Below are 144,179 nucleotides of genomic sequence, written 5' to 3'. Positions count from 1 at the left end.
CTCTCCCTATAGCAGCTCCAGCATCAGCAGCACTTTCCCTGAGCTATGTCAGAATGCATCTGTGGCGAGCCGCGGGAGGGGCCGATTTATATACTCGGGTGACACCTGATCTCCACAGCCACTCACTGCAGGGGGGTGGTATAGGGCTTGAACGTCACAGGGGGAAGTTGTAATGCCTTCCCTGTCTTTCTATTGGCCAGAAAAGCGCACTAACGTCTCAGAGATGAAAGTGAAAGTAACTCGAACATCGCATGGTGCTCGCCTCTAGTAACGAGCATCTCGAACATGCTAATACTCGAACGAGCATCAAGCTCAGACGAGTACGTTCGCTTATCTCTAATGGTGACATGTATTTCCTCTGCCCATGTGCAGAACCTTATTTATCAGTGTTAAACCTCATATGCCACTTTTCTGCCCAAGCCCCAAACTTATCGAGATCCTCTTGCAACCACATTCTATCCTCTCTTGTGTTAATTACTTTACATGATTTTTGATATTTTACAGTGCAATCTCTCTACCAGGTCATTAATAAATATTTTATTGAACAGAGCCCAAAACCGACCTCTATGGAACCTCACTACGGTAGTTACAGTGACCCAATCAGAGTATGTACTATTTGTAACCACCCTTTGCTTTCTATCACTGACCAGTTACTTCCCACTTAAACACATTCTCAGCCAGACCAAGCATTCTCATTTTATATACCAACCTTTTATGCGGCAGTTTCAAGCATTCTGTAAAAGTCCAGATACACAAGATCCAATGACTCTCCCTGATCCAGTCTACAACTTCCCTTCTCAAAGAAGCTGATTTAGATAGGTTTGACAGGAGCGACCCCCCCCCCCTCCCCCTCTCATAACCCCATGCTGATACGGAGTTATGCAGCTCTTTTCCTCGAGATACTCCAGAATAGCATCTCTTAGAAACCCCTTTTTGAAAATCTGCACCACATTGGCTATGTGCCAATCCAGTGCAACAGAGCCTTTCACTATAGAGTCCTTAACTATAAGAAACAGGGGTCTGTCTATCACGTTACTCAATTCCCTTAGAACCCGGGTGTGTATGCCATCAGGACCCAGTGATTTGTCTATTTTAACCCTTTTAAGATGGCTCTGCACTTCTTCCTGAGTAAAGGCCCATTTACATGCAAAGATAATCTTTACCATACCGTCCATCTTGACAGCACACATGGAGGTTGTCTCTCTTGTGCTCGTTGGGACAGGAAGAGGAGAGTTCTTAAGGCCACCTCCCACCACCATTCTCCAGCATTTCTTCGTGTCCAAACGGACACAGAGTTCTCCATGCCAGAGGATGGATGGAAAGCTTACTTACTGATAGAGCCTCGTGTGGCGCAGAGTGCAAGCTATGACCTGAAGGTTGCAAGTTCAATCCCTACGTGATTCAGGTAGCCGGCTCAAGGTTGACTCAGCCTTCCATCCTTCCGATGTCGGTAAAATAAGAACCCAGCTTGGTGGGGGGTAATAAGTAATAATTACCTGAAAGCTCTGCGAAATAAGTTGGCGCTACACAAATACCAAGATTTATTTATTTTTTTACTTACTGAGGAGTTCAGGATCTGGTGCCTGCTCAGGAGAGTGGGGCCGGTGGGAAGACCACCGGCAGTCAGGAGATCGCAAATCCTCGGCAAATGCTTAAGCATCCCTGCTCTTGGGTCCGGTGTCTGGCGGTGTCCAGCTCTGGATGATGACGTCAGACGCACGTTCCAGCAGCGTCAGCACACCAAAATCGAAATAAAAGTGCCAGATTTGAATCCCTGATGGCTTTCCTGCTGGATTTAAGCTCTGGGGGAAATGAAAAAATAAAAATGTGCTGCTCACCTGTGGGTCACAAAAAAGGTGCACGGACAGTCCTTGGAGCTGCGGCCGAAATCTGCTGAAATCGAACAGGTCTTACTCATAGCATCAGTCTATGGGTAAGACCTGTTCAGTTGAAATGCGTTTGTGGTTGCTAGCAGACGTTTGCATGTCTCTACATATTTTAATGATTATTCCACAATAAAGTATTAAGGATTTTACATCGTCGCTGGATTATTTTGCCCTTGGATTTCCCCCTTGATTTACCACTTTCTACCTCCATGGGCAGCGTTGATGGTGACAAAGGAAGTTTACCAACTGAGGAAGCATTACAAACTAAAACTGACAAAAATAGAATTAAAAGATGCACATTGTGTGCTAAGAAATTAAATGACAATGCAAAAAAGCTGATATGTATGGACTGTACAGCACAAATCGTTAAGGTAAGGTGAGGGAGGAATTTCATGCTATATGGTCGGAATTGGTTTCCGAGCCTCAGTCCAGACCTGTACACAGGGCTATATGTCATCCTCATCCGAACCATCAGAGATGGAGGTGAAGTCAACTGAATTATCAGCGCCTGTCATAATGGAGGAGGATGAGAAAAAATATTACTTCCCTAACCACGACCTCAAGGAGTTAATAACGGTAGTACATAACACTATGGAAGTGGTTGAGGTCCAGCAACCGAGATCGGTGCAGGATGAGATGCTCAGGGGTCTCAGGTCTCTGCGCAGGAGATGTTTTCCTGTAAATGAGAATTTAAAGCAACTCATTACTGAAGAATGGGGCAGAGCTGAGATAAGGCTATCCATTTCTAGGGAGTTCAAGGATAGGTTCCTGTTCACACCAGCGGACACAACCTTGTGGGATAAGGTGCCGAAGGTGGACATACAGGAAGCGAACCAAATGAAGAAAACTTCCCTAACCTTTGAGGAAGCATCGCAATTAAAGGGCCCGATGCACAGAAAAGACCCTGGGAGTCCATGTCTACTTTAGTAGAGTCCAATAAAGCAGCTACATCTGTGGCGAGGTGCATGTTCCTATGGCTAGCTCAACTTGAGTCTCATTTAAAACAGAAAACATCGAGAGAAGAAATATTGAAGTGTATTCCTTTGTTTAAAAAGGCTACAGCTTTCCTGGCAGATGCTTCAACAGTCAGTGAGTTTCACTGCCAGAAATGCAGTATTAGGGAATTCCGCCAGGCGGGCGTTATGGCTTAGAGTCTGGACAAGGGACACAATATCAAAGATCAAGCTGTTTTCGATCCCCTTTTAAGGCAAATATCTGTTTGGTACAGTATTAGATAAGATCCTGGAGAAGGCGGGAGATAGGAAAAGAGGATTTCCAACAGATTGTTTACCAAAAAAGAGCTTGTCATTTCGAAAACAGACATATCAACCCAGAGAAAAAAGTAAGGGCAAGTAAGGTGGTTGTATCCAAAAGGAGACAGGGGTAAAAGTTCCATCTTTACCTCTAGGCCCGAATCCAAATGAGACTACAGGTCCACTAGGGGGTAGGCTCTCTCAGTACTCAGGGAGAGGGAAATGGAACCAGATATCCAGGAATCCCTGAGTTTTGAAGGTCAAAGTAAGCTTGATCTATTTTAATTTATGAAGTATGTGTTTTCCGCACTGGACACCCGTACTCTTGGTGCATTCCATCTGGGGGACGATGCCTCTAGTCATTAAACCCGCCTATTGAGGATGAGAGCTCTGGTAAGCCTAGCTTGCTATATGAAGGAGCGTGATGACCTCATTTATGCCACGCCCCTCACGTGAGGGTGATTACGTATGACGCAGCTCGGTACCCGACATGGAACGCATGAACGTTTGAAGATCTGTCAGATGATGTGAGCGGGGCTGTTGGAAACTCCGCCTCCTGTTACACACACGCGAGGTTAGCGTCCAGCGTGGTGCAGGAAGGGAACCAGATGTATCGTATCGGGATGTATGATTAAGGTATGCTTTATATGTATTTATATGCGATTGGGTAGAAGTGGTATATGCTTGATAAAGGCGTCAGTTGACGCAGAAACGCGTTGCTTATTCATTTAAACCCATTTATATCTTTATCTTGATGTACGTTTTTTGGGGGGAATAAAACTTAGCTTACTGTGAACATGTGTTTCTAGTAGCTCATTCCCTATATACCTTTAAGGGTCTGTATTGAAGCGCAGCTGTAAAAAGTTTTTTTCGGTTTTTTTCTCTGCGTTCTGAAGGTAGTATCGTTAGGATACAAACTGAAGTTCTCATCCCTCCCCCCTAAAAAATTTCTGATCACTCCAGTTCAGACCCCTTTTCTTCAAGAGCGATTGGAGGAAGGGGTTCGAAATTTATTGCTAATGGGAGCTATCATACCAGTCCATGTGAGGGTTACTTTGGAACCATACCTAATTTAAAAGCAGTTAATTGATATATCAGAGTTTTACTTTTCAAAAGGGAAACGATTAGGTCGACAATTCCTTAATTGTACGGTGGACTTGAAGGATGCCTGCTATCACATACCCATTCATTCTGCATATCAGATATATTTTTGATTTGCAGTGAGAATGAATGCGGAGATATTTCATTTTCAATTTATTTGTATGCCTTTTGGTATTTCCTCAGCTCCAATAGGTTTTTCTAAAATAATGATTGAGCCAATTGGCTTCCTTAGAGGAAAAGGCATCAACATAATTCCCTATCTTGATGACCTTCTAATCATATCAGAGGATATAAGTTCTATGGAGCTTCACCGGGCGCAAACGTTTAAACTCCTTTCGCATTTAGGTTGGCTTATTAATTATGAAAAATCCAGCCTAAATCCGAATTCTCGGAAAATCTTCCTCGGGGCTCTTTTAGACTCCTCAAAAGGCAAATAATTTTTACCAAAACCTAAAATGAAAGATATTATCTTCTCGATTGATAAATTTAAAAAGAAGAACTGGGCCTCCCTAAAAGAGGCTATGACAAATGACTGCTTGTTTGCCAATGGTCCCATGGGCACAGTTCCGTTGTAGACCTCTGCAGAAAAAGATCCTATCTAGTTGGAATAAAAAGCTATCCCCCATAGATAAAATATGTAAACTATCATCCTCGGTGAAAAAAATCCCTAAATTGCCGGTTGTCATCTGCTAATCTAAAAAGGAGTTCAGTGGTCCCTGCTCGCATTCATATCGGTGAACACTGATGCCAGTGAATCAGGCTGGGGAGCTCAGATAGCAGATAGGGTTCTACAGGGCTCCTGCTCAACCTATGCCAGCTCTCAGTCTTCGAATTATAGAGTGCTTAGAGCAGTCTGGGAGACTTTAACACAGGCCGAGAATATAATGCGCGGGAAACATCGGACAATATGACAACCGTATCTTTCATTCATCATCAGGGTGGCACCAGAAACCCTCATCTGCAACAATTGTCAAGAAGGATATTCTCTTAGGCAGGGAGCAACATAGCATTCTTGTCGACTGTACACCTAAAAGGGTAACAGAACTATGTGGCAGACTTTCTGAGCCGGGAAACACTAGATTCTAAGGCAGTGATGGGCAACCTTTTCAGCTTGGTGTGTCAGCTCTCGCTCTGCAGACCGGAAGTGAGGTCAGCGGCCTAACTGGAAGTCCCAGAACTGAATGCTCTGCGGTGGAGTTCCGTGGTTTTGGCCTACAGACCTCTGGCACAGAGTGTCGACAGCAATGTTTTATCCTCGGCTACTGCCCCTGGCCATGCAGGAGCTGAGTAAGAAACATCCTTCTTGGTTCTCAGCATGCAGCCCCATACTTCTCTGTATGCGGCCGCCTGTCAGCGAAAATGGTTACGCGTGTCATAGGTTCGCCATCACGGTCCTAGGGAATGGGCCATGAATATAGAAGTATTTCATCTTCTCACATCCCGATGGGGTCACCCCCAGGTAGATCTTTTTGCAAAAGGACATATTCAAAATGCCAAAGATTTTTCTCTCTAAACCCCACAGACACTCCTGTGGCTCTGGACGCACTATTCTAGGAGTGGGATATGGAACTGCCATATGCCTCGCCTCCTCTTTCCTTGATTTCTTAATCTCTTCGGAAAATACAGAACTGTCGAGCTACAGTTATTTTCATTGCCCCAGCATGGCCAAAGCGGCCTTGGTTTCCGCTATTAACCTCAATGGCGATACAGACCCCAATGACACTATCCCTCAGGAGGACCTTCTGTCACAAGGTCCGGTGTTTTGCCAGGAGATTTGTTGGATGAAACTAATGACCTGGCTACTGAGCGGCAAAGATTAAGGAACCAGGGGCTATCGCATAAGGTAATAAACACACTCTTGAAAAGTTGTAAGAACATTGCCTCCAATATTTATTCCAGGTTTGGAAAAAAAATTTACCACTGGTATGGGTCAGATAGTTCAGATCTAAAAATTCCCAACCATACGAAGATCCCAGATTTTTTTTACAAGAGGATCTAGATAAGGGTCTTAGCCCTAGAACCCTGCGAGTACAGGTAGAGGCTCTCAGTTCACTTTTTGTTGTCTGTCTGACAGAAAACAGATGGTTGGGCAGGTTTCTGCAGGAAGCAGATAGACTTAAGCCTTTCGTGAGAAAATCAGTCCCCTTTTGGGACCTAAAGGTGGTACTAGAAAGACACTGTGAACCTCCTTTTGAGTCAATACAGGCAGAATCCCTTAAAAATCTATCTATTAAAGTTGCTTTTCTAGTAGTTATCATAACTGCTAGACGTATCGGTGAGTTGCGGGCACTATCTTGTAGGGAACCCTACTTAAAGGTATTAGAAGATCGAATAGTGTTGAGGCTAGATCTATCCTTTTTTCCTAAGCTGGTGTCCATATTTCACATGGAACAAGAGATAGTTTGCCCTCCTTTTGTCAAAACTTTAAGAACGACAAAAAACGGCATTTATACAATCTAGTTGTCCGTGGTGCAGTCCTGACATGTTTACGAGTCTCACAAACCTTTAGGAAATCAGATAATTTATTTCTTCAATTCCAGGGACATAACAAAGGGAAAGCAGCATCAAAAGACACCATCGCTAGATGGATCAAGACAGCAATTTAGGAAGCATATAAATCCAGAAATTTTTCGGCCCCGGAGGGGATAAGAGCCCACTCTACGAGGGCTCTCGATTCCTCATGGGCCGAACGCAGTAGAGCCTCGACAGAGCAGATTTGTAGGGCTGCAATGTGTCCATACGTTTTCTAAGCACTATTGCTTGGATCTCCATTCCAGTAGGGAACTAGCCTTTGGGCGGAAGGTCCTCCAGGCAGTGGTCCCCCCTAAGGTTACGGTGATAATCTGGTATTTCCTCCGTGTGTGCTGTCAGGATGGACGATATGGTAAAACTGGAATTATTCTTACTGCTAATTCCTTTTCCATGGGTCCATCATGACAGCACATACTTACCTACCCTTGTAAAATATTGTATATTGCGCTTGTAAACATAACAATATGTTGTTTTTTTTAGCAACAATAAAAGACTGAGCCACCTATCCGTTGTGAAAATTTGAAGCCACTGGACAATGGTGGTGGGAGGTGGCCTTAAGAACTCTCCTCTTCCTGTCCCAGCAAGCATAAGAGGGGCAACCTCCATGTGTGCTGTCATGATGGACTCTTGGAAAAAGAATTAACATTAAGAATAATTCCAGTTTTCAAACGATTGAAAGTCTCAGCGATTATTTTGCATAACGTGCTAATGGATACTAATGTCCATTTAACACTTTATCATCGTAATTTCCTTGTAAAAGGGCCTCTGGGAGCTGCTTGCAGAGCCTAGCATGTGGACTGGGCTCTGTACACAGATGCATTGTTCTCGTTGGGGCTGCCAGCAGAGAACACAGCATGCAGTCTGTTGAGAGATACATTATCTCTCTGAGGCTGAACGATGGATTTTAAGCTCACCTTAAAACTCTCGTTCAGACAAAAAGTGCACGATGGCCGCGTCTACAGGCAATGATTATCGCTCATTTGAGGTCGTTTGAACGAATTCTGAGTGATAATCGTTGCGTGTAAATAGGCTTTTAGACTAGTGACATTAGTGGGGAGTTTACTTTATTATTCTGCATCTCATCTGACATTTCATTTTTCCTCTGTGAATACACTGCAGAAAAAGCTGTTTAATAGATTTGCTTTCTCCTCATCACCCTCTACATTTTTTTCCTACATTATTTTAAGTCTCTCTGTCTCCATCATTGCTGCTTTTATCTTATTTTTACATAATTAATTTTTTTCATTATAGGTTTTTAGAGCTTCTTCGCTGCCTTCTTCCTTTAGTAGTTTTAACGCTTTCTGTTTTCTGTTTATTGCCCCCTTAACATCTTCATTGAGCTACATTTGTTTTCTACTATTCCTAACTCTTATTTTATACAGTAATTATTTAGGATGTTTTTAAACATTTCCCATCTATTGTCCAGATTCTTATTTTTGAGGACATTATCCCAGTCAATATGGTTTAGGGAATCTCTGAGCTGGTCAAACTAGAGTTGAGCGAATGTACTCTGCCGAGCTTGATGCTCGTTCGAGTATTAGCGTACTCGATGGTGCTCGTTACTTGAACAACATCAACCCGTGTTCGACCCCGCCCCAGTTTTTGGCTTCTCCCTGCTGTGACGTGCCTGTTTTGGCCCCTCCCCGCCGTGACGCAGCATGCTCAAAGGCAAATTTTTGGCTGGCAGGCAGGGGGAGAGAGAGACAGAGAGAGAGAGATAAAGATAAAAATGAAAAAAAGATCGGCACCCGGCGTCCCACATTAAAAAATGCTCGAGTCTCCCATTGTAGTCAATGGGGTTCGTTACTCGAGTAGAGCTCTCGAATTATCTGAAAAGCTTGACTCGAATAACGCGGACCTGAGCATTTGGGTGCTCACTCATCTCTAGTAGCTTACTTTTAAAACAATCTCTCTTGCAAGACAAGTTGAAATGTATTATATTATGGTCACCATTTCCCAGGTGCCCCCCAATCTTCTCCCCTGTTATTCTGTCAGGTCTGTTGGTTAATATTAAGTTCAAAATGGCCGTCCCTTTACTTGGATCCTGTACAATTTGGTCAGATAATTATCTCTTCATTATTGACAAAAACTTGTTACCTCTATGAGATAACAAGTTTTTTGGCTCCCCAGTTTATATCCGGATAGTTAAAGTCCCCCATAATAATTACCTCATTATGTTTAGCTGCTTCATCTTTTTGCTTCAGTAATGCATTTTCAGCAGCTTTCATTATATTTGGTGATGTATAGAAAACCCCTATGAGGATTTTATTGTTGTTAAACTGTATAAAGTAAGCTCCCTCTGGCAGTAACTACAGGTAGCCCCAAGTTCTCTATTAAGTCTACATCGTATGCAGGCAGTTTGGAGCTCTTTATCAGAAGGACGAAACGTCAACTACTATAAAGATATCAGCACAGCTTTTTGGATCTAAAAATGAGATGATAAAAGATAAAACTTTACTTTGAGGTTTAGCTACTTTTTGGCATTTTATTCATATGTTCTGACCGTGTTGCAGTTTTGTTGCTGCTACAGCTTTATTGTACCGAACTATATTGTGGCCTTTAAAAATTCATGTTCACATAGTGCATTATAAACGGAGCTGTTTTCCTACCAGTGACGTCAATAAGGGAAAACTGCAGCATTAAAAACCACAGGTAAAAAAAATCAATCTTGGCGTTAGTGTATGTGGGGTGCCACAACTCTGTTTGTTTTCTATAGAAGTTCATGTAACCTATTAATTACTTGATGCAACACTAAAAATGCGTTAAATAGCACCAAGACCTGCCACTTTTAAAATGGAAGTCTATATGTGGAAAGGCCATGAAAAACAATACTGCACACCCACAACAAGTTGTTTCTTGGGAAATCCACCCACAGGGGCATAAAACCCATAAACAAAAACATAGTCACAACTACAGCTCAACATTTCTTAAGGGAGCCTGTTACGTCCCACCAGCACCATAATCTAACTTATGCAAGGCCATGCAACATGAAGCCAATGGTGTCGCCCTCTGAAATTGACGCACGCCATGAAAAGCTAATTCTTTTCAGAGTCTAGTGTGCATGCTCTGGTATAGGAGAGCTCGGGCACAGGACTCTGAAAAGAGTCAGTCAGGTTTTTATGTGCCGCCAGGACTTCAGAGGGGGACACTGCTTTATCCAGGGAGCGGGTGAGTATAAAAAATATCTTACCCAGCTCCCTGTCATAGAATCGTAGAGTTAGAAGGGACCTCCAGGGTCAGTGGGTCCAACCCCTTGTTCAATGCAAGATTCACTGTTTGAAGACTTCCATTGAAAGAGAACTGGCCACCAACCATGGCAACCTGTTCCACTCATTGATCACCCTCACTGTCAGAAATTTTTTTCTAATATCTAATTTGTGTCTCCTCCCTTACAGTTTCATCCCATTGCTTCTAGTCTTTCATTGTGCAAATGAAAACGCAATTCTAACTTGGCCCTATAGGTTCTTTCCTTTTAATTCCATGGTATACTTCAGCACAACGTTATGCTCCATGTCATTACCTCACTAGGCTATAGAGCATACAAACTCTTTATTCACTGAGTCTTCTATTTGGAACTCATTGTGGAATGCATAGTAACGTTCCTGGCATCCCTGCATCATCACGCTCCCGCTCTGTGACCCTTCTAGAATTTTATTATTTACCTGTTTCTTTTTATTACACCGTAGTATATGTAGCGGGGTGCCCATTACGCCCCCCTGGGATTCCAAACCTACGGTTTGAAACAGTAATAAATGCTTTGCCCGTGCACCTCCTGACAGCAACGTCATCACTATGCACTGCTCACTCCTGCGTCCCATCAGCATATCATCACTTGCCTTATATAGGTAAGCTCTATATGTATTGCATTCATCCTTGATAAAGAGGCCTTATGCATTCTCGAAATGCGTTGCCACGTTCTCTGTATCCTGTACCTATTTTATCTGAACAAATAAATTCATCATTCAAGACTGTGGATTGAAAGAACTAGGGGGGCCTTAAGAAGAGTCTTCCCATAATAGTAAGTCCTCTACCTCAACATTCTTTTAATGTTGCACTGTACTAAGATTCCGTGAGCATAAGTCCTCTTTTTTCCTTTCTATCTCTTGTACAAATGAGAATAGGGCAGATCCCTCTGCACTGTGACAGCCCTTCAGATATTTGTAGATAGCTATTAAGTCTCCTCGCAGCCTTCTTTTTTTGCAAGCTACACTTTCCCAGATTGTTTAACCGTTCCTCATCAAACATGATTTGAAGACCGCTCACCATCTTGGTAACTCTTCTCTGCTCCAGCTTGTTTATATCTTTTTAAAATTAGGAGGCCAAGAACTGGACACAGTATTTCAGATGAGGTCAGACTAAGGAAGAGTAGAAGGGAATAATTACCTCATGCGATCTAGACTCTATGCTTCTCTTAATACATCCCAAATTGTGTTTGCCTTTTTGCTGCTGCATCACACCATTTACTCATGTTCAGTCTATGATATATTAGTATACCAGTTTTTTTCATATATGCTGCAGCTTAGCTCAATTCCTCCTATTCTGTATGTGCTGTTTTCATTTTTCTTGCCTAGATGTAATACTTTGCATTTTTCTTTGTTAAATACCATTCTGTTAGTCGCCGCCTACTGTTCAAGCTTGTCCAAATCTTTTTTAATCCTCTCTCTCTTCTCTAGTGTTAGCCAGCTGTCCTAGATTTGTGTCGTCAGCAAACTTGATCTGTTTTTCCTCAATTTCCTCCTCTAGATCATTTATAAAAATGTTGAACAACACTGGGCCTAGAACAGAGCCTTTTGGTACCCAACCTGAGACAGTCTTCCACTTGGATGTTTAGCTTTTTATGACCACTTTTTGAGTACGATCACTCTGTCAGTTGTGAATCCCCCTAACAGTTGCCTTGTCAATCATATATGTGGTCATTTTTGCAATAAGTAAGGTATGAGATACTTTGTCAGATGCTTTACTTAAATACTATATCTACTGTATTTCCCTGATCAACCAAGTCGGTGATTCTGTCATAGAAGGAAATTGGATTATTCTGGCATGACTTGTTTGTTATAAACCCATCCTGACTTTGGTTAATTACTCCATTCTCATCCAGGTAATTGCATACATGATGTTTAATAATTTGTTCAAAGATCTTTCCCGGCATGGAAATCAGGCTCACAGGCCTGTAGTTTCCTGAGTCTTCCCTTTTTTGAAGATAGGGACAAAATTTGCCCTTTTCCAATCTTCTGGGACTACTCCTGTTGTCCAGGAATTTTTAAAGATTGCAGCGAGTGGTTCAGCAATTACCTCTGCTGCTTCCTTTAGTACCCTAGGATATAATTTATCTGGACCTGGAGACTTAAATTCATTTTAAGTTAGCTAGCCTAGTTTATGATGCTGTAAGGATGTGACAGGTTCCCTTTAAACTGTTTTAGAAAAATAAAAGCTAAGTTGCATGATGGTTTGCTATTGGCAACAGTTGTACTGCTCCTATTAAACTTTATTCATTAAAATTGCCAATCTGTGTAAAGAACCTCATATTCTGTTAATCACTACCGGCAATCATATGAGCACTGACAACGCCAAGAAAACCTAACATAAGAGCTGTATGTGAATCCAACTTCAAAAACGTGCAAAAAAGAAAGATTCAAAGCCTTGAAAAGATCGGGAGTAGAGATGAGCGAACGTGTTCTTCCGAGCTTGATATTCGTGCGAATATTAGGGTGTTCGGGATGTTCGTTATTCGTAACGAACACCATGCGGTGTTCTGGTTATTTTCACTTCCTTCCCTGAGACGTTAGCGCGCTTTTCTGGCCAATTGAAAGACAGGGAAGGCATTACAACTTCCCCCTGTGACGTTCAAGCCCTATACCACCCCACTGCTGTGAGTGGCTGGGAAGATCAGGTGTCACCCGAACATAAAAGTCGGCCCCTCCCGCGGTTCGCCTCAGATGCAGTGTGAGTTAGATGAGGGACAGTGCTGTTTGTACCGGAGCTGCTGTAGGGAAAGAATTGGTAGTTAGTGTAGGCTTCAAGACCCCCCAAAGGTCCTTATTAGGGCCACTGATAGCTGTGTGTTGGCTGCTGTTAGCAGTGGCAAATTTTTTTTTCTCAAAATCGCCTCTGCAGACCATTGCACCCTCCATTGATACTGCAGGGAAAGAATTGTATAGGCAGGGCGACAACACAGTTGTTATTCATTGAATATACGCAGTGCTGCCTTTTGGTGCCAAAAAACTGAAAACAAATCTATTTGTCCAGCCTCTGTCCGTCCTAAGGGCTGTGGACACGTGTGAGCTGCGTGAACAACATTGCTAAATCAGACGCACCCAGCTACGCTTTACTGCTGGCTTCGCCATTTGCTTTCCTTAATTGGGAAAAAAATACCTGCTCTCCAAGAGTTATAATAACTCTGCTACCCTCACGTTCTGTGACACATAAGCAGGGACACAGCACAGTTATTAAACTTCTCATGTTCATTGAATATACGCAGTGCTGCCTTTTGGTGGAAAAAAACTGAAAACAAATCTATTTGTCCAGCCTCTGTCCGTCCTAAGGGCGGTGGACACGTGTGAGCTGCGTGAACAACATTGCTAAATCAGACGCACCCAGCTACGCTTTACTGCTGGCTTCGCCATTTGCTTTCCTTAATTGGGAAAAAAATACCTGCTCTCCAAGAGTTATAATAACTCTGCTACCTTCACGTTCTGTGACACATTAGCAGGGACACAGCACAGTTATTAAACTTAGATAATTCATTCACTAGAGGCAGTGGGGCCTTTCGTTTTCCAAAAAGGGCAAAAATTATATTTGGCCTGCAGTCTTGCGCCAATTTATTTCCTGCCTGTGAAATCAAATCACTGGTAATACAGCATGCTGAGGGGTAGGGGTAGGCCTAGAGGACGTGGACGCGGCCGAGGACGCGGAGGGCCAAGTCAGGGTGTGGGCACAGGCCAAGCTCCTGATCCAGGTGTGTCGCAGCCGACTGCTGCGCGATTAGGAGAGAGGCACGTTTCTGGCGTCCCCACATTCATCGCCCAATTAATGGGTCCACGCAGGAGACGGTTATTAGAAAATGAGCAGTGTGAGCAGGTCCTGTCCTGGATGGCAGAAAGTGCTTCGAGCAACCTATCGTCTACCCGCAGTTCTGCGCCGTCCACTGCTGCCAATCCGAATCCTCTGTCTGCTGCTCCTCCTTCCTCCCAGCCTCCTCACTCCACTACAATAACACCTGCTCAGGAGCGGGAACACTCCCAGGAACTGTTCTCGGGCCCCTGCTTAGATTGGGCAGCAGCGGTTCCTCTCCCACCAGAGGAGTTTATCGTCACTGATGCCCAACCATTCGAAAGTTCCCGGGGTCCGGGGGAAGAGACTGGGGACTTCCGCCAACTGTCTCAACAACTTTCTGTGGGTGAGGAGGACGATGACGATCAGACACAGTTGTCTTGCAGTGAGGTAGTAGTAAGGGCAGTAAGTCCGAGGGAGCAGCGCACAGAAGATTCGGAGGAAGAGCAGCAGGACGATGAGGTGACTGACCCCACCTGGTGTGCAACGCTTACTCAGGAGGACAGGTCTTCAGAGGGGGAGTCAAGGGCATCAGCAGGGCAGGTTGCAAGAGGCAGTGCGGTGGCCAGGGGTAGAGGCAGGGCCAGACCGAATAATCCACCAAGTGTTTCCCAAAGCGCCCCCTCGCGCCATGCCACCCTGCAGAGGCCGAGGTGCTCTAAGGTCTGGCAGTTTTTCACAGAGACGCCTGACGACCGACGAACAGTGGTGTGCAACCTTTGTTGCGCAAAGCTCAGCTGGGGAGCCAACACCAACAGCCTCACCACCACCACCATGCGCAGACATATGATGGCCAAGCACCCCGCAAGGTGGGACGAAGGCCGTTCAGCGCCTCCGGTTTGCACCCCTGCCTCTCCCCCTGTGCCCCAACCTGCCACTGAGATGCAACCCCCCTCTCAGGACACAGGCACTACCGTCTCCTGGCCTGCACCCACACCCTCACCTCCGCTGTCCTCGGCCCCATCCAGCAGTGTAGTTCAGCGCACCGTCCAGCCGTCGCTTGCGCAACTGTTGGAGCGCAAGCGCAAGTACGCCGCCACGCACCCGCACGCTCAAACGTTAACCGTCCGCATAGCAAAATTCATCAGCCTTGAGATGCTGCCGTATAGGGTTGTGGAAACGGAGTCCTTCAAAAGTATCATGGAGGCGGCGGCCCCGCGCTACTCAGTTCCCAGTCGCCACTACTTTTCCCGATGTGCCGTCCCAGCCCTGCACGACCACGTCTCCCGCAACATTGTACGCGCCCTCACCAACGCGGTTACTGCCACGGTCCACTTAACTACGGACACGTGGACAAGCACAGGCGGGCAGGGCCACTACATCTCCCTGACGGCACATTGGGTGAATTTAGTGGAGGCTGGGACAGAGTCAGAGCCTGGGACCGCTCATGTCCTACCCACCCCCAGAATTGCGGGCCCCAGCTCGGTGGTGGTATCTGCGGAGGTGTATGCTTCCTCCACTAAAGCACCCTCCTCCTCCTCCTCCTCCTATGTCTCGCAATCAAGATGTGTTAGCAGCAGCACGTCGCCAGCAGTCGGTGTCGCGCGGTGTGGCAGCACAGCGGTGGGCAAGCGTCAGCAGGCCGTGCTGAAACTACTCAGCTTAGGCGATAAGAGACACACGGCCCACGAACTGCTGCAGGGTCTGACACAGCAGACCGACCGCTGGCTTGCGCCGCTGAGCCTCCAACCGGGCATGGTCGTGTGTGACAACGGCCGTAACCTGGTGGCGACTCTGCAGCTCGGCAGCCTCACGCACGTGCCATGCCTGGCCCACGTCTTTAATTTGGTGGTTCAGCGGTTTCTGAAAAGCTACCCATGCTTGTCAGACCTGCTCGTAAAGGCGCGCCGGCTCTGCGCACATTTTCGCAAGTCCCACACGGACGCTGCCACCCTGCGCACCCTGCAACATCACTTTAAGCTGCCAGTGCACCGACTGCTGTGCGACGTGCCCACACGGTGGAACTCTACGCTCCACATGTTGGCCAGGCTCTATGAACAACGTAGAGCTATAGTCGAATACCAACTCCAACATGGGCGGCGCAGTGGGAGTCAGCCTCCTCAATTCCTTTCAGAAGAGTGGGCCTGGTTGGCAGACATCTGCCATGTCCTTGGTAATTTTGAGGAGTCTACCCAGGTGGTGAGCGGCGATGCTACAATCATTAGCGTCACCATTCCTCTGCTATGCATCTTGAGAAATTCCCTGCAAACCATAAAGGCAGCTGCTTTGCGCTCGGAAACGGGGGCGGGGGAAGACAGTATGCCGCTGGATAGTCAGGGCACCCTCCTGTCTATTTCTCAGCGCGTACAGGAGGAGGAGGAGGAGCATGAGGAGGATGAGGAGGAGGGGGAAGAGACAGCTTGGGCCGCTGCTGACGGTACACCGGCTGATTGCCTGTCATCCTTTCAGCGTGTATGGCCTGAGGAGGAGGAGGAGGAGGAGGAGGAGGATCCTGAAAGTGATCTTCCTAGTGACGACAGCCATGTGTTGCGTACACGTACCCTGGCACACATGGCTGACTTCATGTTAGGATGCCTTTCTCGTGACCCTCGCGTTGCACGCATTCTGGCCACGACGGATTACTGGGTGTACACACTGCTCGATCCACGGTATAAGGAGAACCTGCCCACTCTGATTCCCGAAGAGGAAAGGGGTTCGAGAGTGTTGCTATACCACAGGACCCTTGCGGACAAGCTGATGGTAAAATTCCCAGCCGACAGCGCTAGTGGCAGAAGGCGCAGTACCGAGGGCAAGGTAGCAGGGGATGTGCGTAGATCGAGCAGCATGTACATCCCAGGCAGTGCAACAGTCTTTAAGGGCCTGGCCAGCTTTATGGCTCCCCACCAAGACTGTGTCACCGCTCCCCAGTCACGGCTGAGTCGGCGGGAGCACTGTAAAAGGATGGTGAGGGAGTACGTAGCGGATCGCACGACCATCCTTGGTGACGCCTCTGCCCCCTACAACTACTGGGTGTCGAAGCTGGACACGTGGCCTGAACTAGCGCTGTATGCCCTGGAGGTGCTTGCTTGTCCTGCGGCTAGCGTCTTGTCGGAGAGGGTGTTTAGTGCGGCTGGGGGAATCATCACCGATAAGCGTACCCGCCTGTCAACCGACAGTGCCGACAGGCTAACACTCATCAAGATGAACAAAGGCTGGATTTCGCCAGACTTCTGTTCTCCACCAGCGGACAGCAGCGATACGTAAGCAATACGTAGGCTGCACCCGCGGATGGAAGCTACGTTCTCTCTCACCATCCAAAACGGGGACATTTCTGCTTCATCAATCTGTGTCTAATATTCCTCCTCCTCCTCCTGCTCCTCCTCCTGAAACCTCACGTAATCACGCTGAACGGGCAATTTTTCTTAGGGCCACAAGGCTCACTCAAATAATTTTTCTGAACAATTTTTATAAGTTTCAATGCGCTTAAAAGCGTTGGAACTTTAACTTGAACCAATTTTTCGTTACACTGGGCTGCCTCCAGGCCTAGTTACCACTTAAGCCACATTAACCAAAGCGATTCACCTGCCATCTTGGTTGGGCATGGCCAATTTTTACTGAGGTACATTAGTACTGTTGGTACACCAATTTTTTGGGGCCCTCACCTACAGTGTAATCATAGTAATTTCTATGTTCTTCGCCTGCACTCATGGTACAGAAAGGTGTGTGGGGTTGGCCTACAGTTTAGCTACATAAATGTAACTTGTGCCTTGGCTATACTAAGGCTACTGAAATGGAACGAAGACTGCGCTCCCGCTATACTGCTGCTTCAGAATTGTTAATGGGGCCTGTCCTGAGTGCTACTATTGCTTACATGGAACGAAGACTGCGCTCCCGCTATACTGCTGCTTCAGAATTGTTAATGGGGCCTGTCCTGAGTGCTACTATTGCTTACATGGAACGAAGACTGCGCTCCCGCTATACTGCTGCTTCAGAATTGTTAATGGGGCCTGTCTTTAGTGCTACTATTGCTGACATGGAACGGACACGTGGAGAGGACACGTAGTGCCTCAAAAACATCCCCCTCCTCCTCCAACAGGGAAAACATTGTTGGCAAATGCCTTTGCATTGGTTCGTCTGGTGGCAGTCCAAGAATTTCACCTTTACCGACACAACAAGAGAGCCCCCACACCATCCCCCCGCCACGGCCCACTTAATCCTGGCCACATTCCGAAAACCAACAAAATACAACCGTGCTACTAGGTCCGCAGTCACCACCACATTACCACCAACGCGGTTACTGTTAAGGTGCATATAACCACGGACACGTGGAGAGGACACGTAGTGCCTCAAAAACATCCCCCTCCTCCTCCAACAGGGAAAACATTGTTGGCAAATGCCTTTGCATTGGTTCGTCTGGTGGCAGTCCAAGAATTTCACCTTTACCGACACAACAAGAGAGCCCCCACACCATCCCCCCGCCACGGCCCACTTAATCCTGGCCACATTCCGAAAACCAACAAAATACAACCGTGCTACTAGGTCCGCAGTCACCACCACATTACCACCAACGCGGTTACTGTTAAGGTGCATATAACCACGGACACGTGGAGAGGACACGTAGTGCCTCAAAAACATCCCCCTCCTCCTCCAACAGGGAAAACATTGTTGGCAAATGCCTTTGCATTGGTTCGTCTGGTGGCAGTCCAAGAATTTCACCTTTACCGACACAACAAGAGAGCCCCCACACCATCCCCCCGCCACGGCCCACTTAATCCTGGCCACATTCCGAAAACCAACAAAATACAACCGTGCTACTAGGTCCGCAGTCACCACCACATTACCACCAACGCGGTTACTGTTAAGGTGCATATTACCAGTCTGACTGGGGCATGCAGACACCTTGACAGAATGAATAGTGTGTGGCACATAGCTTCCCCATTGCTATGCCCACGTGTGCAGCTCCTGATGGCGGTGGCACAGGATTCTATTTCTCATTGCTTCTGTACAGCATTGTGGGCTATCGCCCCGCCCCTATTAAAGAGGGTCGCTGCCTAGCCGTGCCAACCCTCTGCAGTGTGTGCCTGCGGTTCCTCCTCATGGCAGACGCATCTCTAAATAGACATGAGTGTGGCGTGGCATGAGGGCAGCTGAAGGCTGCGCAGGGACACTTTGGTGTGCGCTGTGGGGGGGAGGGGGGGCGGTTGGGCAGCATGTAACCCAGGAGAAGTGGCAGCGGAGTGTCATCCAGGCAGTGATTGTGCTTTGTTGTAGCTAGTATGGTGCTTAGCAAAGGTATGCCATGCTAATGAGGGCTTTTCAGAAGTAAAAGTTGTTGGGAGGGGGGGGGGGCCACTCTTGCCGGTATTGTGGCTTAATAGTGGGACCTGTGAACTTGAGATGCAGCCCAACATGTAGCCCCTCGCCTGCCCTATCCGTTTCTGTGTCATTCCCATCACTTTGTTGAATTGCCCAGATTTTCACACATGAAAACCTTAGCGAGCATCGGCGAAATACAAAAATGCTCTGGTCGCCCATTGACTTCAATGGGGTTCGTTGTTCGAAACGAACCCTCGAGCATCCCGGGAAGTTCGTTCCGAATAACGAACACCCGAACATTTTGGTGTTCGCTCATCTCTAATCAGGAGCACAGTACCATCTTGGAAAAATGGTCTTAGGACTTTTACTCATGCGACTTTCTTTAAGACCAAATTTACATCTGTGCTTAGTTTTTGTTAGTGGACTCTGTTTTCCTGCTCTGTTATGAGAACAGGAAAACGGGATCCCTGCCCAAATAAACCCATCCTGTGACAGAATCACAGCTGAGCAAACCACATTGACTATAATGGGTCAATATAATTTCTGCTTTGGATTTTCCCAGATAAAATACATGGCATGCTACACTATTTTTGTCCAGGATTTTATGCAGGATCTGCAAACAGTGCAGATGTGAATGTGGCCTGAGATGATCGGATTTTGTGATGTGGAGATGGCCCTTTGTGCCAGGTAACGGATGTTATTTGTTCTCGGGAATGCCAGAACTGATGAAGTGGGCATATGGTGCTTCCTAGTAAAAGGTAAATAGTTACATTGTATTTGTGTGTTATACGAGGCTTTGTTTATGTGCTGGCTCAGACGCAATTCACTTTTCAGGTTTGACCACGTTATGTGGAATTGGGACATGAGGAAGGGCACGTTCATACTCAGATTTGTTGTAGAACTGACAATTGGTTCCATTCATCTGAATGGGATTTTTTTTAGCAAGCACATGGATTTCTGCCACCCCATTCAGATAAATGGAACAGTTACAAAACTTGCTGCAAGAAATCTTCCCTGTGTGAATATACCCTAAAACTTAACCATGTTTGCAGCATTTTTAAGTGTTTGTTAACATCACCTACTGTTGATGACTCAAACCAACTTAAATCAAATGTATCACCTATATTTTCTATGCTAATTAAAACCAGATAGTTACACATTTTCTAATTTGCTTATATCTTCTGATTGTACATGACTATGGGGATGGCCATCTTGCCCGAGCTGCAGACATATACTTTATAGGGCCATTCACACAATGTACAGGAGCTGATCTCTTGACTTCTATCGAAGAGTGTTCCAGGCATGCTATCTGACCTCTGCAGGATTCCTTGTGCAGGGAGGGGGAGGAAGTGAGCTGTGAATATTACCTATTGTGCATTGTGGATCCTGTTATCTGTGTATAGTTGTTACCTTTTGTTATATTCTTGCCTTTGATGATAATAAGATGACTGCTGAAAAGTTTTCTCTACAGAACAGGAAAGTATCAGACTATTATTAGGCTTACTGGTCAATGTGAAAACTGTAGGATTTAGGGTTTATTTTATATTATAGAGTGTGACATTGAAAATTAAAAGTTTAATTCTTTAAAACTATGTTTAATCAAATCTGATTTATACAATGTCATTTTCTAATGACACATTGCCTTTATATCTCCAGGGCCTCGATACAAAATTTGTAACTGGCCTCCCACCTGTCATATGCCATTTACATCATTGTGACACCATCGTGATTGTGACATTATGACTGCGACATAATGATTATGACATCATAGTGACCATGACGTCAGTGTGACATCATTGTGATTGTTACATTATCATAATTATGGCATGATTGTGACATCACCTTTGTGACAGTACAATTGTAACATTGTGATATCTTCATCAGTGTGATATTATTGTGATTGTGACCTCTCTATGTTTATGACATTACCACGATTGTGATATCATTCCAATTATGGCATTGTGATAGCATTATGTTTGCAATAGCATGTTTGTGACCTCAGAATTATGACAATATGATTATGACATCCTCTTGACTGTGACATCATTGTGATTGTGACATCACAAACATGTTGTCATTCTGACTATGACATCATTATCAGTGTGACATTGTAATTATGACATCTTGATGACATCACGATTATGACTATTATTACTTACAGTACTGGTGCTCTTGCTTTGGACCCCCTCAGGCACAGGACCTGGGTACAACTGCTACCTCTAGACCCTATATCCTTATACCTATGCCTCTGCTGTGTGGCTGCCAATAATGGCAGCCATTATAATGACCACAAAGCTTGTTCCGCAGTTCTCCACACCCCCAAAAATGTAATATAAATCTCCTTTTTTACAGTTTTTTACTGCTTTCCCTATCCTCCCTGCCTACTACATTCCATCTGTGTCACAGTAGTTCTGGCATTCTTTTCATGACCAAAAAAAAAAACAGATGAGTGGTGTTACCAAATATCTTCCTCTTACCTAGAAAAGTTCTGAAATTGTTATGTAGTAGAAAAAAAACGTAATTAAATATATTTTTTTCACATCTGTGGAAATTCAGAGAGAGATTCCCTTCATATTTTTATGATATTTACTGGATTCTAAGTTGAAGATACGGATTCTAGTGGAAGAGATCCTTACATGGTCAGAGGATTACAACAGAACTGAAGAAACACGTCTTTGAATTTACACAGTTCCTCGAATGTGAAGGTGATGGAGTAGCAAAACTGATTTCTGGGCAAGTCTTCCCATCTAACTGATATTTACAATGTGATTTTCCTGAGTAGCTTTCCAGACTTTTCTCTATTCACTTGATGACATGGAATCATTTAGCCAAGATACATAATCCTGTTCAGGAGATTGTTGATTGCAGTTGTAAAAAGTCCTATAGTCTGCCCAAGATTGCAACACTAACAAGCAGCTAATCAACAACATACTGGATCTTCCGAGGTTCTCAATGTATTCATTACAGCAGTGGTGTAAGAATAGGGGTGCAGAGGTTATATATATATATATATATATATATATATATATATATATATACACATACATACATACAACAGGAATCAATTAGTTACAGATACATTTTGAAACTTCAGTCTCCTTCAGAGTTCTCTCCATTTGAAGCACTACATTTGTCCAAACCTTTTTTCCATTGCTCAAAGCATTTTTTAAACCCATCATTAGGCCTCTCTTACACAAACGTATGTTACTGCGTATTATGTGCGCAGGTTTTTCTCATGTAATACGCAGTACCAATCTTTACATTGACTTGCAATTGTGCCTCTCACACAAAAGAGATTGCGGCATGCAATATCCGACATGCAGCAAATAAACAATACAGTGCGATGCGCTGTAAAAAAAAAAATTGCTCATGTGAGAGAGCCCTTATTGTAGTACTTTTACTGTTTTTGGTTTCTCCTCTTCAATGACAGCAAAACGGTTTCCTTTGAGGTCACTTTTAACCCGAGGAGATAAAAAAAATTGCACGGAGCGAAATCAGGTGAATATGAAGGGTGAGGCAAGGGTGTCATGTCGTTTTTCATCAAAAAGTTGCTTAACACCCAGCGCTGCCCGGATAGGTGGATTGTCAGGATTAAAAAAACATTACCTGTTTGTCACAGGATGTCCGGAATGAGGTAGATCATGGATTGACATTTCACCTTGTTTGAAACAGGAAAACCATTCGTAGACTTGTGTTTTACTCATGGCAGCTTTCTTATAGGCTCTTTGTAGCATAACAACCGTATCATAACTCTTGCTAAAGGGAAACAAAATTTCACAGCTGCATCTTGTTTGAATCAGTCATCACAAAATTGGGGAAAAACTGAACAACTTTTTTTTTTTTTTTTTTTAAATCATGAGCCGAACTCAACGTTCCCCAACAACGCCGGCTGGCATACCGCCTCAGAAGGGTTCCACAGACATTTACCTAGCAACAGAAGCCTGTTTGAGGAACTTTATAATCAGGAGTGCATTGCCCTCTGACACACAAAAAGGAACATATCCCCGTAATGTAAGGAGCTGTAAGACGTGCACACATGTACTGACCACGGACAGGATACAAATCTCCAACACACAACAGGACTATAAGAGCCCTGGGACAGTCACATGTTCCACGTCCAATGTCGTATATCTGATACTGTTGGGGGTCTTTATATTGGAGAAATAGAATAAAAACTGAGATCGCATCACCACACAATTAAAGAGAGAAGGACAGAATTACCTGTGGCGGAACTTTTTTCTAGTCATGGACACAACATAGCAAATATAAAAGTTATTATATTAAAAGGCTATTTTAAATCCCAGCGTTACAGAAGAATTTGGGAGTACAAATTTATAACAGCCTTTGACACTATCAAGGCTGAAATGAACCTTGGAGGGGGCTTCTTGCATCAGTGGAGAATATGATAAATCTGGAGCAGAGATAACACTGGTGGCCTGGTGACCCCCTAGCACTAGTTTAGAGACCATAAAACTATCGTATTCCTATCAGTCGACCAATTAAGTATTTATTCCTCTGCTCATTCGGTTCTGGTATTGTTTTAAGTGCAAATTAATCACACGATGTCTGTGCCTTGCCATAATATGTATGTGTGTGTGTGTGTATATATATATATATATATATATATATATATATATATATATGCCTCTTCTGATCTATTCCATTTAAGCCTGAGGAAGAGGAAGAACCCTGAGTAGGTTTAAAAGCTTGCTATAACATTATGTATTTTTGTTAGCCATTAAAAGGTATCATATCTACAAGATTACTTGGTTTCTCTTACTGATAACAATCACATTTTGCTCTACTGGCTAACACAGTACCAAACTTTTTTCGTTAAGCCTGTACTAGTAACACCCCGTCCAGAAAAAGAGGACTACGGCTTCTTTTGGGTACCCCCCTCATGTGTATATATGTATAGATAGATAGATAGATAGATAGATATACAGTGGGGAAAAAAGTATTTAGTCAGATACCAATTGTACAAGTTCTCCCACTTAAAAAGATGAGAGAGGCATGTAATTGACATCATAGGTAGACCTCAACTATGAGAGACAACATGAGAAAACACATCCAGAAAATCACATTGTCTGATTTTTAACAAATTTATTTGCAAATTATGGTGGAAAATAAGTATTTGGTCACCTACAAACAAGCAAGATTTCTGGGTCTCACAGACCTGTAACTTCTTCTTTAAGAGGCTCCTCTGTCCTCCACTCATTACCTGTAGTAATGGCACCTGTTTGAACTTTGTATCAGTATAATAGACACCTGTCCACAACCTCAAGCAGTCACACTCCAAACTCCACTATGGTGAAGACCAAAGAGCTGTCGAAGGACACCAGAAACAAAATTGTAGCCCTGCACCAGACTGGGAAGACTGAATCTGCAATAGGCAAGCAGTTTGGTGTAAGAAATCAACTGTGGGAGTAATAATTAGAAAATGGAAGAGATACAAGGCCACTGAAAATCTCCCTCGATCTGGGGCTCCACACAAGATCTCACCCCGTGGGGTCAAAATGATCACAAGAACGGTGAGCAAAAATCCCAGAAACACACGGGGGAACCTAGTGAATGACCTACAGAGAGCTGGGACCAATGTAACAAAGGCTACCATCAGTAACACACTACGCCGCCAGGGACTCAGATCCTGCTGTGCCAGTCGTGTTCCCCTGCTTAAGCCAGTATATGGCCGGGGCCGACTAAAGTTTGCTAGAGAGCATTTGGATGATCCAGAAGAGTATTGGGAGAATGTAATATGGTCAGATGAAACCAAAGTAGAAGTGTTTGGCAGAAGCACAACTCGTCGTGTTTGGAGGAGAAAGAATGCTGAGTTGCATTCAAAGAACATCATACCTACTGTGAAGCATGGGGGTGGCAGTATCATGCATTTGGGCTGTTTCTCTGCAAAGGGACCAGAATGACTGATCCGTATACATGAAAGAATGAATGGGGCCATATATGTGAGATTTTGAGCGCAAACCTCCTTCCATCAGCAAGGGCACTGAAGATGAAATGTGGCTGGGTCTTTCAGCATGACAATGATCCCAAGCACACCGCGAGGGCAACGAAGAAGTGGCTTTGTAAGAAGCATTTCAAGGTCCTGGAGTGGCCTAACCAGTCTCCAGATCTCAACCCTATAGAAAACCTTTGGAGGGAGTTGAAAGTCCATGTTGCCCAGCGACAGCCCCAAAACATCACTGCTCTTGAGGAGATCTGCATGGAGGAATGGGCCAACATACCGGCAACAGTGCGTGCCAAACTTGTGAGTACTTACAGAAAACGTTTGACCTCTGTCATTGCCAATAAAGGATATATAACAAAGTATTGAGATGAACTTTTGTTGTTGACCAAATACTCATTTTCCACCATAATTTGCAAATAAATTCGTTAAAAATCAGACAATATGATTTCTGGATTTGTTTTCTCATGTTGTCTCTCACAGTTAAAGTCTACCTATGATGTCAATTACAGGCCTCTTATCTTTTTAAGTGGGAGAACTTGTACAAATGGTATCTGACTAAATACTTTTTTCCCCCACTGTATATATATATATATATATATACATATATATATATATATATATATATATATATATATATATATATGCATCCTGCTTCATAATGAGGAGATTAATTTCATCTCTGCTGCGGGGTCCCGACTCTTCTGCCCCGTGCAACTACATAGCCACTTGAATAAAGAAGGTTACATGAGTATGTGTCATGAGAACGATCCATTCAGGATAGAACTATAAAAGCACTTACAGGATTTTTTTTCAGAAAAATAGTGGACAAATCATGTGAGTACAGGTACAGGTAGTAATTTGATCCTTTTTATCTCAAGTAGCTAAGAACCCTCAGGCTGTGAAGGGGCTTATCAGTTTCCTATGCATATTTTTTCACACTATTGTACTCAGACCCTGATAAATAGCTCTCTATCTAGCAAGAGTAGGATATTATCTCCCTCTCTTCTCAGTGCACTCTGCCCCTTCCCAAATAACACTTAAACGTTTATCTAGTAAGTCTTGTGTAAGCGTTTAACAGTCTCTTCTCAAAAATGGTTAAGGGTTGTTCTACATGGGTAGATTTCTCACCCGATTTCAAGTACAAGTTGACAATTTCGATCAATGCTCATTTGGTACATTTTGGGCCCTTTTACACAGGGCAACTGTTGGGCTCACGATTACCTGACAGGTTGTCCCAGTGATGATTGTTCTTATGCTTTTACACAGGAGTAATCATCACTCAGTGAATGGAGGTGGAGCGGACCGGAGATCGTTTTGGCCCGCCTGCCTCCAATCACAGTAAACAGGCAGTTGTTCGTAGATGAATGACTGCCTGTTTAGAGGGGCAGATCATCATTTTATTTTTATGCCTACATGATCCAAACGAAGAATGAATCACTCATCATTCAGATTGTGTCGGTATTTACACTCAACTAATATCGTCCAGATTCCCATGATTCAGCGAGAATTTGATTGATAATCATTCAGTTTAAAAAGAGCCCTTAAATGGCGCAATTGTCTTGGGGACGAGTGATTGTTAATGCAATGACTGCATAGGGTCGGCAGCAGGGGCATAACTAAAGGCTCAGGGGCCCTGAATTTAAAGGTGAGCTGGGCCCCCCCCCCCCCCCCTCTATCTGTACCCGTACCCATACCTAAGCCATGCTGCACACAGGCATAACTTCTGGGCCCCAATGCAAAACCTGTAACAGGGCCCCCAACTATAATGCTTTATTCATAGTACTGGGATCCTTATATGGAGAAGAGAGGCCTTATGGGCCCCCTAAGGCCCCTGGGCCCGGGTGCAACTGCATCCCCTGCACCCTCTACAGTTACGCCCCTGGTCGGCAGGACATTGCCCGGTTACACTTCTATTGGCTAATCGCTGTTTGTTTGGTCAATCAATACACCATGCAAAAGACCCTCAAGTGTCCTCATATAAAAATTTTACATAGAATTAGGTTTTGTTAAAGTGATACTCCTATTTCTTGTAGTTTAGCAATCTTTAAAACCCAAAACAGCAAATTTTTATTGCACAATTGATACCTACTAGTGACAAACTAGTCAGATTTCTATATACAGGATATATTGAGCAAGTACAGAAAGTATATCACTTAAACTGGCTACACAAATAGCATGGAAGTCATAGCAACCTTGGGATCTAATATGTATGGGGCCTCATGACAGATGTTGGCAGATGTTGGGGGGAAAGAAGAATCGAGCATGTTGGATTTCAAAACATGTCAGAATATAATCCTCCGTCTGAGGCCTGTATAATAGTAGAGGCTTGTTTTTCTATCCCTTTTGGCCCCAGCCAAGTATGCCTGTTTATGAAATCAGTAGTAATAGATGTTAGTCGAACAATACCAGTTTTAGGCTGTATCTTAATTTGTAATTTGGAAGCAGTTTACACAGATGGAAGTTGAATAGTGTCCCCAGTGCTGAGACCTAATGCAAGTGTCCAGTCTGCTATCGGACAAGTTGAAGGCAAGGCCACAAGAGCTATTCTGCTCCTTCTTTATTGCAGAAATGTGATAAGCTTCCAGTAAACTGATTGCATGAATCTTCCTGTTAATGGAGGTGAGGACAGAGTTTAGACTTGTAGATTAAAAGCACAAATGTTACAACAAAAGAAGTTAAGCCTACATAGTAAATATCAGATTAAAGGAAGAAACCCAGTCAAAATGACATTCCAGTGTTCATTGGTGAATCTGTGCTCTTTGACCATTTCTGGTTTCCAGAATACAAGGACTCTATAGAACCACTTTGGTACTACACTGAGATTTCCATCACATAAATCTTATGTAGCGTTCTAAGTAGAGATGAGCGAACGTGTTCGGCTCCGCCCCTTTTCGCCCGAACACCGAACTTTGCGAGCAATTCCGTGCTCGGGCGAAAAAAGTTCGGGGGTCGCCGTGGCAGCGCGGGGGGGTGCGGCGGGGAGTGGGGGGGAGAGGGAGAGAGAGAGGGCTCCCCCCTGTTCCCCGCTGCTGCCGCCCGCGCCGCCGCGCCTCTCCCCGCCCCCCGGCGCCCCCCGAATCTTTACGCGCGGACACTGAAGTCCTCGGTAAAGCCGGTGTCCGGGTGCGTAAGTGTTCGTTAAGAACACGTTCGCTCATCTCTAGTTCTAAGTAATGGTCCATTCAAGTCAACAGCAAACGTTGTGTCAGATTTTCAGTAACAGAAATAATGGCCCTTTTATACAGAACGAGAACCTCATGATTCTTGCTTACCCAAGTAAACGAGCTGGTGATGTCATCAGCAACTCGTTCGCGCTCATGCAGCGTGTTTAGACTGGCAAAATCATCATTGGGAATCTTAAATTTCTCGTTCAGTGTTTAACAGTCCTATGTGAAACACTGAATGATGTTTAAACGCAATGAGAAGCCAACGATCCGACAATGTTTTTTAATTCAAATAAGATATTCGTTTTTTTCTGCCACGTAAGGTTTTCCAGTTACGGGGTATAATGTAATCCAATTGCCGTTGTATTGTATTTTTTGGAAACATGCCTATACAATTAATCCAGTCGGCTCACCATTAACCTTGCTGAATAAAAAGAATAACAAAAGTGATTGCGCAACTATTTCACAATCACTGTTACCCACCGCATGCTGACTGAACACTATAAGGGTAGGTTTATGTAACATATAGGGTATGTTTCCACGTGGCGTAAACACTGCGGATCATCCACCAGGAAGTTGTAATTAATGAACTGTGTTTTTACTGATCGTTGGTTAGACTAAACAAAAGAATCAAAATTCTAAAACCAAAGTATATACTTGGTATCGCTGCATCCATAAAAGTCTGATCTATAAAAATAATGCATTGTTTACCCTGCACGGTGAATGTTGTTCAAAAAAAAAAATTAAGAATGCCAGAAATGCGCTTTTTTGGTCATTCTGTCTCGAAGAAAAAATGCTATAAAAAGCGAACAAAAAGTTGTATATCCAAAATGGTACTACTAACTCAAACTACAGTACGTCCCGCAAGAAGTGAGACCATGCATAACTATGTAGATGGAAAAATTAAAAAGTTATTACACGCAGAAGATGGCGGTAGAATATCATTAAAAAAATCAGATGTCTTTGAAAAAAATAAAAGTAATAGAGCAAAAAAAAAAAACCTACATAAGTTTGGTATCGTAGTAATTGTACCGACACATAGAATAAAGTTGTCATGTCATTTTTGCTGCAGTTTGTGGGCCGTAGAAACAAGATGCACCGAAAGATGTTTGTTCTTATTATTAAACCATTAGCAGAGGCCATAAGATCGAACATGGAGATAAGGGGAGTCTCGATGGGGTCGTGTCAACACAAGATAGGGCTATTATGTATTTCTGACCTTAACTAACTCCCTTGAATCACTGAGGAAAGCCATGACAGTCTTAGACCAATTTAATACAATATCATTTTATAAACTTCATGTGGGGAAATCCCAAATTTTGGGTTTAAATATCTCCAAAGACTTTCAGCATACTATAAACACAGAGTTCCCTTTCTGTTGGCAGGAAAAAGGAATACCATATTTGGGGGTAACCATAACGTATCCAATAACTAATATAGAAAAAGAAAACTTCCCACCACTCCTGACCTCCCTGCAAATGGAATTAGACCACCTCTCTAAGATATGCATGTCCTGGCTAGGAAAACACTATATTTTTTCAGAGCCCTCCCTGTGCCGATATCCCAACCCACTCTGATTAAATTGCAGAAACAATTATCTAGTTTCATTTTGGGGAGGTAAAAAGCCCAGAATATCTTTATCAATTCTTGCCCTGCACAGAAAAAATGGAGGCGCGGATGTCCCCAGTATAGAAGCATACTACAAATCAATCATACTTAATCAGATAAAATTTTGGCTTAGCAAGGAAGGCAATTTAGGAGAGTACTCTGCTAGGAGCCACACTTTATTCCCTATTATATGCAACGGCCCTAATAATAAAAAATAATTTCTCTGGGGTGAAGATGGAGACCCAGGGAATATCTCCTTCTATGAGGGCCATGGTCGAGGCCTGGAAGTCTCTGACCCAGTAGTTAAGTCCATATAGTAAGTCACGGAAACCATCGATACCTATTGAAACTTTGAGCCATCTAATCCCCAGTTTAGCAATATCAAAGTGGAAACGATTAGGAATAAAAAAAAGTAGAGGATCTTATGGTGTCAGAAGGGATAAAAACCTTTGATATGCTACAGTCATGCTTTCGGGCACCTGACAATGATAGGCTTAAGTGTATTAGAATTTAATCTTCCCTAAAAAACTATCCGATTACCAATTAAATATTACCTTCAGAGATCATAACTAGGCTCGACACGCAACCAAAATTGACCAAATCAGAAACAAGAAGCTTCTATGACATGCTAACTGATAAACATATACCAGGAAAGAAAACCCATATGCTCAACTGGGAAAAATAATTGGGAGAGGAATTTTCCATGGAAGAGTGGTTGGGGGCTACAAGGGGGCACTACAATCCACAAAGGGGGCAGCCATCCTAGAATCCCATCTTAAGGTACACATGAGGTGGTATTTTACTCCTCACTTGATGGCAGATCGCTTAAAAAGGGAGTGGCATGTGCTGGAGGGAATATGGCCAAAAAGGCACGTTATCACATCTATTCTGGTCTTGCCCTAAAGTGATGGGATTCTGGGATGGAATATTTGCACTTTTGAAAGAAGTGCAGAAAGTGAATGTCCCAAAGTCTCCGAAAATGGCTCTACTGCTACTAAACCTAGATAGTTTTCCTAAGCCTACTAGATATCTGATAGGACATGCTCTCATAATGGCAAAGATACTCATAGCAAGGAGATGGACCCCCCCTTGCCTCCGACAATAGAGGAGTTAAAAATCATATGGCGGAACATTGCCTTTATGAGAAATGGTTAGCCATACGTACCAATTCATACCAGAAGTATTTAGATGTGTAGGGAAAAAAGTGAAAGTCATAGAAAAAGAAATAAGATGCCCCGTTGTTGTTGTTTGTGTTATATGCTGAAACTGATGTTATGTATACGTATGAGAACAAATTTCTTTGGAGACTATGCAGCGATCTATGATAGAATTGAGAGCTATTAACATACCAGCATCAAGAATGTCTATTTATGAATGATGCTTTGTAATTTCTATGAAGATCATATACTTGAGCATTGAGATGTATAAGTTTGACAATTCTCCAATAAAAATGCTAATGGTTAAAGAGGGCGGAATTTCATTTTTTTTTCATTTTACTCCACTTAAAACCTTTTAAAAGTTTTTTAGTACATTATATGGTACAGTAAAACGTACCATTGAAAAATACAGCTCGTCCAACAAACAATAAACCCTCATACAGCTACATTGATGGATAAATAAAGGACTTGAAGGTTTTTTAAAAGAGGGGGGGGGAACTAAAATGGGGGGGGGGGAAGCTTGGTCACTAACGGATTAAAAGGTCAGGAATTGACTATAGACAATTTTTTTAAAACGAAAAAAGCTTGGTCACTAAGGGGTTAAATAACTTGAAAATCAGATGTGCTGCTATTATTCAGTTTTACCAGTGTAAGCAGCATGTGTTACTTTTACAGAAACATATCAAATACTTTCATTTATGAAAATTTTAAAAAAATTTGTTACACAGCGTTATCATGCAGTTTAATTCGTTTGAACGATTTTTGGAAAGATCATCTTTCTGCCTAAATGCAGCTTAAGCCTCTCAACCGTGCCTAAAGTGGCATCTAGGACGATCACATTAAGCACATGCCATTGCATTAATAGATTGTTCCAGTGAGATATCACTGGGGCTGGAAATAACCTTACTGTATCATCAAGCAGTAGAGTCTAGCCTGCAGCCCCAACATGCAGTGAGCTACAATACAGTACATATGAATGCATCACTTACCTCACTTTGTTCCATCAGGAGCTGTGCTTCTAGTTGCCAACCAAATCCAGTTGCAAAAAGAAATGGACACTTTGCTCTATACTTCTACAACATTCTCTTCCCTCTACTTCAGTCCTGCTTGATCTGGCTCTCTACAATCTATGGTGCACAACCAATGCTTCTGGATGACATGGCCATATTTAAAGCGGACTCTAAACTATCCAGCTCGCCTGCAGTTAAGGTACCATCCTTTGTCTGGCTTTGTTTCATATGTGCTTCAGCTCTGTTCTTGACTCCTGATTCTGACCCTGACCTCGGACTTCTTCCTACATGACGGCTCTGCCTTGTCCTTTGTATTGTTCACCTGATACTAGGTGGTTGTTCCACTCTCGATTCTGAACCCTGGTTCTGATCTTGACTCCCCTCCCATATCATCCTCTGTCATGGTGCATTCCGACAACTCTCCTGGTGATGACTCTTGACTTAGTTTCTATGAGTTGTGTGTTATCTCCTCTCTCCCCATGCTAGACCACTGCATACCCTCTAGCGAGCAGTGCAGATTAATGGGGCATAGAAGCTGTATGCAAGGAGAAACTTTATTAATAAATAATAGTTAAAACTACATAATCACCTCTTCAATCACATATTTAAAGTTGTTATATAAGTAGTGGAGAACCCTGGGCATTTAGCCCTCTTTACCCTCCTTATAATTCAGCCCTGCCTTAGGGCTCATTCAGATTAGCGTGTTTATATGCGTACATAGGTGCGCACAAAACAGCATGTCTATTAGAACCATTGTTCTCCTATAATGTGTTCACATGTTCATGTTTTACAGGCGTGCAAATGCGCGCACCTGTAAAAGATAGGACATGTATGTACCGCATAGGTCTGTGGTTTGTGTAAATATTCCCCTCGGGGAGTCCCCTTATCACTGAACACTGTAACAGCACTGTCACAGTGTTCAGTAATGATGGCACTCCCAGCGGGGAATAAAGAATTCCCTACCACAGGTGTGACAGCTGTGGCAGAGGATTGCAATGTTCTCCCATTGCTTTTAATGGGGCCGCCACTGCTGCCGGTGGCCCCTTTGACAGCAATGGGATCCAGGCAACCACTGCAGTGAATTCAATGAATGGTTGAGCGCTGCCTGTGATTGGCTGAGCGCTGTGACCAATCACAGGCAGCGCTTGGCTGTCATTCAATGAATAGCTGAGCACTGCCTGTGATTGGCTGAGTGCTCAGCCCATTAGATACAGCTCTTTCAGCAGGTGGGATTTTACACCCCCGGCTGCTGAAAGAGCTTCAGAGCAGTGCAGGAAGACCAAGTAGCTAGACGTTTCAAGCCCCGACAGCAGCGCAGAGGTGAGTGTATATATATTTTTTATTTTTTACACATGCTAGGGATGATTTTCAGGGAAGGGCTTATATTTAAAGCCATTCCCCAAAAATCACTGCAGCGGCGGCCACATTGAAGGCAATGGGCACGGACCTTAATTCACGCATGTTTTGGCACATACGTGGAGGTGCGTTTTTGTGTACACCTATGTACGCACATAAACACACTCATCTGAATGAGCCCTTAAGCTAAAGGACTACAATCCAAACATAGGTAAATCCACAAATAGTCACACATCTATTAGACTATGCAGTTCTATCCCTTCTTGAAGTTGAATGCTATGTAACCTTTGCACTCTTTTTTTAATTGTGTTTTTGGAAACGAAAACTTATTGTAATTAGTTTTCATAAAAGATTTCTGATTGCTTAATTTATATACTTGTATTGTTTTCCAAGGCACTGCAGACTGGAGGACCGAAAGTTTGGCATACTCTCTAAGCCTGCTCCCCAATTGTGATTGTGCACTTGTTGCTTTTTCACAGAGCTATTACAGATGGGCTGTATGACAGTGCCAGGGGATTGTGAAATAGATCAGGAAGACAGAGAGCAGGGAAAGCTTCTATTACAGAGGGCTGTAATTCAGTCTAGGTAAATTTTCTGTTCTTATAAGCAGTGAGGGGGAACAGTACCAGCAGCTACTCAGAGAAAAAATGAGATATTGCTGTGTAGTATTGTGTGGGTGTGGTTATGCTACACAGCCTCTGAAAACTGAGCTTGTGTGCATTTATGAGAGACAACAGCTGATCAGTGCTGGGAATGACCCTCAGTCAAAAACGTGAATATAGGACCTGACGGCGTCTTCTGCGCATGCATGCCAGATGGAAAATGTCAGTTGTTTACTTTTATGGGGATCACGTAAAAGTAAAAAAAAAAGCTAAACTTTCACTTCCCGTCAGGGATCCGATCCATGAGGGGAGGTAAAATTACTTACCTAGGACCTCCGGTGATGTCCCCCAATGGGATCTTTATCCATGGACCTTTCCCCAGCTTTGGCGCATGCACCCATTGGCAAAATAGCGGACGCAAGAGCAGAAGCTGGGTGAAAGCCCAGGAAATTTAAAATCTCCTTGCTCCTGACTACTAAAGGTAGCCAAGAGCCTGGAGCAGTGACCAAGGCCGCAGTAGTGAGCAGTCCCCAGTCACATGATAGCCGTTATCCAATGGATAATGGTGATTACGTAAAAGTTAAAAAACAGTTTAAGTTTAATGCTCCTTTCAGTTTGGGCCCTGTTGTGCATACGGACCTAAGATTAGGGCCACAATGGATATGTTTCTGAACACAGTTCAAACAGGGGTATTCATTTTGGGGTGCAAATCCTAGATACATTCGTTAAGGGGTCTAGTTTTCAAAATGGGGTCATTTGTGGGGGTTCTTTTTGGCTTTGGCCGCTCAAGAGCTGTACAAGTGTGTTGTGGGGCCTAAAGAGCCTTCAAGCTAAATTTCTACTACTACTATTCCTTTCATTTTGGGCCCTGTTGTGCATCCAGACATAAGATTAGGGCCACAGTGGGTATGTTTTTGAACACAAGAGAAACAGGGGTATTCATTTTAGGGTGAAAGTCTTCATTCATATGTTTGCTGTACAAAAAAAAACTTTTTAAAATGACACAATTGCCAAAAAAACAAAAATCATTATTCTTTCCTTCTGCTTTGCTTATATTTAATCAAAAACTGTGGGGTCTAAATATGCAGTACACCCCTAGATGAATTGGTTAAGGGGTCTAGTTTTCTAAATGGGGTCATTTGTGGGCGTTCTCTATTGTTTTGGCCGCTCAAATGCTCTACAAGTGGGCAATGGGGCCTAAAACACCTCCAAGCAAAATGTATGTTCTGAAAGCCTCCGGCTGCTCCTTTCGGTTTGGGCCCCGTTGTGCATACGGACATAATATTAGGGCCACAATGGGCATGTTTCTGAACACGGGACAAACAGGAGTATTCATTTTGGGGTGTAAATTCTAATTTTCATGTGCATTATAGAAAAAAATCCTGTCTTCAAAAAGACATATTTGCAAAAGTATGACATTTTATTTTTTCTCTTCTAAATTGCATTAACCCCTGAAAAAAGGTTCATGATACCCCTCAGCGAATACATTAAGATATGCATTGTTTTAAATGGGGTCATTGTGACGGTATCTATCATTTTTACACTTATGAACCTTTGCAATCGTGGTTTGGTGTAGGAAAACAAAATGCTCCTCAAAATGTTAATAATCAATGTTCAATTTGCACATCTACTAATTAGTTTAAAAAAACTACAGTTTTTCCAATGTGCTTCCAGAATAAAATAAACAGATGGAAACATATATCTTATCAAAACTTTGTATGTTTGCACATATTTGAGATATTGCAGTTGAAAATGTGAAAAAATGACAATTGTTTCAAAATGTTCCCGATTTTGGCGCTTTTAATAAATATACACAAATTCTATAGGTCTATTTTTACCACCTAAATGAAGTACAACATGTGGCGAAAAAACAATGTCAGAATCACTTGGATATGCAAAACTTTTACGGAGTTATTCTATGTTAAAGTGAAATATGTCAGATTTCCAAAATTTGACTTCGTGATTAAGGCGCAAACAGGCTTCGTCACTAAGAGGTTAAGAATCTATCTATCACAAAGATGCTGTGAATTTTATCATGATTATTAAGAGTTACAGCTACAACAAACTTATGTAACGCCATGAAATCGAAAACATCCTATTAATGCAAAAAACAAAATGCATCTTATTATTCTTGGATTTCAGCTAGTAATTACAGTAGAAACAAAAGCTTGGAGTGACTTTTTATGTCTAAGGGCTAGCAAATCTATCACATGGGAGCTTTCACTGTCACCTGGAACTACAATGACCAGGTCATTATTAATATTTTCCGTGATATGAGAGCTCACAATAAGACCCATGTGTCATACTCATTAACTATAAAATCTGGTACTTGAAAGGAAGTAACTCGGAGTTAGCACTGGAATACATTTCCATAGGATAAAATGAGTGGGCAGCAGAAGATCTATTCAGGAAATCCACATATAGAAATGACTTCACAATTTCCATTTAGTGCCCTGCAACATATGCATCTCGGGACCCAGTATGTGGCTCTCCAACTCCAGATACCAAATATGCCATGCTCACAATATCACAGGAACATGGCAACAGGCTAAGAACTACTTGAATCCTTTGTCAGGATCGGGAAGAAATCAAGATTCACCTCAGGCTTTCGAGTCAAACAATAAATAATACCCCCATACATTGCCCACAAATAACAGTGTAAAAACAATAACACTGCCAATGGCACAACATAAGGTCGAGACAACTAGCCGGAGAGGAAGTTTACAATGGGAAGCACGTGGTAAGGACAGAGTGGGTATACCGGAGCAATTGCCCCTTTTGCTCATGCTATAACCCCGCCTTGGTCAAGGTCTTATAAGAGGCAATTGTCACTATTGTAGAATCAATGATTACAACTGAGTAATAACAGAAGGCTTGACAAGATGAATGGGAGTTGGGTCTCTGAAGGGTTAAACCGTATTGGAGCATAGGTAATTTATCACTCAAAACTAGTCATTGAAGAGAGAAGTAGTTGCAGATGGACGCATTTAATCCAACGTCTTCAAATCCGCTCGACCTTGCAATGGTTTAAAAGTTAGTCAAGTTATTCTAGATTTCACTTAAGCAACAGATACAATAGGCCAGGAACATGTGAATGCTTACCACAGTGCCAGCAATCTGAATGAGTTGGCTGATATTTAAAGAGGGAGACTAAAAGTACCTTTACATAGGTCAATAGTTGTCCAAATAATCGCTCAAATGAGCAATTCTGGGCAACTGTCAGTCCATGTACACATGGCCCCCAACAGGGCATTGAGCAAGAAATGTGATGGAACGACTACTGAGTGACTTCTCACTTTGTGCAAACAGAAATCTCCAGCCCTCTGCACCTCCATTCTCTGACCAAATATTGCTCCTGTGTAAAAGCACAGGAACAGTAATCACAGGAAGAGCAGTGCCCAGCAGTCCTACCATGTAAAGGCGCCTTAATAGTGTGATATCTGGGTCAGGAAGGGTATCGTTTCTCCTTGGAGAGAACACCTAAAAGGTGTGTGAGGAGACTTATGAGGCCATCCATGTTCTTATGGGAAATATGCAAATAGGTAAAATGGAACAATACCTCTGCAGTGCCACCTATTGGAAGGCAGCATTCTTACAAGTCAATATCAGACTTTTTAGACAAGCCTTATAACAATGACTGGGAATTGTAAGCCAAGCCAGAATACCATACACAGACAGCTGCTTCAAGGTTTTTGCCCCTCATCAGTGTGCAGTAGGTTTCTGGCTTGACTAGTGAGAGTTCTATAGATGTGAGTCGCGAATGGTATCGTTTCTCCATAAGGAGAGCACTTAAAAGGTTTGTGAGGAGACTTATAAGGCCACCCATGATTCCTCTGGGTAATATGCAAATAGAGAAGATAGAACAATACCTCTGCAGTGCCACCTATTGGAAGGCAGCATTCCTGCAAGTCAATGTTAGACTCTTTATACAAGCCTTATAACAATGACTGGGAATGGGCTTGAAATTACCTTATAGCATCTAAGCTCAATACTAGTTAGTATACATGGTTTAGTATTCTTAAGTCTGTAATATCAGGTACACTTCTGCTTTAAATTCTGTTTTGAAATTGGTCCTTTATAACAATTGTCATTGTTCTCTTGTGCTTAAGCAACCATGAGGGAAATTCCCTCATTATTTATAAGTTGTTAGTACTTCCTAGTTACATGTTACACAGTTACAGAGTTGCAGGCACAAGCACAGTATGATCAGATTTTGGCTTGGCTGTCATCTGCCTCTTTTGTTGGAGGTATACAGTACTGTGAACAACTTATAATCAGGTGTGGAAAATGTGCTGAAAAGTAAGAATGCTGCCTTCAAAACAGCATCAACTCTTCTAGGCACACTTGCACACAGTTTTTTTGAAGGAACTTGGCAGGGAGGGTGTTCCAAACATCGTGGAGAACTAACTACTAGAGATGAGCGAACGTACTCGGATAAGCACTACTCGTCCAAGTAATGTGCTTTATTCGAGTATCTCTCCGCTCGTCCTGAAAGATTCGGGGCGCTCCGCTGCTGACAGGTGAGTCGCATTGGGGAGCGGGGCAGAGCGGGCGGGAGAGAAGGAGAGAAAGATCTCCCCTCCGTTCCTCCCCGCTCTCCCCTGCAGTTCCCCGCTCCGCAGCGCGTCCCGAATCTTTCAGGACGAGCGGAGAAGTACTCGGATAAAGCACATTACTCGGACGAGTAGTGCTTATCCGAGTACGTTCGCTCATCTCTACTAACTACACATCTTCAAACCCCAGTTTACTTTGAAATCTTTGCTGGGAAAGGACAGTGAGAATTTCCTTTTTAGGGACCTTTCACACAAAAATCAATTTTTAACAAGCTAGTTCTGTAAAAACACATTTTTTTCCTTCCTTCCCCCTCACCTCATGCCTCCCACACCCTGGACGTCTCCTATGTATACTGCAGTTACTTCCATGCAGTGCAGCCCCATGTTTGATTCTTATCAGGCACCATCTTGATGCTGAGATTTCTCTCTTCTGTTTTACTATCCTGTGCTATCAATCCCATGAAGCACCAGCACAGCATCATATGACCAGCTAGAGCCTGGAGCATCTCTGCCTGCTGAGAGGACAACGCTGTTACCATCTGCATTTGATAGTCACCTAAATAAGCTCCAGACCATAGGTATACAGTCAGGAGGCTGAATTATCATCTCCTTCATTATAACTGTGTGACAGGAGCCTCTAATCATCACCAGTAAGGTTATGGGCCCCCCTCTAAAGAGCTTGTGTGGTAGGGTCCAGCACACAGGAATTATGCTGACTTTTTGAGAAGAATATAACACCAAGCAAATCTCAGGTGGTCAGAATGAGATCACATGACCCACCTGAGCAGAACTCCAGGATGTATCTGGTAGGAAGGAATAACTAAACAGGGTAATACTAGCTGACCTATATATACTAGGGGGATAAGTACATAAAAAAATGAAAAAATAATTCACCGGAATGACCCTTTAAATGCTGGATAACCACTCTAGCAGGTTTTATTAACCCTGACTTTGTAAGTGGTTATTAATTTCATTGATGTAAGCAGTTTTTTTTCGAGTTCTTCAACCCCTTAAGGACATTAAACGTTCTTGGTTTTCCCTCTTTGCACTTTAGCAATCAGAACTTTTTTTTATTTCTAAATTTGCCATTGCAGTATGAGGATTTGTTTGTTGCTGGACTAGTTTCACTATACATAGATGTCGTATTTAGGTACATACATATACATTAGTGTTTAATATATGTCATTTATACATTTTGTCAAAATTGCAGATAAAAGCAGTTCCGCTGCAGCTTTCTTTTTTAATTTAATGGCATACACCGATGATCATATATAATGTTCCAAATTTATTGTACAGGTTATTACGCATGTAATGATTAATATAAGTGTATATTATTTTGTGTCTTGGGACTAATATTTAATAAAATGTATTTATTGTAAAAAATATGCTTTTTAAATAATTTTATAACATTATTTTTTTTTACATTTTTTTCTTCTAGAGATCCCTGTGACTCATTCCATTAGAAAAACATCTAAAAATTAATGAAAATAAACGGGAGATGGGAAATAGCTATGGATAGCATCACAAAGAATACATTTAAGCTGCCCATATACATTCAACAACCAGCGGACAAACTATTCTTCATCCCACAGATGCTTCTCCAGGCTGCCTCATTCACATGAACATTCGGCTCAGTCGAATAGTCATGTGTTTAGGGAGGTAAGTCGCCTCCATACACATCAGAGAGTCACCCGGACCTTCCATTTCCTGCAGATTCCGATGACTAAAGTTTAATGTGTATGGAACCCTTGCACCAGTTTTTTCTTTCTTTTCCACTGCAGAAGAGTTGACTATTAAATTGTGCTAAATCTTTAACTTTGACTACCTTTGCCAGTATAGCTGTTAAATAAGCTCCCCGAAGAGATGCATATTTACGAAAAAAATATATATATTTGTGGTCCCTGTAAAATTTCTTCCAGTTCTTTTCTTCCATGACTTTCGTACAGGTATATGCTTCCCCCTGGTGGACAAGCCTTGACTTGCATGTATAAGCCTTTACAGAAAACAGAAAACCTTACGAGAAATAAGATCTGCAAGTGGGGCTTCAGAAGAATGGAGAGATCCCACTGACCTTGCACCAGTGAGTGATATCTGGTTCATACTGCCCCGACCTTGCCGTCATAGGATTTTTCAACCCCTCAAGCCTTGAAAGTAAGTATTCTTTTTACCAGGACAATGTGTCTGTCATTGTTGTGGGGTATCCATGTCCCACTGTTTAGATTTTTCTGTGGTTGCTTCTGTTATTGGGGGTCCTAAGGCCATTAATGAAACATTAGCACGGTTAATGTGGGCTTTCTGGTGGTATTGTGTATACGAACACTCAGATAGTACTACACTGGTGGAAACTGAAAATGTTACACCCAGACAGAGCTGCAGAAAATGTATGAAACTTGGATCAACGTCTCTCCATGTGAAGGGTATTGAATAATTAAAAAGTGGAAGAAATATGTGTGCTAGTATGCAAATTATGGGCCCCTTTGCTATGCAAAAATATACATTGTTTTAATTTAAATGTCACAAAATATGTGATTTAAGAAGGTCCTTTTTTGTCCACAGATTGTCGGTGACCAAGTATACGAAATCATAGAGTAAACCCAAATATCTGCCTTTGAGAGAAGTTGTAAAATTGGGATGTTCGAAATAGGGGCATCATTTTGTGAAAAATCTCCAGTAGTGCAGTGTCAGTAGAGAATGGATGCACGAAGGCTCCAGCACTCGCAGACCTGGCACAGGTACACGCAGGACAACGCCACATGAAGACGGCCAAATGTGTGGATGGCAGTTGCTGATAGACTTGCGATGGGAACACGGATCCGAGCAGTGGTTGTGTTTAAAGTCACTCCACAAACAATTGCCAATTGATTACTTGAAACTGGGTTGTATTCTCAGACGCCCATGCAATGTATTCCTTTAAGCTGATTTTACTGCCAGCAATGACTAATCTGGTGTACTGCAAGACGCAACTAAACACATAAATAGAGTTGCGTTTAGTGACCAGTCTTGATTCTATCTGGGGCAAAGTGATAATTGTCATCATATCTGTCAGCGTTTTGCAGATAGGGCCCACCGGGCTATGATTTTAGAGCACCACACAGGTTCAACCCCTGGAGACAGGATGTGCGGGGCAATCAGTTATGGCAGCAGAATTGATAGTTGTAGAAGGCGCAACGACTGCTTGCCAGTATGTGGACAGAGCGGTATCACCCTGTTGTTATACCCTTCATGACCACCACCCAAAATGGCATCTTCCCACAGGATAATGCCCGTGCCAATACTGCAGCCATCACAAGACACACCTTGCAAAGCGTCACAGCCATGGAGTGGCTCACGCAGTTCCCTAGATTTATCCCCAATAGAGCATGTCTGGGACGCCATAGGTGGACGCATTACGTCACATGGCCGCCCACCACAAACTGTACAACAGCTGACTGCACAAGTCATGCAGGCATGGAGCGACCCCAACAAGATATCTGAACACTTATTCATTCAATGCCTGCAAGGATCCAAGACTGTATGGTGCTCATGGTGGGCACACTTCTTACTGAAACCGGTACCGAACAGTAATAACCGTGGTCTGATTCATTTCAATTTGCTATCATTTATTCTGGGTATGACTGTACATATCTACCAGGTTTCATGAAATTCCACCAATACCTTCTGAGTATAACACTTACCAATTTCCACCAGTGTATGAACGTGGAACACTTCTATAGCACCAATGGTGTGCTCAGGTGACACTATCAGTTTGACATTCATAGAACGCTGTATCTGTAAGGTTGCTTAAGCCTGCTCTAGGCAAGTGATGCAGCCTTTTCATTGGCCTATGAGGTCATGTCCACTGGTTACATGGCCCATTTGCAGAAGTCATTCAAGTAAATGGGATTAAACTGCAATATTAGGCTGAAAAATGTACTTCTGTGGCTCACATTTTCCTCCCTACTATAATTCTCACTACAACCAAATTACTTATTCCAAAGACCTCCCCACCCCACCTGCATGACCAAGTGGATATAAAGATCAAGTAGTAGTCAGACTGGAGGAGCTCGCCAGCTATGAAATGGGTTGTTGTTTATTCGTTCAGTTGCTTCCAACTCTTCGTAACCTGGTGGACCAGCCCACGCCAGAGCTTCCAGTCGGCTTTCGCCACCCCAAACTCCACCAAGGTCCAGTCCGTCACCTGTAGGATTTCACCCATCCATTTTGCCTTTGGTCAGCCCCTCTCCTTTTTGTCTTCCACTTGCCCCAACATTAGGAGGAAATGGGTACCCATCATAAATTGCTTTCTGTATGGAAGCCCTGCCAAGAATGTATTGGGAAATGGGTACCCATGATTAATTTCAGTACAGAAGCCCTGGAAAGAATTTATTGGGCCCCGGGACTTCCTTGGGTTATTTCTTCTGATTTTTATATTGCCGAGTCCTATTCATGACTTTACAAGTGAATACTCTTCACCATGGTATTTACACCCCCTCCATGTCACCTTCGGTTCTTCACCCTCATCCCCATTACATGTTTATAGTTACAGGTTATAGGTAAAGTATGATGCTTAGTATACACTGAAGAGGCAGCAGCGCTCATCCAAATGATATGGCCTCTTTAATCAGCAGAGGTACTGGTCCTCCACAATCTCGTACTGATGACTTATTCCGAGCATAGATCATCAATGTTTTTGTCCTGGAAACCCCATTAAGAATGCTGAAGATGTGCAACTATACATATCCCATTGATATACGTTGTCATAAATGGCTGTCCCCACTGTGAAGCCCACAGTCCTTAGAAACAAGAAAAGCTCTGTTCCAAAGTAAATGGAGGCAAAGGCTCACTTACCCGCCTCCTCACTGCCACTTCCATATTAAATGTCAGGAGGCAGAATTGTGACAAGTTATACGTGTTTTCCTGTTCTAGCCCTTTGGAACAATTTCTTTACCGCATTTCAGGATATCAACAATTGTTTTGCTGCATCAAAAAGCTCAAAAAATAATAGCCACGAAACAAGTAAAATACAAACATGTGAAAAAACTTCAATCACATTTTAATATACAAGAATGAAAAGTACAGCAGTTTACAATGTAGGAAAATTTAATACATACTATATAAACAATCTATTTACACAGGAAACACAAAGAAAATGGCCTTTTCACAAATATAAATTATTAATAACATACCTTACTAGTCGAATCTGTAGAAAGAGGGTGGGTCATTTTGCAATGGGTAAACTGATGGGTTTTTGAGAGGGTTGCTTATAAAAATGATACAGGAAGAGATTAGAGGGAAGGAAACCTTATACAGTAGCAGGAGATATACTGTCTTCTGTATGGGCCATCGCTCAAGTTAGGCTGCTTTCACACTGGCTTAAGGGCTCAGTTCAGGTTTCTGTCTCTCTGATCCATTTTTGGAGGAGAGAAATTGTAATAAAACGGAAGAAAATTGATGTTTTTTCCCCCCATTGATTTCAGTTGGGGTTTCAAACATATAGAAAGGCTTCAGCCTGCTTCCATTTCCATTTCTGTGAAACCCCATTGAAATTAATAGGGAAAAAAAACCCCATCTGTTTTATTTCATTTTCGCTCCTCCAAAAGCGGAGCAGCGATGGAAACCCTGAGCGGAGTTGTAACGCAGGTGTGAAAGCAGCCTATAACTTCATTATCTAACAAAATGATCTAATCCCTCCAGGACCTTAGTGTTTTTAACATGGCTGTAATATGGCCGTATTTTAGAGCCTGTATTATGACAGCAACACCTCGCGGTTCTACTAAACTGGACTTTTATTACTATTGGGGACTGTAGCAATCCAAGTTTGGTTCAGTAGAAGAGCAGGTCGCAAAGTCCAGCCAGGTTTCTTCATCCCCTAAAAGCAGGAATGAACAATGGGATCTGTTCTATCCAATACCGTTTCTAGAAAACATCTGCTTGCTAAGGTGGCGGTGAGGACATTTGTTGAACGGTAATGGGGTTGTCCCATGAAAAGATGTTATTCCCTATCCATAGAATAGAGGATAATTAGCTTATCATTGGTCGCTGGACCACTGAGACCCCAACAGTCCTGAAGGTCTCCGAAAGAATAGACTCGCAAATGAGCATGTGCACTACTACTCCATTTGTTTCAATGGGATAGCCGAGCTAATGCACTTTCATTCAGGGACCTTTGGAACCCCTGTGCAATCATCTCTGGGGGTCCAACCTTCACTGACCCGATAAGCAGACTCTCTTGAAAGTGGTGATTTACGAGACGCTCGTCAGATATAGAGTTTAGTGAAATTCTATGTGCATTTGTACTAAGCGTTATACTGGCTAATGGACTAATTGGACTTTGTATCTTATGTCCGAGCTTGTGAATGGTGTCATGACAGACTTCAAACCGTCTTGTCGTAAAGGACAGACTGATGGTGGCCTTGTAGACTCTCCTGCATACATTTCTATAACATGGTAGAGTGGCTGTGGAGAACCCTTTTGTCTTCTCTTTTTACATCTCAGTCCCACAAGCCTTCATTTTTGCAACAATCACCAAGTTTTGAAATTTATTAAAAAAAATAAACCATAAAGCAAAAACATTTGGAAGTCCATATTTAACAAAAACTGCAGACATGAAGTCCCAGCGATATCCACAGCATCCGGTCAGATGACTGCATTCCGCTAGAATGTGGGCGCTACGAACAATGGTGGCGCTTCTTGTTTGCAGAGTTTCCACACTAGCAATTTTTCTAAGACCACTAAGTCCGTATTGGAAGTACTGCCGGAAACTGGTACAATGGGACCGTTCTCAGAATATACCGGATCAAAACTGGGCCGCTGCGTCCCTTTCTGTACAACAAAGCAAACATGCAGTGATCACGGGACAATACGAAGTACCCTCAAGATGTAGATTACCTAAAATACCTGATGTGAGGAAGCGAGAAAAGAGTCTTTATCGTTATACAGATTACAGCACAAGAACACAAAACCGTAGAAGAAAATGAGGGCTGGACATTACAACTTGCCATATCAATTACAATTAATCATGGCTTAGCTATTGCAGAACGTTAGGACAAACACCATTGTACTAAGGCACTTGTACAGTTACTGTAACCATTTCTTTATCAATGCCAGACCGGGTAGGAATACCTTACTAATACAATCTTTTTGTTTTTCGAATTGAGCAGTTGCAAATACTATTGGGTGAGGAGTAATCATTTATTTCTGATTTTAATTCAATAACACTAGTGCAAAGTATTCGAGGTTGACACACTTTCCAATTTTGGAACGTACCGGCCTACTAATATGTTGAGGGTCTAATTAATGAAACCGGTTCAAGGTGCGACAGACTTTGAGGTTATAGGAGGTTAGAAGAAAAAATGTCTTTTGTGTTCCAAGAAACAGAGCCATTCTTGTTCGAGGGAATACGGCTGAGTTGCCATCACACTCGGAGGGCCTACAGACAAGTGTCCTAAAAACCCCTTTATTAAAAGGCTTCGAATATGGCCCAAATAACTGTCTACTTTTTGAGACTTGCCCACTCCATTTTTTTTTTGTATCTCCCATAAATTTCGATATATGTGCAGAAGTCTGACTAATGCATCTATAAAGCATCAATAATCTAGAATTTCAAGGTTGCCAACTTTTCCCCTGGATGAGACTGTAAAAGTGTGCTGTACAGTTCCTCGGACAGACGATCACATCAATCTGACGCTGTGCTACATGAGATATCCTACTGTAATCCATACGTGGGAAAATCCATTTTGCTAGGACTATATGGGGGCAATTTGTGAAAACATATTTTGGTTTAAATACAAATTTTCACAGTCAGTGGATACAAGTAGTGCAAAGGTGAATACGAGGAAAATTAAAGTCTGGAGTTAGCCCTCCAAATCATTTTTAAAGAGAAGATGTGCTTCTATTAACGCCTACAGGCCCATTCAGGCACACTAGCTCAGTATATATATAACTAATGATAGCGTTTTCCTTTACTGATTGCATGGATCAGGATTACATAACTAGGAAACTGTTATTTCTCATATACATTTATAGAACTCTCATTTTGGTGAGTCAAAGCTCCAAATCCCATGCATGTAGATTTAAAAGATAACCTGCTGGGTACCTGCAGCCACCACTAGAGAGCGCTGATTGCATACACTTTCTGCATTGAACCCATTAATAACACAGTATACACAGTATATAGTGGCAAACATAGGTAACCAGGCATTTACTATTTAAATCTTTGTATGGTATTGAAGCTGTATGTGAGAAAACTAGAGCTCTGACCGCTATGGAGATTTGAGAAATTAAATTTTGAACGCATAGAATTTTGAACCGCTTAGAGTTAAAAAAAAAAAAAATACAAAATGGTATTTTACCTCTTATATTTCATACTGTACCAATTCTTGCCCAAAACCTGAACAGAAAAATTATTTCCACCTCCCCTTGTTGAAATCTGTTCTAGCATTTGAAAAAAAAAATTGGATTGTATTAAGGAGATAAAATTCAATTACGTGCCATGACATCGGCCAGCTATACATCAGCCCGTTCACATGGGGAGATGTACAGTCAACCAGTGAACATTTTTACTTACTCTTTCATTGGCTTATTTTTGCCCCATTTACATGGCCTGGTGGTGAGGTGAATAAATGTTGGGGCTCAGTAATTGGGTCCTTAGACATAAATGATGTACCGGTGACGGCAGAATGGCCCTACCCCAGAAATATTTGTAGGAAGCCTTGGGAAAGCACACATGTATAGAGTAGCATACATATGCATATATATATGTAGATTAACACCATTGGCCTAATACTGTAAGTTCATTAAGAATATATTTTACCTTTTTGGCAAAAACTGAACTTTGGGGAGTTTGAGTACATCAATTATATCTTTTGAAAGTTTTCCCATCGGTTCAAGCAGAAGGGTTGGCTACATCTTTTTCGGTTGTAATCACCCATAAAAAGGAGCCATACTGATAAGATACATATCTGTAATTCTGTAGGAATTTCAGTAAACCTATATGGCCATATTTTATTATACACAGTAACGGCAGCATTATTTCTACGTGCATTTATAGCAAGTGCTATACACAGGGTAATACAATGAAATCTACTGTGAGTATAAAGGAGTATGGCAACCCTAGTGTGCAGTATAGAAAATACTGAAGTGGTAAGAATATAGGAGAATGTTATGTACGTGGGTGGAGGTGGAGGGCTGAGTTGTCCAAGAAGCCCTACCGGCTTCACAATAAACAATGGATCATTTAACTGTAATATCAGTTTCTTTATAATCGGCCCCTCCCGATGCAATTGATTGATAAGGGATCTAATATATTCATCTTTGCACTTTGCAAGAAAGTCTTAAGAAATGTTCCAAGATCTTCAAAATCTTGGGGGAAAAGTAAAATGTGTTAGTTGACTGATGAATCTCTGCTGCCAGGTCCCCAACATTTACTTTTTTTCCTTTTTGAACCAATACTACAAAAAGAAATCTTTTGTGTATAAATATCCACAGCCACTCTTGGCTTTTCTTCATCTGAGACTGTTAGAAAATACAATAGGAGCACTTTGTGCACAAGTATATTTGACAGATAAGTTAAACACTTGTTATAGTCATATATGCATCAGACTTCATTCATGGACAAGTCTTCATGGCCCTGAACTACCCATCAACAGGAATCACATTCTGTTGACTTGGCTTGCCCGATCTTCCAAGACATATTTTATACTGTCGGAGTCCCAAAACACTCGAAAGGGAAACATAATTGAAATGACGTAGAACTTAATAAGCTCATGAGTGAAAAGAAATGTATCTGTTCATTTCATACGCTTGGCACAGGTTGAACTCTCCAGAAACGTGAGCCATATATGCCTCATATTAGTATATGCAGGGCTCCTATCTCCCAACTAAAACACAGTCTATAGCAGCAAGGTCCACTTTAAGTAAGTGGCCATTGTGGGCTTTTTTTTTATTAGGAAATCAAAACACGTCTCCCCTATGTTTTCCGGGAATTCCAATTGTAGTCTGTACTCTTCTGTTCTAATGATCTGTCCAATGGAGATTTGGGATCATGAGGGGATCTTTGAGCTGGAGGAGAACGAGGGTCTGAAAGAGATGATGACTGCTGGGAAGAACCTTTATAATCCCCAGATTTTTCGGGGTGAAATGACCGGTAGTGGTCAGAAGGTCCTTGACCATGGTATCCCATAGGTGGCCTGTGGTCAGACCCCATTCGCCTAAAGTCCTGCTGATGGTAACCCTGGGGCCGAAATTCATCTGCTCGTCTCCGCTTATTGTCATGGTGGTGTCTGTGGAAACATAAAGCCAATTAGTATAAACCTCCTCAACAAATAATCATTCTTGTACTTATAGACTGTGCTTTTAGTGTTAAAAAATGGTGAAAAACAAACCATGGCTAATAAAATACTGTACTATGTGAGTGGCCAATACCTGTCATAATATTCCCGATGTCCGCCTCTGTGATCCCGTTCATTGTTATACTGGTCGTAGGGCCTCTTACGAGATGCAGGGTTTGGCCGATAGTTTGCAGAATTCCTCCTAGGATCACCATGAGGACGTCGGTCTGAATAGTGATGATCTTTGTATCTGTGCTGGTCGTACTGGTGGTGACGGTCTCCACTCCATTGCTGGTTGTTGTTGCCCCCATAGTTAAATTTCCGATCTCTCCACTCACCTCGATCTGAACAAATAATGATTGAAAATTACTTTGAATCACGGAAAAATAATTACTATGTGTAATTTAGAAACAGAATCCAAAAAGAGGTCAAAGAAGAATTAGAAGTCTGGGCAATGGTGAGCAGAGCTTGTGCAGGCGTCTTATAGTTATCACTCACCTGCATTATTGAATGGCCTTTTGTTAGGACTGATATAGTTTTCTCTTTGGTGCCCATGCATCTGCTGGGGTGGTGGTAGAATAGCGTGAGGCTTTTGTTGCATATGAAACCCATGTTGCTGTGACGTAACTGAGTCGCGGCTGGACCCGGATGGTTCTGGTCGAAAAAGTTTCTTGCTTGGTAGTGCGTCTTTTTTCTTTTGTTCCTTGGAAAGAAGGTTGTGTGAAAATACAACTAAATACAGGCGAAATTACGTTAAATAGAGAATAGTATACTTGTCTTAAAACAGTGAGATAATTTTTATGTATGTGCAGCACCTATTATAGGATAGTAATATGGTTCTGTTCGCTGATTGGTGGAGGTCTCACCACTGAGACCCCTGCCAATCTTGAGACTGGGACTCCGATGTCCCGCTCTGCCTGACCCTGCAAGGGTCACTTCTTACCCCCAGTGACGTCACTGTGAATGGAGCGCGGGGTGAGAAAGTGTGGTCAGCATTCCATTCATTTAAATGGGACTGACAGAAACACGGAGCACTTATCGCTTGGGTATCTCGGCAGTCCTATTGAAAATGAATCGAGTGCTATTGTGCTTGTGGGACCAGCACTTCATGCAATTGTCTCCTCACTACCGAGGTTGCAGTAACCCCGCAGTGAGGGTGACGGGGGAACACGGGACACCCTTGTCTGGGACACCCATTTTTTTATTTTGGCGGAGGTCTCAGTGGTGAGACCGCATTGATCAGCAAATTATCCACTAACTTGTAACTAACACTAGACTTTGGTCCAAGACCAGCCATCTGCTGGTAAAAGAGAGATGACAGGTTTTATATGTCAGTTTTAGGGCTCATGTCCACGGGCGGTTTTTCACCGCGTATTATGCAGGTGATGCACAGTCGCGTTGGTACATGGTGAATGCAGAAAATGAACTTTCAAACTTTCATTGATCTGTGTAGACAATGCACTTGGATACGCACAAGAAATAGATTGCAGCACTCTCTATTTCTCTGCATACCACGCAGCGTGAGCCCTATACTTTTATATAGGCAGCGTATGCAAACACTGTTCATATGCAATACGTTGAGTATGGGCGCCGATTCTTACGCCAACCTGCTATAAAAAAAGAGCGGGGATTTTTATTTTTTTTTTTAAAAAGACAGTCCCATTGCGCATGACCATGTGAGATATGTGGGCAAGCGCAGTACACTCGCTGCCATATGTGGTCTCTGCCAGCAGACCCGGTATTTACAAACACCAGTAAAACGCTGGTTTTGGGGGTTGTCCCGCGCCGAAACGTTTTTTTTTTTTTTCAACCCCCCCTCCCCCCCCCGCGTTCGGCGCGAGACAACCCCGATGCAGGGGTTAAAAAAGATCACAGCGCTTACCTGAATCCCCGCGCTCCGGTGACTTCTTACTTACCCGGTGAAGATGGCCGCCGGCATCTTCTCCCTCCGTGGACCGCAGGGCTTCTGTGTGGTCCATTGCCGATTCCAGCCTCCTGATTGGCTGGAATCGGCACGTGACGGGGCGGAGCTACACGGAGCCCCATTGAGAAGATAAGAAGACCCGGACTGCGCAAGCGCGTCTAATTTGGCAATTAGACGGCGAAAATTAGACGGCAACCATGGAGACGATGACGCCAGCAACGGAGCAGGTAAGTGAAAAACTTTTTATAACTTCTGTATGGCTCATAATTAATGCACAATGTACATTACAAAGTGCATTAATATGGCCATACAGAAGTGTATAGACCCACTTGCTGCCGCGGGACAACCCCTTTAATTTGAAGCGTGTTGGGGTATGGTATGCCAAATTTATTAAGAGGTGCATCTTTGACTGCCCATGTGCCAGAAAATGAAAAGACAACGATGAGCCTTATCAGGGATTTACAGCGGGATGCAGCTGATACTATTGTTTCAGCTGTATCCCGCTCCCTGAACACAGGCGGGATATGAAGAACAGAGCGGTCCAGCTGTGTTTTCTATACCCTGCTTGGAGAGTTCAGCTGTATAACAGCCAGGCGCTCCGAGCAGAGAACAGCTGGATGCAGAAGACAAGCGGGGACACCTGGCTTGTCTTCTGCATCCTCCGCCTGGAGCGCAAGCTCAACATTTAAGCGATCACTTTGCGCTAAAGAACACAACAATTATCACACAAAAGTCGCTCAGAAGATTTGTTGAGCGATAATCGTTGTCTCTAAACCAGCCTTTAGATATAATATGCATATCCAGCCAACGTTTATAGAGATCTTCCCTATGTAAACACATCGTAACATTTCAGGCCTAACATTTTAATCTCCTGCTTTATACTAGATTTCATATACCAAATTAAACATGAATAATTTGTGGAAAGACAAGAAAAGATAACAAAATCATCTATGTATGGAGCCATCGCACAGGAAGCCCGATGTCTATACAGGTCCTGTCGGCAGGAACCATTTCATTTATGTGGCAGACTGAAGTCACATTAAACTGTGTATTAATGCAACAAAGCTAAGTCTACCACAAGGAGGTCTCAGGCCTAACGTGGGGATTGAACTCTGGACCTTGTGCACTCTGTGCCAAACACTTTCCACTACGCCACCAAACAGGCTATAAGCTAAATATGTTGGTCATCACCTATCCTACAGTGCTAAATATGGAAGTGCTAGGGGCAATTTACATTTGTATGTCCAGCTTTATGCATATAAACAGCTCTAATACAATGTACACTGAATGGCCCTAATCAGCAGAAGTGGCAGTACAAGTTAAGTAAACAAGTTGCTTCTGACTATTGTTACACAGATGAATGGCTGCCTTCCCCATAGAGTACACAAAAGAGCAGTAACAGTGGAAAACTGCTCTAATCAGAAATTACACCCCCATCTGTATATGTATATATGATCTTCAAGAAAAGTTTTTATTATGAGTCCGTACATAGGCATTGCAATAATCAGTAGAGTGACGCTGTGGTCCTGAAACAACATTTTGTTCTGGGACCTGAGGGGACAATAATATTACCTGCTGGTGGCCTTCTGTGCCGATGTCTGGTCTATACCAATATACTTGTGAACCAAAGGGTCCGAAGTCCAAGCCCCACAGTGCATTGGTTTGTCCTACACTACTAGTGCACTGTATCTGCTCTATGACTGTCCATTTGATCAATGCTGGCCAATCAGAAAGCAGTGCCCAGTGTGCATTTGGCAATTATAAAAATATGTCAGCCATCTTGGACAGATGAAAATGGGGCCCAGGATAATGGGCAAATAATATACCCCTCCAGTCATGGGCCAGGCTTTGTCCCAGGACCAGAGGGTGGCTTCAATGATTGTCTCCTCTAGCCTAATGACTGACAAGTAAAGCTATGTGTATGGGCACCTTACTGTCAGGAATGCATTTATCAGAAAAACAAAAAAGTCTATTAGCTAGAAAAACAGTACAGAAGACACACTAAAGAGATTTTAATCATAAAGCTGCACAAAATAGTCCTCGCTGCTGCAATGATCAGTGTGTAGATGACTTTCAAAAATCACAATTTAATATATATGATCCATTTTAAAGTTACCTCCTCTTCCTGAGACCTCTTTTTGTGAGCCATCTTGTATAACTTGTGCAACTTCCTGGCGCCAAATTCAGTGAATTTTGAGACAAAAATCCAAAGATTTCTATAATCAGAAATAAGAAAGAATTATGAATCAATAAACATATGCTTATAGGTTACTTAAGGAAATCTGAAATGGAAATACATTCTTAAGTTAGGTTACTCAATATTAGGTCACTTAAAAACCCAGAACCTCTTGTAAATCATTGTGATCTCTTGCTTTGGTCTCAATTTGTCAGTAAGATCGCAGCAGACATATCAAGCAAAATAAGGTCTCCTAGCTCTATGTACAAAACGTATGGCCACTAGTGTACATCTTAGAAGAGGTTACTATATCGAAAGAGACTTTGTGTCCAAAATCCTCTATTCCTGTGCCATGGCAGGTGTTAAAAGAAAGCAGACAGCTAAGGCTTGGATTACATTTCCAGCAATCTCCAAATCCCAAGAATTTTATTGAACACTTGAGGGCCGAATTCTGTAATTAATGGATCTCTACTTTATCCTCTTGCATGATATTGTTCCAGCAGGAACAACTGACAATACAAAGAGTTCACCCAATCAAGTAAAGGCTGATTTAGACACAACGAGAATCGCTCAAAATTCGCTCAAAAGAATCTTTTGAGCGATTCTCGTTCTGTCTAAATGCAGGGACATCTTGCAGTTTTTGTGCACGAGTTGTTGATCGCTGAATTCTAACATGCTAGAACTGAGCGCTCAGCTGTTATCAGCCGACTGCACTGATAAGATTCTCTGTGCTTGTGTTCTGCTGTTCATGCAGAACAGCTGTAGTGTTCAGCGAGAGATAACGGCGGTGTCCCGCTGTGCCTGTATAGCTGTATAGTAATTAGCTACTATAAAGTATGCAAACATGATTGCTCGAAACGGTCACTCAAACTGTCGTTTGAGCAACTTTTGAGTGATCATCTGTCAGTGTAAATGGGGTCTAAGTCCAAGTAAAGCCCCATTTGCACACACAGACGATCACTCAAAATTTGTCAGAAACTGACAGCTTCAGGGACAGTGGATTTTAAGCTGAGCTCAGTGATGGATTAAAAGTACACGATGAACACACATTCACACAAAACGATTATTGCTCAAAAGATGGTTTCTGAGCAAATTTTGAGCGATCATTGTTGTGTGTAAAAGGGCCTTTAGTCCTCCAGGCATTACTGAACTTTTAAAGGCTCTATATAATAGCAGGCATGGTCTGGCGATGCAGGTAAAACCAAGCATAGCAGGCATATAATAGATCTACAGTATTTTTACTATTTTCTAACGATATAATATATGATAAATCTATGCTGGGATCCCCCACTATACCTCTTGGTTTCAGTTCATAACAGAAGTAAAAAGAAAAACGGATACATTTTTTCAAAAGATAAGCGATAGAAGGGATACTTACCTCCTCCATAACTTAATTTGCTCCTGATCAGAGTATGATTTAAGGCACTCAGAGATGCGATCTCCGATTTTCAATAAGCAAGTTCTTGTGTGTTCTAGCTGTTCTTGGACAGTCAGGCCCTTGTCGGGTTTATCCAGTTGTTTCAGAGCTTTCTTCACAGGCCTCATTCTCTCTTTGCACTAAAAATAAGGAATAATTTAATCCAACTTAAATCTAAACATCTTGATGCAATATAACAAAGAAACTAGCCAACTGTACTGTTACAGTTCTCAGAAAAACTCCAAGGAAGCAAACATCACGTCACCTGGAAGACCGCCCCGCTTCTCCATACACATTTCATTAAGAATGGAAACAAACATAAACTTATCAAGAAAACTGAAGAACGTCAGCAGCGCTCCCCCTCTGTGCTGAGAGTGCAGACACGGTGTATGAACATGTGCTGACGTCACACACAAGTGACACAACCATGCCTCCAAAAATGTATGGAGAAAGCACATTTAGCCTCCTGCACTGTGAAGCGAGCGCTGCTTACTGCACTTTGTGTCCAGACAAGTATTCACAACAGACATACTCTATATAAGTCCTGCAATAAAAACTACTTACGATGCTGAAGGTTTCCTGGTCAAGATCATCTTCCTCCTCCTCCCCGATGGGGACAGGGTCATTTCCAGCTGTAATGTGGACAGGCCCTTGGTTCTTTCTACTCCTAGAACCAGCCTTGGTTTCACCCCGCTTCAGCTGCATTGTAAACACAAATGATTATTAGTAAACAACCATCAGAAGTAAATTTTATAAGATAAAACCAAATATAACTGACTTTAGCCCCCTGCACACGGGCGGGATTTCCCGCAGGATTTCCGCTCGTGCCCGCCTGCATAGGATTGCATTACAAAACGCAATCCTATGCAGATGGCCGCGATTTGTCCGCGTGAAAACACACGCGGAAAACAAATCGTGGCATGTTCTATTTCTGTGCGGGTCTCGCAGAGGCCCACACAGAAATGTCACTCCCGCCGTGTCGGCTCCGCTCTGTGCATGCACCGGCTGGGCAGCAGCCGGAGGATCACATAGCGGGAGCCGCGGGAGAAGGTGAGACCCGTACTGGTCACTGCAGGGGCGCAGGTCGGATTCGGCTGCGAGAATTCTCACAGCGGATCCGACCCGGCCGTCTGCAGTGGACCTTTTTAAAGATAGGCAGCATAGTAAACATGATCCTATTACACTCGCTCCACCTTTGATTACAGGTCGCAAAAATTAGTCTTTTAAACACATACAAGTTCAAAGGGGTTTTCCAGTTTAATTTAAATCAAAGTTACTATTTAAGACACCTGTTATTGTTGTCTACTATTTTCCAGATTTCTGCTTTGAGTTTGCTGCTTGCTCATCTTTTTCGTCTCTTTCCGTAACTTCCATAATATAGTTTAATAGGGAGAGATGCCGTCATAGCCTGATCTGTGAGATGCCTTGTTGGGGATGGAAATGGTGCCTGTATAATTTGCCATAATATATACCTTTTCCTTTGGCTTCCTCTTCTCTTTGGCGCCATCCTTTTTTTGGTTCTGTTTGTCCTTATTTTCTTTGTTGTCTTTTTTCTTCTGCTTCTTCTTGTTTGGACTCTTCAGAGATCCATCCTCCTGAAAAATGAATGTCTGTTTCATTACTCTGATAACGCTGAAATAGCTTACCGACCACATGTTGTGGACATATAAAAGAGCTATATACTTTATTGTAGCAGGAAGCTCTACAGATGCTCTAGAAACACAAGATAGCTATTCTCTAACTAGTAGGTTTGGCCATTCCATCCTCACTGGAAGGTGAACCTGTACAGAATTGGTTACCCCTACAGGGGGACCTGGATAAACCGGACAGCAATATGGCAGATGAAGCCGTACAGTGAGAAATGTAAGGTTCTACATCTTGGGGCAAAAAATAGCCATGCTATTCATACCCTGAATGTATCACTATTGGGTCAGTCTATTGTGGAAAATAATTAATTCCTACTATTCACGGGTGAGTTTTCCTTCCATCGAATCAACTGGGATTTTTTGTATCGCATTATGTAACTATTAGGTGCATATAATCAAGCAAACACTGCCATACCGTTATGGGTCATACTGATATACTTAGTGACGTTAAAGGTGGCACTATCATATAATGGCACCTGTCTAGTAATTCTGATCTGCCTTAACGTTATCTAATTAAAACAGCTCAGCAGACAAGCTTAAAAAAAAGCCTGAAGACGTTGATGCATGAAGATAGCACTGTCCTTGACTGTAAGTAAGAAGGAGTCCTGTTCCTGCCAACAATAGAGGTCGTTGGAGGAGCAGTAATGGTCTGGCATCGATGCTCTTGGTTTGGACTGGTTCTGATAAAAGAAAGTCCTATAGCTGCAGCATAAATGACAGTGATTCTGGATATGTGCGTGCTTCCAACATTATGGGAATAGTTTAGGGAAATAGTTTTATAAGTTTTTGGGTGGCAGAACTCCAACGTGCTGCAAAAAGCAAGGAATTCAACCCCACTGGACACTTATGATATTAGCTGGGATATCTAAAAGCCAAACCTCATCATTAAACCTCACTCCAGTGGTAGAATGGGCATCACTCCCTGCAGGCAATCTGCAACAGCTAGAAGTACTCATTCTAGCATAGAAGAGGCTGTTATATCAGTTTGGAGGGAGGGACTCCAAATTAGAAATGTAGCATTCACAAAAGCATGCAAGCCTTGGTGTCCACATCATTTGATCATATAAGGTATGTGTAAATAGGATCTTTCTCTTTACTTTTGTGGTCCATTATACTGCTACCCTATTTTGGGGAAAGAATATGTGGTTGTGTCAAGTTGGGCCTCTATGTGTTGTTGACAAATAAGCGCACACACCTTGGTTTCTGCATCTTCTGATGGGTTGTCAGAAAGCCTAGGTGAGGAGATCTCATTGCCATGCTCATCCTTCACTTTGCCTGCTCTATCTCTCTTTGTACGTGGCCTTCTTTTCTTTTTTGCCTATGAACAGACAAATAAATATGCCCAAACGTCTAACAAAATAAACAGCAAAGCAGACTAAAGAAATCGACTGCATAAGCTCTCCTACCTCCTCTGTTGGACCGCTTTCTTTTTTTTCCACTTCTTTCTTAAGGATCTTCAGTAGATAGTCTGCTCTGGTCTGTAAGTGTTTTGCTTGAGGCTTTTTCTCAGTTTCCACAGGTAATAGCTAGAAACAGAAAATTAACCATAATAGATGCAGCTTTCAAGTCTCATATAGTCTAACAAACTCCTTGTTCTGCGCTCTTTCTTATGGTTAGTGTAGGGCTTTAAGTACCAATCCCCATTATTTTGGTTACTGGAGTAATGCTCTTCTGGCCAATTCCCACAAGATTTTTGCCATATCTTTAGTGTGTATGCTGGAAAAACTCGGAATATATGCACCAAACGTGTCCATAGGGGCGCATTAGTCAGATGAAGGCCAAATGAGAATCTATAAAAAAGCTTTTCATGACATATATACATTCAGTAACCTAAGGCTGCCTGTCCACAGGCGAGTTTTTATTTGGAGATCCGCAGCGATAAATCGCCTGATGGCAACCTGTTCTTGTCTAATCAGTGCTTGGAGTTTATCACAATTTCTGTGTTTTTCTTTATCCACCTGCTTTTTGAGGATTGACCACAGGTTCTAAATGGGATTGAGATCTGGAAAGATTCCAGGCCATGGACCCAAAATTCCAGTGTTTGTTCACCGAGCCACTTATTTATCACTTTTGTGACTTGGGGCTCCATCAGGCTGGAGAAAGCATTGTTCATCACCGCATTACTCTTGGACGGTTGGGAGAAGCTGCTCTTGAAGGATGTTTAGATACCATTCTTTATTCATGAAGTGTTTTCAGGCAAAACAGAGAGTGAGCCCGCTGTCTTGGATGAAAAGCCACCCCATACATAAATGCTCTCAGGATGCTTTATTGTTGGCAGGACAAAGGACTCATGGTAGCGCTCACCTTTTCATCTCCGGGCATTTACTCTTCCAGATGTCTCAAACAGTCTGAAGGGGGCTTCATCAGAGAAAACGACTTTACCCCAGTCCTATGCAGTCTCATGTATTCATGTACAGTATTTTCTCTGATGAAGCCCCCTTCAGAATGTTTGGGACATCTGGAAGAGTGATTGTCCGGAGATGAAAGGTGAGCGCTATCATGAGTCCTTTGTCCCGCCAACAGTAAAGCATCCTGAGATCATTCATGTGTGGGGTTGCTTTTCATCCAAGGGAATGGGCTCACACAGAATGTTGCCAAAAAACATTGCCATGAATAAAGCATAGTATCCAAACATCCTTCAAAAGCAACTTTTCCCAACAATCCAGGAGCAATTTGACAATGACAAGACAAGAGTAATAACTAAGTGACTCAGTGAACAAAAAGAGGATTTTTTACTCACCGTAAAATCTCTTTCTCGTCTCGTCATTGGGGGACACAGCAAAGACCGTGGGATATAGCTTCTGCCACTAGGAGGCGACACTAAGCACAAAAAGTTAGCCCCGCCCTCTGGCTATATCCCTCCTGCCGACAGCAGGCTAATCAGTTTGTCATGCCAGCAGTTGGAATAGCCATGCAGGAACAGAGAGACAACAATAGTTAGTCATATGACACATCAACAAAAAATGTAACTGTAATGAAAAACACGCAGCACCATGTGCGACTTACAGAATCCGGAGTCCGACCAGGACCACCACTGTGTCATATAAAGAAAGAGGGGTGGGTGCTGTGTCCCCCAATGACGAGACGAGAAAGAGATTTTACGGTGAGTAAAAAATCCTCTTTTCTCGCTCGTGTCATTGGGGTACACAGCAAAGACCGTGGGACGTCCCACAGCCGTCCCCAAGGGTGGGTACAAATAAATCATAAGCGCATGCGGTCAGTTTACAGCCGTCTGTAAAACCTTTCGACCCAGCGAAGCGTCGGCTGACGCAAACGTATGTAACTGATAAAACTTAGAAAAGGTGTGCAGGGATGCCCAGGTAGCTGCCTTACACACCTGTGATACTGAGGCACCGTGACTTACCGCCCATGACGCCCCCACTGCTCTGGCGGAATGTGCCGTCACCTGGAATGGCGGTGCCTCACCCTTGGCCCGGTAGGCTTCCACCACTGCTGAACGGATCCAGCGAGCAATAGTCACCTTTGATGCCGCGAGGCCCCGTCTCGGACCATCCGGTATCACGAACAGGGAATCCGAGCGCCGGAAGGACGCTGTCTGGTCCAAATATGTCCTTAGAGCGCGGACTAGGTCTAAGGTGTGCAGAGCCCGTTCCCTAGGGTGAACCGCCTTTGGACAAAATGATGGCAGTACAATGTCCTCATTAATGTGAAAGGTAGACACCACCTTTGGGAGAAAAGATTGCACCGGTCGCAACACCACCTTATCCTGGTGAAAAACCGTAAAGGGTGGTTTTGCCGATAGTGCCGCAATCTCCGAAACCCTACGAAGGGAGGTAACTGCCACAAGGAAAGCGACCTTCCAAGATAGCAAGCGCCACGGTACCTCCGCTAATGGTTCAAACGGATGGGCCTGCAAGGCATCCAGAACCAGGTTAAGGTCCCAAGGTGGCACCGGAGACCGGAAAGGGGGTGCTGTATGAGCAACTCCCTGAAAAAAGGTGCGCACCGCCGACCTTGAAGCCAAAGGTCGCTGAAACAAAACTGACAAAGCCGAAACCTGTCCCTTAAGGGAGCTGAGGCTCAGGCCTAAGCCCAACCCGTCTTGGAGAAACGACAGGAGACGGGCCAACGAAAAATGCATCGGGTGCGCCCCTTTCTGCTCGCACCAGCGAAAGAATGTTCTCCACACCCGGTGATATACCTTCAATGACGACGGCTTCCTAGCCCTAATCATAGTCTGGATAACTGGGTCTGAGAAGCCCCTTGCTCTCAGTACCGCGGTCTCAACTGCCACGCCGTCAAACGCAGTGTAGCTAAATTCTGGTGGTAGAGGGGACCCTGAGAGAGAAGATCCTTTCGCAGGGGTAATCGCCAGGGCGCGTCTGCTACCATGTCCATGAGCTCCGCGTACCACGTTCTTCGCGGCCAATCTGGGGCTATGAGAATCACAGGTAGCCCTTCCTTCCTGATTCTCCTGAGCAACCGTGGAATGAGAGGAATTGGTGGGAAGACATAGGGGTAATGAAACCCCGTCCATGGAGCCGTTAGCGCATCTGCTGCTAGAGCTCTGGGGTCCCTTGACCTGGCCAGATAGGCTGGAAGCTTCTGATTGAAGCGAGACGCCATCAGGTCCACGTCTGGCTGACCCCATCTTAGGCATACTTCCTGAAATACCTCGGGATGTAGCCCCCATTCTCCTGGGTCGACCTCCTTCCTGCTGAGGAAGTCGGCCGCCCAATTTTCGACCCCGGGAATGAAGACTGCCGATATCGCTGGAAGATGTTTCTCGGCCCATGACAGAATTCCCTCTACTTCCTTCATGGCTCCCCTGCTGCGGGTCCCGCCTTGATGGTTTATGTAAGCCACCGCGGTCGCATTGTCTGACTGGATTCGCACTGGAGTTCCCTCCAGCCGGTGCACGAAATGCTGCAAGGCCCGGAGTATTGCTCGCAGCTCCAGGACGTTTATCTGGAGACAGGACTCCTGCGTGGACCAGGTTCCCTGTGCTACCAGATCCCCCAGCGTGCACCCCCAGCCTGTCATGCTGGCATCTGTAGCCAGCACCTGCCACTGCAGGGGCAGGAACGACCTGCCCTGCTGGATACGTGGCGAGTCCAACCACCACTGGAGCGACTGCTGAACACCTGGCGGAATCCTTATCTTCCGCTCGAGGGATCGTGCTAACCTGTCCCACCTTGACAGTATCGCCCACTGCAGGGGGCGGGAGTGGAACTGGGAAAATGGAATCGCCTCGAAAGACGATACCATCAGTCCCAAAACCCTCATCGCATGGCGGATCGCCACCGGTCGCTGCGATAGAAGGGACCGCACCTGCCTCTGAAGCAGCTGACATTTTGCTTCTGGGAGAATCACTCGACCTCGTGCCGTGTCGAAGCACATCCCCAGGTACTGCATGCGTTGAGCTGGCACAAGAGACGATTTCTTGAAATTGATCAGCCAACCGAACCTGGTAAGCGTGTCCAGGGCAATCTGCAGGCTCTCCAGGTTGTCCCGCTGGGTCGGGGCTTTCACCAGAATGTCGTCTAGATACGGCATGGCAACAACCCCCCTGGAATGCAAGATTGCCATCACTGCCGCTAAGACTCTTGTAAACACCCTGGGAGCTGTCGCCAGCCCGAATGGCAATGCCGCAAATTGGAAGTGCTCTTCCTGTACTGCGAAGCGGAGGAAGCGCTGGTGCGCCTGACAAATGGGGATATGTAAATATGCATCCTGGATGTCTATCGAAGACAGGAATTCCCCTGCCTCCAAGGATGCGATGACCGCTCGTACCGACTCCATGCGGAAATGACGGACCGCTACGAACCTGTTCAGCTTCTTTAGGTCCAGAACCGGACGGACGGAGCCGTCCTTTTTGGGGACCACAAAAAGATTTGAGTAGAACCCCGTGAAGTATTGTTCGGGGGGCACTCGCACCACCACCCCCTGTAAATAAAGAGAGCGGACCGCTCCGAGAAAAGCTGCTGCCTTCCCTGGGTCCCCCGGGGTTCTGGACCGAAAGAAGCGATCGTGCGGTTGTGAAAGGAACTCTATCGCATAGCCCTTGGACACGACCTCCTGTACCCAAGTGTCTGAGATCTGAGATGACCAGACCTGGCTGAATTGGAGAAGCCGTCCCCCCACCTTGTCCGAAACAGGTGGGGGCAGTCCCTCATGCGGAGGGCTTGCTTTTGGTACCCTTTGCGGGCTGGGGCCCCCGCCAAGAGGACTTTGGTTTAAAGGAAGGAACCTTCCTTTGTTCCCGCTCCTGTGGACCCTTCCTCTCCACCCTACGAGGACTCGTCCGGCGATAGGAACGAAAACGTCTGTGCTGTGGAGATGACCGCTTTGGACGGTTCTGCGGCAAAAGCGAGCTCTTTCCCCCCGTAGCCTCTGAGATTAGCTCGTCTAGCTTGGCGCCGAACAGACGAGATCCTACAAAGGGCATACTGATCAACGACCCCTTGGAGGAAGCGTCCGCATCCCACGATTTTAACCATAGGGTCCGGCGAGTAGCCACCGATGCCGCGGAGGCTCGGGCCGCCAGCCTGGCTGTATCCATAGAGGCCTCACAGAGAAACATGCCCGCTTGTTCAATCTGGTGTGTAATGCCCACCAGATCCTCGGACGCTGCCCCTTCGAGGATTCCTTCTCGTAACCGCTTTGCCCAGTCAGTAACAGCCTTACTGACCCAGGACGAGGCAAACACAGGCCTAAGAGCCGACCCTGCCGCCTCAAAAACGGTCTTTGCTAAGGCCTCGACTCCTCGATCCTTGGGATCCCTGAGGGAGGAGGACTGTGCCGTGGGTAGCACCGTGTGCTTAGCCAGGCGCGAAATGGGTGGATCCACTAGTGGTGGGACCGACCACTTCTCCACTAAATCCTGCGGGAAGGGGTATTTCCCGTCCAAGTAACCTATCTTGGAAAAACGCTTATTCGGTGCCTTCCACTCCTTAGATAGGACCTTGTCAAAGTCCTCATGAGGAGGAAAGGTTTTTGGAGAGCGTCTAGGCTGCCTGAAAGAAAACGATATTCCAGATGCCTGTGGTTCCTGTTCAGTGAGCTGAAAAGTGTCACGCACCGCAACCACTAAGCTCTCCACCATCGCAGAAAATTTTGGGACCTGATCCTCCTCCACAACAGAGTCTGAGGAAGATTCAGACCATTCCTCGTCCGAAACATCCTCTTCTGCCGACGAGCGCCGTGACCTAGTGCCAGAAGAGCGCAAAAGCGACGAGGAGGATGGTGATCGGGAGGGCCGCCGTGAGTCCGAAGGCCTGACCCGTTTACGTCTACGGCCACCCTCCTCATGTGAACCCGTGGCGTCCTGCGCTAACCTTTCCAAAATTGCGCCAGATGCCCGAGTGAGGTCAGACACCGCCATTGACAAGGAGCGGGCCCATTCCGGCTCGGCCACAGCTGGGGGCTGAACTGCGGGGGGGATGCCCTGCCCAGCCGCCTGTTTCGCAGGGGAACAATCTCTACAAAAGGGCTCAGCCTGTCCGCATGCGAACTTTAGGTTACAGCGTGAGCAAGCAAAGTGCGTTACTCTTGCTGTCCCTGGTCCAGCTTCCAGGGCTCTGGGGTCAGACATGGTGCTGGGGTTTCACCAGGCAAAGAAAACTGCGAGCTATCCTCTGCTATGCCAACCGCCGGCAGGAGGGATACACAGCGAAAGAGGGGAGCTAGCCGCCAGGCAGAGCTTACCCAGGTCCTTGCCGAGGTCCGAAGAGGTCCGGGGAGCCGCTGGGTTGGGAGACTGCAGGTGCTGAAGGGCTTTCTTTTCCTGAAGCTTGAGCTGTGCAGCGTATAAGCTGAGCAGAAAAGGCAGCAAGGAGTGGAGCAGCAGGGAGGTTTTTAAGTCCTGGCGCGCTGTCCCCAATAGGCTGCTTCTCTGATGTCATCCCCCTTCACCTGTGCTAAGGGAGGAAGGGGGAGGGGCAGGGCGGCGTGCATTGCCGATAAGGCCACGCCCCCTACATGGAGTCAATGAAGGCAGCATTCTGCAGCACCCACGCCACGAGGCCACGCCCCCAGCGTGACACGGGCGTGGCCACGCCCCCAGGGAGGATCACCGTGAAGCCACGCCCCCACGCGTCATGTGGGCGTGGCCACGCGGCGTGGCCACGCCCCCTCCGCTCCCGGCATTGCCTCGCCCGGGGCTGCACTGCAGCCCCTCCACTGAGCCCCTACATCGCAGGAACTCCTGCCGGGAGCCCATGCAGGGAGCCGGAAGACCAGGGCATCCTGAAGTTGTTGCTGCCGCAGCCTGAGGTGCCATGCCTACGAGGCCACGCCCCCCCGCCGGCTTGTGCCTGAAACCAGTGCCCTGAATATCCGCAGCCATACATAGCGGATACAACCCCCGCGAAAAGGAGCCTGTCCGCCTGCGCCTATGCCTGCGCCTCGCTGCAGCCCACAAGGTACGCATGCAAAAGCGACATACTGGGAGAGCCAGGGAAGGGAGAGGGGAGGGGAGGGGGGTCGCCAGCACATACTTACCTCCTGCGTTCTTGCTGGAAGATAAGGCGGCTCCCCAGTTCCAGCAGCCTACCCCTGTAACATCGCCTGCCCGTGGGAAGGGGATGCGGACCTCTGCACCAAACATAGGGGGGCTCACGCTGGCGGGCCACATGCGGATATATACGACCCGGATGTGCCACCTTTCCTTCTGAGGCGGGCCGGGCAAGAAGCAACCTGGACAAACCCGAGGTTGTTCGCCCTCCTCTCCGTTCGGGTTTGATGGGGAGCGTCCTGCCTCTCCGTCTAACCCTGGCCCTTAAAGCAGCCCTAACGGGCACAACCGTCCTCCTACGAGACACTAAGCTAAAAACTGATTAGCCTGCTGTCGGCAGGAGGGATATAGCCAGAGGGCGGGGCTAACTTTTTGTGCTTAGTGTCGCCTCCTAGTGGCAGAAGCTATATCCCACGGTCTTTGCTGTGTACCCCAATGACACGAGCGAGAAACATTGAAATTTGGTGTCCATGGCCAGGAAACTCCCCAGATCTCAATATCATTGATAACCAGAGGTCGATCCTCAAAAAGCAGGTGGACAAAATAAAAAACAGAAATTGTGACAAACTGCAAGCACTGATTAGGAAGAATGGGTTGCTCTCTGTTAGAATTTGGCCCCAAGGCTGATATCCAGCTTGCCAGGGCGAGTTGCAGATAAAAAAACGGGTCAATACTGTAACTATTGAGTCATTGCCTAAACTAGATGTATTTGTTACTAAAAGCTTAAAAACTTATGAAATACTTATAAAATGTATTTTAGTACATCACGGAAACATCTGACTAAAAAAGCTAAAAACACTGAAGCAGCAAACTTTGTGAAAACCAAAACTTGTATCAGTCTCAAAACTTTTGGCCGTGACTGTATATCGCAAAAACCTCATGAAGCATACATTAAACAGGTGATAATAATAGCCTATGGGTGATGGAAGTCCCTATTAGACATCTGTCACAGCGCCAATTTTAGGCCTTGCAAAATATACTCTAGTCGAAAGAGACTGCAACTAGTTTGCTGTCTCATCGGAGATAACCTCTTACAAAATGTAGCCGCTGGGTCCTGATCCTGACACCTCCAGCAATCAATTATTTTGTTGGTTGAACCACAGCCCTCCAGGCATCTACCCTGTGGCAGCAGAAATGTAGTATCACTTGGTGGCCAGTTACATGAATGGCCATCCATGTAACACAAGTCCTCCAGAATGAAGGCCGCTGCTACACGGAAGCTTGCCATTTTGGCTCAGAGGGTGGTCCACAATGAGAGGATCCACACCTATGATGTCCTTATGCCATAAGTTATGTGGACAGGGAAAGTCTTGACGAGACACTTCCTTTAAGCTGACTAAAGCAATAACAAAGCCATACATGTAAAGGATTACTTCCAAATAATGCAAAATTGAGGTTGAGATCTCTAGTGAAAGCCACGGTCGCATTATTTATTTTATTCCTGATTTGCATATCATATACTCTATGCATGTCTATTTAATAGTGCAGAAAAGTTTGCATATTTTGCAATCAAGCTTCTATGACCTATCCTCAGGATAGGTCATCAATGAACGGTGGACCCAGCCAATGATGACCTATCCTGAGGACATTCACAGCGAGAGAAGTCTCCGTCAGCAACAGTTGGTGAAAAATTTTCTGCTTGACAAAGACTATCAGTAGAGTCGAAACGTTGCTGCTGTCTTTGTATGCTGTGAAGATAATAAAAAATATCCCTGTTGGAACAGAAAATTTGCACAAACTTTTGCTGCCAGATACTTCTCTCGCTGTGATTGTGCTCTTGGTCTTGGTCGGATCCCTTCTTGCTGGCGTGCAGGCATTGGACTGCTGGTTTAGTTGGTGGGTGCTGTGGATCTATCCTGAGGACATGTCATCAGTAACAATTTCCTGGAAAACCCCTTTAATGGTCATAGGTAAATTGCCCCATTAACGGAATTATTTCTAATTCTAGCACTACTTTGTAACAAAAACTAAAAATGGTCATTAACTGTTACCTTATCCGTCAACTTCAATTCTGGATCACTTTTAATCAGCTCCCAGTTTCCATACCCATGTTCAACAATCCCCAAGAGCAAATGAGAGTCATCTTCTACACCCCAATCCACATCGAAATGGGCAGCTTTAACCCGACTAGATAATAGGAACCTGAGATTTAAAAAAAAAAAAAAAGAGGAAAGGCATGAAAACAGCGCTAGAAACATGTTATAGGCACACACTATTGAAAAACGTTAACCCTTTGCAATCCAATTTTGGATTCAGGGTTTTCTAGGGGGCTTTCTCTTTCTGCCAGTATACAATGGCGCCGTCTGCTGGCTAGAGCCAGTACTGCAGTATGTGATATGCTGGAGAGGCCCTGACAACAGAGTGGCCAGTAATATACAGTAAGAATACCCTGCTGGACGTCTTCCGACAACGGAACTGCACAGGCTTCAATCAGAATGTTGGAAGATGTCAGACAGTGGATTGGAAAGAGTTAAAACAAGACAAAAATGCATTTACTGCTGTTGCCACATTCATGATTTTATGGTCATCTCTATCTATTCTTGCTTTTTTTTCTATAAGTGGTCAATGAGCAAGTGCTGTTCAGTCCTCTATACTCCCCAATACGCCTTATCAATTAGCAGTCACAAGCAGATGCTGACACCAGCTAATCATCATAAAGCCCACCCTGGTAAAATCAACCAAAAAAGCCATATGGAAAACATGACTCACTTTTTCTTCTCCTCTGCATCTTTAGGAACAGCTTTACTGAGAATTTCAAAGTCTTCCTCATGTTGAATAATAGCTTTTACATTCACTTGGACACCAGAAATCTTTATAGTTGGACCCCTTCTTTTGCCAGGACCTTTACCTAGAACACAACAAGGCATGGCTAGAACTGAATCTTAATCATATTACTTCTGAGATCCTCTGACCAGCTATGTAGGTTAGCTGCAGATGAGTCTTTAACCCCTTAGTGACTACCCTATAGTGTTTTTACATCCATGGGTTGGCTTGATAGACTGCCTGTCAGATCGCAGAATGATGTATTGCTATAGCGTCAAAGTAACGCATTATTTAGTCCGCCTGGTGAATGCGCTCTGCTAAAAAAAAATGCCAGAAATGAGTATTTTTGGTCACCTTGTCTCCAAGAAAAAAGGCAATAAAAAGCGATCAAAAAGTCGTATGCATTTCAAAATGTTACCATCACAAACTACCGGACGTCCCACAGAAAATGAGCCCTCGCACAACAATGTAGACGGAAAAATAAAAAAGCTGTTGTGCTCAGAAGATGGCGGCAGAAAATAATCGAGAAAAATTAAATATCTTTGAAAAAAAATACAAGTAGTACAGCGAAGAAAGAAAAAAAAACATCTAAGTTTGGTATCGTAGTAATCGTACGGACCCATAAAATAAAGTTAGCATATTATTTTTGTTGCAGTTTCTGCACTGTAGAAACTAGATGCACAGAAAGATGGCGGAATTTCTTTTTTTCCCTCATTTTTCGTCACTTAGAATTTTTTTTACGTTTTTCAGTACATTACATAGCACCATTGAAAAATACAACTCGTCCCGCAAAAAACAAGCCCTCATACAGTGTAGTCGATGGATAAATAAAGGAGTTACGATTTTTTTAAAAGGAGGGCAGGAAAAAACAAAAACACAAAAAAACAAAAAAGCTTGGCCACTAAGGGGTTACAGGTTTATTCACATCTGCATCAGAGCTCTCTTGCAGATTTTCAGTACAATCCAAGACTAAATAACTCTGCACTCAGCGCTATTTCGTCCCGGTAAATGCTGGTGTGCATAACGGCAGTTGGACAAAACTTATAGTCAGTGGGTTTAGTCTAACGTCGTTCGGGTCTGACATTTGTCAGATCCAGCCCCTCCGGTTTTACCATTGTCCAGCTTCTAAGATGAAGATGAACAACAGAATTAAACAGTGCAAGTGTGAATGAGCCCTAATGGTAGCGACACATATAGTGGTCTCAGTACGGCCGACATGCAGCTGAAAATCGCGCTGACATGCAGTTTTACAACAAATCGGCTCGGTGTTAAAGCTGCTAGTTTAATGCCATCATGGTGTTGCCAGTACAACCACACTGACATGACCAATCAAGTTGAAAAACACTGTGATTTTTGGTAAAGCTACATGTCAGACAGTTTCCAGCCATGCTGTGGCAGATATGCTTCTCTACTGCAGCAACTGAGTGTACGTATTACTACATTATTAAAGTGAATCAGTGTTGCTTATAACACCAATCAGCTTTCATTTTTCCAGTTTATGTTACAAAATGAAAGCTGTGATTTTATTGGCTATCATAGGCATCGCTGACACTACCACTTGTATGCACGAGATCACTGTACGCCCATTCCTTCCTATATTAGGGAACGTACCATCAGTGGGATTCTCCTTCAATTGTTCTCCGAACTCTTGCATGGCCGAGGCACAACTTGAGTGTAAAAGGTCTCCCAATCTCTTGAGATCTGCGATTGATTTCTCAACGAGTTCTGCATCACGTGCGATGCACTCAAGTCTTATATAGGGAAGAACAAAAATATATCCGCTCAGAGCTATAGAAAGTGACATAACATTCTGGTTTTGAAGATGCAACATACAGCAGAAAGCAACGTACCTTTCAAGTGGAGTTGGAAACTTTTTGTACGCCTTTATAAATCTATCAAAAAACAGAAGGTGAATTGGATATCATGTTTTCAGATGGATCAGTTCAGCATAAGTATACAATGAAGGCTTTCCGACTGATACCTTCTAATCTCTACATCTGTAAAACCCTCCACTGTATCCTTTCGGACACTGCGGGGACGCCCTCTGCGTTTGGGTTTCTTGTCGTCATCCGAGTCATCAGAATCGCTCTCTGAGCCGGAGGAGCGCTGAGCTTTCTGCTTGGATTCCAGATCGGACTCGCTGTCATTTGCCTGTGCCTATAAATAAGTTGAGGTGAACTTGGTTTTGCTACCGTCTCTGTTTTTATGACATGCATATTACTTAAATAGTAGGCAAGCTGCTTAGGAAACAGCAATTAAAAATATAGAATTCACTGCAGAAGAAATGTGCCGTTGCATGGTACCCATTCAAATGAATGGCAGATCAAATAATATATGCTTGATTATTGCAACAGCATTTCCCGCTCTCCTAAACAGTAGGGATCCTAAGTAGCAGACCCCAATCTATGATATCCATCTGCCCTAACAGTAAGTAAATGCAGCAGTAAAATAAGACTACGCAGGAGCGCTGCTGCTGAATGGTGTTTAGGGACTTCAGCCCAAGTCCTACCTTTTTGTTTAAGCTCCGAATCCTAGGAAGCATGTAAATTTCCTCTAGCTCTTTCTGTCGGGCTTCCTCTTCTACTTTCTTCCTCTGGTCCTCTGGAATGATATCGTCCCAGTCCCTCTGGGCTTTGTTTTCAAGCTCAGGTTGTACATCTTCCATAGTTGCAAAGTTAGCCACCTGAAACCGGATGGAAGATGACCTTCTACATCACAAGTTCTTATCACAGTGGCCCCCTAGGTACTGTTATAGAAGGACTTGGTAATGTAGACAAATGATCCTGGGATCACTGGAGCACCACCTACCTTAAACTGAGACAGCAGCTCGTCGGTTGCGCTAGAGCTAGGCTCGTTCTCTCTGGTCTCGGCCAGTCGTAAAATTTCATCGATATCCATTTCCTATGGGTGAAGAAGACAAAATAAGAGGATGTGTAAAGAGGTGGTTTGGGTGACAGAAGTGATCTACTAGCACAGGCCTTGGGTGGATTCCTGGTACTGACTGACCTATGCACAGAAGTGTCTACAATGCTAAATATCACTTGTTATTACAGAATGAAGATGATTAGGGGGCCTATTAATTTTTTTGTCCTGCAGATACCAAAATCAGAGCGTTTATAGAGGCCTCATCTTAAGTTATGTCAGAGATACTAGATGCAGTGCACTATTGTGAACACTTACACTTATGTTCCTTCTAAGTAAAATCTATATTGTAAAAGAAGAATCCACATAAGTCCCACTTCACATTAGCATTATACATGAACTGACAGATTTTGTGGTAGCTATAGTCTAGAAATCAGCACCAGCTAGAGATTGCTATACTTTCTTTCCGAGCTCTGTGCACCGACTGCATCAGTTATGTCATTAACTAGTGATGACATTTGGGCCATTCTGACTGGGCATACAATGTAGCGATTACTAGAATAAGACATGACGTTTATCAGCACACTGTAGTGTGACTCGGTAATGGCGCATACAAACACCAAGTAACTCTAACCTGGGGTTCTGATTCCTCTCCTTCTGGTTCCTTAAAGAGGTCTGCTGCTCCAAACTTAAGAATAGCAGCTAACTCCTCCTTGTTAAATGGATTGGAACTAGAACAAAGAACCGCTGTCAGTAATTGCTAATTCATAAATGGCTACCACACATACACAGGGAATTAGGACCAGGTTGGACAAGGCCGCTGTGCGCTTACTTTGAGCTTCCAGAGTTGTTTTCCAGCACAGTCCGGCCAGTGGTGTCCATACGCTGGATTACAAGGTGGTCAAGAACCATCTTCTTCTTTGCCCTTTCTATGATTTCTTCTTCTACTGTTCCCTTTGTTACAAGGCGGTAAATGTTCACCTAAAGGGTAAGAAGTATTACTTGTTATTTGTCCCTATAGGCAAAGCGAAGTCAATATGAAATATGTAAAACCATTAATAAAATGTCGCACTTAGTGTAGTTTATACTTTTCGATCCTCTAAAACAGATGAAAACAAATGGAAACTAAATCCACAGTTTGCACGTTTGGACTCATTAAGGTGAATGGTTCAGCTGTGGGATATCTCTAAATAGGTTGGGACAACCATAGATTTCGTGATGCAATCTACATTTCCCCATTGCATCTACAAGGATATTAGTCATACGCCACTTACTATTCATTTTTTTGGGCCCCAGTATGTGATCCCTTTATTGTGATCCAGTAGATCCTGAGTGGATTACTGGCCATTGTAAACTGTTGTAAGTAGATAAGGCCACAGGAACAGGGTTTTTTTGCCCTGCGGGCACCAAGTTGCAATTGGCAAGTATATTGTTTGGTTCTGTGCTGCTGTTTACATCAACTTATTGTCACACAAACATGTGTCAAGAACTGAACCCAAATACTTTGAAGCCTGAAAATGGTTGGTCATCGGGTCCAACCCCCTGCTCAGTGCAGGTAACAACTTCATCAAAACAGCAGCAAATCGTATCTAGAAGAGTAGTACAGGAATTCTGGTTATATCATGTTAAAAGTCCTGTGGCATTCAAGAGGAGGATTGTAAGAGTTGAGGAGAAGGAGAGGGGCATACCCTAGCTGCTGCTAACTAGAAGGAAATGAGGGGACTGAGAAGAGATGGAGGAGTATGTGAGAGACAGGGATCATGGAAAGGTAGTATGTGAGCGAGAGGGGGCTGCGGACATCAGTATGTGAGAGAGTGGTGGATGTGTGGGGCAGTATGTGAGAGAAAGGGTGGCATGCGGAGCTGGTGGTTTGGACAGAGGGTGGCATGAGGAGCTGGCTGTACGGTTAGTAGTGTGAGGGTACACTAGATGCACATGGGGAGCTGTTGGATACTGGTATAGTGTGTGTATCTAAATCTTATGGAGTGTAGTCTGTATGTAGAATGTGAGGTGTAAATAGAGTTCTGGGGTCTACTTTTTTTTTCCAATCTGGAGTCCAAATTTGTTTAGATGTCTGGTCTGAAGAGAACATTTATTTAGAAAATTGGTCAGAGCACTGAATGAATTTTGGGATTCGGATTAATTTTGGGGACAGATCAGGGTCTACGTTTTGCCGTTTGGTTTGCCCAAAAGGGGATCCTCTACGTTTAGCGGAACGAAGGTTTCATCACCAACATAGAAGGGGGTTCTTTACTGTAAGAGCAGTGAGACAGTGGAACTCTCTGCCTGAGGACGTGGTGATGGCGAAATCCATAGAGGAGTTTAAGAGGGAACTAGATGTCTTTCTAGAGCGCTATATTATTACAGGATATAGACATTAAATAACCAGTGGGGTTGTTGCTCCGGGTCTTGGAGTCAGGTAGGAACTTTCAAACGTTGATCCAGGGATTATTCTCACTGCTGTTATGAAGTCGGGAAGAAATTTGTTTGCTCAAATGGGCTAATTGGCTTCTGCCTCATTGGGTTTTCTTTGTCTTCCTCTGGATCAACAAGGGGGGGGGAGTGGAAACAGACCGAACTAGATGGACATTGTCTCCCTTCAGCCTAACATACTATGTATTTTGTAGTTAATCCCTTTATGTTAATCTTCATCCACACCTTCAGATACTATTATATGTGAAGTATAGTATTAGGAGAATTGGGCTGCTCTGTAGGTACAATAATGGGGACAGATGGGGCAGCATCAGGCACTATATTGGTGGTAACAGCAGTTTTAAAGGATAGGGAGAGCAGCAGAAGTGGGGTGGGACAAAGATTTCTGGGAAGCAAATTATCAACTGGTCTGGGCTGGTTGGAGAAGAAAGTAAAAGAGAGATGTAACATCACTGTAAGCCAACAGGTGTAGTAGTTATGTATTCTGTATGTATTCTCTGTTCACATCTCCTTTTGGGGTTATATGGCAGAAGATCTCCTGACCTATACCTTAAATAGACGGCTGCAAGGTATTTCACTCCATAGTCATATAGTGGGATACGCCATCCATTGTAAAACACACACACACAAAAATAGTTTGTGTTAGGGTCTCTGAATAGGAAAGTGTAGTAGACAATGCTTTCCTTTAATGTAGAAAAAAACGTTTGCCCCATACAGGCCCAGTATAATACTGGGTGCACGGGAGCCTACCGACACGTCAGAGGCGCTGTATACATTGGGGAATACTCTTGTATACCTACCACATATACAAAAATGAGTCCAACAGGCCATAATACAGAGACATTTTAAGGCTAGATTACTTTAAATGGTTCTTCCGAATTAAACATAGATGACTACAGATTAGAACTGATATGTCCGAGAGTTACAAAGAAATATAGACCTTATAAAATGTATGCATTATGGCCGCATAAAACAAAGCTTTAGATCCGGTTTTTAAAGGGGTTTTCCCAAAACTTAAAATTGCTCCACAACCACTTTGTTCTTCCTGCTTGCTGCTGACTAGGACAGATGACTGCTGCAGCCAATCACTAGCCACAATAGTGACCTTTTAGAGCCAGTGATTGGCCGCAGCAGTCACATGTCCTAGTTAGCAGCAAGCAGGAAGGACAGAGAAGCTGTGAAGAAATTTTATAAGTTGTGGAGAAACCCCATTTAAAAAGGGACTTCCGCTGCGTTCATATGGTTATGTGATCAGTGACCGTGAGTCTCTTATGTGTTTCAAGCTATACAGTAAATTGTTAACCAAATAGCTTAAAATGCATCTTTATCTTAGCCTGGTCTTGTTTAATCAAGGGGCCCAATAAATATCTTATATACCCTTAATCTGGCCTGCATATAATTAAAAGATTGGCCAGTCCTGCTGAAATTGGAAGGTTTAGCCAATGTATATCTGGCCACCATACTATGATAATTAGCAAGCAGCGTACCCTTCATCACATCCAAATAGCTAACCAGTGCCCTCTAGTGGACAAATCATTCACAGCAGTAAGACAGCATTCTTTCCTGGAGTATAAATCTATATGTTTTAATCCTTTTCGTCTATGTTTATTGCTGTCTGTCCAGGTTTGCACTATGGTTATTTCTTTAGTTTCTATAACAAGTCATGAAATGTCTCATTCTCTTTACTACTTCTGCAGAATGTGGCAGGTTGCTACCTGTTTCTTTTGACCAATCCTGTGAGCTCTGGCCTGCGCCTGCAAGTCATTTTGAGGATTCCAGTCCGAGTCGAAGATAACTACAGTGTCAGCAGAAGCCAAATTTATTCCAAGTCCGCCCGCACGTGTAGATAGCAAGAAACAAAAATCCTAGATATGAGAGAGACATAGCGTTATTGTGGGTTTTCACTGTTAGGCATCTTTTCTCTGCTGCAGCAATTAGCCAACAATTCTATGATAAAGCCGTGTATCCCGCACAGAAATCCTTAAGACCTGAGACAACACAAAGCACTCTCTAACCTCGGAGCCCTCGGCATTAAAGTGGTCCAGCGCTTGCTTACGAAGCTCTCCCTTGATCGAGCCATCCAGTCTCTGCAAAGAAACAAGAATCTGATTGAGAGGATGACAGGAGCGGAGCGACACATGCATATCATAGCCTTAATACTCCAGGCTTAAAAATAACCTCCATGCGGAGTGACACCCTGTGACCACAGATCGCTTTACAGGCGGTTGGGCAACCAGCTCTTTTAACCCTTCAGCTGCCTTACTTTTATAGCTGAACGTCTAACATTTATTGAGAAGTCCGTTTTTTTCTAATCACCTTGTCTAACGCTGCCAGAAGATCAGAAATAAACCCTGACTGCTTACGGCAGGTCAGACAGGCTGGACTTTTCATGTCTAAATCATACTATCTGCCATAAGTAGAATAAGGGTAAGATCTCATTGCAGACGGTCTCCAGGTTTGACGCAAAATCTGCACCAATTCCGTGTCAGATCCATATCCCATTCTATACAATTTTTCAAAATACATTCTATTTCTATGCCTCATAGTTTTCATCTCTGCTTGCTGTCATTGAACAGAAATATTCATGGTTACTTCCAGTGGATAAAAGTCCAACAGGTGACCAGCTCTGATAACTAGTGTAAGCTGCCAGGCCCCCGTACGTCTATCACATGACAGGACACAATTTATCCTCCGGAAGTAAATAATGAAGTTTCAGAAAAAGTTCCAATATAATTTAGTATTGTCAAATGAGATCCAGCCTACATCCTGTAGCAATTTGTTCATGTTTTCAGCCTTCTAGCTTTAAAGGTACAGCCACACTTCTAAGTAATAAAGACTGGTTTTAGAAGATGTTGGGATAATGAGTGGGATATCAGGGGTTCTAACCTTGTAGCCTAATTTTCAGTGGGGAAAGGGTTTCCATAACACATAAACTGTACCTGAACTTTGATATAACTTGACTTAACATAGCGGCTGTTCAGTACTGAACGGCTGCTATTTACACTGAACAATCATCATTCAGCTCATCGTCCATCGTTTATGCAGCATAAAGGATGGACAATGAGTTGAACGATGAGCGTTCAGTGTAAATAGCAGCCGTTCAGTATTGAACGGCCGCTATGTTAAGTCAATGGAGAAGGGTGGGGGAGCAAGAGGAGTGAAATCTCCTGCAGCCGCGCTGCTATGAGCCAGCGATACTAGCTCCTGTGCAGCAGCACGAGAGTAAGCGTATGCGGGGACGAGTGTCGGGCATCGTTTGCTCGACATTTGTCCCGTCTAAATGGGCCTTAAGTGCGTGCAGTGACCATTTATCAAATGTACCTATTGTTTCTCACTTTTAAAGCCATTATTTTTTAAGAGACACAACCCAGTACTTCATGTACATTTACATAATAGTTAAAGGGGTTGTCTGGTTACTGGACAACCCATTTTCAACCTCCTGTATGAAAATAATAAACAGAGCTATACTTAACACTCTGCGCTCACCGGGATCCAGTGCTGCATGTCCACTGCGGTCTCAGTGGTTGCTGTGACATATGAGAGTCTGCAATGTCATGTTCTTAAACCCTGGCATCATGGTGCTCAAAATGTGAGTGCCGATGCCAGGAGAATGAACGGTGACGCTGTGGTGTCTCACTGGCTGCAGCGGTCACCTGATTTCCTATGACATCATCTGACACAGCAATCACCAGGACTGCAGAGCTGGATACGGGCGGCTGAAGACGGGTACATATAGCTCTGCTAATTATTTTCATACGGGGGGAAGGGGGGTTCCTATTGAAAAGGATTTGTCAAGTAACCGGACCACCCCTTTAAGTACAGCAGACACTCCTTACAAATGTTACACGTATTTAAAACCATTCTCCCCGTTGTAGTACCTGAAAAGGGTAGTGCTTTATGGTGAGGTATTCGGCCAGGATGTCCAACATGCGCACCATCTGAGAGAAGATGAGCACTCTATTACCTCTTTCATGCAGTCGGGTCAGCAGTTTGTCTAGAAGTATGAGTTTCCCACTGCTCCTTATCAAGGACTGCAAGAACAAAATATCATTATCAGATAATGTGGTCAAAAGACTTCTAGAAAGCAATTCACATGGTTCAATGCTCTAAAAGATAGTTTCTTAGTGTTTATCGAGATGTAAAAACCTGAATTTTTGTTACTTACTGTAAAATCCCTTTCTCGTCACATTCATTAGGCGACAAAGCAAGACCTTGCAATACCAGTTCATCGAGCCGGCGCTCGATGAACCAATCACAGCCATTCATTGAATGACATCACTGAATGGCTGTGATTGGTTCATCAAGCGCTGGCTTTGATTGGCTGATACAGTGCTTTGAACCTATCAGAGCAATAGCTTGCTAGAGGTGGGGTATTCAAGCCCCTTCACCAGCAAGAGATGCTCTGCTGGCATTGAGGGCTACACGGAAGCCTGCCACAGTGCTGCAGCCCAGCGAGAGGGTCTCAAACGGCGCCTGCTAAGTGAGTATAACACAGCCCCTGAAAATAAGGCCCTGTGTCTCTTTTGGGGCAAAAATTTATATAAGACAGGGTCTTTTTTACGGGAAAACACGGGTACTATTGCGGAGCAGCATTAACATACGAAACACAGCTTGAAAGCGGAGGGCAGTCTGCCATCCAGACCTGCTCCATATAGGGGCAAGGGAAATGGCGTTTGCAACCAGCGACAGAGCTGTTATGAGGGCAGGCCCAAGACTGCCAGAGGTGGCAGGGGGCCAACGGACATGGCGGAGGGCGATAACAGATGAGGGAAGCCATGAAAGGAGGGGTGGGGGCAACGCAACTACTTGACTGGGGAAGAAAAATATAGCCAATGGGGGGTTAAGAGGAGAGGAAGGCGATGAGAGTGTGGAAAGTGAGGGGCGATAGTGCCATACTTACCTAATCCCTTTTACTCACCTTATCTTTATCCTCTTTGCTACGGCTCCGCAGGGCACCAGCAGGGTTACCACTTCAACAACTGTCACTTAATCATGAGAGGTCGCTGGATATGGGGGGGGGGGGGGGGCATACAGGAATCTCAGGTGACCCCATGGCTAGTGGGAATCAGAGTGGTTAGTGCCACTCTGTTCCACTTTGCCTTCTTGGAGGAGGGGGAAAACAGCGTGTCTGATGCAGCACTGTTCGCCCTCCTCATTTTGGGGGTAATCGGGGGAAGTTAGCAGATGCCGGATTCCCAACTAAAGGGAAAAAAGTTAATATAATAAAAGCAGAAAAGACCTGCTGCGAAGGAGGTCTGTCTCCTACGGACACTAAACTAAAATTTACTTAGCTCAGTGCCCGCAAGAGGGGCATAGCTGGTAGGAGGGACTAACTCCTTGCTTAGTGTTCGCCTCCTAGTGGCAGGAGCTATACCCAAGGTCTTGCTTTGTCTTCCAATGACACGGACATGAAATTAAATTTTTGAATTTGTGATTTCGAAATTTTCTATGGGTCTAAGACTATCTGTGTAGTTTTTTTTCCAGAGATTACTTTTAGAGATGTCATGAAATACTAAACTGACCCACTTAAAAGAATTGTATTAACTAATATTTTTTTACTAATTAAGACTATAAACTGAAACATGTTTATTTGTAATCTGTTTATTTTCTAATTGCAAATTTCTTTTTTTATATTTTCCACACATTATTACATTTTGTTTGAGCTGCTGCTATGAGCTGGAAACAGCGGTTCAGAGATTTGCTTTAGAGCAATCACATGGACATAAGAAACCTTAGTCATCAAAGAACCCATTCAGTTCTATCAGAGACTGACATGGGCAGAACCTGTGACATGTGAAGAGGTCAAGTCAACTTTGCTATAGTGGCAGGGCGCTGTATTCACAACTAGCTCACAAAGCGGAGGCACTTCTGTAAGTATAAGGGGGCTAACTACACTGCTTTACGTTGCCTCTGTTTTACAAATTGACTTTGGAAACGTGTTCTGGCCTTCTGACCCAAACTCCAAGCATCATACAACTATATGATGGTTGGAGTTCAGATCAGGAGTCCTGTGGTCAGGCCAGAACATACTTCCGAAGTCCGTATGTAAAACAGAGGCAACATAAGGCAGTGTGCTTAGCCCTTAAGACACTTAAACTACAAATCCTAATTTACTGACCTGCAGACCTTCAAGCCTGGTTTCCTTCTCCGTATCTTCTGGGAATTTGATAAGGAAGCAGTGATTGCAGCATTTTTTTAGCTCCATTACAATGTTAAGGAAGCCAGATGTGCTACCTCTTGTTCCCTTGGACAAAGCCTTGTAATTTCTTGTTAAGATCCACCTTAATGAAAACATGAAAAGCAAAAGCTGCCATGAGCAGGAAACAGATGGCACAATGCCATGACTGATCTATGGTGAAATTGCATAGGGCAGAAGACTCACTTGTAATACTGCTTCTGTAGAGCACACATGTCTACCCGGAGGATCTGCTCTACTTTAGCTGGAAGAGACTTTTCTACATCTTTCTTAACTCTTCGCAGCAAGAATGGCTCAAGAACTTTGTGGAGACTCTGATAGCCATTATCTCTTCCTTTTCCGTGTTCCTCCTCAAAGTCCTCCCAATATTCAAACCTGGAAATAAAGAGGAATTCTTTAATGTACCACAACAGCATCTAAAAGTGTTCGAGGACCGCATAATGAAACAAAGAAAATGTTCACAGTTTAGAGAATACCAATATAAATTGACATTGTAGGGATCCTGAAGGGGAAGGCTATTTGATAAGATTCGGTTCTTACTTTTCTGGCATTATAAAGTGCAGCAGAGACCAGAGTTCCTTCAAAGAATTTTGGAGAGGAGTTCCAGTAATCAGCAATCTATGGTTGGACTTGAAGTCTATGAGGGTCTTGTACAATAAGGAGTCATCATTCTTCAACCGATGAGCTTCATCGACTCCAAGAAAAGTCCAATTAATACTGCTCAGAACAGCCTTTAGAGAAATAAAATATTAATTATATGACAGGTTGCATCAGGCTCTGTTGACAGCTGAAAGAGCATAGCACGATGCACTTTTATCTATAGTAAAATATAAAAACAAAGACCCCTGAAAACCATTATAAGTCAATAGAAGATGGCATTAGGACTCCGCAGTGCCACCTATTGGAATGCAGCTTTCATATAAGTCAATTCCTTGCAACATGACCAAGGATATAATCCAAACCAGAGTCTGTTCAATACGAGGATTTTTTTTTCTTCTGGTTTGGCTTAAATCCTTAGTCATGTTGAAAGGCCTGTTACAAAAATCGCATATTGACTTATAGGGACACTACCTTCCAATAGGTGGTGCTGCAGAGGCATAATACCAATACCATCTCCCATTAGCAAAACAGTACTCCTGACTAGAGATGAGCGAGTATACTCGCTAAGGCACATTACTTGAGCGAGTAGTGCCTTAGCCGAGTATCTCCCCGATCGTCTCTAAAGATTCGGGGGCCGGTGCGGGTTACAGGTGAGTTGCGGTAGGGAGCGGGGGGAGAGAGAGATCTCCCCTCCGTTCCTTCCCGCTCTCTCCCGCGCCGATCCCCGAATCTTTAGAGACGAGCGGGCAGATACTCGGCTAAGGCACTACTCGCTCGAGTAGGTCATAATGGACCCATCAAATACATCATGGAAGATCTGATCTGTCAAATCAGAAGCCATGACAGCAGTGTGAACACATAAACATGATTGTTATAAATTCCAGTACTGCTTACCTTATCCTTCAGTAAGATTTCATATGTTGTTAGCAGTGCGTTAAATTTCATCTTCTTGCTCTGTTGATGAACCCACTCATACTCCCTTATCTATAGGAAGGAAAATAAAAAAGTGAAAACTGGTCTACGAAACTAAATGACAAAGACATAAGAATGGCTTTAATAGAGACAGATCTATTCTCATGGTGCAGTTGATTACTTACTGTATTTCTGCTCCCAACATCTCCTATGTAAACCACCACATTTATTTCCGGAGCCCACGCCTCAAACTCTCTTTGCCAGGATGTTAGAGTAGACAAGGGCACCACTATGAGAAATGGGCCATAAAGCAGATGCTGGTGGAACAGGTAGGAAAGGAAGGATATTGTCTGAATGGTTTTTCCCAGGCCCATCTCATCCGCTAGGATCACACTGTTATTCCTGTTGCCACAAAAAGAACAAAATGCATTTACTTTCAGGTAATGCGTTAATAAAGACATTTAAGGCCACATCTAAAATTTAGAGAAACATTCACAAAAAATAGTAAATTCCAACGAGGCGTCAGAAGGTTTTGCTCACACAATGCAGCCGGCATGCCTTCCCTGGAAACAAAGAGAACTCTAAACAGACGAGAAGTATCCATGAAAGGCTTAGATTGTCCATTGTTAGATACAATCCTAGTTTACGTGTAAAACTGCGCTGTGTGAACAAGGCCCTTCACATAAACAACACATTTTCAAAAAGTGGAAGAGTGATACCCACTTGCACCAAGAATGTGCGAGCCAGTTGAGGCCCTCCAGTTGGTAGTCACGGAGTTCCAGGCTCTCACCCCCGAGATAAGGCGGCTGCTTCTTCAATGTTACAAACCGGGGTCTCTGTCTCAGGATCTGCGTGCGGAGCAGAATTATCACTCTCACATTCAATCAATGTAATGTTCTCATTAAAGTAGTAGGAGATAGGAGGGAATGTTTACAATGATTTCACACAGTTGTAACCAGTAGAGGCTCTTCTACGCACCTTGCAGTCTTTCACGGGGGTTGTTTTTGAGCTATTCCGGCTGTTGAAGCCATCAATGCAGTGCTGAAATTTCTTCCCTATGAGAGCTCCATCCTCCCAGCTGCAATCAGCATACGGGAGACCCATCCACTTACACAGGTACTCCGGCTCATTGGAAGAGGAGTTCTTCCTACTGTGGACTGGAATACAAATGACCATAGTGTTTAGCCTACAAGCTACACTAGCGGCTTACAACAGAACATATCATTCAGCTAGGTTACAAGTGTTATTTTCAAAGAAAATCATCCAACTAAAATTGTAAAGGAAAGTAGAATCAATAGAAGTCGGTCACATTCAGATGTAAGTCGGAGGCTCCCTTCTGAACCTCCGACACACGATCCCGGTCAAAGCAGTACAGCATGCTTTTTCGTCTGGGAAAATGAAGGCTGACATTATTATGGAAGCTTAACAGATCCCATTATAGTTAATGAGGTCCGTCAGCTCTTATAACAGAGCCAAACAACAGAAATAAATACTGGTAGTGTAAAAGAGGCCTGAGCTTCAAATTGTTATAAAAAGGGTAAATCCCTCCATCTATTTCATAAGAAGCACGCAAAAAAGTACTTGGAAAATCTAAGCCAAATCAAGTCAGAAGCATAACAAGAAATACAGAATACAGGTACAGTCAAACCCCAAATCAAACCTTAAAGGCCCTTTTACACGCAAATATAATCTTTAGAATGACTGAAAGATTAAAGGCCCATTTAAACACAACGATTAGCGTTCAAAATTCGATCAAAAGATATCTTTTGAGTGATAATCGTGTCTAAACGATCAGCCATCGTGCACTGTTCATTTATCGTTGACTTTTAGCAAACTAAAAGTCAGCAATGAGCCTTATCAGCGCCACGCGCTGAGTTCTCAGAGGGATGCCAGCTGATAGTATTCTTTCAACTGGTATCCCGCACGGAGCTCTCAGGGATGGCTCAGAGAACAAAGCAGCTCCTGCTGTTCTCAGCGCTATCAGCGCAGCGGGATACCAGCTGACAGCTCCGAGAACAAAACAGCTGTTTGCATATACAAAGCAGCTGCTGTTCTCATTGCTGTCAGCGGTATCCTGCTCCGCCTGCATTTAACTCTTAAGTAGCTAATTAGCTACTTAAAAGTTTATGCAAAGGTGATCGCTCAAAACTGTCCTTTGAGCAATTTTTGAGGGATCATCTTTCAGTGTAAATAGGCCGATACCGATCTATTTGCATAAATTGTTAATGCCCATTAACACTTTATCATCTTCATTTGCATGTAAAAGGACCTCTAGGAGTTGTTTGCGGAGCTCAGCCTGTGTTTAAACACACTCCTAAGCTGTGTAATTAATTGCCAGCACATTGCATGGTTCTCCTCATGGCTGCCACCATATTGGATTGTTCTCCTCCCGGCTAGTATAAACATACAGCGGGGAGAACATCCTGCAGTCTATTGAACATGACCTATTTTGGCCTTAAGGATGAAGCATTATTTGTATGGTAGTAAATTTTGAATTCTTTTACTTATCAATGTGATTCGGAGAATATTTTTGTGGCATATTTTAGTGGTACAGTTTTATAAATAAATTTTGTCTTTATTAATAAAAAAAAAATACTGCAAATTTTGACAAGTGTGCAATTTTCACACTGAGTTTTTCTCCTTGTAAGCCAGATAGTCAAACACCAAAAAATAGTTAAAAAGTGTTTGTAATATAAAGCAGGTTTATGGTAAATGTTAATTATTAGGTGTTATTTTATTTTTTTTAGGACTCTGCAAAGTATATTAGTTTTGCAGTAAGTATTCACATTTACTAGCAAAATTTCAAAAGCCGCTTTTTTTCAGGGACCAGTTCAGTTCTGACATGGATTTTAAGAGCCTAAACATCGGAAAACTGTCATGAATCACCACAGTTTAAAAACTGCCCCCCTCAAAGTATTCAAAATGGTATTTAAGAAGTTTATTAACCCTTTAGATGTTTCACAGTAAATAAAGATAAGTGCAAGTGAAACTAGAACTAGTTTTCTAAAACACAGCAGCAGTCAGCAGAGAAGCAAAGCTCAGAATTTATTCCCCAGGTTCTGCAGTCTTTAGGAATACCCCATAAATGGATGTAAACTGCTGTTTGGGCACAGGATGGGTGCAGAAGGGAAGGAGCGCTATCTGGCTTCTAGAATGCTGATTTTGCTGGAATAAATTTGCAGCCCCTGAGGCATCGGTACATATGAAACCCCCAAGAACTGACCCCATCTTGGAAACTAGACCCCACAGGGAATTCTTTGAGGGGTCCAGTGAATGTTTTGCCCCCGCAGGTGTTATTTGAATTTTTTTAACATTTTGTCAGGGGCAAAAGGAGAAAAAGCACTCCATAATGTGGTATCCAATTTCCAAAAATGTTATGTATAAGCGTGCCAATGATTTTTATGGCTACATCAAATGGGACAAGTGAACGATTCTCGTTTGCCGTTGGCTCGCGTTCAGACCAAATGATTACCATTCACTTTCGCTCATTTGAATGAATTGTTCCATCTAAAAGCACCTTCACTCTGATTGAAATACTGCATTACCTGGAAAGTCAGAGTGTCCGGAGCCAGATTTCCCAGTCTTCATGGCTGTAAAGTAATATATAGATCATTACTTATCAATGCTTTAAGTCTGCAGACACGATATTGTAGTAATTATTTCAGGAAAGTCGTTGTTATGACTTTATTGTACTATGACAGAAGCGGAGAGTTATTCTAGTAGTTCTGATGGGAATATGTTCGGTCCAATGGTGTACAGACAGCATGTACAGTCTACAATACACTTACCTATAACCCTCTCCACTATCTGGTACTGCTTGTTGAGTTCCAGTGCCAGCTCCTGCTGGCAATTATAATACTCGAGATCTTCAGGAGAAATCTTTGATATCCTAACAATAAAAGATATATAAACATTTGTAAAACCCCCCCGAGGACTGGGTCAATTTTGATGAGAAAAATTGCTTTATTTTTACTTTTTCAGTGATCATAGCTTTAATTTTTTCTTTGACGAAATTGTAAGGGGCTCTTTGTTTTTATGTGAAACCAGTTGTACTTTACATATTTTTCTCTACATTAAATGGGGTTTCCCAAGACTTTACTATGGATAGGTCATTAATAGTTGACCACTTGGGATCCCCACTGATCGGCCGATACCGGGCCCACATTCAGAGCTGGAAGCAGACAGCTCTGCTCCCAATGCAGCGGACTGGTTTGGTAAAGCAAGCACAGCACTCATGGAATGCAATGGAAGCTGCAATACCAACCCGGGCCGCAGCAGTAAGGACAGAGCTATGTTACTTTTTGTAGAAAAATTGCGATGGCGGGTTATTCTTTTTTACACACTTTCAAAATCATATATCTTTTTTTAAATTAACTTTTCTTTCATAGGGAGATTTTTAATTTTATAGCTGTAATATACTGACGTGTATCTATATACTTGTATATTTAACACTACAGACGCAATTGTTAGCATGCCCTAATTGGTAACATGGTTATACATATATGGGCTCCTTGCCCATAACAAGGTATGGGCCCTGATCTTGTTGCCTGCAGTCACCACTAGGTGGAGCTAGGTAGCCTACTGAACTCTATCTAGTGGTGGCTGCAGACATCTACAATCTACATATATGCATTAGATTTGGAACTGGTGTCGCTCCGTTATAGAAAAATGTATTAAGCTATTAATCAGTACAGACGTTTGGCTGCTTTTAGATGAGCCGATTGTTGTTTGAACGAACGAGTGCTATCATCCCTAGCTCGTTCGCTCTCGTTCTGCCTTTTGTAGACAGGCAGATACATTATTGGCTCATTCAAATGAGCAATGTTCAGTCTTTTACATTCCCTGTGTAATTGAATGAGACCGATTGAATGAGTGCCGTTTAAACTGAACGATAAGTGAACGAGCCAAGGCCTGCATAACATGAATGACGAGCGAAAAGCGAATGATTCTCGTTCGTCATTCACTCGTGCTTAGGCAGAACGAATATTGTTCGCTTTTGCTCTTTCAATGATAATCGTTCTGTCTAAAAGCACCTTTTGGCTCTAAATATGACATGGTTATAAAATGCGGACGTGCACTGTCCCATAATAAATGCAAAGAATTCAACCTAAATTCTCTTTTATACTCGCAATAAATAACCGTTTTTTAAGTTCAATTCAAGAGGGGACATGGACACTTGATAGGGTCTAGAACAGTCTTTTATTTCCCCCCTCCTCTATGAAGGAAGTGGAAAAGTTAGACTCAAGAATTAAAGAACATTAATTCTTATTGAGTTTATAGAAGATGGTATAGACTCTGCCAGGTTCTGTGTCCCTTAAAGGGGTTGTCGCACTTCTAGCTGTTTTGTTACAGGAAGCAGACGGCTCCGTACACTGTGTAGTGGACCGGGCTGATACTGCAGGCTGAGTCCTATAAAAGTGATTGGGACTCAGCCTGCAGTACCAACCTGGGCCACTGCGCAGTGTACGGAGCCATCTGCTTCCTGCAGCAAAACAGTTAGAAGTAGGACAACCTCTTTAATAAAGAAACCAATAAGGTCATCATTAATAATATAGGCAAGAAGTTTAGTCCAAGATTTCCAAGCATTATAAAAGAATTATCCAACTGTACCATTGTTTGATTTCATCGTCTTTCTTCTTGAAGTTCTCCAGCTTCTTTAGGCCTTTGACCTTTTGTTGCTGTAATGATTCTTCACTCTCCCAAGTGCTATGGATGTAAGACCACCCTTTCCATTTAATAAGAAACTGTTGTTCTCCTTCGTCAGTTTCACAATTGAAGTCAGCACAGGGGTCCCCATTTGCTTCGACAGTATACACAGTTGTAGGGGCTCCAGTAGCTGAAATCAGATGTTGAAGTGTCTTACTGCTCCAGACTAACAGACCAGTACATGTAGATCACAGCAGAGCTCTTCCTAGCTATGTCTTTAAGATACTAGACATACCTCCTTTCTTTCCAGTCCTGGATTCCAACACTTTCTCAATAGTCTCGTGACTTTCTTCTTGCTCCTCTGCTTCTTCTCCTGCCATTTCGATCAGATCGTCAGAATCTGTTTCAAAGTCATCATCTTCTTTGTAGCTGCAATATTAAAACTAGCATTAGTAAATCAGCCGGTTTAAAGCCTGAAAAAGTAAGTGAACCCTTACTAATCGGCCGATCTGGCACGCACTGACAGTGCCAGTATACAATGGGGTCGGAGTGCGAGCTGCTGCTCCAGCCCATGTAGTGGCCAGCACTTGTAACTCATTGAAATCAATTGGAGTTGCGCCTGCAATTACAAGCGCTATGAGCGATGTATCTGCAGTTACAAGCCCCGGACACTACACAGGGGTCAGAGCAGCAGCTTCCACTCCGACTCTAATATTTATAGCCTAGGGAAAGATGGAAGAGGGGGGACATGATCAAAACCTTTATATATGTTACTTATAAATAAGTTCCAAGGAGGAAATAGATTTTATTAGGAGGCTAAACACCAGAACAAGGGGCAGAATCTGAGATTAGTTGGGGGGGAGATCAGAAGCAACGTCACAAAATATATATTTTTTTTTAAAGTAGTAGGTGCTTGGAACAAACTTTCAGCAGACGTGGTTGGAAAATCGTCATAAAATGAATTCAAACCTGGGATCAGCTTTCAGTACTGTGTAAAAGTTTTAGGCAGGTGTGGGAAAAAATGCTGCAAAGTAAGAATACTTTCAAAAATAGAAGTGTTAGTTTATTTTTGTCAATTAACAAAATGCAAAGTGAATTAACAAAAAGGAAATCTAATAAATGAAATGAGTATTTGGTACGACGGCCCTTTGACTTCAAATCAGCATCAATTCTTCTAGGTACAGTTGCACACAGTTTTCGAAGAAATTCGGCAAGGAGGTTGTTCCAAACATCTTGGAGAACTAAGCACAGATCTGTGGATGTAGCTTGCTCAAATCCTTCTGTCTCTTTATGTAATCCCAGACAGACTGGTAGATGTTGAGATCAGGGCTCTGTGGGGCCATATCATCACTTCCAGGACTCCTTGTTCTTCTTTACGCTTAAGATACTTCTTATTATGTTTGGGGTTGTTGTCCTGCCACAGAATACATTTGGAGCCAATCAGACGCCTCCCTGATGGTATTCCATGATGGATAAGTATCTTGTCTCTTGATTTGGTATGAATAAAACCAAACATAGAGCAGATTCTTTCACATGCAGCAGAAGATGCAGGAATCTGCAGGAGGCGAGATGCAAGTGGTGTCAGAGGTGGTGTGGTGCAGAGACCTTGTTACAATGTGGCAGGAATGCATTCCGGGCCCAAATCCCTGAAGATCTTCTATATTCTGCAACATTTGAAAATAGTTTTCCGACATCAAGTCCTAAATGCGCAGCTTGTTTCGTAAGCCAGTCAAATGCAGCGGCTGTATTCTCATCACTTCACCACTGCCTTTGAATCTTGGATCCAGTAGATTTGCAGCAGCATGTATTGGATGGCAACGAAAACTTCCTGTTTCTTAATAAAGTCTTTCACTTTACTTTTTCAGCGGTTGTAAGTGGAGATGCACTTAAGTTTTCAAATACAGATGTTTTATCATAGCCATGTGGTCACTATTTTAGTCTGTGCATCTTTTCTTTTCTTCTTGCTTCTTGAGGACTGCGGTGACAACATGAGTAGTTTTTACATACTTGATCACTTCTTTAGTTCTTCTATAAATCCTTTGAAGGGCGTCCAGTTTCATGAAGTCACCAAGAAGTAAGTATAGTCCATGAGTTACACATCCTATTGCAGTAATATGTGGATACCTGTCCATTATGATTTCCCATGCAGCTTTCATATTACTTGCATTGTCAGCCAGCAAAGCAAATACTTCACCACTCTCAATTGTCTCTACAACTGCACATATGTCACTGCTGATATACTCTGCAGTAGGTCTGTTCTCTCCAGTTTAAGGCCTCATGTCCACGGGGAAAATCAGGCCCGCCGTGGATTCTTCATGCAGTATCCCGCAGCGGGTCCCTCCTTTCCCGCGGATATGAGGCCTAAAAGAAGAATTACTTACCTGTCCGGACGCTGCGGATCTCCCCTCCGTCGCGGCCAGATCTTGTTTCTTCGGCCCGGCGGATATGCTTGGCACGCCGGCAGCGTGCCGCGCGCATGCGCCGCGCACTCTATTTTTTATTTATTTTTTTTTAAACTCCTGCTCTCCCGCGCCGGAGAGCAGGAATTCAGCTGCGGGTGTGCCGCGGATCCGGACGGCTTCCATAGGCTTCAATAGAAGCCTGCGGGAGACCCGCACTAAAATGGAGCATGCTGCAGGTGTTTTCCCGCACACGCAATCTGCGCCTCAGGGGAACATGACATCCGCAGGTATTTAATTACCTGCGGGTGTCCAATGCATCCCTATGGGGCGCGGATCACGCTGTGGATTTTAAATATATTTTAGCCATGGACATGAGGCCTAAGTGCTTCTTGGTTGAGGTGTTGTTATCACAAAGTTGATGATTCCTTCTCCCCGAACATTTGTCCATCCATCTGTAAGTACTGCAAGACATAGTGCTCCACTGATTTTTCCTAGTACAGGTTCCATCACGCGCTCCTATTCAGACTCCAAAAGAGGTTTGCTCAAGGACCGTCTGCTTGGAAAATTATATGATGGTCGTAAGCTTCCTGCCAATATGCATTTTCAGTTGTCATTCTATCTATAAATGAAGCTATTGTGTATGTTTGTGAGGCAGTGCTTTGCAACACTTCTTTACTTGAAGATGCTGCTGGTGTAGAAATACTTTATAATGATCCAGAAGCAGCAGAAATAGTGTTTCTGGAATTAGAACTCTGGAAGGAAAAGCTCCTTGTCCTTTCAATTAAAGTCCATAAAGTACTTTTTAATGTCTTTAGGGCACCTCTGGCATGCAAGAATGTGTTTGGTCATCCTTGTAGCATTTGGAAAAGAATATTTCTTCTCACAATATTTACAAACTGCAGCTTTGTTCTCAGCAGAAATTGCACTGTGGAAATGTCTCCAAACTCTAGATGTTGGTCTCACCATTTTACTGAGGGGAGGAAAATAAAGACCTATTTACTGAGCAGACTATAGGTAAACGTTATGCTGTGATGGTGAAGAATATGAATGGTAATCATTTAAGGGTTACAAAAGAGAAACTAATTTGTCAGACAAATTTACCCTCTTACCTATCAGGTAAGGCCTGAGAGGAGGACAGAAACTGTCATCTCCTGTATACCAACAATTACTCAACTGTAGGAGGTCCGAGCAGGTACTATAGTAACCTAAACTGGAGGCTTTTCCCTGTAGTGCCCCTAGTGGCACAAATGCATATTTCTCCTGTTTGAGAACTGCATTGAGTTGCTTGAATTCTATTTCAGGATTTGCTTGTCTTCAGCTGAGAGAACTTGGAATAATTTAAGACTTTACAAAAAGTCTCAGAAATCTTTCATTAAGGTCTTCATGTTATATAGTTTGAATACCATGTCATAGATATATTATTTATCATCCAAAAACAACATAGTCTACACAAAAATATGGCTTTGGGAAAAACTGTTTTTTCCCAGGCCTTCCCATCTCTAGTCTTGCCATGCTGTATGATCTGTGAAATGAAAATGTCTTCCACAATCTCACCTTTGCAGGAAAGTTTGGCTGTTCTTCACACAATTGTAAGCCTCCTATACAGCTGTTTATGTTTTAGTTAATGACTACATGAGAACGATGATCATAATCAGCTGTTTGGTAAAATTGGTTAATCACACACCTGACTATAATCCTACAAAATCCATGAATTTTGCAAATCTTCCTACAAGAATTGAGGGTGTTTTGAAGGCAAAGGGCAGTCACACCAAATATTGACTTGATTTAGATTTCTCTTCTGTTCATTCACTTTGAATTCTGTTAACTGATAGAACTAAGCTATTAACACTTCTATTTTTGAAAGCATCCTTACTTTGCAGTATTTTTTACCCCACCTGCCTCAAACTTTTGCATAGTACTGTATATCTATCCTAAGAAATAAACATGCAATAATGTAAAGGCAGACTAGATGGACCATGTGGTCTTTTTCTGTAGTCAAGTTTCTATGTTTATACCAGCAGTGCCTGGCAGCCAATTATCGGCCTCCTACTACTGGTAACTGGGGCTGATAGTGGTCGGCCATCAACCCAAAGCTATCCTATGTCCATGGCCAACTTCAGGTTTATTAGTGCTTGCACGGTACAAACGCAGAGAGATAGTTAAGGGAAGAACTTAAAAAAGGTCTACCACACCTAACATGTTTAGCTGCCCTCCGCCGTGTCTGTCTCTTAGGAGCATCATCATCCTCATCGTCGTCTTCATCCTCACTGGAATCAGCCTTCCTCCTTTTTCCACGCTTCAGTTTCTTTTGGGTTCGTACCAAAGTTCTGGTTGATCTTTAAAAAAATTTTAAAAAACTTTCTTATTAATTTGCAAAAATAGTTATGATATAAACTTAAGACATTTCAAGAAACAATACTATGTTCTATAATACTGTATAACATATACTTGTGTGACCGTCAACTGAAAACAAGGGTCAATATGGCAGACCTATAAAAAGGAGGATGTCACTATGATTCCTTAATAGAGTTGTGGTTACAATTATAGCCCTCTAGACAACTCTCTATATGATTGAGAACTAGGAAGTCCTTTCATTTGAGCCTCCTCATTACACAGCTAGTGTATTTCTAGTAGGGCATCACAGTGAGGCTCTAACGTAAAGAGCTTGGCCCTAGTGACAAGTTCTCCTTAAAGTAAATTTGACATCTCCTATGAGCCCCATAAACTAATGGGCTCATATGAGATGCGGGACTGAGTCAGCAGATGCCTCTCCAATATTTGCCTTCCTCACCATTCCTTCGCTAACTGCCACTCCTTACATCCTGTGGACTACTACAGGGATTATTCACCCTGGAAAAAAGACTGCTAAGAGGCGACCAAATAACTATGTATAACTACATTAGGGGGAAATACAAGGATCTCTCCCATGATCTGTTTATACCAGGACTGCGACGGTAACAAGAGGGCATCCGCTACGTCTAGAGGAACGAAGATTTCATCACCAATACAGAAGGGGGTTCTTTACTGTAAGAGCAGTGAGACTATGGAACTCTCTGCCTGAGGACGTGGTGATGGCAAAATCCATTGAGGAGTTTAAGAGGGGACTAGATGCCTTTTTACAGCACTATGATATTACAGGATATAGACATTAGGTGACCAGCGGGTTGTTGATCCGGGTCTTGGAGTTAGGTAGGAACTCAAACGTCGATCCAGGGATTAGTCTGGCTGCCATTATGGAGTCAGGAAGGAATTTTTTCCTCTAAATGAGCTAAATTGGCATCTGCCTGTTGGGTGGTTTTCGCCTTCCTCTGGATCAACAAGGACAGGGGTAGAAACAGGCTGAACTAGATGGACATTGTCTCCCTTCAGCCTAACATACTATGTTACTATGTATGTTACTTAGGCATGTGCCCATGATAAGAGAACAACTCCTCTCATTATGTCCACAGCCATAAGTAATCCGCGGAATGCATTGTGATGTGGTTTTATTGGAGGGCAGTGGAGGAATAACGAGGAGGGCAGGCTTGCAGATCAGTTGCAGATTCAGAGCTGACGTACTCCAGTTAATGGGGCTAACAGGAGATGACAGATTCACTTTAACTACACCTCGCTTGTGGACTTCATAGAAGCAATAAAATATTCACACATACTTTCTGGATGGCAATTGTCTGGATCTGGATTTTGGTCGTTCTATGTCACTTTCTCCACTGCTATCATCGTCATCATCTTCATCGTCGTCTTCATCTGAAAGTTTTTTCATCTCTCTGTGAAAATAACGTAAGCATTGTCTTATATAAAGGATGAATGAAACTGAGTGGTGCGCATGTCAAGGCTGCAAAGCATGCCACATTGCTAGCCAAGGACTCACCTTTTGCTTGCCATTCTTGCACTCCTCCTCCTCGGGCTTTCATTTTCAGAATCTGAGGTCTAAGAAACAAACGAGTATAAATAATAGACCCGTAACCGTGTCATCTATAACCATCCATTGCCTGTGGCACCCAGATTTATAGTCACACCCCATAAATACATTTTAGACAAGACTGTACTTTAAAAGGGTTGTGCTAAGATAGACGTTACCCCCAATCCACAGGACAGCTGCTCTGTTCATGCAAGAACATTAGGGTCCCTCATTCTCGGGATCAGTGGGGGCCCCAGCAGTTGAACCCCAGCGAACCCCTATCCTGTGGTTACGGGATAACTTTCTATCTCAGCGTAACCCAACCAATTTCACAGATTTCTGTGTCCATGATACAGCCGAATTCAAGGACCGCCGGCAGGAGACCCAAACATGACAGATCACTACAGTGCAGTTTGTTGGGGTCCTGTGTGCCTGCATGTATAAAAACCCGATTACCTAAGCAGGTTTATGGATTAGAAGCGCTACATTGCTGTGTAAGAAGATAATCCATCATCCATATCCATCATCACTATTACACCTCATTCAGACTTGTATATTTTTGTCATTATTTTGCATCAGCATTTGCAAGCCAAAACTAGGAATGGAACAGAAGCAGAAAAAAAAAAATCGATCATGGGAAGATTTACATCTCTTTTGTTTTTATGCTTCGCTCTTGGTTGTGGCTTACAAATACTGACCTAAATACACAAGTGTAGATGAGGCCTGGAAGCTCTTTTCAAACAAATCTCTACACTTGAACAGAGATCCTCACTTTTCTACTTCTACAATTAAAGAGTTAAATTAAACTAGCTGCGGGAAATGTTCTACGCTTGAAGAAGAACCCTGAGTAGGTTGGAAAGCTCACTATAACATCATGCATTTTTGTTAGCCATTAAAAGGTATCATATCTACAAGATTACTTGGTTTCACTTACTCAGAACAATCACATTCTGTTAAATTCTACACATCTCTAGCACTGATGCTCTGGTGGTCTGCAACACTCTTTTAGTTCTTGAGGCAATGATGTGCCATGGCGGCACCAGTTGTCGGCTTTGACAAACATGTTAGCATGTGCGGCCTGTGGCACGTAAAGCCAGTGATCGGTAGCAGCAGTCAGAAGCCAGTTAGGCACTTAAATTGGCTTCTACCTCATGTGGTTTTTTTTGCCTCCCTCTGGATAAACAATGGGTGGTAATAGGCAGAACTGGACGGACATGTGTCTTTTTTCGGCCTTATATACTATGTTACTTCATTACTCTAGGAAAATGAATAGTAGACCAGCAGGGGCCATTGGAGCACTGACCATAGGGCAGCAGGAGATATAACAGATGGAAAATGGATTGTATGATCTTATGTAATGAGTCTAACTACTCTGTATTTGCTCCTGTGAGATGTTGGTTCTTACTTCTGCTTTGATGTTGAATCTCGAAGGTTCTTGTCTGCTTCGGTTTGACCTTCTTACACCGTACACATCGGGGTATTCGTCCCACATCTAAGAAAAAAAAACAAGTCTAAAAGATAACCAGCTTCTCACATTGTGTGTGTATGTATACATATAGATATATATGTATATATATATTTGTATCATCAAAACTGCTATAACACAATCCAATGACACAAATGGACAAAATACTTAAGGACTCGGTCGGGCTTTCTGAATTTGACTGGAAAACTCTGATAATTTGGCTTTATTTTCCAACTCAGAACTGCAAGATAAATTTCCCCAAAACGGAAGAAACGACTGAGCAGAAAGTCCCAATAATGAGACTCCTTTGATTAAAAAGCAGCTCCACATTTAGTGTTAATATCTTATTCTCCACTGTTGGACTCAAGTTGCTTCATTGTTCAAAGTACATTTTATATCTTATTTCCTTGCGATCATTCAATAATCCAGACCATCTGCTGGATTAATAGGATCTTACTACATATAAGGCCGGGTGGGGTACAATGATGGGTTTATAATGCAGCATTTTCCCACTGTGTGAGCCAACCTATCGCCACGTATACCTTACACATGCTATTATGTGCAGTCTTTTTTCAATTTCCCGCTCTATTGCTTAGTGACGTTGTGGATAAACGCCGCACATATGCAAAGTAATTGCGTATATTTAGTGTTTATTACGTGCCCATAGAGAACAATAGGGCTCTACTGCACGTAATACACAGTAGAATTGAACAGGCTGCATTCTTTTTTATTACACCTAATGTATATATGCAAGTGTGAATGGATCAATGAACTTTCATTGACTGCATTTACCGCATATTATGTGCATGTACATCGTGAGTGTAATACGCTATTAGATTACGCTCGTGTGAGCATGCCCTAAATTTGGTAAAACGTGTTCCAATTGCAGTTGCTTTTGTCGCTATTTTCTCATAAAGAAGAAGTTCCAGGAAAGGTTACCTCAAACTGCGTTTATGGAAAACCACGTTGTACTACGTACGCTATTAGAACTGTGTTTAACATGCCGTTTTCACCATTGGAGTCCATGGGAAAATTGTGGCAAGACCACAAGTGATACAACAGCTTGCCACAGTATATGAATGGCATTTCCTAAAACTCCATTTCCAACAGTGTGACACCGTCAGCAGCAAACAGTCCCACATGTACTCGCACCGTAGATCACTTATTGTGCACCTGTGGAGCTCACCTTTTTCACATCAGCCAGCCTCTCCTTCTTGGGAAGACACTTCTCTTTCCTATCAGGGAGCGATCCTTGTGTCTTAGAACCATTTGATTCACATTCTGATTCCGACTGACTCTCTGAAGACCCGGAGCTGCTATTGGATTCGCTGGCCTGCTCGCTTGCCTGCTCACTTTCTGATTGGCTGCCTGACTCGGAGGCAGAATGGTTAGACTCTTCCGATGCAGAATGGCTGGAGTGAAGAAATAAATACATACATAAGACTAGCGGCAAAATAAGATACATTCTGTTCGATACAGTCATCTTTTAATAGCCAAAAAGAAACAAATCCCTAAGTCTACAGCGGCTATATTGATTCCAGTGAGACGGTAAGGCAGAATTAACGAATAGTTAGGTGCAGTTCTCCCTGTGCTCCGGATACTTCCGTTTCCCTCCACAGCATAATGAGAAATGTATAGGTTTCTAATAAATTGTCGTGTCTGTCCGAGCACACGGACTAGTGGGGATGATTTATAACACCATGAGATATGCTTGCACTATCACAGCACACTATCCTACCAAAAGTAATTGCATCCCTGAACAAGAATCAAAAGTAGTATTTATTTCCATATGTTAACCCTTTCCAATCCAATCTGTATCCTGGTTTTCCTAGGGGGGGATTACTCTTTTTCTGCCGTTATACAACGGCGCTATCTGCTGGCTAAAGCCAGTACTGCATGAGGTGACACGTTGGATAGGGTCCGACAGCAGAGAGGCTGGCAATATACAGTAATAGAACCCTGCCGGACGTCTTCCAACATCGGAGCTGTACAGCCTTAAATCATAATGTCTTCAGACGTCAGACAGTGGATTGGAAAGGGTTAATACTTAGTGGGGTTTCTTTGACCCTAATGACATTGGATACTCTCCGAGGCATACCTTTTATTAATGCCTGATACACATCAGCTGTTATTTCCCTCCATTCATCCTGCAAACGTTTGTCCTGTTTTTTTAAAGAAAATGGATGATGTTCATATTTCCAGACCTGACATTCCAGTCTGTCCCAGAGATGTTAGTCAGGTTCAGGTAAGGACTCTGTGCAGGTCAGTCTAATTGTGGAACATCCACATCCTCAAACCGACGTAAAACAGTATTCAATTTGTGACAAGGCCTCTTATTATAAGTATGACTCATCATTCCCAGAGAATTACCACGTCATGATTCTTGCCGCTACAACCAACGGGCCGTGACCATGCCACGTAAACCATCCCCACACCATAACAGAACCTCCGCCGTACTTAACTGTTGGCACAACAAACTCAGCAAAAGGCGTTCCCCAGGCCTCCTTCACACCCAGGTATTCTATCTGATGTGAAGATGGAGTAGTGGGATTCGTCACTCCATAGAACATTCTTCCATTGTTCAACTGTCCAATGACAACGCTCCTTGCACCATTGTAGACTGGCAGAAACATCTTCTTTGAGAGAACTCTCCAGACATTTGCAGGATGAATAGAGGGAACTACCAACTGAAGTGTATCAGACATTACTAGAAAGTATGCCACGGAGAGTATCTGATGTCCCACTAAGTCTTAACATATAAATACTACTTTTAATTCTTGCTCAGGTGTCCAATTCATTTTGGTAAGATAGTGTATATTAACCACAGAAAATATGTAAATAATACAGCCTAAAGCCAGGCTCATACGACCGTGTTGGTAAAGCCTATTCCACGCACGGAAAGCTCTGTATCAATTTCCTATAGGCGGCCATGTTGCCGCCCACACAAACTGTGCAAAAAATGTGCAGAAGAAAAATCACAGCGTGTTCTATCTTGACACATATAAGTCCATATAGTACATACCAACGGGTGGAGCGCAGTAAGTATGCAATGTCGGCGCATAATTACTGCAGGCCGCAAGCCACGAATTACGTCCGCCTGAGTCCGGCCTAACACGAGTAACTAAAGCTTTGAAAAAGCTGAGGAGTCAAAGAACTCCACTATCCAAATAAATTCCTAAATAGATCATTTACATTACATATTGATAATATTGGGTCTTCCTATATTGTAAAGTGATGGTATATCACAAGGATAGGCCATTACTATGACAGGTTCCAACCTCTGGAACCCCCGCTAATCCAGAGAAGGAAGGGGAAGCAGTGATGGTGTAAACCGCACCATCTTATCAGCCCCAGGGAATCGGCAGTGCGGCTGGGTGGCCAGGAGTGACTGTGCAGGAAGAAACTTAGGAGGGCACACATTACTAGAGCGGCCATGTGTCCCCTTCAATCAGTGGCGGTCCCAGCAGGGAGGCCCCACCAGTCATGAAGCCATGGCATAGCCTCAATATGTTTCTGTTAAGATGCCAACAGCTATGCCCCCCGACCTCTCCATACACACGCATAAGCTTTAAAAGCCTATTTTTTGCTTTGAGGACCAAGCGCTTGTTATTGTCGCATAACCTGTTGACATAGCCATATGTGGGCTTGTTTTTTTTCTGGACAAGTTGTATTTTTTATTGGCACCACATGGCGGGTACATATGCTGTATTCTATAACTTTTATTAAATTTTTTTGGAGCGAGATGGATTGTTGTTAAGTTTTGTTCTTACAGTGTTCACCATTCGGTAAAACTAACATGATAACGTTCCTATCTGCATCGGCTCTGTGCGATCTTGTTTTTTGTGGGAAGAGTTGTATTTTTTATTGTTACCAGTTTGAGGTATAGGTGACTTTTGGATTGCTTTTTAATGTGTTATTTGGGAGGCGGGCGATAGAAAAATAGCAATTAGGCCGTTCTTTTTTAAAATTACTTTAATGGCGTTCACCTTGTGCGATAAATAACAAAAGATTTTCGCTTTCTGAGTCATTACGAACGCGGTAATACCTATTATGTGCTGCTTTAAAAAAAATAAAAATAGCTGTTGAAAAAGGGGTTTTCATATGGAAAAACTGGATATTTTAAAAACGTAAATCAAACTTTATTGAGCTTTTTTGACGCGTTTTTTAGTTCCCCGGGTAGACTTGAAATTGCGATAGTTTGATCTCTAAGATAGTACATGTAGTGCATTCTACTAAGCCCATGACAGCAGCCTATTAGACACTACTAGAGGTGAGGCCTAATAGGCAGAGTAGTGGCCCATTTACACAGAACGATTATCGCTCAAAATTTGTACAAATCAACGAATGAGTGATAAATTTTCTGCGTAAATGCGGGGAAAAAAATTGTTCACTATTTGTTCGTTGTTTATTGCTTTTAGTCAGTGAAAAAGCAATGTCTGGATCCTCATTCCAGGTAAACACATAGAAGGTGAAGCGCTGAGCGAGAGGTCTCCGGGAACCCAGTGAGGTCTTTTGGTCTAAAAGCTCAGCATGATAGGTAACGACTAGAGATGAGCGAACGTACTCCGTAACGCCGATTTCGCAATCAGCACCGCGATTTTCGAGTACTTCACTACTCGGGTGAAAAGTACTCGGGGGCGCTGTGGGTGAGCGGGGGTTGCAGAGGGAAGTGGGGGGGGGGGGGGAGAGGGAGAGAGAGTGGGCTCCCCCCTGTTCCCCGCTGCTACCCCCCACTCCACTACGCCATGCCCTGCCCCCCGGCGACCCCGAGTACTTTTCACCTGAGTAGTGAAGTACTCGAAAATCGCGGTGCTTGATTGCGAAATCGGCCTTACCGAGTACGTTCGCTCATCTCTACTAACGACCTTAGCGGTGACGTTAGCGCTGCTGCAGTCATTTAAATAACTGTCGGCCCATGTAAAAAGGCCATTACATGGCAGACATGGAGGCCTTTATCAGGATTCCAGCTGCCATGGGAACCCATTGTTACCTTGCAATCACACTGTGGGGTGCCAATACGTGACAGCAGGAACCCCCTCTCCCTGTCATCTGCGTAAATGCTGTAGTTGCTACTGATTGTGGCATGTAAGGAGTTAAACCGCCAGGATCTGAGGTTTCTCTGCATCTAGCAGTTGGAGCAGGAGCCTGGCTGTCAGTAGTCAGCTAAGCCATCGCCTTAAATAGATGTATGTACAGGCTAAAAGCTCATTAGTCAGGTCAGTAAAAAGGTGTATCGGCAGTCACTAAGGGGTTAATAGAAAGACTAAGCTGCTGCCAGACACCTCTAGTGCCATCTTATGTCCCCTGAGAGCAAAATGAGCAAGAATGGGGAGAAAGAAGGATCCAGCAGCTTGATTTCACCAACATCTACCTTCCGGGAGAGGCAGGACACCCCATACACATTACCTACCGGAACCAGCGGGTTCGGCCAACATTCGCCTCATGTGTATGGCCTGCTTCCATTGGAAACTTTTAAACAATTGAGGCTAAAGGTGTCATTACTGGGCATCTAATATGGAGATTATTAGCACATGGATTAATGCTCAAGCAGCACTGGCCAAGACTGAAGACTTATTTGATCATCTTGAGTAAATGACAGTTTGCCTTCAAGGACCTTGTGACAATGACTCTGGAGCAGGTTTACAAAAAGTCAACTCTAAACAGAAAGATGGAGCAAACTGCATATAAATATCCTCCCGGCAACAGACTAAGATGCCCGGGTATCAGGAGGAAGCCATCTGTAAGATTCGATCCGCGTTACTGTATTATTTGTGAAGTCTGATGTCAGCGGCCAGCAGGTGGCAGTAACACAGTAGAGATGTTAGAAGGAAGATTTGGGAAGCTGATAGTAGTTGGCCATTTTGTAACCTAATCCAGGAGCCTCCGGCAGCTGCTGCGCTCTCTCAAAATGGAGAAGTCCTAAAACAACAGCTCTGACAGGAGAGAATATCCCAGGAGTCAATCACACATGTAAAAGCTGAAAAGGAAGAATAAAATAATTGCAGGAGTCTGAACTAACTACAAGTGCACTGTTCTAGAATAACGTAGGATATTGGCTAAGAAGGAAGAACATATAGAGACAAGCTGTTCGGGTGCCTTCCAGAATGTGTGACTGTTCTCCATCGTTCCCCCCCAGCGGCTGCACGCACAGGGCTTTGTGTATCACATGCCTGAAGATCAGCCATTGTCGTCGTGACTATTACAAGCGTCTACACGCATTTCCATATTGAATGCTATGCATTGTAGAAGTGCATAAAGGTTACTGCAAGATGTGAAAGGTCTGTTCTGTATGAAGTGAGCCTCCCGGGGCGAGGAGTCATGAAACTGTCTAAAAGAGAACCAATCACAGTGCAACTTTTAGTCCTCATACTGGTCTATAAACATGGAAGCTGCGCTGTGATTGGTTGCTGTGGGCAGCAAAGGAAAGTTTTCTTTTAGACAGTTTCATAAATCTGCCCCCTCAGGACCGCCCAGAGGACTGCACATGCAGAGCAAGGCCACTCTCACACATGCCGTCAGCACGCCGCCGCAATTTTACTGCCTTTTTCGGACCTCCGATATCAGGTTTTAGCGCACCTTATCATTGAGATGGGTGACGAGGTGCAATAAACAGCAAAATAGAGCAGAGAGCGATCAAGCGCGTGCCTGCGGGGTCCCATTGTATTCAATGGGAGCGTTATACCGCGGTGTTCAAAACGCCACGGTTATTGCGATAAAAAACGGATGTGTAAGGGTCGGATTATGCAGATTCCGGCTGTGAATTGGGTCCCCAGAGATCGCGGGTTGCCATGCAGGTGTCATGGCAGCCGGGTGCCTTCTGAAAGGCTCCAGAGCTGTTATAGCAGGATGCCGATGGCATGGCTAGACAGAATGCCTGTCAGATGGCGGTATAATGTAATGCTATGGCATTGCATCATACTGCAGGAGCGATCAAAGCATGACATGTGCAAAGTAAATATACGTTTAAAAAAACTTTTACTAGTTATTTAAAAAAATAAAAGATAATAGGAGTTTAAAAAAAACAACCTTTTGCCATATTTATAAAAAACTATTCAAAACAATAAAAAAAAACAAACATATATGGTATTGCTGTGTTTGTAAAAGTTCAAAATAATGCGTTATTTCCCCTGCACAGTGAACGTCGTAAAAAAAAAAAGAAAGAACGTCAGAATTGCGCTTTTTTCTGGTCACCCCATCTCCTGAAAAAAATGTAGTAGGATGTGATGAAAAAGTCATATGTACTCCAAAATGGTATCAACGTAAACTACAGGACGTCCCGCAGAAAAATGAGCCCTCGAACAACTATGTCGACGTAAAAATAAAAAAGCTATGGCTGTCAGAAGATGGTGGCAGAAAATAATTTAAGAAAATTAAATATCTTTGAAAAAAAAAATAAAAGCAGTACAGCAAAAAAATAAATAAATATGGTATCATATAATCATACTGACCCATAGAATGACGTTATCAGGTCATTTTTGTTGCAGTTTGTGCGGAGATCTTGGAAATTCGTTTATTCTCCATTTCCCTCCACTTGGAATTTTTTAAAGGTTTTTTAGTACCGTATTTTCCGGCATATAAGACGACCGCTGACTTTTCGTCTTATATGCCGAGAATACAGTGTGAAAAAAAAAAATCAATACTCACCTCCGGCGGCGCTGCTGCTGGCTCACACACTCTTGTGCACGCTGGCAGAGCATTGCTTTCTGCAAGCGGGACTTGAATGCCCCGCCTCCAGAAAGCTAATGCTCTGGTTGGCTAACTTAGTAAGATCATGACACCCAGCTCTACACCTCTTCCCATGACATCTCTGCACCTTTACTCCAAAACATCACCGACTGTCTGTCCACTGTCTCTAACACTATGTCCTCTCACTACCTAAAACTAAACCTCTCTAAAACTGACTTACTGGTATTTCCACCCTCCACTAACCGCCATCATCCTGGCATCTCCATCTCAGTGTGTGGCGCCACCATAACTCCCAGATAGCCTGCCCACTGCCTTCGGGTCATATTCGACTCTGATCTATCATTTACATCCAATCTCTGGCCCGAACATGTCAGCCGCACCTCAAGAACATCACAAGAATCCGCTCTTTTCTCACTGTAGACACGCTAAAAACGCTCACTGTCGCCCTCATCCACTCTCAGCTTGATTATTGCAACTCGTTGCTGATCGGCCTCCCCTGCACCAGACTCTACCCTCTCCAATCCATCCCGAATGCGGCAGCCTGGCTCATCTTCATGTCCAGCCGCTACTCGGACGCCTCTGCCCTGTGCCGGTCACTGCACTGGCTGCCCGTTAAATACAGAATTCAATTTAAACTCACTTCCCTCATCCACAAAGCCCTCAACAGTGCAGCGCCCCCCTATATTGCCTCCCTCATCTCAATCCGTCACCCAGCCCGGGCTCTCCGCTCTGCTAACGAAACCAGACTGAGCGCCCCTTTAAATCGAACTTCTCATTCCCGCCTCCAAGACTTCTCCAGAGCAGCACCGGTCCTCTGGAACGCACTACCAAAGGCTACCCGAGCAATCCAGGACTCGCAGAACTTCAGGCGTGCTCTAAAAACGCACCTCTTCAGGGAGGCATACCGCATTCCCTAAACAAACCCCTCTGTACTCCGCCTGATAACATGCTCCCCGACCTACTGACTGCAATCCCTGCTAGCCATCATAAACCGCTCCTGCAGTCATACTGTTTCTGCCGTCACACGGCTAAATGTCTGACCATTGTCTGTGTGTATAGCATCCCTCAATCTCCACCCCGCCATACCGTGCACATCTCCAGCCCCTTTACCTTCTGTATCACCCCATTACTTGTAGTATGTAAGCTCGTTGGAGCAGGACCCTCACACCTATCGTTTTCATCTAGTGATTACTATGTAACCGTGGTTCTGTAATGTTTGTACTTTTGTCTTTCTGTATTCCCCCTGTCTATGTAAGCACTGCGGAATATGTTCGCGCTATACAAATAAAGTTTATTATTATCATGAATAGCTGCGATTGGCTAACGCCAGACTAAGTTAGCCAATCACAGCATTAGCTTTTTGGAGGCGGGACATTCAAGCCCCGCTTGCAGAAAGCAATGCTCTGCCAGTGTGCACAAGGGAGCGACAGCCTGCAGCAGCGCCGCGGGAGGTGAGTATTGTTTTTTTTTGTTTTTTTTTTTTGGGACACTGTATACCCGGCGTATAAGACGACCCCTGATTGAAGAGCAGATTTTTCGGGGTTAAAAGGTCATCTTATACGTTGGAAAATATGGTACATTATATGGTACGATTAAAATGTATTGCTTGTCCTGTAAAAACAAGCCTGCAGACAGCTATAACAATGGATAAATAAATAAAAGAGTATTTTTTAAAAGGGGGAAGGAAAAAACGAAAATGGAAAAAAGAAAGAGCCATATCCTTACGGGGTTAAGTGTAATCACTTTCATCATATGTTATGTCCCTAACTAGAAAAAGGCTTTGCCAAGGGTGACAAATTTATCACACCATGTCTGTGCCCTCCCATGTGATCATTATGCCTGAGGAAGGACCCTGTGAGGTCCAAAAGCTTGCTATAATATGATGTATATTTGTTAGCCATTAAAAGGTATCATATCTACAAGATTACTTGGTTTCTCTTACTGAGAACAATCACACTTTACTGGTTAACACCTACCAAACCTATATGTAAATTGGGTCATGCAATGTCAATATTTAGTCTGACGAGCAGCTGGATTACCCACCAAGAATCTAGTAAAGTGGTCTTTGGGAGATACAAAATCTGTTATCGCTATGGTCATAATTAGAGATGAGCGAACGTACTCGGATAAGCACTACTCGTCCGAGTAATGTGCCTTATCCGAGTATCGCTGTACTCGTCTTGAAAGATTCGGGGAGCGCCGCTGCTGACAGGTGAGTTGCGGCGGGGAGCAGGGGAGAGCGGGCGGGAGAGAAGGAGAGAAAGATCTCCCCTCCGTTCCTCCCGGCTCTCCCCTGCAGCTCCCCGCTCCGCGGCGCTCCCCGAATCTTTCAAGACGAGTACAGCGATACTCGGATAAGGCACATTACTCGGACGAGTAGTGCTTATCCGAGTACGTTCGCTCATCTCTAGTCATAATAGATTTTCTCCTACTTTTTCACCATCATTGATTTTCACTTGAGATGGTACCCCTGAGGTGACCATTTCTGGTGACGCCCTTTCGTTCAAGGGGCCTCTCCTAAACATAGCATCATTTTTTGGGTTAAGAATCCCTGTTTTAAGGTTATATCATAGGGACGAGTCAGGAAATTTGACTAGTTCTGCAGGGAAAAAAAAGTATGAGTATTCGGTACGAGCTCTACACCAAAACCAAGTGGTATTTGTGAGCAATGAAAATGCAGTCTGCTCTGCCAATGACCGCAGCAGTAACTCACAGGCTTGGTGACTCGTGCGGTCCATGTGCAACTTCCTGCTAATATTTCTGCTATTACAATGCAGACCAAACACCTCACACCTCATTCACACTTGTTAATTCTGTACTTATGTCAGGATTAGATCAGTTTTGTGCATTTCTTTCTTTAAAGGAGTTGTGCCAAGACCATAACCTCTGTTCATATACCCTATTAAGCTACGTGCACAATCTCTGTCAGAAAAAATTATGCAAATCCACCTCATAATCCATGGCTGAGGTGCATACCAGCACATGCATCTACTGGAAACCCACATGCGGATTAGTTCCTTTGCATACAGCTGATCTACATGCAGATTTTCCCATGCAGAATCATAGAATGGTAGAGTTAGAATGGACCTCCAGGGTCATCGGGTCCAACCCCCTGCTCAGTGCAGGATCACTAAATCATCCCAGACAGATGTCTGTCCAGCCTTTGTTTGAACACTTCGATTGAAGGAGAACTCACCACCTTCTGTGGTAACCTGTTCCACTCATTGATCACCCTCACTGTCAGAAATTTTTTTCTAATATCTAATCTGTGTCTCCACCCTTTCAGTTTCATCCCATCGCCATCAAGCATTTAAAAATAATTTCTGTACTGCCTCGCACTGCTGAAATCTGCATGTGCCGTGTGCATGAGGCCTAAGGAAAAGTAGAGGGGATAATTACTTCATCTGATCTAGACCCCAGGCTTCTGTTTTTGCCTTTTTTTGCTATGGTATCACACTGTTGACTCATGTTCAGTTTGTGATATATTAGTATAACAAAGTCTTTTCCACATGTGCTGCTGAGCCCAATTCCTCCCATTCTGCATGTGCTTTTTTTTTTTTTTTCCTTTGTGTCATTAGCAAACTTGATCAGTTTCTGTCAATTCCCTCCTCCAGATAATTTATAAAGATGATAAACACCACTGGGTGTAGGACAGAGCCTTGTGGTACACCACTTGAAACATTCTACCAATTGGATGTGCAGCCATTTATGACCACTTTGGAATATTATCACTAATCCAGTTGTGAATTCACCCAACAGTTGCCTTGTCATTCCCATATTTGGTCATTTTTGCAATAAGGGTGGTATGAGATACTTTGTCAAATGCCTTGCTGATGTGAAGATATACTATATATACTGCATTTCCCTGATCAACCCAGTCTGTGATTCTGTCATAGAAGGAAATTAGATTCGTCTGACATGACTTGTTTGTTACAAACCCATGCTAGCTCTGGTTAATTACTCTATTCTCATCCAAGTACTTGCATACATGCTGTTTAATAATTTGTTCAAAGATCTTTCCCGGTAGAGAAGTCAGGCTCACAGGCCTGTAGTTTCATGGATCCACCTTCTTCCCTTTTTTGAAGATAGGGGGCAAGATTGCCCTTCTCCAATCTTCTGGGATTTCTCCAGGGATTTTTAAAGATTATGGCGAGTGCTTCAGCAATTACCTCCGCTGCTTCCTTTAGTATCCTAGGACATAATTCATCTTGATCCTGAGACTTGAATTCATTTAAATTAGCTAAGTGTTCCCTCACCATCTCTCTGCTTACATATAGGCTCCATTCTTTTATTTCCCCAATAGCACAGGGAAGATCAGTTGATGTTCCATCTACTTTCTGAGAGAAAACAAATACAAAATAGGAATGTAAAAGTTCGGCCTTCTCAACATCATTCCTAACCAATTCACAATTTTCATCCTGTAAATGTCCTACAGCATCTTTGACTTTTCTTTTGCTTTTGGCATACCCTCCAAATCCTTTTTTATTGCTTTTAGCCTCTGTTGCAAGCCTCAGTTCATAATAAGATTTAGCTTTTCTGACACTTGGCCTACAGTTTCTGCAGACCGCATTATATTCTTCTTTAGCTATTTCCCCCATCTTTCTACTTGATAAACATATTTTTCTTCCTTTTTAACATGTGTCCAAGTTCTGTGTTCATCCATCCTGGTCTCTTTAAATGCCTCCCATTCTTCCTCCTTTTAGGGATTAGTAACGATTGTGCTTTGAGAATCTCATTTCACAATATTTCTCAACCTTCTTGGATATTTCTGTCCTTCAGAACATCCAGTCATTGGATTCATCCTACCCTCTTTCTGAGTTCATTAAAATCTGCCTTTCTGAAATCCAACCTTGAGGTCTGAGTTTTCTCAGTTCTTCCACCCCTTATTATCCAAAATTCAAGGATGGCATGATCACTGCCTCCTAAGGTCCCAGCCACCCTTACTTCTTCAACCATTTCCTCCCTGTTGGTAAGAATTAGGTCCAAGATAGCAGATCCCCTTGTTTTCTTTTCTACCTTTCGGAAGATAAAATTATCAACAAGAGGGGATTAGAATTTGTTGGATCCATTACCAGAGATTCCCAACAAATGTGTGGATAGTTACAATTTCCCATGATTACTATGTCATGCTTTTTAGAAACGATAAATTAAGTAATTAATCATTTGGTGTCAACGGATCCTTAGCTAGTTAAGTGTGATGAGTCAAAGTAGTGTAAGCTATCCGTATATAAGTGTAGTTAGTATAGTATGATCAGTGTGTCAGTCAGGGTACTGTTATGACCCTTTTACATGGGCGGACAATCGGGTAAACGACTGACCGAGCGCTGACGTCACTGCTAAGGTTGTTAGCGCTCGTACAGTGGGGTTTACACAGAGACACGTCACCACTTCTTGGCGGCTTCTATGTGGAGCGTTTACACAGGACGAGCCACGTATAGCTTTTAAACTGACTTAAGATGCACCCCGGCGCGCTTGGCTAAGATGTACCCTAATGCTTGCAACAATTGTTGGAGATGCCTGGGCAACCTGGGGTCAATGCTACACATCTGGTGGTCCTGCCCCCTGGTGTCCCCCTTCTGGAGTGAGATAAATGCCCTATATAATGCCCTTACTGCGGGAGACACCTCTTTTTCTCTGGAGATCACTCTCCTATCCACCATTCCAGGCCCCATAGCCTCGATTAAGAACCACAACTATGGAATACCACTGAGGCCCTGACAAGCTTAATGTGGGTAAAAGCTTTAGATGATATTATGTATATAGAAGAACTACGGGCTAGGGATTGCGCTAAATTTTCCATCTACTACGCCCTATGGGGGATCTGGATAACCTTCTGCTACTCTACTAAATTCAACTCATGGTTAACCAACGGGGTGATACCACCCTAAATACAATCGTTATGAGGATGCTATCCTTGATGGCGTCCGCATCCGGATGGCCGTCGCCGGGCTGGTGTTCCCGCCTCCCATCCTTTCCCCACCTCTTCCTTCTTTCTCCTTCTCATCCCCCCTGCTCTTTATTTTTCTGTCTTCTCTTTTTTCTCTTTCTATCTCTCTTCTTTTTCCATTGACGACAAATGCCGGGACCCGACGGTGGGGGGGGCCAATCTTTATTATAGGAGATGTGTGGGACTCCCCTCTCCGCACAAATAATTTGGTGTTTACAATGTCTCTGTCACCAGACACCTGTAACTGACCCGGGAACACCCCGGGATGAAAGTTAATTATCACGTTAAAGGAAAATGAGGATTGCCAGGCACGTGCTAGGCATCCCACTGTGTTCTTATGCTTTTTACCTGACCGATTCTTATTTGAACATATGTCTATACTTACTGATGTACTTAATAAAATATATATTGAACTTTACATTGACTGAAGAGTCAGCAATAAGAACCTGTGAACGAATAATGAGAGATTTTTGTGCATTTACACTGAACGATTATCACTCAATTTCATTTGTGCAGACAAATTTAGTCAGTGTATTTAGTGAAGTGTCTGATCCTGTTGATGAAAAGAAAAAAAAAACGTCCTGCTGTTGTACCCATGTCCCTGTCCCACAGTCACCCATCCCATGGCCAATCAGTGTGGTGGAGTGTGTGCTTAGTCGGTGTAGCATTACCGTATCCATCAGTTCCTATTGTGTTCCTGACCCCATCCCGTGGTCACCCTGACTCAGTGATTTAGTGATCCCCCAGTGCCCTGTGGTTACTCACCCAATAAAAAAGTTTTGTGCTTTTTTTAAATCTATAGTATGGCCCACTGGAGGTAGACTGTGGAGGCTTACGCAATAATTGCATCTAAGTCAGACTCAGCTAGTGATGAAAACCCCAATTTTCTGACATTATTCTCTTATTTATCAAGTGACTCTGAAACCCCTGTAACCCCGAGGCGTCCAAGGACAGCCACTTCAGATGACCCCGATTCATCTCATGCTCCGTGGATTACCCCAGAAAATTTCAGACCCAGACCCCTGACTTTACCTGGTATTCAGGAATACAATTTAATATGCAGGGCTCAGAGGGGGAAATTTTTAAGGTTTTGTTTTTTTCAGATGATTTTTTTACCCACATTGTTACCCAAACTAATTTATATGCCCAGAATTTCATCCAAGTTTTGCAAAACCCCACATATAGATTCCCGTGGATGCATAAAAAAACCCACAAAATTCTGGGGCTTTGTATTATGTATGGGGCTAGTTAAGAAGGCGACCATCAGAGACTACCGCAGCACAGATATTTTACATCAAGGACATGTTTTGAAGCGATCATAAAATATTTGCATTATAATGACGTTACACAGTGCCCACACAGAGATGACCCCAATTATTACATTTTAAAGGGGGACTTCAATTCCGCCAGTACCTGTCCAGTAAGAAAGCATGGTAAGGCGTGAAAAAGTACAAGCTGTGGGAGAGCACATCAGGGTACACCCATAAGTTCCAGATTTATAAAGGGAAGGACGCCAGAATTGACCCCCCGGAATGCCACCCTGCTGGGAAGTACAGGTAAAATTGTATGGGAATCGGTGCCCCCATTACAGACCCAGGGTTACCATCTCTATCTGGATAGTTTTTACCCCAGAGTTCCCTTATCCCAGATCCTCACTTCCAGAACTGTGGCATGTGGCACTGTTAGCAAAAACAGAAAACCCTCCTAAGTTGGTGCTTGTGTAAAGTGTCAGAAGGTGTGAGAGCGGGCACTATGCAGCGACAACGTATTGAGGGATGCCCTTATATTGGGCACAATACATGGACATAGCATTACCCTCTGCTGAGTATGAGGTACCAGAGACCCCCCAAGCAAGACTGCGTCCTTGATTACGATAAGTACATGGGAGGGGATGACCTGTCTGATCAAGTACTCGAGTCATACAATGCCATGCGGAAAACAAGGGTGTGGTACACAAACCTGGCTGTGCACATCGTACAGGTGGCACTGTATAATGCCAACGTGCTGTATCCATGTGCCGCCCAGAGGGGCACCTTCCTTGAATTCCAAGAGCAGGTCATCCAGGAACCAGGAAAGTGGGAGGCTACTACTTCTGGGAGTGCGGCCACATGTATTGTATCAGGGCAACACTTTCCCTGGTAAGAAGGTAAGGACCCAAAAGAGGTGCAGAGTCAGCAACAAACAAGCGACCAAGAAGGACACCATTTACCACTGTGATAAGTGTCCCACACAACCCGGCATGTAGATAAAATATTGCTTCACAACACACCACACATCCCTGGAACTATAATTCTATGATTGCATCGAACCACCATTTAAGGATTTACCCAGATGTAAATGCATATATGTAAAGCCACATGCCGGACCTTCCCTTCTGAGCCCTGCCATGTGTCTAAACGGCAGTTTACGCCCACATATGGGGCATTTCCGTACTAAGGAGAAGTTGGGTAACACATTGTGGGGTGCCTTTTCTGCTCTAGCCTCTGGCAAAAATGTAAAATATGGGGGTAAACCTGCATATTACTGAAAAAAGTGGAATTTTTCATTTTAAAAATCAAAATGTTTCAAAAAATTCACAAAACACCTGCGAGGTCAAACTGCTGACTACACGCCTCAATGAATTGGCAGAGGGGTCTAGTTTCCAAAATGAGGTCAGTTATTAGGGGTTTCAAATGTACTGATGCCTCAGGGGCTGCAAACAGAACAGGAGGCTGAAGACCATTCCAACAAAATCTGCATTCCAAAACCCAGATGTGGCTCCTTCCCTTCTGCGCCCGTCCTGTGCCCAAACAGCAGTTTACATCCATGTATGGGGCATTTCTAAAGACTGCAGAACCTGGCGAATAAATTCTGAGTTTTGCTTTTCTGACTTCTAACTGTGAAACGTCTAAAAATGGGGTGATTCTTGGGGTTTTCCAACATATAGTCTCTTAAAATTCATGTCAGAACTGAACTGGTCCCGTGTCTATATGGGGTTTATGGCCGCACAATTCTGTAGCTAAACAGTAATTGTAAATGCAGAGCCGCAGGGACGTCATCAATTTGAAAACTGCACCAATTTGTGGTAAAACTGCATGTTGCGCGGTTCTCAATGACAGGGCTCTTTCACACTAGCACTGCGATTTTCAGGTGGCCATGCTACGGCCAAAGCGCAATCGAAAATCGCATGAATGAGAGGCTGCCGTGACCAAGTCACAGCTGCATTTACCGTTCCTGCGCCCCACTCCGCCCCTTGCTGGCTCCTGGCAATAGAAGGGGGTGGGAGCTAGTTTTCTACACCTCTGCCCCCTCTCCGCCCCTTGCTGGCTGTCTGCAATGGGACTAGGTGCTACGAGGAGAAAGCTAGTGTGCTAATCTCCCGCCCCTTCCCTTTGTCAACAGCCGGCAAAGGGCGGGAGTTTAGCAGAGATGCTGCTATACTATACTCCCTCTTACCTCCCTTTTCCGGCAGCTGCCATAGGAGTCTATGGGACCCACCGTATTCCAGCCGGAAAAAATAGGCCCAGAAATATCTTTCCCGGCTGGAATGCGCACCGTATGCACTATGTTTGCCGGCCAGATATTTTTACGCATTGGGAATACGCCCATCTGAACTGATGCACTGGAAACCAATACATCAGAAGGGTAGCGTATATCGGACGGCGGTGAAAACACAGCCGATATACGCTCGTGTGAATGAAGCCTCACTGTGGATGCTATGTGCGGACTTTCTTTCTTTACGTAACATTTATTTGCAGAAGAATAACAGTAGTCTAAAACGTCCACCCAAATATTTCAGCAAGCTTGATTTTCCTCGTCAGCATTAAAAATGTCTATTCTATTCTTAAGGCCCATTTACAGGCAAAGACTAGTGCTCCAAATTTGTTCAAACAAGTGAAAGTGAGTGATAATCGTTACGTGTAAACGTGAAGCCATCGTGTACTATTCACTGGCTTGTTGTGTATCGCCGAGTTTCAGCCTGCATGAAAGTAGTCATTATTTTGTTTGCTTGTCCTTGGGATCAAATAGCAGTTCAGTCGTTCAAAGGACTTGAGGGGCGGGGTGATTGTTTCCCCAGCTAAACAGAATGGCTTTTCTTTGCACAAATTAAAAACCTTCAGTCAGAGTTTCTTCACATAAACACACGCCCAACTAAGCAACATATACAGTGTTAAGGCCCATTTGCACACAAAGACAATCTTTCAAATGACTAAAAGATTGACAATTTTAATGATTGTTTTGCATAAAGTGTTAATGGACATTAATGTCCATTAACACTTTACCAGCTTCATTTGCGTGTAAAAGGGCCTCCAAGAGCTGTTTGAAGAGCACTTCAGGTGGTCTGAGCTCTGCATACAGCTCCATTGTACTCGCATGGGCTGTCGGCAGAATACAATGTAATCTCTGACTCTTGTGCAGAACACAGCGTACGGTCCCTGTCATCTCTCTCTCTGGCTGAACGATGGATTTTAAGCTCACCTTAGAATCATCGTTCGGCTGCAAAATGAACAATGGCGGTGTTTACACGCAGCGATTATTGCTCAAATGCCATCGTTTGAACAAATTTTGAGCGAAAAACGTTGCATGTAAATGGGCCTTTACATAGCTAATGAGGGAAATGGCGGGGATTTCAAATGATCATCATTACGCGTAAACGCTGAGTACTTGAAAGCTAAAAAGTCGTTGAGTCGGATATTCGTCCAAACAACAATCTATGCGTGTAAATGGGCCTTTACAGAGCTGAAATAAAGAAACTTAACACCAGATTAATTTTTTTTTTTTTTTTTACTGAAATCCATAAGATATCAGACTGTATAATACAGTTCATGCAATTTACTCTGACTTGGCAGGTTATTACACAGCACTGATTGGGTGAGATGTGGGAAGCACAGCCATCTGCTTTTATACCAGATGCTCGCCTGATTTGCAATATCTCATTGAAGGGCATCTGTCACCTACTTTTAGGCCTGTAAGCTAAGCTTATGGGCTGAAAGTAGGCGACCCGCTGAGTCCGGGAATGTAAGTGTTATACTTACCTCCTCCGTCATTCCCTCAGTGTCAGCGCTGGAAGCTGCCACTCAGTGCATTGAGCGGGGCTGCTAAGTAGTCCGCCCATTCTAATTTTATAATGTGTGGACCACTTTGCAGCGCCGCTCAATCAATGCATTCCGTGCTAGAAAAGGACATTCTCACACATCATACAGCACATGTGTCCGTGTGCGCTATGAGTTGCGCCTGGGAGTCTGGCTGTATAAATATGGCCTAAAGCGTATGGTTGGTTTAAAGAGGTAAGGGGTATTCTTGTACCATCGGAAGTGTGGGTGGTGACAAGACATAGGCTGCTTGACAGCCTGGGCACACCTGCAATTTTTAATTGGCTGCAGGGCTGCCTCCCCCTGCTCGGGCTCTCAGGTCCTGGCACTGACTAACAGCGGCTTCTCTGCCAGCCTCCCTGGACTGGCAGCACACGTGGGACCAGAGAGCGGCGGCACGGCATCGGCCAATGTTACTTCAGTGTCCCCGATCCTCTCTAGTCTTCTCTACAGCATCCCCGCCCCCCTTCCTCACTGTCACCCAGTGCTGTGGTGTCCAGTCTCGGCCGCGCCGCTCCCTCAGTCGCCACAGCTGCTGCTATCTGAAGCCACTGTCACTGCTGGTGGATAAAAAGAAGCCGCTGAAAGTGTCCAGAGGCGCCGCTCTCTGAAGCCGTCGGATAAGAACAAGGCCAGTCCCCAATGCCACGCTGCTGAAGCCGCTTTCACAGCCGGCAGATAAGCAGCAGCACAGTCCACGATGCTGCGCCGCCGCTCCCTCAGTTTACACAGCTGCCGCTCTCTGAAGCCGTTCTTAGTGAGTGGCAGAACCTCAGAGCCCGTGCTGGGGGGGGGGGGGGGGGGGGCGGCTGCTGCAAATCACAAACTGGGGGCATGCCCAGGCTGTCAAGCAGCCTGTGTCTTGTCACCGCCCACACTTCTGGTGGTGACAAGATACAATAATACAGAGGTAGGGAACTATGGGGAAAAGGTCTGCTCTTTTAGCTAAGGAACAAAAAATATTGTGCCATCTAGCTAATAGGCACGATTAAAGAATATAACAGACATAGTTCTTTGAGGTTCATGTAGGGGGTGCTCCCCCCACAACAGCGATGATTGACCTTGGCTGCTGTGCATTCACAAACATAGCTGCACAACTATCCACAGGATACACCATAAAAGTCAGCTGCCGTCACTTATGGGACCTGCACCTATCTCTAGTTGTAGCCCCCCACTGCTCTCAGACCAGCTATATGAGGTGCCGGAGTTGGTCGGGATTACAAAAATAGGTAAGAGGGCTTTGCTATGGAAGTCAACAGGAGTTACACAAACATGGTAGCACAGCAAATCCTCAACAAAATCTGTATCATTAAGCCTTCTATTGAACGTTATGAAAATTAGCGTCGGGCGCCTGCACACAGACTGGCTCCACCGGCCGGGGCTCATTCCAGATGTGGATCTGCATTACATTCCACTGTCAAGCCTCAGAGTTCAGCTGTGGATTAAGCGGTCGGATGCAAATAGAAACAAAATATCCAGTTGCGGATTGGACAGTATTTAACCCGTAGGATAGCTAGCATCTGAATAATCGCTCAGCGATCAAGCGAGTGTCATCTACAGTGGTACCATCTACATACGGCCAACAGGGTGTCCAGTGAGGATTCCCTGATTAGTGGCTAATCACTTTCTTTCAGCTTAACTAAAAACAGTCGCTGGTCGATTAATTTCTAGCCAATGACTTTGCAGGGGAGTGTGCACTTCGGCGACCGCAGAAGTAGACAAGTAAACAACAAGGGTTCAGTGTGAAAGCAGACAAACAGCAGTCGTCCGTATGCTAACAGCTGGCTATGTTGACTGTTACAAGTTACTATTTGGACGATCGCCTATGGCCACTTTACACGGCCGAGAAAATTGTGCGAGAGGCACGAATATTAACTCCATTCTTCTGAATGGAGTCACACACATGAGCAATTTTTTTTACCGCCTTGCATCGCAGTGCGGTGAAGAATCGCAGCATGTCCTATCTTGGGCGTTCCCTCGGAAAACCTTGCATCGCCCATTGTTTTCAATGGGGTCGGCAAAGCATCGCACGGCATGAACACGAGCGCAATGTGGGGTTTCCCACTGAAAATAATGGGAAACACTCTGACTCCACCACGGCGGAGTATGGCTACTTTCCTAAAGGGATGGAAGTCGTTTTACACACAAGAACGCCTCGCATCTGCAGGGACATCGAACGTTGATGAGTGCAATATTGGGTTACGTTTCATTGCCTAATATCGCACTCGCACGTGTGAAATGAGTCTTTTTTTTCTGGAGCTGAGTAGGGGAAAAAAAACAAAAACTTTTCTTTCTTATAGAAAGAAAAAAAAAACCATACTCAGAGCATGCTGGGATTTAAAAGAAAACACCTTGCAATGGAAAAATCTGCATCAGACACCACATTAAAATCTGCAGCATTGACAGCGATTTTGACTGTTTAGCTGCAGATCCGCAGCCAATTTCAGCCTGCAACGCGGCTCTTCTCACCTCGGAGCAGTGATTCCCCACTGCAGCGCACCATCCCTAATCCGTTACAGAGCCTGTGGCCGGTCAGGTGATGCTCCCACTTCTGCATCACCTGACTGATGGCGGGCACATTAGCGGTAGCCGGATGAGGGACGAGGTGAGAAGAGCTGCAGGCTGAAGTCAGCTGAGAAGCTGCAGATTCTGTTTGCATGATTTTTGATGCAGTTCTCTGCTCCCTGTGCCTGTACTCCAGGGGGGGGGGAACGGCAGGGTTTTTAAAAAGTATTCTGGAATTTTTCTATATTCAGTGTTCCTCTAAATGAAGCCCAGCGGAGGAGAAAGGTCACTATGTAGAGGCTGCTACACCGCGACGTAACCTAGGCAACATCAGATATTTTGGTGGATTCTGAGTATCAATGTTAGATGGTGATACATATCCTTATCAAATTATTTTATAATGAAGGATCGGTTTTATTTCAAGCTTACTGGGGACTTTAGAACGTCTTCTATTGTTTAATAATATGGTTAGCAAAATGCCCATGTAGTGACCTGCCCTATTTGTAAAGGCCCATTTACACGCAAAGATAATCTTTCAAACGATTAAAGATTTTGCGATCCTTTTGCAAAAAGTGTTAATGGCCATTATCATCTTCATTTGCATGTAAAAGGGCCTCCAGGAGCTGTGTGCAGAGCCCAGCGTGTGCTCTCTCAGTAGCTGAACGATGGATTTTAAGTTCACCTTAAAATGATCGGTCACATAAAAAGTGCCGGATGGCCACGTTTACATGTAACGATTATCGCTCATTTTCGGTTGTTTGAATGAATTTTAAGTGATAATCGTTACGTGTAAATGGGCCTTAACACTACCTGCTCCGCCAAGTCATCATTTACCAGGATAAAGGCAGTAGACACATTCATCTCAGGTGCCTACAAGGCTCATTCATACTTGTGCTATGGGAGCAGGAAAAAGGAACCCAGTGCCAAATGGATATGTTTTACGCCGCAACTGAACGGCGCTTAACAGACCCCATTGACTATTATGGAGTCCGTTCAGGTTCCATTCGGCTTTTTCCTGGCCTGAACAGCAGAGCATGCTGTGGTATATCATCTGAGATTTTTTGGGAAAACTGGTAACGGAACCTCCGGCACGGATTTGAACACATCGCAAAACCCAGCTTAGACGGAACCATTATTGTTCAGAAAATCATCCAAACGAGCGAAAGTATTAATCGTTCTGTGTAAACGAGGGCAAACAAGAATTGTGAGGCTCTCGCTCGTCGCTGAGTCTCAGCCGGCAGCGATTGTTCAGTGCGTCACAGAGGACTGTGAAACACTGAATGACTAGTGCACAACAACTGCGCCGTTTTCAATGAGAATCGTGCAGTTTAAACAGCCTGCCCGAGCGCTAACGAGTTGGCGATGACGTTACCAGCTCAACTGCTCAGGCACTGTGAGGTTCTAGGCATATGTCAAAGGCCCGTTACCCACAAAAATAAGAAATTGGGTTAGGCCCCCTGCAGTGACCGCTGCGGCTCACCTGCTCCCGACGTTTCACCACTCTGCTATGTGCCGGCTGCCGCCCAGCGCAGGGCGGTGCTGGCGCGTCCCTAGTGACGTTTCTGTGCGGGCCTCTGCGAGGCTCCCACAGAAATAGGCCGCAATTTGTTTACTGTGCGAGTTTTCACGCGGCTGTCTGCATGGATTGCATTACCTAATGCAATCCCATGGCAGCATGCACGGGGGGAAATCCTGCGTGAAATCCCGCCGCGGAATTTCCGCCCGTGTGAAGGAGGCCTTAGGGGAGGGAGACTGTCTAGACACCAGGAAACTTTGTAACTAATTAGAAGGCTACAAAAAGGAATTAGTGCTTTGTAAATAGTTGACCTAACAATGACTCTGCTTCACAAGAAGGTACATTTAGAGGGGATGATCATTGCTCAAAAAAATCTATAGATTGTTTACATTTGAAGGATAATCAAACGCACCTTACAAAGCGTGTGAAAAAAACAACAGACGGCTAATCTTGCTGCCGGTATTTGCAAATGACTAAAAACAAAGCGCACACTATATAGCCCACTGTAGCCAACGGGCTATACAGAAGTATTTTTTCACACTAACTGTAAAAATAAAAAAAATTTGTCACACATTCTATTCTAGTCCAACTTCTCAGATGACAGTCATCTCCTTAAGTCAACGAGTGCGCCAAAAACACCCACACACGGAAGACATCAGCACGCGTTGCATTTTTCACGGATCATTGCTAGGACTGAAAGGGAACCATTTTCTGCTTTTTTTTTTAGTGCACATAAAAGAAAAAGGATGACACAAGGATGTGAGAAACAGGCAGATGCAACACAGACGTGTGTGCGGGTTTTGGTAGACCAAAATCAAACAGGCGCATGTCAGTAAGTACGTGAGCGCCATTTAGACGCAACGATTATCACTCAAAATTCGTTTAAGCCTTCAAAAGTGAGCGATGATTTTGCTTTTAAAGATGACTGTTTAAACGTAATGATGATCGTTGGAAATGGCCGATAAACGATAATTGAGTTATAGTTAGTTTGAATGACGTGGGCATCGGGTAAAAATCGTTAAACGATCGAATGATTTTTATTTAGACCAAATGATAAGCGGACTGCCAAACGATGGATTTTAAGCGACAACAATGAACGAATGACTAATGTACAGTGCGCGATGAGCGTGCGTTTACACGTAACCATTATCGCTCACTTTCCACAAATTGTTGCGTCTAAATGGGCCTTCAGGCTGTGTTTTCACACTTCCCATTGACTTGAATGGAGGCAGATTGCAGGCAGGCTCCATTGTAGAACCCACATGAAATACGGAGCGTGTGAACAGGGCCATCAGGTAGGTCCACACATCAACATTTCTCTAACTCAAAATCCGCATATGTAAAATGCTGATTTTGCTGCAGATTCACCACAAAGGCATGAAATCCAAGTTGAAAATCCACAAAATAACGCGACATGCTGCAGGGGTTTAACCCTTTGCAATCCAATTTTGGATTCAGGGTTTCCTAGGGGGTTTTCTCTTTCTGCCATTATACAATAGCGCCATCTGCTGACTAGAGCCAGTACTGTGGTATGGGACATGCTGGAGAGGCCCTCGACAACAGAGCTGCCAGTAATATACAGTAAGAATACCCTGCCGCACGTTTTTCGACATCGGAGCTGTACAGCCTTCAATCAGAATGTCTTTAGACGTCAGACAGTGGATTGGAAAGGGTTAAAATCCAAACCGCAGGGAAATTCTCATGTGGAAAACGTCTGCAGCCGGTGGATGAGATTTGTATATCACTCACTGGCTGCTACTGGGATCCACTGCCAAAATCTGCAGGGGAGATCCACACTAATTCAATTCTGACAGCAGCATTTAAATGCCACCATCAGAGTTGGGGGGGGGGGGGGGGGCAGACGACCCACGTGATGAGATCGCAGGGTGCCATTCAGTTGCCATGACAGCCGGGGGCCTTCTAAAACCTGCCGGGTCTGCCTTGGTAGATTGCTTATTAAGCCAAGCCTGTGGCATCGCTTATTAGGATTGCATGTCAGATTGTGGTATTACATCATACAGCAGGAGTGGTCAAACCATCACAGGCTCCAGTCCCCTATGGCGACTGAAAAAATGTGAAAAATCAGTTTTAAAAAGTTTTAATTAATTATTTTTAAAAAATGAAAAGGTAGTAATTTTTATTTTTTTTTAAATGGTTTCTCAATTTTATAATGGGAAAAAAATCTAATTAAAAAACTCAAATCTATTCGGTATCGCCGCGTCCGTAATCTATCACAATATTTATCCCACAAAAAAAAATACACATCTTCAGAATTGTGCCTGGCACATCTTCAAGAAAAAGCATTAATAAAAAGCGATCACAACGTTCCATGCACTCCAAAATGGTACCAATAGAAACTACAGGACGTCACCCAGAAACCAGGCCCTCGCACAGCTATGTTGGCAGAAAAGGTTATAGCTGGCAAAAATGGCAGCAGAACATTGCATTTTTTTCTCAAGAGATTTTCTTTTTTAGTAGTACAGCAATGATGCACATGAATGCTGGGAAAATAAAACAAGTTGTAGGCACGCAAAAATAGTAGCTCGAAAAACTACAGCGCATCCCGCAAAAGATGAGCCCTATAGATAGAAAAATTAAAAAGCTATGAGGCTTCTAACATGACAAGCTTTTTTATTTATTTTTTTTAATAAAAGGGTTTTTAATTTATTTTTTTTAAGTAGCAAATATCGTTTTCTATTATATGGTACCACTTAAAAAATGTTTAAAAACTCGTATCGCAAAAAACAAGCCATCAAAAGATATATTCCTTGAAAGGCGAGGATGAAGAAACAAGAACACGAAAAATGTTTGGTAGGTAAAGGGTTAATTACAGGGGGAAAAAAAATCATCCCACCAAAAAGTCTAGACACGTGTTTGGTGATGTTTTGGGACTACTTTACAACCAGTTCCACACACAGTAGTTCTGGATATTTTTTTCCACAAGTTTTAGCAATACAGAAACCCCATTTTGCGAGTCAAAGAAATTTTCTGAGTTTCATCAAAAATAAAAAGAAAAAAAGGAAATCGATATATCATTAATGGCTGCCTGCAAGCAGCGTTGGGGGTAAATATGGGGGTTTAAGGGCTTTTGCAGGAATAAAGTATTAATAACGGATCCTCAGGATAAGTCATTAATATCTGATGGGCCCCTCATGCCCCTGCCGGTGAGCACCGCGGCCTCTGATGTCATGTTTATCAGTCACATGGCTGCAGTACCGGGCACAGCCACTATGAATTGTAGGGCACTAGCCTAGTAAGCAGTGAGAGTAGAGCTAGCTTCAGACAAGGGTCCCTAGTGGTGGTCCTGAGGATAGATCATCAATACTGAAGTTGCAGAAAACGCTGCAAATCGCTTCCATTGATTTCAATGGGGCTTCTCATACGAGCGTTCGCACACGGCGTTTGAAGGCCCCTTGATGCCGGGCTCATGTGACCTTACGGTAAAATGCAGCGTTTTCCCAGCGCCGGACATTACGCATCCCTCTGTATTGTCACGCGAATTTTACTCGCGTTGCAAAGCACTGACTTCCCGGTTTCTTCTTTGGCGTTGACATTTCTTGTGAGGTTTCCTAGCAACATGCGCAAAAAAACGCTGTACATGTGCAACGTAATTGAGTTTGCTCTGCGTTCCAAACGCACCCATAGAAGACAATAGCGCTGCATGCGGGTAAGACACGGTAACGATAGAACAAGCTGCGTTCTTTTCGACATGCGTAACTTACGCCAGAAATAAACGCAATCAATGTACTTTCATAGACGCCATTCACCGCGTGTTATGTTCACGTAATACGCCATGAAATAGCGCTCATGCGAGTCCATGCTTCCTATGGAGCCTCCGATTTATCGCACCGCAGCTTGCGAAGGTCATGCGAACCGGTTTCACAGATTAGCAACTCCCATTATTGTCTATGGCACGAGAAGAAAAAAAAAAAAAAAAACGCAGCCAGCAGCGAAGCGATATTATTTTTCAAGAAAAACATCACATGAGCAAATTTGCGGTTTTCTCACGCCAATATCGCACTCGCCAGTGTGAAGCAGCCCTTGGGCGGAACTCCACCTTTGCAATTTTTTGGCAGATGAAAAAGCGATATCAGTTTCCATTAGTGATTTTTTTTTTCAATCCGATCCGCATCCCATTGTCCTCGGTGATCGTGACAGATTCCGTAAAATGAGGAACGCACTTTGGCATCGGTCTCAGTTTTCATGGAAATTAATTCAAATTTTTTTTTTTTAATAAAAAATGTTACAAAACGGAAAAAAAGAAAAAACCCTCAGCGGCGTGACGCACGTTTAATGAGCTTCAGGAGCTAAAAATAGAAAGTGAGTGAAAGCTTCAGGTCAAAGGTTTAGGCACCTCTTTAGGAGAGGTCAATGAGCTGCGTTCATGCGGGTTTGATGTGGGACGTGTTCTGTGTGGGGGAAGTCGCTTTTATTGCGATGAATGAAGCAATAGCGGCCAATAAATTAACAGGCGTTGATTAGTATGCAAAACGATGAGCTGCGGCGAGGGTTAACGATGCCCACGTGTGCCGAGAAATCACGGTGAGGGAGGAAAAAAAAATTTAAAAAAATAGAGAGAAAATCCCGCCAGGAGTGAAGTAAATGCTGAATGGCGGACGGGTTCTATACAGTATATACGGTGACACATCCGTGCCTGTATACATATATATCCAGCACTGAAGGCAGCAGCCTTTCCCTTTCATGTACGCTTCCAGCTGGCTGACTAAACTGGGGCTTTCTTGCCAAAAAGGGCGGTGTGGTGCCCGTCTGACATCACAAGCACGCCCAGCGCTGCTGACGCCCCAGTTACCAGGAGGCTCGGCAACCAATGAGAGAGGCAGCAGGCACAAGATGGCCTTTGAACTCCTAGAAAGCAACTTCCTCCTCCTGCTTGTGGAGAGCACACAGTGCATCACAGTGTCAGCGCCGCCGCTGCTGCTGCAGCACAAAGGAAAAGCCATTTTGTGACTGAAATAGAAAGCTATAAAACGCTGAAAAATAACTGTTTTCCTGCCCAAATCTTCATGGCAGCCTCCTGCATGTCCCCCACAATAATGGTCCTACACAAACAGCTGTTTTTCTCCTCACACATCACAGAAATCCACACAAGCTTTATAGAAAACCAGCTACCAGCTTTATGAGGCATTTCTCTAAAATGGCTGCCGGTCACAAAATGTAGTCCAAGGACAAGTCAGTGCGAGGGCTCTCACTGCAGAGAAAGCAACCATTTTACATCTAGGCTACACAAGCCCCGCAGACCGTATCTCTGTAGGTCTATACTGATTATATGTTATCAATGCTTCCTATATTAATATATAATAATATGTATATAGCATCACTAATGGGGCTTCTGTAGCACAGAGCAGCAAGCATTGCTACCAGAGTCACTGTATATAATAATGGGGGGATAATCAGGCGTGTTCTGGGGGTGAACAGCGACACGTTAAGCGACATCTCTCACTCATGAATGGCAGATATTTTGGGTGGACAGGAAATGAACTTTACATCAAAACAGGATTCTTTCAAAGAAAAAGGAAGCAGCGCCTCGGAGAACAGACAGCCCTGCAAGAACCGCACGATGCCGCCGCCGCGGAAAACACTATGAAGGCGGTTGTAAAATGGTGGCTAACAGCCTGGATGAATGGAAACGGTGCTGTAATATTGTGTGCCTATATACCGAATATTCAGGGACTACAGACAAAACTAAAATGCACCAGTAGTCATCAAAAAGTGTTAAACATCTAATGAGAAAATATAAGGGAAGGGGGGGGGGGGGAATTGGAAGCTGGTAATAAGGATACGATGAGAGCTATACATACTTTATAAAAAAAAACACATATGTGTATGTATATATATATTCATATACTCACTACATACACTAATATATTAGTACGTGTGTATATATATGTGTATATATATCTCATATACTCACTAGATACACTAATATATTAGTATGCGTGTGTGTGTGTATATATATATCTCATATACTCACTACATACACCTAATATATTAGTACGTGTGTGTATGTGTATATATATATATGTCTGTGTATATTTCTCATACTCACTAGATACACTAATATATTAGTACACGTGTGTGTATATATATATATCTCATGCATTCACTACATACACTAATATATTAGTACGTATATCTATATATATATATATGTGTGTGTGTATATCTCATACACACTACATCCGCCAATATTTGTACGTGTGTATGTGTGCATATATGTGTGTATATGTCTGTGTATATATCTCATATACTCACTACATACACTAATATATTAGTAGTACGTGTGTATATATGTGCATATATATCATACACTCACTACACACACACATATATACATACATACATACATACATATATATATATATATATATATATATATATACACACACACACACACACACACACACACACACACACACACAATATGTGTGCATGTAAATCTCAAACTCACTGCATACACTTATATTAGCGTTTATATATATTCTCATACACACATCACATACTTATATATTAGTGTGTATATAATATTCTCACACATACTAATATATATATATGTATGTAGTGCGTGTATATGTGTAATATATATATATTATACACATACGCGTGCTACAGAATGTTGGCGCTATACAAATAAAGATTACTACACATATATGCACTACATAGCTATATATTAGTATGTGGTGTGTATGAGAAAATGTGTGTGTGTGTGTATATATATATTATATATACACACTAATATGTCATGTGTGTAAAATATATATACACTAATATATTAGTGTATGTAGTGAGTATGAGATATATACACACACATTAATAGATCTCAATATGTGAAAATATTATATATACATATACACACATATATACTGTACTGCTATCACAATGTTTACAGCCAGTGTGTTATTTCAATGTCATGAACATTATACAGTGCTAATGACTATAGTGCATGGTAACCAAGGTAAATAACACCTGGCTGTGTATATAAAATAATGACAACATAGGAATCAAGGAAATAGAAAAAAAGTGACTCTAATGAAAAGTAAATAGCATGCATACAATAACACGGCCCATATCCCAGCAGTGGGGGGGAACCCTGATAAGGAGATGCATGTAAACACTCCTCTCCCCAGAGACCCTATACCAGGGCTTGGGATCTACTTTACTCCCAGGCTCTAACTGTGGCCTTGTAGGAAATATCATTTTGTAAATAACCCCTCTCAAGATAAAATGGTGCAATGCAGCAGAGCCTACAAGAGGCACAAGGTCACAGAACTAGTGGCATTAAACCCCCACAAACTAGGAATGCCCAGCTATAAAGCCCTGCCAGGGGCAGGCGACAGGGGGCACAGCCTGGGCCTCGCACACTTCCAGAAAATACCCAGGAAAATTAGGGTGTGGCAATGAGAGTCAAGGTCAGAGCTGGGGGTAAAACACACAAAATACACGGGGTTGTCCTGGAACTTGTAGTCCCACCACAGCTGCAGAACTACAACTCCCAGCATGCACTGGAAGCCGATGGCATGCTGGGAGTTGTAGTTTCACAACAGCAGGGGGAGCTGGGGTTGCAGAGAGGTGAAGCAGTGTGGGCAGGGGACAGGTGGGCAGCAGGGTTACCACCACCATCGTACCTGGATGCATTGCTGTGCGCTGAGCCGCCGCCGCCGTCCTCCTCCTTCCTCCTCATCATCCTTAGACCCGGGCGGGGGGCAGGCTGCCGGCCTCGGGGCTGCTGCTGCTACCGGGTGCCCAAGGATTTGCTGTCAAAAGTTGAAAGAAAGGTAAAATGTCCGGAGCGGTTAGGCTGGCATCCCGGTCCCGGCCGCACTAGGGAGCAGCGGTGATCCCGCGGGGAGCCGTGTGTGTCCGCCGGTCCCGGCCGCCTCGCCCGGAGAAGATTTACGATTACGTCACCCGATAACAAAAGTGAGCAAAAAGAGGGAAAAAAAAGCCCAAAACGTGCCTAAAAATGCCGCCCGGCTAGTAGTAGTGCTGCCCGGACGCTCACCTGTCTTATTCCATGGCCGCTCCTAGCGCCGGGGCAGCGGCCGAAACACGCCAAAATACGGCGAAAATCCGAACAAAAAGGAGAAAAAGCAGGAAAAAAGGGCAAAATGTAACGCTGGAGGTCGGCGGGGAAGGCAGAAGAGCGTCCCCGGGGGTCGGCAGGAAGACGGGAGGACGGGCTGTGATCAGAGCGCACAAATATGGAGGTGCGCCATGAGCTGGAAAACAACGAGCACTCCTCGGCTCCGGCGCCGCGCGGACAAGGACGGGGGAAGCCGAGGATCGCGGGGGCTCTGTCCGTCCAGGGGGTCCCGGGGTGGGCTGCAGGGCACAGGGGGGCTCGGGAGGGCCACAAGTTCCACAAAGTTATCCCGAAGTGGCAGGGAAGGCGCTGTGCGGAGTGCGCTCTCTAAGGCACAGCCGCCATCTGTAGCTCCTTCCCAGCTCTGAGCTCTGCCTGTGATTGACACTCTGTACATTTACCCCAGAACTCAGGTGATGTAGTGAGGACCCACCCCCTCACAGCCACCATTACCACAGGGCTCGGGAACCCCAGGGTGAGAGGCACGGGGCACCCTCCTAGGCAGGGGCACAGGGGCAGCACCCTTCACTGGCCACTCACTGCAGACAACTAGTCTCCTTTGTCTTTGTAAACGTTGCAGTCCTTGGGATAAATCACTTCCTTTCTGGACAGGAAGTAAGCCATTTTGTGAGGCTAGAGTTTTAAAATGTCTTCTTGAAGAAGATGAAGGGAAACCATTAAATGTGTGGCATATGAGGGGCACATATGGGAGGAGTCATGCCCACCCCAAGGGCTCACTCACATTGTACCAGTATTGTATGGTGGCCAACCCATGATGGCTTGGAAGGGCTACTGTCCAACACCCTAAGATTACACTATGGGATCTCATTAACTCAACAGCGCCGACCTAGTGAAGGAACACTGTACCAGGAATTGTGGATTGTGTTTCAAAGAACTAACCCAATCTTGGAGATTTTGGAAAGCCTTCAATTGTGTTGACTCAACGAACATGGAGATGGAAGGTAGAGCTTTCATAGTACATGTACACCACCAATAGGGGGCACCATCAGTTTGAATCATTGTTCTGGGAAAATGGCGTCTTGCAGTGTAAGAGTGCCATGTGGCTACTTGAAGCCGCTCAGTTGTATATGGACCCCAAAGAATAGAAAAAGTCACATTTAGATGTTTGAAGTTCTCAGACGTGGCCAAGTTTCTTGGCATACACCAGTTCCACCAGTCACAGTAGGGTCCACCATTTGTTAATACCTGGAATGTTTTGCCCATCTCTTACCAATAATGCCCATTCATACATCATTTGGTCTAAATTGTCACACCAAGAACATTAAAAACCAAGACCAAACCACCACAAGGGCAGCAATGGTGCCCAAAACCAACCCTGACAAGAACCATTGACTTCATGAACCACGAAGGAGACACGTTAGGGTGAATTAAGTTTTTCTTTATTGAAAAGACTTGACACAGTTGTCATTAAGAAATTAACGATTTAGCGCAAGGAAATAGTCAAAAAGTATTCAAAACAAAGTTCATGGCAAGACAGTATGGTGGCCGTTCTTGAGGTTCTTGGTGCTTCTGTAATGAAGTTCCTTTCTTGACTGGGACAGACAGCCACAGTCCGTTAGACTCCATGCAGTTTGGGCATTAGAAGGACCATTCTTGACTTCAGTAGACTCCACTCCAACTGCACTGGGAGGGCTTTGAAAAATTAAAAAGAGAAAGGCCGTTGGAATGTGGGTACTCTTGGACAAGTCACTTACCATTACACTTATACATTTGCCCTAATGAACGGAGTCCCATTTCAGCAATCAGACTGCTCACTATAAGAACCATCTCCGTGGAGCCTCATGGATGCCTTGGGGTATTCACAGGGGCAGAGTTACAAGGGGTGCAGAGGTAGCAGTCACACCTGCCCCTCAGTGACTGAGCCCTCCGTCACACAAGTGACACCAGTTTGATGCTGGTGCACGGTAGATGGGGAACTGCTACAGACTTGGCATTTGGGACCAGGAGCTACGAGTTACTCCTCTGGGCCTTCATTTTCTCACAATGCCCAGAAGAGTGACAGTAGAAGAATTCAGGATTTATACGTAGCTGCAGAAATGTTCTAAATCTCCTTTAAAAATGGGCATAGTTGGCAGAAACCACGTCCTCGTGTTCTGTGTTAGTACATCAGTGTGCCAGAGATGCTACCTACTGGAGTGGGGACCATTTATGAAAGAAAGGGTAGCCCAGAATTACCATCATTTTTACAGCATAATTAAAAGGTACCTTTAGTTTACCACTCAGCATATTGGGAACAACTACATAGTGATGGCAGAATCAGCTAAAGCCAGCAACCCTACCCATGTAACAGTAGGGAAAAGGTATTAACAGAAGCATGTTCACCTTCAATAAAACCTATATAGCAAGTGGCCATGACCGTGATCACCATGACAGCGCCATAAACAGGTCACACATTCTGTTCAGCCATCAGGACAAGTGTGAATAACCACTGTGGGTGCAGCATTACCCAGTGAGCTCCAAGATGCCAGACGGGGCCTATGAGGAGCTCCTCTCTTGGGAAGAAAGTCTGGTAAGCCTTCAGCCAAGAGACCCAAGTGTAAGCCATTATGTAGCCCAACTACACAGAATTAGAGGAGCCAACCGATGACTATTTGCTGCTACTAGTACATCATTTAGAGAACACCCCAATGGGAAGTCATCTATATCAGCAAACAACGCCTTTAAAAAAGGAAACAAACTAGCAACATAAACCAATTGTAACCATGGCCAACATGTACAGAGATGAATAGTAGGGGCGCTACCCTCCTTATGTACAGGGGTATTCCCATCTAGAGCTTTATGGCATAGCCACAGGATGTGTCGGATGACCCCTGCATCCATCTCCAGACCGGTGGTCCTCTGATCCACCTGGTGAGCAGGCAGTCACATCCGAGCAGGGAATGGAGAGGAAACCACATGTGCGGCCGGCTCTACATTCTCTTTTATGGGAATTACAGAAATGAGCAAGCTTGGCATTAGAAGTGTGACGGCCAGCAGCCACCTAACCAGGCGGGGGGCAGGGGGTCCTGGCTCAGGAGCTGCTTATGGCATAGCATGTGTATTATGCATTAAAATGCCCAAGATAGGAACATTAGGACTAAACAGTGATATTTGGGCAGATCACAATGCATACTGTAAAATAGTCCTAATAGTTCATGTATATTGACTGACGATCCAATCACTGCCCAGACCCTTTAGTTCACCAGCTACAAGCCAAGCGGCTACCGTGACAGCAGAACACCAAGGAGGTAGATTGGTTAAAGGCCGGGTTCACATCTACCTCTGGTTGCATCCAGAGCCGCCATCACAAACTCTGCATTTTGCTGGATAAACAGAGTGGCAAACATGAGACCCCGTGATGGAAAGCTGACCCCATTTGGGCTAGTCATGTGACAATGTGTGTTCATTTTTGTATATTACTGTTCTTATGACAAAAGAAACCAGGAATGATTAGCAGAGGTGTGAACCCAGCCTGGACAGACTCATTGGGATTACACCCATATATCAGTTCCAGCCCCCCAGTAGGTGCCCTAAGGTCTAGGATTGTATCTGGTTAGTAATGGGTAAGCTATACAAGTCGTCTGCCAAGACCTTCCTTATGTGCCCTGCCTTAGGGCACTTTTATATGCAACGATTATCGCCAAGATCCTCGCTAGATCACGGGAATCAGAACGATAATCCTTCGGTGCAAATGCTGCCAACGACTGAATGAACGATAATTCATTCACTTATTCTTCAGCATTCAATCTATGCACGCATAAAACCCAAAGATTGGCTTGTGTAAACAAGAAGTCATTCATCTAGTCCCATTTTACTGTGAATGAAAGCGGGCGGAGCGATCTCCAGCTGCTCCTCCTCCATTCATTGTGAGAAAGCAGGGGAGCAAGCATTGCTGGGACCGTCCGCTCATTCACCCCCAATCACAACAGAACACGTCACACGTGTCGCACCATGTCCAGGTCTTATAGTGAACTAATTTTTTTGCATCTAAAAAGCAAACAAGTGAAAGTGCACAATAATAGTTTAGACTGAGCGAGAGCCAACGACCGAACGAGAACAGTCTGCTGATCATTGTATGCAGGCAGAAACAAATACAAATCATTGGCTCATTCACTTATCGTTCGGTTTGAACAGCTCGCTCAGTCGTTCTCGGTCACTTATACAGCGAATGTGAAAGACGGAATGATTTCTTGTTTGAACAAGCCAACAATGTATCTGCCTGTCTAAACAGGCTGCCCGGGCCAACGAGCCAATGGTGACGTCACTCGTTCAAACAGGACCTTTACATGTTAGCATACATCAAGAAAAAATAAAATAAAATTATCCCAATATGCATGTAGGTCTAATGTGCTGATAAATCATCTTCAGCCCCAAAGTAGAAAAAAAAAAAAAGTGCCGAAAAAGTATTGCCCGTTTGCCTCATTTGGGCAGCATACCCTTGTCTCAGCTGTACTCTACACTTCTCACCACTGTCAGACACTCAGCATCATGTTGTACGGTTCATACAGCAGAATAGTTTTACATTGGGCTTTTAAAAACTCAGAACAAACTGGCCCCAATGTCAGCTACTCCTTATACCCTCCGAGACTGAGTGGCACCACCACACAGTACCCACGAAAAAGACTAAGGCCCAATGCCTACAGGTAGAGTGGATTGGATTTGCGGGAGATCCACAAATCAAGCCACCCATCAGGAGACCTGGGCGCCCGCAAATAGAGTATGCAGATTTGTTTTGTAGACCTTTAGGTCCGGAAAAGAAAATCACAGCATGCTCCATTTTCTGCACATGGACGGCTTCCATTGAAGTTAATGGCAGCCATCCAATCTGCAGCTGACACCGCAGACGGGGCCGTGGACTCCACAGGAAAGAAGGAGATTTAAAAAATATAAAAAGTGAAATCGGTACTGTGCATGCCCAATGGCGAGCCGTGCGGACCATCCGCAGTACAGAAAACCTGTAAGTACAGAGGTCCGCATGGCTGCCGCTGCCCACCTAGGTATGCAGGGTCCTCGGCCGCAGGCAGGGTGGAATTCAGCTGCAGGCTCCCGCACGCGGAATCCGACCCACCCATGGACATGAGGCGTAATGCAGTGGGGAGGGACAAAGTTCTAATCCCGCACAGCTCATTTACAGGGATATTCCAGAAACAAAGTGAAAGTTATGCGCTTCATAAGGAGATGACATAATTTTGTAACATTGTTAAAACCTGTTTTACAAAGCTGCAGAGATGTTGCTTTACCCGTGGTTCTCCCCCCCACCTTAGTTCTCCATTGGTATCCAATGGTTACGACCTGTAGGCTCGGCTGTTTTACTGGTCAGACATGCTCAGTGCCTTCACATTCTGTAATGGTGACAGGTCGTACAGTTGTGAATGCACACTTGTCTAACTGGGAGTGGGGCATTGTGGGAGACGTAGTTTTTGCACTCCAGCACCATTTTAAAACATAGAAATGTGAAGTTGCCTGGAAAGCAACAATGGCGCAGGCTGTCCGTATGACAGTTTAGATGGACGATCGGAATAAATGGCAAGTAGAAACATTACGAAAATTTTAAGAATTTCACCCAGTTTCTGGAATACCCCTTTAAATAAAAATCCTCCCAAAAACATCCTCACGACATTCAAATACTCAAAATTAATTGGTCAGGTTTAGAAAAAAAACAACTAAAAATACCCTGACCAATTACTTCTTCCCAAAAACAGCACCACACCTGTCAATGGGTTGTGAGTGGTACTGCAGCTCAGCCCCATTTACTTCTATAGAGCTGATCTATAATAGACAACCCATGGAGAGCAGTGCCATATTTGGAGGAAAGCAGCCATGTTTCTGTAACCTTACATAACCCCTATTAAATGCCTCTACTGTGATTACAAGGACCCCATTTACAGGGCAGACAGTCCATATCTCTACCTTAGAAGGTGGAGCTGAACTGGTTGACCAAGGTCATCCTTTTACCAATGCAGTTTTCATAAATGAGGCCTAAAACTTACAACGCCCCATGGATATAAACAAGTATTAGTCCAGGCAATAGGTTTTACTCCAAATTAACGCACATTCTATGCAAAAGACTTTTTACAAGTTGCAAAATGCACAACTCTCTAAAAACGCATTACTAGAAGAAACCTGAGCAATCTGACACGGGGCCCTGCTTTTTGAACACAAGGACAGTTGTTCTCACACCTTGTTTTGCTTCAATAAAAATGTAAATATTTGGCTTGCTGAGGGATTGGCATGGTGGCAGCACACTCATGGGACCCCCCCTTATATAATGCACTAGTGGGCAAACAGGAAGGCTGAACACAAGACTTTTACTTTGTTCACACTGATACCTTGACTTCTGGAGCCATGATGGTTACACCGTATCAGCTGTCACATTTATCTGACAATACGGATGGACCGCACTGAATATTAGCGTCTATAGACCAGCACAGAACTGGAAGCTACTGTGGAGCCATTACACCTCGTCATCACTGGAATATACAGTAAGACAGGACTATAACAAAGTGTCTTGTCTGGGGATAGATGTGCAGAAGGTTCTAGTCCGTCCGTACAACCCAGAGGTAACGGCACACAATTAGCTTTGGCAACAGTACAACCCAAAACCTTGCAAGCGGGGGAAGTCATTTAATCAATACCACAGAGCCAACTTGACCAAGGATTTAAAGTTACAGGCATGATGCATTGCGTCAGCCCCATATAATCTCATTAGTATAAACTAAACCTACTTAATAGCAGAAGTACTTCATGTGTAATGTCAGGAGGATCAACTGTCCCTGTGTGCAGAAAGCTAGCAGTCGTGGCAAGCTCAGCTAGCTACACTTTTGTCGCTGTGCTAAGTTGGTAGATTTATGCTCAATGAGGGAAAGTTATGTACAAAACACACCATTTTTTTGTTTTAGTGTAGACCTTAAGATATCTACATATCAAACACTCCAATACCGACCCCCGTTAGCTGCACAACAAGCCTCAAGAAGCTTATTGAGAGACTTACAATGGATGCAGGGAATAAGCTGCAATGACAAGTAGTGTCAGGGTTGTCCATAGCAACCACGTGTGCCAAGTACACAGAAAACCTGTTGGACACCCATTTTGTTGGACAGAACACTGGAATCTTTATGAAACAAAAGTTTTTATAATTGACAAGAGTTAAAACTAGCTTGCAGAAAACGTTACCCCCCTAGCGCTGACAGTACCAGAGTTTAGGGGACTGACTCCAGCATGGGACATATGGAAAGTCCTGTCAGGAAAGCCCCAGCAGCTGCTCTGAACCACACAGCACTGCCAAGAGCAATCCTGGTGATGCCACTCTGAAGCTGGCCGTACACATGCACTCGTCTAGCTGGCCGTACACATGCACTCGTCTAGCTGGCCGTACACATGCACTCGTCTAGCTGGCCGTACACATGCACTCGTCTAGCTGGCCGTACACATGCACTCGTCTAGCTGGCCGTACACATGCACTCGTCTAGCTGGCCGTACACATGCACTCGTCTAGCTGGCCGTACACATGCACTCGTCTAGCTGGCCGTACACATGCACTCGTCTAGCTGGCCGTACACATGCACTCGTCTAGCTGGCAGACATTTTTCAAGCCACACCATGAACCATTTTGAAGAGTACAAAAAGGATAGGAATAGTGAAATCCAACAAGCCTCATCCTACTTTATAAAGTACCCCACCCCCTCAGCTTTCACCAATAAGGGACAACCTAAAAAAAAAGGTGCCCTCTGCCAAAAGACCCCCTCAAAATTTGATTCTTGGAAAAAAAAAAAAAAAACCCATAACTGCCGATTTAGGATCACCCATATTCATCAATATAACGTCAATCTTTTTCAAGCTGAAACATAGTAAAAACCAAAAGCACATTCACAAGTGTGCCTAGAGCTCGGCACCAGGTCCACAAACACAAGGAAAGAGGTTTCTTTTGACACAAAGATCATACAAACTAAGTCAATATATTGCACATCATTTGGCTGGGCACTTATAAAATGCAGTCTGCTGCTCTCTGTAAGCAGCCATTCCAGGCTGAGAAATGGTAAACTTAAAGGGAATAGCAAATGTAAAAGCCAATACTATGTTAGTTGCTGAAGCACCTGCTAATGACTTGTGGTGGCATGCCACTGAACTACGGATAGCCCTCTACAAGGCACAGGTCTCAGCTCCTGGCAGGTAAGTGGCTCAGGGTGGGACCCGCTGTGGCAGCTAGAGGCACGTCTTATTTGTAGTTTAGGAAAGGAACGGAGGGCTCTAGTGCCCTGCGACATATATAGAAATGCTTTATAGATTTCAGAGCTCTGCTGCCATAAGGACATTAACAAGGAGGCATCATTTCCGATACAATGCACTATCCCTAGTGTCGCTTTAACATTAAGAGGTTGCGACAATAAGACAGCCTATGACAAGAGCTGCATAGTTTCAGTAAGAAATAAGGTCAAAGAACTCCTATAAAAAAAGGGTTTTCCAGGTAAAAAAAAAAAAAATATTGATGACCTATCCTCAGAATAAGTCAGTCATCAATAATTGGTCAGGGACCCGCCACAAGACGGTCACCCAGCACACTGTTATGGCAGTGGGCCATAGTTGATGACAATGGAAGCTGGCTTAACTCCCATTGAATTCAAAGGGAGCTGAAGCAGCCATTACACTTTAGTAGCCATAGTAGCGATGTCGGAGGCGGAAGTGCCGGAAATGTAATAGTCGCTCATTGATTTCAGTGGAAGTGAAGCCAGCTAGGGGACTTCCTTTCCCGTCCCATATGACGCACGTCCAGGCCGCCACACTGACAGCAGGCCAGGCGATCAGCTCATCACTGGAGATCCTTAACGACTATCCCTGTAGATAGCTCATCAATAGATTTTGCCTGGAAAACCCAAGTCCTTAGGAATAAAAGTAACTCCACATTCCACTTGAATCACTAAATACAGCCGAACTTCCTGCAGTTAAGCCAGTGGATATTTCAATGCTACAACCATTATTTTTTATTATAAACAACTAGCAGACATGTAGATGTTGCTTGGCATGTGTATAAAGACTAACTCCAGTCATAACACGAGAGAACCCCCAATATACTAATGATGAAAGGGCAGGACCCGGGAGCCAAGAAAAGGGCCTTAGTTTTCAACTAGCTTTGCAGGAGTCTGCGCTATCCGGGTCACAGCTTTGTTACGGCTCAATTTGCCAACCAATACCCATGCTAGCCAAAAGTAGCTACAAAAACAATGCAGTAGACTAGGACAATTCTGGCACAGGAGGGGGCATGAAGATGGCACAAAGGCTTCAGTGTGCAGGTTACGCTGTGGGATTTATGACTGGAGTTGTTCTTTAACCATGCCCCAATCTTCACCAAGTTCTCATTTAAACAGAACACTTTGCAACAAGACACTTTGGGAGACGAATTGTTACACTCAAAAATACAGGCACATTGTTAATTAATAAATAACACTTACCGAAATGTAGTTATCCAGGTTTGTCTGAGAGGGGAAAAAGAAAAAAAAATGAGTTAGAAAGTGGACTACCAGAACACAGGACAGCCATATTGCATAACTAAACAGATTCTAGAAATACCCCACATGACAAAGCTAGAAGGAACCAGTTATAGGAGTGCTTTATTTTAGGAAAAAGCTACAATCTAGTAATTTGGTTAAACCTCTGCTTATTCTTTGGTTAGGAGTCCAGTGGACGTCTCAGTGATTAACTGCCCTCCTTGTATGGTGTGTTCATAGAAGTATCCGGCATTCACCAAGGACCACCGCCTGCTGGAATCCTGACCCAAGAAGGACAAGAGCAGATTTAAAAGGGACACTCCAGTTATTTTATTTTTTTTTTTCAAACCAGCTCAAATTTGGACTTGTGTTCAGCTTCTCAGTCTGTGTGATGCTATTACATGGAGACAGAAACTGTCTAGCGGGAGGACACAGACACTCCTATCAGTTACAGATGATACAGCTCCTGTCACACAGTTATAATAGAGGAGATCACAGCTCATCCTTCTAACTGGGTACTTATGGTCTGTTATCTTATTTAGGTGATTACAGAAAGTAAATGGTGGTATTGCAGAGATGGTATAGGCTGTAGCTGATCATGTAATGCTGTGCTGATGCATCATGGGATTGATGTGAAAGCAACATCAAGATAGTACCAGATGGACATCAGAAAAGGGGGCTACACTACATGGAAGTGACTGCAATATACAGAGATGTCCAGACTGCGACGATCAGGTGATTGAGAAAGGGCTGGGGAAATGGAAAAAGGTTTTTTTTTACTGGAGTTGCCTTTTAAGTGAATAAGCTACAAGTTAGGCCTCATCACACTTGGATTGTATATTACAGTCATGTAATACAGGGTATTTATGTGACTGAAATACATGCATTACCTGCGTATTTTGGGCATTTTGTAGATAACCAAATAAAGTAGTGTCTCCTTCCAGCATAAATATGCCATGGATACACATGTATTGAGTATTCCCTGCATAATTTTACCACCATTGCCATAGACTTGAATGGGCTATTTTGGTTCGCAATACAGACCCAAAATAGAAGATACAGCAGTCTCCCCCCGCCCCCTCATGTGTGCAACGTCTGACTGCTTTATTGCAAGTTTACGGGGATTCAGCACCACTTATTACATACACATGTAATACATGACCATAATACACCCATGTGAGTGAGCCCTTATTATAGTGGGAAGAGATTTAGTATATCAATCTGCAGAGTTCACTTTGTTTTAAAACCTGGTACCTACAGACTGGACTGCAGGCCACCCCCACCCGACTTCCATTTACCCAAATCTCATTTTACAGTTGTAAGATCAACAGCACAAGAAAAAAAAAAAAAAAAAGAAAAAGTACCGTTTTCATGAGGTATAAACTCTGTAAATTTATGTGTGGGAAATTACAACCACGGCATAGTCTATATAAAATCTAGTCAACTAAATCCTATTACACAGCACAAAAGAATCTGTAGTATAAACGGACCTACTATGCCAGTTTACATCTCCGGTATGTCTATACTATGGATTTCACCCTTTGCAATGCTTACGGTGACGTCTGCAGCAATAACAGTGTGTCGTGTGAATTTTACATTTTTGGGGGTAAATATACCCTGTTCCCCCACCACCCACAATTTTTTGGAAACGTATGTTTGTTTTTTAATCTAGCTCAGAGTCAAAGCTAGAAGGACTTCTTCCAGCTGGATGAACTACAAAGACTGCGTTAAGACACTGCAGTGGCTATTATGAAGAAAAAAAAATAAAATAATGAATAGTCTTCCTTTATACTTTTCCTCTGTAGGCTCCACCCTTGCTTTTGGCTTAATACTGCCAAAAATACAGTCATGTGAAACTGGCCTCAAGGTTACAGAGCTCTGCAGAATACTGGGTGCGTCCCTAGCAATTATCTGCAGTGGCAACTGCAACCATTTGTGGAAATACACCCTACACACAAATAGGTTACCTGTAAACAACCTGTTTGTGTATGTCTTATCTCAATATGCAGAACAGTATCAACACACACAGGAATTAACCTGAACAGTTTCCCACCAGCAGCCCTTTGGAGGTGCCACTCCACAACACCTGCCCTTGGCGAGCCACAATTATCTGAGGAGATCAGGGTGCTGTTAAACATTATGGCTGAGGACAAGGCAGCAGTTGAGTAACAGAGGCATATGCTAGTAAAAGTAGATTGGAAAGTTTTATTCCACCCTCCCCCCCAAAAAAACCACTCAGTTTTAACATTATTCAGTGGCTATAGAAACACTGCCAATACCAATGCTGACATCCAACCACATATTAATTGGCTGCAACTCATTCAGCAGGAATACAAAGCCGATGACTACAGATCTGTAGTTCGTTAGCAGACCCGGCTTATTTTTCTAGTATCTGCTGTTAATCTTATGTACACGTCCATCAGTTCAGCTGGTTAAACTGAATCAGAAAGTCTATCCAACTAGCTTCAAACATAATTGTTTCTTAGCAGAAGTCTTCTGCAGGCCACAGGGTCCCTTGCCTGGCAAGACACCAGAAGTTAGACTGAATTTCACTAACTGCTACTTCCCATCCAGCTCTGAGATCTCGGTGCCCACTGCTTGGAACCCCCCAAAAAAAGCAAGCTGGTGGTCACATGCTGTTCACTGTGTATGTGACTTTCTTTAGCCAATCACAGGCTTCAGCTTTACAGCAGCCACACGGATCATAGCAACCTGAGATGACCAACTTCTATCCACATATGATCAAACCTGTGTAAAAGTGATTGCTCAGGGAAGGGGAGGAGGTGAGCTGTGATCATCACCTATTCTCAATGGTGGAGCCTGCGTTACCTATATAGGCATTACCTTTTATTGTAATTATGCCTAATAAATTACAACTACAGTAATTATGACTAAAAAGTCCTCTGCAGAACAGGAAGTGTCAGCCTAACATGAGGCTCAGTGGGCAGAGTGAAGACTACAGTTTTCTTCTCATTTTAACCTTTTGATAGAAATAAGTAAGGCCAAAAATTGGATTTAAACTGTCATTTTTATAATACATTCCCTTTAAGGGGAAAAAAAAAGAAGTTCCAGCTTTGCACATAGCAATCAAACTTCCACTTTCCTTTCACCAGCATACTTGATAATCTAAGAAATAATGGTGACCGTGTTGCTCACATCCACCACTATCTTTGATCCCTCCCCACCCCAAAGGCCTTAGCTCATTGGGCCAACTACAAAGAGTCTAGAGGTCCTATGAAAGGACTCAACTTGTGTTCATGATTCTTCCCACTAGGCCTTATGGGTTGTACAATAGTTGGTCCAGAGGCTCCACCTTCCCTTTGTAACGTCACAGCCCATATATCCATTTGGAATTTATGACAAATCTGGAATAAATGGGGCTTTCAAGAGCTGTTATGATTTCTGGTGTATGACCCTTTACCATGAAAAACGCCACCTAGTGGCCCTATGAGAGGGGCAATAGGGGACATTTAGGAAGTGACCTAAATAATGGGGTAATAATAGGCACAGGCATTTATGTGCTCCTTTGATGGACCAAGTAAAAATTGTGCTTCCCAAAACAACTTCTTATATTTATAAACAAATTTAAAAAATTAAAAAATTTTTTTAAAAAAAACAACAAAACAATTCTGGGTATTTGTTTGCTTTGTCATACAATATAGCATTTAACAGTTTTTACATAATTCAATACCAAACGTTTTCATAAAACTTAAGGCTATAAACGGAATCCAATGGCATTTACATACAATAGAATGTTGGGTTTCAGGTCTGTAAAATGCCTGAGAGGTTACTTGCACATAACTATATGCAGAGAGGCTGCTGTACATTGTTGTATCTCATGGGCACCCATTGTAGAGAATTATTAGATCCCAATAAGGAAAATAAAACTAATTACTCGTATGTGTAGAGTTTACACAAGTAAGAGATGCTTTGCCAGTAATGCTGTATAATAGCCTTTTATGCCTCTAAGTGTCTTTACTTAATAAAGGGGTTCAAGTTTGAGATATATTGTTAGAACACAAATTAATGCAAGGAAATGGTGATCAGAAACAAATCCCTTAAATGCAGAGTCCAACATATTAAAAAAAAAATCTTCTAAATCTTAATTGTTAAACTACTGGAAATGCTTTAAGTCTACATAAAATACGTATTTTTGTGCGATTAATTAAAAATAATCTTTGCACGTATGAAAAAAATAAGTCATCACCACTTTCTCATTGTGTATTGTAGTTGTATTTTTGTACACAAGAATAGGAGCATTTGCTCCACTTCTATTACGTAATTCTAAATTATCCTTTTTCTTGAAGTTTAGATCACTACCACTAAAACTACATTAAATTCTGCACAACTAAAGAAATACAAAACTATCAGCTTCAGTGGGAAAAAAAATGTTATCTTTCAACTTTAATGTTGCCTTGTTCTATGGATTAACCACTAAATCCCCCCTAGACCAGAGAAATCCATAGAGGGATTTAGAATTCAAATTGTGAAATTAATATATACTCAAAAAATGGGCAGAAAAAGCAAAGTTGTTCAAATAAGAAATGATGCATCTTTTTTTATATTCGGTAAAACTACAAATCCTGCTGCAGATGGACAGAAGTACAAATGTAGTAATAAATCCTACAACCTGTAACACGTCAGGAAACGAATTCTAAGAACGCAACATTATTCGGGGATTTTACCCATGGAAACACAAATGTTTATTTTTTATTTATAAATATGTGCAAATAAAAGATCATGTAAATAAAAACAAAGTCCGTGTAAAAGTGGAGGTATACTAGTCCAGAAAACATTCTCCTAAAATGGTCATACTGTAAATATATAGATTGGGTCATTTTTCCATTACGAGACACACCTGTGATCGTGGGATTCTATCACACATGACAATTTTTCTGGTTTACCTGCAAATAAAGCAGCAATTGTTAACAACGCTTACTAGGAGATTTTCCTAATGTTCAAAAAATATATATATGTAGACTTCAGCAACAATATAAAAATAAATCAAACAAGAAGGTATACTACAAAAGTATAATACTTACTTCTAAAATCAATCTCTGAATGTTACTCCACCTGAAAAAAAAGGAAAAATATCTGGATTAAAAAAATTATCTATCAACACGGGGAATATAACGGGCGTTGTATCTGGTGGCATCCGAGGGGCCAGATGAATAACCAGGAGTATGTAGATATAAAGCATCCCTGTCACATCCATCACGGACTGCTGTAGTGCTATATGTAACATGCGTTCGATACAATGTAACCAATATAATGTAGCAGAGTCTTTATGGAATCATCTAACACAAAAACCGCAGATCCATCAGCTAACATGGACTCCAAAACCAGAAAAACAGCAGATCCCCCTCATCAAGGGGACAAAACCGGGGACTTTGGAGGTATTTTATGGCATAGCAAAAACTTGGGGAGCACTGATCACCCCCAAATACCAGTCCCAAACCTAGAGGAGAAGTCATAGGTTATGTAAAATAGCCCTGGCATGTTATGTGTTAAAAGCCCCCCGAAGGGTCCCCGTATGTCAGGGACATAAAGATGCGCAGTTCTATGGCGGCGGCTGGCGGGATATCATTATATCATCACCTGTCAGCCTTTATATACAAAGTATCTAATAACAGGATGGAACTAGAAAGGCAGATAACAGAGAGAAAAGGCTGATAAATGTGCTGCCAGCTGCGGGCACGGGACTTGTACCCAGCGGGCACAGCTGGCACCACGGGCAGCCATGGAGGCTCACAGCAAGAAAAAGGGAGAAAAATGGCCAAAATGTTGTTATAAAGAGTGTAAAGTCCCGGCGGGGAGGCTGTCAGCCCGGGGGAAGCTCCCCGCACGGCCGGCAGCGCTCACCCACAGCCGGGGACGCCTCTCAAGGACACCCGCTTATAGCGCTCTTCCCCACCCAAGGACAAAGGGGGAAGAAGAAGCAGCCGCCATACTCACCGCCGCCATTACAGGGAGGATCTGTCCGTCGGAGCCGAGGGCCACACGGGAGCCGGGGAGCCCCACACATCCCCCGGGCCGGGGAGGACCGCTGATCGTCGCCTCGGCACGGCACACCCTTCTGGTGAGGCGCAGGCTGCGAACAAAGGCTGCAGCCGTCCTTCTCACACCGCCATTTTGGGTTGCCTTCTTGTCGTTCTCAGTCTGCCTCCCAGCCCAGTGTGAGCCCCGTCCCCCTACTACATGGTCGGCCCCTGGGAGACTTCACCCGCCGTACCCCACTACGGCACCGACACCAAGGGGCTCCCCGCCTCTGTTTACTGCCCGCCATCCTGCAGCACCCGCCGCCACCGCGTCCCTCTCCTCAGCACTTCTGCTCCCTCCGAACCGCGCTGCCTCCTTATCAACGTACAGCGGCAACATGCTAGTCACTGAGCACCTCCCTGACGTCAGCGGCACGTGACCGCCGGGGGCGGGGCTGCTGCCGGCAGAGGAGGCGGGAGAGTGACGAGCTCGTGAGGAGGGCAGTGTGCCCCGTCTCCTCACACAGGCTATAAATACAGACGTGTCCGCACAAACACATTCCTCTTACCCATAACTACAGTCCTATAGGGCTCAGTCTGTGGAAAATGGCCTCCACTATGATGGGGGAGAGTGAGGAGGGCAGTGTGCCCCATCTCCTCACACAGACATGTCCGCACAAACACATCCCTCTTACCCATAACTACAGTCCTATAGGCCTCCGTCTGTGGAAAATGACCTCCACTGTGATGGGGGAGAGTGAGGAGGGCAGTGTGCCCCATCTCCTCACATAGACGTGTCCGCACAAACACATCCCTCTTACCCATAACTACAGTCCTATAGGCCTCAGTCTGTGGAAAATTACCTCCACTATGATGGGGAAGAGTGAGGAGGGCAGTGTGCCCCATCTCCTCACACAGACGTGTCCGCACAAACACATTCCTCTTCCCCATGAAACCAGCTCTATAGGAAAACCAGTCTGTGGAAAATTGCCTCCATGATGGGGGAGACTGAGGAGGGCAGTGTGCCCATCTCCTCACACAGACATGTCCGCACAAACACATTCCTCTTCCCCATGACACTAGTTCTATAGGCCTCAATCTGTGGAAAATTGCCTCCTCCATGATGGGGGAGAGTGAGGAGGATAGTGTGCCTCATCTCCTCACACAGGCTATAAATTAAGGCATGTCCTCACAAACACATTCCTCTTCCCCATGAAACCAGTCCTGTAGGCCTTAGTCTGTGGAAAATGGCCTCCTCTATGATGGAGTTTCAGACATGTCCGCCACATGACAACCTATGTCATCAGAATGTGACTTGTACTTACCTCAGTATTAGTTTTGTATCGGACAAGCACTAACCGTATTTGCCCCATAGACAATAATACCAATACTGAGGTAAAAAAAATGGCCATGAAAAATCCGGCAATGAGACTGCATACATAGATTTACATTAGCTCTGTATTACGGTCCGCAAAACACGGGCCAAGTCCAGAGGCACAATAGCTTGTCTGAAAGCGGCTTTACATAGAGCGACTATTATTTAGTCGCGCAGAGAAGTCACTGACGCATATGAACAACGGTGGTCCACTTGCTTCTACAGAGAGCCATGATCGTTCATTAGTTGTGTGCGGACATATCACTCAGAGGGGATCTGTGCGCAAATTCGTTTACAGGTCGTTCAGATATGAACGCCTGTGACCTTATACCAGACGACTTGATCAGCCAGCCACTATTTTTTGGTAAGCTGAAATGCAATGACTAGCGGCTTGCTGCTTACTACCCTGTCGGTGGCCATGTTTGCACTGATTTCACTCTTCCGAGGGATTATTTGGCCGATAGTCGTCCCCCTAGCCTTCCTGGCTGCTAGTCATCATATAATATGTGGAATTTGCCCATCGTACAGCAACAATGTGGAGAAATTATGAGTGACAACTGCAGACTCAACCTGTATCATCTGTTGAACAAGAATTTACAGAGGCAGTATTAGTCCAACTAACTAATCTCAGGAATTTACTACGTGGACCCCTTCAACTAATAATCTTAAAAATACCTTTTATTACAATTGATTAAAAAAGAGGAAGAACAAACACATATATTAAACTAAATCGATGCCACTTAATTCAAGAAATAGAGACCAAGTGCGCTGAATAGAGGTGGTGTATTCAGCTATTACGTATCGTTGGTCTACACAAATGACTAATTGATCTGAAATATGACACGATGGTTACGCAAATGTCATCTTGATGATATAGCTTTGACAAGTGCGAAAACTAAGTATATTATATCAGCCAACGCGTTTCCCCCACAACCGTGGGTTCTTCAGGGGTTCAGCTACATCAATTCCCAGACAAACTGGATAGTGGCTTGGTTAAGATAAATAGTTGTTTATTTTGCCTCTCAGTATCCAGAGTAACCTTAGCAATGGAAGGACTTAGGATACACGGAATCAGGGATAAATCTGTTTTAGATAGACAGGTGCGACCAAGCTGGCAGCTTATGGTCATAGAGATATGGCTGACACCACCAGGACTGACATGCTGCCGGTTTTTTTCATTTCTTCATTTATTTTCTTTCAGTTATCATAGGCTCTATTCTGAAGATCTTACTATTAAGCATCCTCATAGGTAGTATAGGTCCATGCAACTAACTACCTTTATATCTTTGCTTTTCAATCATATGTTGACTGATATAGCACGTTAGGGAGCTTATTGAACGGCGCTAGTTTATAACTGGAATAATATACTGTTCTAGTTAAACTCTATTTGGGAGAATAGAATTGTTCCAAATTCCACACCATTGAAGGGGTCCACGTAGTAAATTCCTGTATCATCTGTTGTCACTAAATGTGGTCATACACATTAACCCATTAAAAACCGAGCGCTCAGGTGTATACGCGCCACAGCCTTGGCCGTCTGAATGGGCATTTAAACGGGAGTTGCAGCCATGATTCGGTCACGGCTACCTCTTTTTTACGCGATTTCAGCCGCGCTGTAGCTGTGACACGGTCGGCCAAACATTGTCACGCCCATGTGAATGAAAAACAAAATGCTGCAGCAATAATTTTGGTAGCTGGAATAACGAAAAAAAATTGAGCAGTAAAACCGCCATATGGGTAAAATCCCTAAAAAGTGTCTGGTCCTTTTGGAAGGAAATACCCTGGTCCTTAAGGGGTTAAAGGGGTTTCTAACTTTCTTCAGGTTTTATGTTTGGATTGTCCTGTCATTCCAGCGCTGCCACACCCTTCTGCGCCGCTCAGGTCCAAGAAACTTTTGCAGCGGTCACATGCTGTTCATCATTCACGTGACCACTGCAGCCAATCACTGCCTCAGCAAGCGATCACGTGCCGTTCACGTAGACATGACTGTTGAGGCGGTTCATTGGCTGCAGTGGTGTTGTGAATGATGAGAGGCGCGTGACTGCTGCAGATTCTTTCAGGACTGAATGGCAGAAAATGGAGTGGCAGCAATGGAGCAACAGGACATTTGAAAGGGGTGCAATGATTTTTAAAAAAATTTTATACCCTTTACTGAAAAAATTTCAAGAAAAGCCAGAAAACTCCCTTACTGTTTAAATGATACCAGCAAGTTCTATACAGATGGGCATTGCTTCATGCCTACTCTGCTGCCCTGTAACCATATACTGCTCTGTGCTGTACAGTACTCAAATGGAGGAGAGAAGTCAGGAGCCCCTGGGCTGCCACTTACTGACTACTATATGCACAGCTGCCATAGTAATCCTTCCAAATCTCCTGTACATGTCATTACTCTCTGGAAGGTTCTGGCATGAAGCGACAGCCTGGAGACGGAGGGACAAGACAGCTTTCTATTCATGCTCAAAAACCTAAGACCGAACGCACACATCCGGGTCGGTCCCCTGCGTACCTCTTTGCAGTCATCTGCAGAATCCGCGCCCTCCTGCAATGTAATTGCGGAAAGGCCGTGGGTCGGACGGCTTCAGTTGACTTCAAAGTAGGTATGCGCCGATATTTGCTACTTTTTTTTCCCACCAGAAAACAGACACATGGCACTTAATGAGTTTTCCCTGTAAGTTTCCAACCAATACCAATAAAATGCCTTCAAATAAATTAGGAGGGTCAAAGACTTTCTGGACGATCATGTCTTGGGGAACATCCCGATATCAGAAATATATTCCGAAACATTTCTATCATTTTTCCTTCCATCCAATAAACTACAACCACTTGTAACAATGTGTATCAGTAAACAAATTTTATCAACTCAGGTTGACAGAAATCACTTCTGGGGGTCCACAAATATCTGAC

The 144,179-nt window shown here is 43.7% G+C and overlaps 1 protein-coding gene, 1 long non-coding RNA gene and 1 other non-coding gene across 6 annotated transcripts; all 3 read right to left on the bottom strand.

The window, feature by feature from the left end:
* Nucleotides 1-43,501: 43,501 nt before the first annotated feature.
* CHD2 (chromodomain helicase DNA binding protein 2) lies at nucleotides 43,502-124,542 on the bottom strand. 4 transcript variants are annotated; one of them, XM_066592828.1, is made up of 38 exons: nucleotides 123,983-124,542; nucleotides 94,800-95,025; nucleotides 93,554-93,640; nucleotides 92,119-92,177; nucleotides 91,901-92,038; nucleotides 90,443-90,586; nucleotides 86,144-86,277; nucleotides 85,813-86,038; nucleotides 83,991-84,091; nucleotides 83,748-83,792; nucleotides 81,181-81,359; nucleotides 80,926-81,050; nucleotides 80,388-80,604; nucleotides 80,185-80,274; nucleotides 79,231-79,421; nucleotides 78,877-79,065; nucleotides 78,613-78,775; nucleotides 76,373-76,525; nucleotides 74,510-74,581; nucleotides 74,210-74,359; nucleotides 70,894-71,042; nucleotides 70,696-70,792; nucleotides 70,008-70,100; nucleotides 69,709-69,882; nucleotides 69,181-69,356; nucleotides 69,050-69,091; nucleotides 68,811-68,950; nucleotides 67,146-67,284; nucleotides 66,428-66,578; nucleotides 57,367-57,486; nucleotides 57,156-57,278; nucleotides 55,787-55,909; nucleotides 54,879-55,013; nucleotides 54,276-54,454; nucleotides 52,838-52,937; nucleotides 49,296-49,500; nucleotides 48,892-49,141; nucleotides 43,502-48,749 (listed from the first exon to the last, which is right to left on the bottom strand). In XM_066592828.1, exons 1-38 carry the CDS (start codon nucleotides 124,039-124,041, stop codon nucleotides 48,437-48,439), a joined length of 5,457 nt encoding a protein of 1,818 aa, XP_066448925.1. In that variant the 5' UTR covers nucleotides 124,042-124,542; the 3' UTR covers nucleotides 43,502-48,436. The 4 variants fall into 4 exon arrangements, 3 of the variants coding, with proteins under 3 accessions (XP_066448925.1, XP_066448926.1, XP_066448927.1); XM_066592829.1 differs by having other exon boundaries at nucleotides 91,901-92,014; XM_066592830.1 differs by lacking the exon at nucleotides 57,156-57,278.
* Nucleotides 51,671-51,799, bottom strand: LOC136613718 (small Cajal body-specific RNA 14). Its single transcript, XR_010790940.1, has one exon. It is a non-coding gene; the product is annotated as a small Cajal body-specific RNA 14 (non-coding RNA).
* Nucleotides 124,543-125,818: 1,276 nt separating the features above from the next.
* On the bottom strand, nucleotides 125,819-140,283 carry LOC136612461 (uncharacterized). The gene is made up of 5 exons (XR_010790395.1): nucleotides 139,878-140,283; nucleotides 138,965-138,995; nucleotides 138,781-138,826; nucleotides 133,887-133,910; nucleotides 125,819-126,093 (listed from the first exon to the last, which is right to left on the bottom strand). It is a non-coding gene; the product is annotated as an uncharacterized lncRNA (long non-coding RNA).
* Between the last annotated feature and the right edge of the window lie 3,896 nt (nucleotides 140,284-144,179).

Source organism: Eleutherodactylus coqui, chromosome 2 (assembly GCF_035609145.1).
Source record: "Eleutherodactylus coqui strain aEleCoq1 chromosome 2, aEleCoq1.hap1, whole genome shotgun sequence".
NCBI lineage: Eukaryota > Metazoa > Chordata > Amphibia > Anura > Eleutherodactylidae > Eleutherodactylus > Eleutherodactylus coqui.
This window is presented reverse-complemented; position numbering and strand designations above follow the sequence as displayed.

Coding starts and splice junctions, on each gene's coding strand:
- CHD2 (XM_066592828.1), bottom strand. CDS start 124,041: ATGATGAGGAGGAAGGAGGAGGACGGCGGCGGCGGCTCAGCGCACAGC. Junction 76,526..78,612: donor CCAGGCTTGAAGGTCTGCAG/GTCAGTAAATTA, acceptor TTGTTCTTGCAG/TCCTTGATAAGGAGCAGTGG. Junction 55,014..55,786: donor AGAGGAAGCCAAAGGAAAAG/GTATATATTATG, acceptor TTTACAATGCAG/CTGAAGCGGGGTGAAACCAA.